The sequence below is a fragment of the Taudactylus pleione genome, unplaced genomic scaffold (assembly GCF_031769625.1).
Source record: "Taudactylus pleione unplaced genomic scaffold, aTauple2 ptg000016l, whole genome shotgun sequence".
NCBI lineage: Eukaryota > Metazoa > Chordata > Amphibia > Anura > Myobatrachidae > Taudactylus > Taudactylus pleione.
This window is the reverse complement of record NW_028284418.1, coordinates 46,985,216-47,105,961: the sequence shown is the minus strand read 5'-3', so window position 1 is coordinate 47,105,961 and position 120,746 is coordinate 46,985,216. Positions and strand designations below refer to the sequence as shown.

The 120,746-nt window shown below is 44.0% G+C and overlaps 1 protein-coding gene across 3 annotated transcripts; it reads right to left on the bottom strand.

Annotated features, from left to right (window-relative positions):
* Nucleotides 1-13,455: 13,455 nt before the first annotated feature.
* Nucleotides 13,456-99,600, bottom strand: CCAR1 (cell division cycle and apoptosis regulator 1). 3 transcript variants are annotated; one of them, XM_088476050.1, is made up of 25 exons: nt 99,440-99,600; nt 87,980-88,094; nt 84,686-84,864; nt 83,587-83,628; nt 79,307-79,372; nt 79,004-79,197; nt 78,556-78,670; nt 78,262-78,460; nt 69,335-69,467; nt 68,215-68,376; nt 65,651-65,876; nt 45,201-45,314; nt 43,992-44,158; nt 43,165-43,375; nt 42,447-42,530; nt 36,004-36,189; nt 35,717-35,908; nt 28,769-28,996; nt 28,080-28,188; nt 26,508-26,602; nt 19,863-20,009; nt 18,640-18,760; nt 18,309-18,494; nt 16,658-16,863; nt 13,456-14,271 (listed from the first exon to the last, which is right to left on the bottom strand). In XM_088476050.1, the coding sequence occupies exons 2-25, from the start codon at nt 88,053-88,055 to the stop codon at nt 14,218-14,220; spliced, it is 3,492 nt and encodes a 1,163-aa protein (XP_088332176.1). In that variant the 5' UTR covers nt 88,056-88,094; nt 99,440-99,600; the 3' UTR covers nt 13,456-14,217. The 3 variants fall into 3 exon arrangements, with proteins under 3 accessions (XP_088332176.1, XP_088332192.1, XP_088332184.1); XM_088476066.1 differs by having other exon boundaries at nt 79,307-79,339; XM_088476058.1 differs by lacking the exon at nt 99,440-99,600 and adding an exon at nt 99,137-99,421.
* Between the last annotated feature and the right edge of the window lie 21,146 nt (nt 99,601-120,746).

Genomic DNA, 120,746 nt, shown 5'->3' with positions numbered 1-120,746 from the left:
CAGCCTGCCGGGGACACACTAGACGATATCGCTCAGGGAGCATATCGTCTAGTGTGTATGCACCTTTAGACTGATTCAAGAATTACTGTAGCAGGTGAAAATACATTCAATCGGTTTCTGTATTAGGGTTACGTATAATAGGCGCATTTTAATCACTAGTGCTCTTATATGCTAGCAGGTTAAGATGAAGGGCAATATGAAATCATTATTTGCAGCATCTGGGGAGCATCCTATCTGCTGTGTGGCAGGAACAAGTGTTCTTTACTTTAACCAGTCACCATTGTAAATCCGTGGCGTACTGATGAACACTGCACTTTTTCCATCTGGAAAATTGGTAGAATTTAAGGGCGCTATGTGAAACTAGCCTAAGGGTGAGACTCCATTCACAGACTGGGTGAAGATGTATGGAATACAATGAGAAGCCATGTTTTAATGGTTACTTTTCCAAGTGCCTGAACCCTTTTATATTGGTTTAATATGCATTTTATATGCAACATTATTAACTTCTTTTCTGTTAGTGTAACTTGATGACCAGGAAGAGAATGGTCTAAAAAATGCTAAAACTAAAAAAAAAAAAATCACTTGAAATGTAATACCCTGCCATTCGGAAGATTTTACTTTTGTGTAGTGCTGCCCCTACCCCCCAAACATTTAGGGGCATATTCAATTAGCCGCGGGGTTGTCCCTGCAACTAATTGCCGTGCCGGTCTTATTCAATCGCCGGGGATTACCCGCGCACGAGTCCCCGCAGTCGGACTTTACCTCGCAGCTCCTGGAAGTGAGCGGTAAAATCCTCGTTAATACAATCAAATCGGCCTCACGCGCGGGTAAAACACATTGATACTGCGGAATCAATGTGTTTACGCGCGCGTCCTGATTTTACGGCACGGGGAATAGGCTAGTTAATTTAATAGCTTTTCCCAACGCCACAAGGATTTAGGATGGCAAATAGTCGCGCCGCCAACCCCGCGGCTAAATGAATATGCCCCTTAGAGAAAAGACCACAAGCAATTTAGGGGCCTATATGTCAAAGCTGGGAGAGAGAGAGAAAATTGTAACAAATAAATCGCCAACCAATCCGCTCCTAACTATCATTTTTAAAACACAGCCTGCAAATAGTAAATTGGAAGCTGATTGGATAGTACTTCCTCTCCCAGCTTTGATACATAGGCCCCATATATATGTTCTATGTATTAAGAAATTTCTCCTAAATAATACGATTTATATTTTTGATAAGTGTGATGTAAATCAGGACAAGGTTGTTCAGTGTCAATTACACTTTTTCGCACTGTCATACAAATGTTAATGTATATCGTCTAATATTTGTATGTCTGTGTTTTAGCTATTGACATAAACATTGTAGTAACAGTCTAGTGAAACCACACATGGGACACACAATAAAATTGATACAAGGACTCCTTGTACCATTTGTGGTGTGATTCATAGTCCTTATTCTTAAAGAATAACTGTGCTGAGAATTTTAGATGTAGATTGATAAACATAACATTACCTGCCTCCTGTGGCGTAACTAGGGTATTTGGAGCCCAGGGCAAATTTGAAAAGGGAGCCGCGCCCCCCCCCCCCCCATGTGCGCGCGCCTTCAGCGCTCGTGGCAAAAAAATGGGCGTGGTCACTTAAAAATGGGGCGTGTCAACATGACACACCCCTTTATTTTCAAACTGAACATTCCTATCCATATGCACCTTAACCCCAGTAGTACCCCCAGTATGCAGTTGTGGTCCCTCTCATGCAGGCCCATAGTAGTGCCCCTTATACAGTATCCCCAGTAGTGGCCCCTCTTATACAGCCCCCAATTAGTTCCCCTTACTCAGTACCCCCAGTAGTGGCCCCTCCAAATGCAGTGCCCCACGTAGTGTTCCCCCTTATGCAGTGCCCCCAGTAGCAGTCCCCACAATGCAGTGCGCCCAGTAGCGGTATCCCCTTATGCAGTGCCCTTTATATAGTGCCCCCAGCAGTAGTCCCCCCCCATGCAGTTTTCCCAGTAGTGGTCCCCTTATGCAGGCACCCTGTAGTGATCCCCCCTATCTAGTGCCCCCTGTAGTGGTCCCCGCAGTGCCCCTAGCAGTAAGCCCCTTATATAGTGCCCCCAGCAGTAGTGTCCCCCCCTCCCATGCAGTGCCCCCAGTAGTGGTCCACCTGCTGCAGGCTCCCAGTAGTGACCCCCCCCCCCCCAATCCAGTGGTCCCTGTAGTGGCCCTTCCTATTATTGCTCCCAGTAGTGGTCCCCCGAGTGCAGTGCCTCTAGTAATACTAGGCCCCTTTTAGAATGCCCCCAGTGGTAGTCCCCCCCCTCCCCCCCAAGTAGTAGTCCCCAGTAGAGTAGCGCCCCCCCACCCCAGTAGAGGTCCCCCCCAGTAGTAGCCAACCCCTCCCCCGTTGTGCAGATAGGTTTAAAAATAAATAAATATATATAAAAATATACTTACCTGATTCCACGCTGCTCCTGTCCGCGATGCCGCTCCCGCCCTCCAGTCCGCCCGGGCTGGCGCGCTCAGCATTATGGGACTGACGTCATGACGTCAGTCCCATTACCCACTGCAGGAGCCGGACGGAAATCCGGCTCTTGCAGTGGGTTCTGCTGCAGTCCATGAGAGTCTATCTGACTCTCATTGGCTGCTGTTTAACACACGCATCGCCGCCAGCGCTGGCGGCGATGCGTGTGTTATGCACAGCCTGAGCCCGCCTCCTGGCGCTATTGGGCAAGCGCTCAGGGGGAGGGAACGGGCTCAGGCGTGCAGCACAGGACCGACGCTGGAAGCCTAGCGCCGGTCCTGTGCAAATGTGTAGCGCTGACCGCACTCATTGCGGTCGGCGCTACACTGGCTATCTAGGGCGGGCCGGTCCAACGGCGCCCAGGGCACGAACCCCGCTCACGCTGCCCTAGTTACACCACTGCCTGCCTCGACAATGCAAAGACAGACGGGCTGCTGGCTTACCAGAACAATGTATATAACACATTGCCCCAATGTAGAGGAGTTTCCTTGGTTGAAGTAAGGAGAATCCCTGATATCACTTCTACTGGGTTATACCTCCATGACTTCCAAGGCATTATCTATATCCGTAGCATAGCTGGATTATCAATAAAGACAAGGATACTGAAACCTGTGGAACTACATATTCCAGCATTTCTTGCTACAGTTTTAGCAGGATCTAACAGCAAAACTGTAGCAGGGCATGCTGGGATATGTAGTTCCACAACAGCTGCAGTGCCACAAGTTGCCTACCCCTGCATTAAGCAACTTAATGGATAATGAGGGGACAGGATTAATCTAAGCTGTATTTATAACAAACTGAATTGGAAAGGACACAAACCAGTATGTTGACTAGAGGGTCATAATATTGCTCTGATACACAGTATTTAGGGACCATGGCCAATGTCTAACCAGAACACCATCAGAGGGACTGCCCGAACACAGGGAAGTATACGTTGTATATTATGTTCAATTTGTACAATTCCACCAAAAACAGAATTATGGGTAGTATTGGTTTCATGCAGTGGCTGTATTGATGTTATTCCTATGAGCAGACTGGTAAGAAGCAGAACTGTACAGGGAATATCATGTGAATAATGCAAATAAGAAATGTGGCACAATATAAGTGTAGTATACAGGTGTAAAAGTTACTTTTCTGCCTTCAAGGAAATCCAGATATGTCTTAGCAAAGCAGTTTTGGAGCTGGTTTGCTAAAAAAAAAAAAAAAAAAAAAACCTGATTGACCATATTGCTCAGGTTTAGATATTGGAGCATCTAATTTTCAAGGTTGTTGGTGTTAATGTGTGATTGATAACTAAAGAGAGATCCATTTTATAAATTGATTTCTGATAAGTATAGTAGAACCATCTAATGTTTTGAGAAATCCACAGAATAACTCCCCAGTTCATGTACTATGGGCCAATTGGAGAAAATCAATGTAATGTTGATACAGTTTTTGGGAGTAAAGGGAAAGACATAAACAGGCACACCAAACTGCCTCAGAACTGTGAAATCCCCAGCTAGGGGGATAAGGGCAGCGCCAATGTCCCCCATGGAGTCAGAAAACTAGTGTTATGGTAGACTTACCTAGATAACGCCTTTTCTTTGAGGTTCACAGGGATACCATGGGGATATTATGGTTGGAGAGATCCAGGCACCAAACAGTTAAAGCTTCAGCTCCCAGGATGCCTCGGATCCTCCTCCATAAATATACCCCACCCCTAGCCATAGGCCTTCAATTTAATTCATAAGCCTCAAGGCAGGAGCAGGAAAGAGTTAGAAGGAAGAGCAATCTTACACCAGAAACTCTTACATAAAATGAGGGAATCTGTGACCGAAAGAAAAAACTACCCATGCAGCCAGGTGCGTCAGGGTGGGTGCCCTGTGGACCTCTAAGAAAAGGTGCAATCTAGGCAAGTCTACCATTCTCTTCTTCAGGGTCCATAGGGATCCACAGGGATACCATGGGGATGTTCTAAAGCAGTTCCCCTAGGGTGGGGGATGCTCCTGAGCAGAAAGGAGAACTCATTGCCCAAAGGAAGCATCCTGAGAGGCAAAAGTATCAAAGGCATACAACCTAAGAAAAGACAAAAGACCACGTGGCTGCCTTGCACAAATGTTCAGCAGAAGAACCACAACTAAATGCCCAGATGGCCCTACAGACTGAGTACAATGTGCTGTCACCGTGCTTGTGACAGATAGATCAGCCTGTATGTACACCTGAGAGATAGTCATGCGTAGCCATCTCACCAGAATCTGCTTATTAGCTGGCCATCCTCGTTTGTGAAAACCATATAATACAAACAGAGCATCTGATTTTCTAACAGTTTGTTCGCTCCACATAGATACGGAGAGCATGAATTACATCCAGGGAGCCTTCACCTACAGAAAGGTCTGGAGCCTGAAAAGCTGGTATTACAATTTCTTAATTTACATGAAAATGCAACACTACCTTAGGAAGGTAACCCTCCTTTGTACGAAGAACGCTTTATCCTGGTGAAATATCAAAAATGGAGAGTGACAAGAAAGCGCTGCCAAATCAGAGACACTGCGAGCAGAAGAGATAGAGACACTTTTTCATCTTGCTGTCAACCACTTCAAATCTAGAGTCTAAAGGTTCAAATGGGGAAGCTTGTAGCCCCTTAAGAACCAAAGAAAAGTGCTACCGGTGGAACAAAGGGAGGCTGAATTCGCAGAACTCCTTGGAAAAAAAATTCTAACCTCTGGTAACGAGGCAATCTTCCTCTGGAACCAGACTGATGGTGCAGAAACCTACACTCTAAAAGTGGCCAGGCAGAGACCGCTGTCTAACCCCGCCTGAAAAAGAGCCAGTACCCTGGAAATCCTGAACACCTTAGGATCATACTTCCGATGATCCTGCCATAGAGGAAGAGGATATGGACAGATTCTGAATGTCGATGAACCAATGACGTCTGGGTCAAGCCAGAGCCACCAGTATTACTGTTCCGCCTTCCTGCTTGAATTTTCTGAGAACTCTTGGGGGCATATTCAATTCATATAGGTGCGAGGTAAAATATGCATGTAGCCGTCCTAATCGGGCTCACGCTAGATGCTATAACACACTGTTTCCGCGTTGCTCGCGGAAACAGTGTGTTCCCGCGTTGCTCACGGAAACAGTGTGTTCCCGCATGCGACATAGGAATTAACGGCGCGGGGAAAAAGCTATTTTATTGAATAGCTTAACCCCGCGCCGCGGGACTATCAAGCCCCAATTACTCGCGGGAGAGGTCCCGCGGGTAATTGGATATGCCCCTTGGAAGGAGAGAAATCGGAGGAAAGAGATACGCCAGTTTGAAGTCCCATCTTACTACCAGTGTGTCTACGAAGGCTGCTGATGGGTGTCTGGACCAGGACCTGTACCTGGGGACCTTGTGGTTGTGACATTACACCATGAGATCTATCTCTGGTAGACCCCATTTGTTTACCAGAAGCTGAAACACACTTGGAGGGAGAGACAATTCTTCTGGCGTGTATGTCCGGATGCCCATTGAGTGCTGCCAGTATGTATATTGCAGAGATGGCCGGAAGATGACGTTCTGCCCAAATCAGAACCTTTGTCACTTCTTTTATGGCTGTGTGCCTCCCTGATGATGGAGGTAGGCCACTGTAGTCGCATTGTCGGACTGAAATTGTACCGGCCTGCCCTGGAGCAGGTCCTGTGCCATGATATGTGCCTTGTACACTGCTCGTAGTTCCAGAAGGTTTATTGGCATATGACTTATCCGATTTGTCCATTTTCCCTGAATGGTGTGATGACCTGTCCCTAACCCAAAGACTGGCATCTGTTTAGAATCCAGAATGGGCGCCCTTTGTTCAAATGATCCTTTCTCAGCCACCACAGGAGAAAGTGATGAACCTCTGGAGGGAGAATGATCTCCTGAGACCTTATTAGATGATACTGTCTGTTCCACTTGGAGAGAATAAAGTTTTTCCAGAGACCTGGAATGGAACGGAGCATACCCCATGTCAAAGGTGGATACCATTGATCCCAGGACCTGCATTGCTAACAGAATGGATGCCCTTCGCTTACCGTAAAAATTGCTGGTGGGATGGTATAATAGGAACATACAGATAAGAGTCCTGAATGTCCAGGGAAAACATGTAATCCCCTGGCTCCATTACCAAAATAATTGACCAGAGAGTTTCCATCTGAAACTTGGGTACATGGATAAACTTGTTTTTAGATTTAGTATAGGGTGATAAGCTCCATTCGGTTTCTGAACCAGAAATAGATTAGAATAATAACCCCGCCGCTGTTGCGACACAGGAACCAGGATTATTACCCCCGTCTCTAGCAGAGAGTGAATGGCTTCCTGAAAGGCCAAGGCATTGACCACATCTGATAGAGGATCTGTGGAGGATTCCTCCTGAGAGTGAGGATATACCCCTGAGAGACTACTTCTCAGACCCAGGCATCTGTTGTTGTTTGATGCCAATAATCCGCAAACTGAAGAAGTCTGCCTCCCACCCTGGGATCCCCCAGGAGGCCTGCCCCATCAGGATGAAGGTTTGTAGTCTGGTTTAGAAGCTGGACGTCTTGGCGGGCCAGACCTCTTAGCTTGTCGCCTTGTTAAAACTAGACGAAGACTGTTCCCTTGCTCGTTCCTGAGGACGGAAGGACCGAAAAGAAACCTGCTTAGACTTTATAGTCACTGTAGATGGCAGACCTGCTGATTTTGAAGCCGCCAGAGTAGCTGTAATTTAATCCAACTCTGCTCCAAAAAGTACCTTTCCATAGAAAGGTAAGGCTTCTAGCGCCCTCTTTGATCCTGTATCAGCTTTCCAGGATCTTAACCAAAGAGCCCTGCGTGCCACTATTGATGCTGCTGATGCCCTAGAAGCTAAAATTCCAGCAGCCACTCCCAAATAGGAAGCCGCTTCCAGTTTGTGGGAGATATACATCCTCTGTTCTCTGGTAGCATCTGGTAGAGAATTCTTCAACAGCTTTGGCTACCCAGGCTCCAGCCATAGCTGGATGAGTAACAGCTCCAGATGATGAAAATATTGCCTTAAGATATTCTTCAATTTTTTTATCTGTGGAATCTTTCAGAGAAGAAGCTGACGGAATAGACAATGTAGCATTTCTGATTAAATGTGTTAAATGAGCATCCACAGTAGGAGGTACCTACCCCTTAGTACATACAGAAGCTGGGAAAGGGTACAATGATTTTATTATTATATTCACATATAATCATTTATTCCGGTTGCCCCACACCTCATCCATAAGCTCAGTGAGCAGGTCAGATATAGGAAACTCCGTCTTGACCACCTTCCTGTGGTGATTAAACATTGGAGCCTTCTTACTATGAGCTGGTTCATCATCCTGAATATCTAGGATTGATTTAACTGCCCTCACCAAAGGCGTTGAATGTGAAGGACCCCCTGTAGGAAGGTTTGAATAGCAGGAAGATGAGCCACCTTGCTTTGAAGACAGATAGGGTTGACATCTGCACCTTGAGGGAAGCAAGGAGAAATCCCAGATCCAAGCCTATCTGTAAGAAGGACAAAACACTGGAAAGGCAAAAGACTAGAGGATCCCAACTGCAGGCAATACACTATTCAAAATATACTCACCATACCCAATAACAGATCTTTGCCAAGGAAGGTTTCTGGGTGTAGACCATGGTCCGAATAACAATCTGAAAACCCCCTGTCCTTTAGGATTGAGGTTTCAATATCCACCCCATTAAAGCCAGATGACTGAGGTTGGAGTGAAGACATGGGCCCTAAGAGAGATCTGGCTGGAGAGGAAGGTTCCACGGGGGCATGATGGATAGTCTGGTTTTTAAACAAGGAACAGATTTGCATAAAAATTTGTCCCCCCTCTATGTAAAAGGAACTGGGACTATCACATAGGAGGCTAAGTGTCTTGATGGCAGTTTGGGGGGCGGCTGCCTTGCCGACTGGTAACGAAATGGAAAAGAACTAAACTGGAGGGCGTTCCCAAAAAGTCAAGGGATACCCTCAGTGTCACGTGTGTTTGGTTGTGGATCTGGACTAGGTGTTGTAGCTGGAATGTGGTCTGTGAGGCTTGGATGGAAACTGGGAGATCAATTATAACTCTGCTACATGCAGTCAAGAGATTAGAGACAGCTGGATAATGAAGAACTGTGTGAATAGCAATCTGGGTATACACAGATGAGACAGTTCTAGGTTTGCAGATGTTGGAGACTCAGGACCTGTGATGCATCGAATCAGATCAGGATTACGGAGCTGGTGAGTCTTCGAGATAGCATCCTCATCGATTCTGTCACTGGGATGGAACCTGCTATACAAGATCCAGCAATTGTGCCGACACTGGGATGAAACCAGCTAATACAGTAACTGGCATATGTGCAAACACTGGGATTGCGCCAGTAATACAGGATATGATGCTGCAATTTTCACTGGTATGGCACCAGCGATACAGGAGCAAGGAAGCACTAGAGATGGAAACTGCGCTGGAAATCACTATTCTGAAGGATCTGGAGAAAATACTCTAGTAGCTTGCAGCAGAATATAACAACAAAGCACTAGCAAATTTGGAGTGTCCTAGAAGCTCCCTATATACACCTAACTGGCCAAGGATTGGCCGAGAGTATCGTGATTGCAGCCTGATTTCTGGTTGGTGTTTAGCTAATCACATGATCCAGACTGTCATGACTGTGACCATCTCTGATTTTGGAGGGAAATCAAGCCTGGAGCACTCTGTGGACATGCAGAGAGAAAGGCAAGCACTAAAGGACTGGAAACAATACATCCACGTGATCTCTGCAGTTTAAGTCCAGTATGCCAGCTGGACTGCAACCTTTGCTGTAATCAAGAATCTGCAGATCTCCCAGGCAGAAAGGCTTTCAGGTGCATACTCAGTCCAGAAGAGAATCCAGTAATTAGTAACAGACACATGCTGCAGTTTGTATGCTGAACAGATCTGCAGGTTAGGTTATCCATATGCATGAGAGAACAGGTGGCAGAGGTAAGCAACAGGACAAACTAGTAGAATATGAGGCTCGGGACACTATGCCCTTTACCCAGGCGCCTGATGTAGTTTCCAGTCACGTGTTAGTAAGTGCAGGAGATGGCCTCCCACACTGGGAAGTCCCAGGTGGGGACCCGCCCAGTCAGGCCACAGGCTTATCGGCTGGTTTAGGAGTTTGGTGGTGACTTGACCAGGCTTGTCGGCCTCTGGACTTTTGGAGTTAGAGCCCTTAGCTCTGGAAGAGGGCTGGCCCCTCGCCTTTCCTTGTGAGCGAAAGGAGAATCCTTTGTAGCCGCCGATGGAAGGAAAGCAGTTTTAGATGCCGCTACTGTGGCAATAATCTTATCCAGCTCAGGACCAAAGAGAAACACACCAGAGAAAGTGAGAGCCTCCTTCGACTGGCTATCCGCTCACCAGGGGCGAAGCCATAATGCCTGCCTAGCTACCACCAAGGAAGCAGAGACCTTGAAGGAAAGGATGCCCAAATCAATAGTGGCCTTGCCCAAATAAGCACCAGTCTCTCTGATGATATCAAATATGGAGCAGAATTCGTCCTCCAGTGAATCTGCCCAGCATCCCAGGCCAAGGAGAGAGCTGGGCGTAAGGCAGTCCCGGAATTAGCAAAAATGGATTTAAAGAAAATTCTCCACTTCCTGTCCGTGGGTCCCCGAGAGAGGCCATACTGGGAATGGGTAGTGTGGTTAACTTTACTAACCGAGCAATGTGTGCATCCTGTGCTGCTCCCAAAGAAGTTAACTCTTTGGTTCCCAGGACTCCTGCAGCTCCACTATACCTAGTGTCCCTGAATCCCCTTAAATGAAAGAAAAAAAAAAACAAAATACTGCATTGAATGAAATTTTTCATTCAGACAGGTGTTGACTGTTATATAAAACAGGAGTTTGAGCATGTTGGAAATTTAGATGAGATTCGTTAAATTGTGGGACAATGCACTTTGTTAGAAATGAGCTTTGGACATGGGAAATGCTTTTGTTTGTAAAACAAAAAGTGGGGCATAGAACTAGACTGCACGAATGTGAAGAGGTAATGAGCTTTATAGCAAATAGAAACAAATACTGCTCATTGGTATGTGCATAAAATATGGACTCTCTTGTTAAATACTAAATAAGGTAAATACATAACTGCAGATAAATATACCCTAAAAAACACAAGAAAAAAATAAAAACATACTATAAAGCTATGGGTAAAATACAATGTTGCAAAGTGCATAAAAGGTAGTATACATGTTTGCTGCAGCTGCCTAATAAATGTCTAAAAGTACTAATAAAGTATCATATAGAATAGTGGAAACAACGCAGAGTTTACTTACCCGGTATATACAATGTCCAGAAATTAGGTGGACTCTGATCTTTAGGGGAATCGCCTCCAAAATGCAGAATCCTGGTCCCACAGTCTCTTAAGACTGTGAGCGCCTTTCATTCAGCACAGTCTTATCAGTACGCAGGTCACCCAGGTGCCAGTAAGGTGATGTCGCTTACTTTAATACTCCGGTGGGGAGGAGCCAGCACGCCACGTAGCTTCAATAGTCTGCTTAGTACAGTGAGCAGACTGGAAGCCCCACTCCATTGTTGGGGGGCAAGTACGGGTTAGTTAGTGGAAAACAGATTATATTGTCTATTGCTGGGTTCACACTTGGCTATAGATATTGCAAGTGTTTCAGCGGGTGTGTGAACTACGTCATTCACTGACATAACTGGTGTAGACATATCAGGTCGGCCCCGCAGCACAGCCAATGCCTTTATGTACTGGTGACCTGCTGACATCTCAACTGGTTAGGCAAATTTATAAGCCCGCCCAGTTGTGATATCAGCCTAGAAACATTAAGCAGACGATTGGTAAGCTATACGGCCTTACCAATCAGTCTCTGTGTGTAGCCAGCATAAGATATCCACAGAATAAGGAAATGGAACATTCTGAGATATTGATGATCATGTTATTTTAAGATCAATACTGTTCTCTGCTAGTATAACATCAGTGCCATATGTTGCAGGTATGTGAATGTCACTGTACAAGTAGGAATTCTTTGCATCCAGAAAAGTATTGTGTATGTTAATGTACTAATTGATGTCTGACAATGTAATGTGAAATCCATATATTGTATAAGAAATACATTACACAAGTACAGTATTTAGCTCTCCATCCCAAGTGCTGAATATACAGTATTAACTCATTTAATAACCTTCAGGATTATAGCATCCATTCCATTTAATGTAAAAGTTCAGTTGCAATTATTCAACTGTAGAAAACTAAGACAATTTTCCATCTCATAGTATATGCAAAATATATTCCCTCCATATTACCTCAAACACAATTGAGGAGGGATATAAAAAGATTAATGGCTATAATAAATGTCAGCATGATCCTATTTATTCCAACTGTCCCGATTTAGATGGGAAGTATTTCCCGTTTATTGCTGCACAGCATAGTGTGAATGGCTGCTGCACACACAGCAATGACTGGCTGTTAGGAGGAGAGGACTACTGCTTGAATGCCCCTGGGAGGAAGAATTGGACTTTGTCCATGTCAAGGTATGACCACATCCCTGTCCCGATGTATTGTTGGGAGAATATACACAGGTGGTCACAACCTGAAAATGGAATTTAGAGATGTACATTGTATAATGCTGGTTTTCTCAAACAGTTAAAACTTGATCTGCTGGCAGTAGCAACAGCACATGGTAAACACAGTTTGTCTATTGCACGCTAGACCCAAAGACTGTAGAGGCAGGTGAGCATTACTGCTGTAACATACAGTGCTATGCAGGGAATGAGGTCCATTTCAGCAACAATGGTGGAGAAACAGAGCTTAAATGCATCAAAGAAAACAAAAGCTGCTATTTACATGTGTATGTTGAGTCAAACACATCTAGATTCATCCTACCATGCATGGATATGCATCCTGTGCTATAACACAAACAAACCTTATAGGATAAGATTGAGATGTCCAATCTGGTTGGTTGGAATGAAAACCTGGTAATATATGGGAGCAAATGACAATCGACCATTTGCTCACAAACACTGGATAATAGCCAGAAATGGTTGTTCAGACAAATTGTTCAATTGGTTAAATTTGTGTGTTTTAGCCAATTTTTCTTTGTCCTTTTTTCATTGTCTAAAACCATATGATTGACTGTCAGTTGCTCCTATACATTACCAGGTTTTCATTACAACCAGCCAGATTGGATAGATATCTGACAGAAAATTATATAGGGGATGCCCATCTTAAGTAATAAAATCTCAGTAAGATTATTTAGAACCAGTCCTTGCACTCTCACTGAACCATGTAAATGGGATGGTTGTTCCCATCTTCTAAGCCTTACAAAGACATGTCATATAGCCATAATACAAATGAAAGCACACTCCCAATGAGAATGTAATCTGTAATGAGTCAGTCAGTAGGATTTAGCCGATACGGACGACTGTCACCCTCATTAGTGTGCATTTGGTTTCCTGGGGTGTGCCTGTGTCCAGGTCCGTTACCCAATATGTAAGTGTAAGATGCAACTGAATCTGCATATGGATGCAAGCAGAAATCTTCCTTTATGTGCATGCACAGTATGGAAAGTGTGTATTACACCTTTACCTCTCCTACCTGTTAGAGGACTCCAGACAAAAACAGGTGGGGAAGGAGTCCAAATAAACAACCATGCACCTTATACCAGATACTGCAGAGGAAAGAATTGGATATATCCTCATCTGTCTCCTGGGCCTACCTGCTGCACCTTATGGCCTGTGAGTTCAACAGTAAAGACTCATGGCTGAGAGATCAGATCAGCCCTGATAACTGTGGAATACATTCACCCAACAGAAAAGACCAACTATACTGGGGACAATCTCCAGTCCTAACCTGCTCACATCAGAGAGGGGAGGCCCTTCAAATTCTATGTCTGTGTGGGGAGCAGTGACACCTACAGGCAAACACCAGACAATGCACTGACAGGTAGGGCTGAAAGAGAAGATCCAAATCTGTATCATACAGAGCAAAGTCTTTGCAGTTGTTTATTACAGTGAACAATATTAAACAGAGATTGTGGGATTCCTGACAGGTCATAGTCCTATTGTAATTCCAAATAGAGCTTCAATAGTGAAGGGGAAGACGACTTAATGGAAACCAGACATGCATCAAACCACATTATCTATCTGCCATTTTATTATTTTATGCTGGCCTTTTATTTAAACAATAAATATTGAATACTTATTTTTATTTGTACACAAAAGTCTAAATGGATAAACAAGGTAACTTTCTATCATCAGTAATCTGAATGTTACATTTATATAAATTTGTGATTTGGCCACAATTGTATTGCTTGGTACATACAATCTAGGTTCTATAGGGAATATACACAGCTAACTGATAGAAATTATGCGCATTAAAAGCCAGGCTAAAAATAATGTGACATTGTTTTAATCTTAAGATTTATTTTTTTTAATATATACATAAAAAAGGAAGGGATTAACAAAAGAAAAATATATAGGAGGATGAATTTATTTCACAATCTATTATTTTTCCTTAAATTGCCATCATTTAATTTATTCAAAAATGTGTACTCTGCTTTGCTCTGTCAGTTACAGGCAGTCAAATGTGAGGGCAGTGCACTCATTCATAAAACTATATACAGCTCTTCACCATTAAATATCAATTAAAACTACATACCGCTGCTTTGTACTCCAATAACATCATGATTTGCATTACATTATTTAACATTCTTCTTCTCTTTCCAGAACAGCATCAAAAGCTGGATCCATTCTCTTTTGCCTTGTGATCCTCAGATGTTGATGGGTTCTGTTAACATATTAGAAACATTTAGCATCTGGACATCTGGCTGACATTTAACGGCACAGTACCTTTTCAGGAGTACGACGACAGTTCATATTGTTACATAAAATACACCTCTATATGGCCTTTAGTTGTTTTATACACCTTTTTAGGCGATGAAAGGGACTAAAAATGAGCTCATTAGGTCTTTGGGGAGGGGTAATCTGCAAAAATTTACATTTATTTATCAAACACACTGCAGTAAATGAAACATTACAATAATGTTTGACACAGGTACATTGCTGTTACAACTGTATCACATTTCCCGTACATTGTATGGGGAATCATAGGGCGGGATGTACTAAAGTGAAAAATGCTGTAAAACCTCCAAAAATGCAGTTTTCGGGGGTTTTACTACATTTTCTGTATGTACTAAGCACCGGAATGCATCGCGGTGGGTAACACCATCTTTAAGTGGTGATACCCAATGGAAGCCTATTGTCTTCTATTCCGGACACTCCCCGAGAGGGATCCAATGGGATCCCTCCCATCTCCCCCTGCGTCCTTCTGCGCATGTGCAGAAGCACGCCAGATGGACTTCTGGGTGTTAAACCTGGAAGTCCCTCTATCCTCGGGCATTACAAAGGACAACTCTTAACGGAAGAGCCATCCTTTGTGATTTTCATCGCATTTCTAAGTACATACTGCGGCAATCAACCACTGTATATACCGCACCACAGATGCCATGCTTAGTACATCCGGCCCATACACACAAAGCACCAGGATGAGAAACACACTGATCATAGTACAGCAGGCATTCTTTTGGGACTCATACACAGGTCTGCATGCTGTCCAGGATGGGTTTCCATTATTGTTTCTGCTTATAAAACTATTATGTGCTGCCATGCGTCATTTAGTATTCATCTAATATTTTGTAGAAGTTCCTACTAGTTATTTTCAAGTAATAGGATATTTGTACTAACGGTGTATCTTTGTTTCTCAGTCCGTTGTGGACACTGCTTTCTATACCCTAATGTAGTCAGATGCAGGAGCTTGGACACTTTAAAAGTCTAGGCTCCTCCCCCCTTTATACACCTATAAGCTGCGTACACACTGGACGATTAAAATGCTCGATATGAAAGATATCGATCATATAGTTATTGTTCATACAGTGCATTTTTTGCTCCCTTCCAACCCACCAACGACCTTCGATGCATGGGCACATATGGATGATAATGATATCATCCATCGCACGTGCATGCAGGCCAACCTGGTTGATATCGATCAGGTTACTCGCAATCGCTGATTGCGGGTCTTTGGTGGGTTGATGGTGTGCTGGATGAACGATAACGATCATCCAGCACTTGGGGAAGGTGCAGGACGATCAGTCAGCGATATCGTTATCGCCAACTGATCGTTCCGTGTGTATGCACCAATAGGCTGTGAGTATTTTCCTAACAAAGCCCCGAGGACAGAACCAGGAGTACAGTATGAGAGGAAGGAGAGAATCCTAACAAGGATAACAGCGAAACAAAGAGCGTAAAAGGAGGACATTCATGTCTCCTAACGGACTATGAGAAAAGTCACATGTGTAAAAATAAAATCTGGGACATTTTAAAGCTGTACCTATGGTAGTACAGCATCAGAAATTTGCAAGAAATAGAGTTTTAGACTATTCTGCACAAACAGCAGTAACCTGTTCGCTGGCAATGATCGATATTTCTTGGCCAAAACAGTCTGAATCTTGAGTGAAAAAACCTTTGCTCTAAGGATCATGGCTTCAACAGTCATGACGTTAAAATCAGCCGAGGTAAATTGGTGATGAGATTGGGTCTTGGTGGCAGGAGCCACACTTAGAATGTCTGTGTACAAGACCTGAGCAAGTTCAGCGCCACTACAATCACCTGGATGGACAGCTTGCTCCTCATGAAAATTGATGGTCAGAGGGCTGTGAAGCTGAATGCCTAGCTGCCCAAGCCTGTTTAACATCCAGCAGCCCTCCACATAGAGCGCAGAATGGAGGTCTGACTTCTTCCTCTCCATTAAGGGGGGGGGGGGGGAGGGAGGGGAATCAGCTTCCTGCTACTGTGTAATCTGTCAAAAGTGTGGCCTCGTGTGGAAGGTCTGGAGTGGGTATCTTTTATGTTTTGTTTTTTTCCAACATTGTCCAGAACAATAGCCCCATCCATATTCCCCCGCTACTGAAGGAGAAGAACTGCTAGCAGATATACACCTACAGGCTGCAAAGCCAAAGTAACCACAATTTAAAAAGGCAGGAAATCATTGGTTCATTCCATATTTTATAAGAAAAGTACATGCATGTCATTTAATAACAAACACAACCGTTCTTCCCTATAGCAGGATCGTAGCATGTGCAGTATATGGAAGGGGTACTTTGAAGCATTCAACTTACTCTATTTAAGACACCTTGGATACCCTCCATGGTTGAAGACAGTTCTTTGATGGTTTTAGTCAGCTGGTCCTCATACTGGCAGTTTGTGTCTTCCATGGCTTTCAAGCTCTCCCGTAGGTGGCTGAGATCACTTTTTGCTACTTTCAACTCTCCAGACACACTTTTATGAGAGTTTTCTAACTGGGAAATTGCCTTTTCGTCTTCCTCTGATGGAAATTAAATAAAACAAGAAAGACTGGGATCAAAGTGTAGGATACACAGTCTTTGCTTCACAGACTGACGTACGAGTCATCCACACAAAGTATGTCAGAAACCCATCAATCTTTTAAGTTAGTACATTCCAAAATTAGACATTGTATAAGTAGCTGTGTGACAGCCAATTCAAATGGATGCATTCCCATGGTAACCATAAAAGCCATTCACATCACTGCTTGGTATGACCGTATGGCACACACTTGTTGGATGTTCATATTCTACAGAAGCAAAAATGGAAATCTGGAGCAACCCATAGCACACAATTAGGTGTAATGGATCATAATTAATATTAGTCCTGAATCATTTTTGTCTCTCTCTACAGGAAAATTTAATTCTGTACAATCTACACTACAATTCATACTTTTCTTAAAATGAAGTTTAAAATAAAAAATCCAGAGACTGTCAGAAACAAAGCTAACATGTGGGAAAACAAACTCATGAAAGTTAAAATCAAATACACGTGTAATGCTGGATACACACTAGGTGATATGTCGTCCGATCCCGCAGATTGGAGTGACATATTGGGTACATAGTCTAGTGTGTACCCATGATAAGTGTGCTCCTGTGAGTCGTTAGCAGCATTGTCTGTCAGCCCTGCAGTCGCTAACGATGTCATGTTGCAGAATGTAGCATGAAACGTCATTTACCCCCCATCGGACCCGGCATCAGCAAGTGTGTATGCACTTGACACATGCCGGGTCCCATCGCCGGTGATGTGGTGCTGTTATACACACTGTCTAATGTGTACCCCCAGCTTTAGAGTAAACTGATTGCACACGCTGAGGCACATTTTAAATACACACCTTGCAGAAAAAACAAAACAAAAAAAAAACACACAGATTCCCATTTTGGTCAGAGCGACAAACTAGAAGGTGGGGGGACTTGTGTAACTCCATCCCCTCCTCCATTTGAACCCAACAGCACCGTAGGGTTTAGTGAGACCATCAAGACAGAGAAGATCTGTTGGTACTGCTACATAACCATTCCTCTGTCATAAATGGACTTACAGGATCTAGTGTAATCTTAGTTTAACTCTCCTGTTATTGTACAGGTGTCCTCATACACTATTGCCGCAGTTGCTCCAAACTGCCCCCGTCTCAATGCTGTAGGTTCCGTGGGACTAGGCTTGAGGCAAGCATCTTTTTCGCTCGAATGTGTGTCTTAGTCACAATTCCATGTGACAAAGACTGCACTGATTCATTTGTATACACAGATATACAAGTGTCGCTACAATGCATTGGCCGCAGCTTTTTATTTCCACACTGTTCGAAGCGTTTTTGTTGCAACGAGTTGTGACTAAACGCACATTCAAGCAAAAAAGACACTACACACACGCCTCATGACATATTGAGGCTAGGTGCATGAGAGCGTATCTGTATATAAATTCCTCATTTACCTGTTTTGGATTGAAGAGCCTGTAATCTTTGTTCTAACTCTGTCCTCGCCTTTTCACTTTTTTCTAGTTTCTGAAGAAGACTTCCAATATCCACCATTGCACCATTATACACGATAAGACCACCTTTTTCTTCCAAAGAGGACACTCCAGATCTTGTAGCTTTAGGTGGCAAAAGCAAGCAGTTTCCTGGGAAGGGAGGGATGTTTTAAAGTAGACCAAATAAAACAATACATTCTTATTAATATAAATGGTAGGTGGTTAATTTACATAGGCTGCTAAGCAAAAACAAGAAAACCGAGGGTTCCCACTACATGAATAAGATGACAGGTACCTAGAATGTCTTCATTGAAAGACTCGGACTCTTCGTGACTTCCATCGTCTGTGCAAGTGTCCGTCAATTTACGGTAAAAACAAGATTCCTTTAGCAGAACTTTAGTGAACAGTTTCTTCACCTACAACGAAAATTGTTAGCTTGATGGAATTGGCCAATTATGTAAGAACAGCAGACCCTACACTGCAGTGCTGTTGGTGCTCCTCTTGGCCAGAACTAGATATTTTAGGGATTGAGTGCTAGATTTCCTATAGTCCGTATCCTTCCACATAACATTATTTTGGAATACCAATGTGATACACCCCTGCAAACAATCTATGAGGGGGGGGGGGGGAGGGTAGGGGGGGTTGGCTGTGGATTTTGACACAATATGCCGCTGCAAAATGGTGCATCGCAAGTTTTCCCTCACACCCCATAAAGGTGTGAGGGAAAACTTGCTATGTCTGCACTAGCGCTGATGCCAGTAATGAGCACAGCCGGGCAACACATTGTGCCGAATTCAACTCCCCCCACACCAAGTGTCACTAAAAATAATGTCTAAGTACTGTTCAATGACTCAGTAGGCAGAACAATTATTGTCCCTTATTAGGAAGGAAGGAGAAGATGTCAGTAATCCACCAGTGAGTCTAATTATGCCCATTTAGGAAAAGTCAAGTTGATTCACTATTTTTGAAACTTGCTTGCGAAACCTCATGGAGTTGTCAGAAATAAATGAAAAGGTCACAATTACACTCCTCCAGCACTAAGCTAGGATCTAAGGATATATTACATATAATTTCCCCACCCTGGGCAGTATATGGTACTTGGTGCTGTGGGAACCTGGGAGTTACTACCTACCCACCACCTCCATTGGGTGTAACAATGTACATTTCCCAGATTACTGTCTAGTTGTACATTCCTGGACTACAGTGGATAAGAAATGTATTATTGAGAGCTTCAAATCAAGACATTTTATCTCTAATTGGAGGACTACTGTTGAATATCAGGGCACGGGCTAAATAAGGGTTGGAAAGTAAAAAGAAGTTGTTTAGGTTCTCTTTTCACACATTAGAGTAATCACTGCCACATCAGGGCACTCAAGACAGTTACTGAGGATTTTTAAAGGGCCAAAACTATCAAAGTACAAAGAGAGCCAGCCCGTAAAACAACATTTTACTGTGTACTCAAACAGTCCAGTAACACAAATTAAAATGACTGCAGACAAAAAAAAAAAAAGTACATACCTGAGCTCTTGAAAGATGTAGACCAAGGGTGTAAACAATTTCTTCTAAATCCTTCTCCAATAAGTAGCCACAATGGCTTTGATCAAAATATACAAATGCCATCAATAGATCCTTATTTACTGTAACCATCTGCTTCTTTTCTTTATCCTAGTAAAACAGAATAGACCGTTATTTTGAGAGCTATATAAGAAAGTGGACAAGCATAAATAAGCACATCATAGTCAAATATAGAAATTAAAAAAATATAAATCAAACAAAACCCAGAACACACAAGTATTTTCACTTACAAATTGTGAAGCACAGAACTCGGAATTATATTATTTTCTGTCCTAATAAATAGCTACTGCTTTTAGTGGCAGCTGTGGTCTAACCCCCTAGGGATCTTACAGCCAGGTATCAGTGAGCTCCAATACTTGTATATTATTGTTCTCTCATTTATTTGGTGTCGAAGTGCTGTACATAGGGGTGAAAGATATGGAGTTCAGAGAAAAAGGATTTATAAAGGTAAGACCCAAAATCCCATTGAGGGACACTGGAAACACCGGGTATGTGTGGTGCTGGAGGAGTCTGGGACACTAATATTCAAAGTTCAGCAGCACAGGCTCCTGCTCACAGATGCACCCCTTCCACTCACCCTGAAATGCCAGTTAATACTAACAATGCCCTAAGGACAGAGCGTAGGAGCAAAAGAGGCGAAGACCAAGCACACCAACAGACACACCAAAGGAATTCCTGGAACTTGGTATGTCAACAATCTAGACAACATCCCCAAGCAAAAGCCAGGAGCGAAAGGGCGGTCGTCCAGAGTGCCCCATGGAATTCAGAGGAAAGGGCTGATCAGGTAAGAACCACAAATCACATTCTCTTTCATCCATGAGGGACACTGGACACAATGACGTCCCAAAGCGGTCCACTTAAAGGAGGGAACGCTTCTGTGCGTAAGGTGTCAAATCTGTAAAACTGTAAGAAAGAGTGCACTGAAGGAGCACTTAGCAGCCCTGCAAAGTTTATCTACCGAGGCACTGCGCTGAACTGCCCATAAAGTCCCCACCGACCGAGTTGAATGGGCTGTCACCAACTGATGCAGGGAGACACGCCAAAGAGTAGACTTAACAGATGACCGCCTCAATCCACCAGGCTATTGTCTGTTTGGGAGCGCCAGAAATCCTTGGTCCGGTCAACGTAGATACGAAAATCCTGGACTACATCCAAAGAAGCAAATGATGGAGAATCCTGTGTAGTGTCCATGGGAAGATACGGAACCACAATTTCCTGGTTAATGTGGAACCAAGGGACAACCTTCTGAAGAAAACACAGCTTGGTCACCAGGACCACCCTGTCATGGAGAAAAATCAGAAAGGTGACCTGTGAGATAGGGCACTTAAGTCAAACACCTGCCTAGCTGAAGAGATGGCTAGCAGGAAAACTGTTTTCCAGGTAAGCCACCAGAGATCCACCAAGTCCAGGGATGGGGCTGAAGAGCCCGAAGGACAAGAATCAGATCCCAAGGTGCGACAGGGGGAACAAAGGAAGCTGAATGTGAAGTACCCCTGGAAAAAATTCTGTACCACAGGGATCAATTTTCCTCTGAAAATAAACAGAGGGCCGGGACTTGTACCTTAAGGGAGGACCACAGCATCAGAGAAATCCCTGGTCTTCAGGAGGGCTGTTTCAACAGCCATCCCCTCAAAGCCAGGTGGGGGAAATCCAGATGCAGAAACAGTCCTTGAGACCCTAGATCTGGCCTTAGTGGAAGACGGCGAAGAGCCACTGGCATCTGCCAGAGGTCCGCATACCACGCCCTATAGCATGGATATTGGAGCAAAGAGATACGGTAGTGAAAATCATCACGTGACAGATAATGTGTCCACCTGAAATGCCCCCAGATCTTTCATCTGAGAGGAATACCTGGGCAGCTTGTGATTAAGGCAAGAGGACATCATGTTTATCCTCGGACGGCCTCTTCGAGACACCAACTGCTGGAAGATATCCGGTCGGAGAGTCCACTCTCCCGCGTAAACATCCTTCTGAGTCGACAACTGGGAGGTGAACCATCAACGAAGCTGGGCTAAACTTTTCTTCTGCCCACAGCAGAATAATTTTTCGCATGGCTCACGGACGTTTGGTGCTGCCTTGATGGTTTATGTAGGCGAACACCGTGGCATTGTTAAACTGGAATTTGACCAGGTAACCCTGGAGCAGAGGTCAAGTCTTTAGATTGCACATAGCTTGAGAACATTGATGGACAACTGAGATTCCTGTTCCGTCCATCAACCCTGAAAGGTTTTGGTAAGAAATGCTCCCCAACGCCTCAGACTCGCATCTGTGGTAAGCATCACCCAATACTGAATCTGGAAGGGGCAAAAGAAGTCTGAAGCCACCACAGCAGTGAATGTTGTTTCCTGAGATAATAACATCTGGAAGTGTATATGAGCATGCAAACGGTCTCACTTGGAGATGAGCTCTACCTGAAAGGTCCTGAAGAGGAACTATGAAAACTCCACGTTGAAAGTGGAGACTAACTTGCCTAGAACCATCATGCACAGGTGGATAGAAACCTTGTGCAGATAGAGGAGCGACAGGACCAAAGCCTACAGGGAGACAATGTTGTAAAAAAAAAAAAAAAAAAGACATAATGGGACCGGGTGTCCAACCGGGCCCCCAAGTGAAGCATCTGTAGTGAAAACACTAAACTGGATTTTCATCAATTCAGGATCCAACTATGTGACTGAAGGACCTGCACCACCAGTTGAAGGTGTGTTAACGGAGTCACTTCACTGAGCCGCAATGAGCAGACCATCTAGGTAAGGGAGTATTCTGACTCTCTACAGCCACAGCATGTCTGCTGTCACCGTGTAGATTCTAGGGGCTGTCGACAGGCAGAAGGGCAGGGCCAAAAAATTGGTAATGATCCCACATGATGGCAAAGGACATGAAGTGCTGATAATCTTCTCATATTTGGATATGTAAGTGTGCATCACTGACATCAGGAAATCCCCCGATTCCAAAGAATGCATAAATAACCTGAGGGTTTACATCTTAATTTGGGTGGGGCGGAAGAAGCAGTCTGGTTTCTGAACGAAGAAGAGGCTGGAGTTATTACCAGTTCCTTTCTGGTGAGACAAGCAATGAGCCTGGAGGCCAGGAGGGACATGACAGAGTCTTGAAGGGCTCCGGGCTTTACTGGGTCGAGAGGGAGGCATGTTGTGAAGAACTGGATTGGAGGAAGCACCTGAAAGTCAAAAACATACCCACTAGTTACAATGCCTCACAGGAGTCTGCAGTTGTCCACATACAGATTGTTTATATGATTGCTTGGGAGCCAGCCTACGTGCTGACCAGGTTGGCCTGCCTTTGGCTTTACCTCCTTTGGACTCGGACCCATAGCTCTGAAAGTCTAGGTCTACCTTGTGGAGTGAAAGGACCGAAAAGGAAGCCACCTTGATCTTAAGCACTGACAAATGGAGGAAGGCTGACTAGGAGGCAGCCACTGTGGCAATCATTTTGTCCAGTTTGGGAACAAAAACTACCTTAAAATTAAATTGAAAGGATTCAGTGGCCTTCCTCGAAGCCCTATCATCTGCGTACCCAGATAGCTCACCGAGCTGCAATAGCAGAGGTCGAAACATATGCAGCTAGGATGCAAGAGTCAATACCGGCTTCGCTCAAGTAGCAGCAAGCCCAATGTTATCCACAACCGATAACAAATCAGAGCGGTTAACACCAGATCTAAGGCCAACCTCAAAAGGAATCTGCCCACCTCTCTAAGGCTTTAGTCACACTAAGACAAAAGCTGGACGGAGAGCCATACCCTACTGAAGAGAAAATGGGTAAAGCTTTTTCTCAAATCTGTCTGTAGCGTCCTTAAGAGAAGGCACATTAGGAAGAGGGAGAGTTGGCAATGGGAGCGTCCAAGGGGACTCCAATATGGCGCTGTCAGAAGGATGAGGTGGATAAAAAGCTAACATGTGCTTAGAAACCTTGAATCATTGTCCAGATGTCACCGGGTATCTGCAAAAAGATCCTCCAACTGCAAGTTCTAAAACCTCTCACTTTAGTAAATATCCCCCTAACACTTTCCAGCCAAGGACACTAAAAGTGGCCAGTGTAGAAAATACTAAATTAGTATATATGAAAAACCCACAAGATATATACAAGAGGTTTATAAAGGCTGAAAGCCTACATATAGTCTGATCACCAAAGAATTACACAGAAGGATTTTTTTTTTTCTTAACCAGAAAAAGTTGGCAGACTATATACACTGAATAATATATATATATATATATATATATATATATATATATATATATATATATACGATTAAAAAGACATGCGTCTGATAGTGTAGTAGTTTAAATTGTGATATATAAAAGGTGCTCAAGTCAATTGTGCGTTCCAAAAGTAAATTCTTTAACGCTTATCTGAATTCCCATTGAAGAGTTCCTCGCTGGATGAAGCAGCAACTGGAGCTCGTCAGCTGAAAAACCTTTAGAAGGGCTCACAGAGGCCCATAAGAAAAGACAGTAATATAGTGTAGTACTTCTTCCACACAAGTATTATGAAAGTGGACAATATGGCTGCGTATCAGATATTGCTGAAATTACAGCATGTAGTGATCTATTCCTGGATGTTCCTGCAGTGTCCCTCTAGTAATACATATCCATGTACATCATAGGCAGACAGCGGGCTTCAAACTAAATAGAGATGATCCCCCATCAGTATATTCAAAGCTTTTTATTGGATACAATAACAGGGTATAGGGAAACATAGAAAATAAAATAAAAATGAAAATGCTTATCTTATTAAGACTTGATGAAGATCTTGTAGGTAGCAGCAGTCCGCACAGTGGTCAGCGGGACCACTAGAATTTACTTTTGGTACGCACAATTAACTTCAGCACCTTTATATCACAATTTAAACTACTACACTAGTAGGCGCATGTCTTTTTAATCTTTATCAACAGAATCACCCTATCCGCAAGCCAAAAACGGGACTTTCTAAAAAAACTGCTGCCGCGGGCATTTTTCCGGTGACCTGCGCAGATGCTATAGACTCGATAGAGTATCAGTGCAGCGCTGCGCTCAGTGCAATGCTGGCCTGAGAGGAGGGGGCCCGTGACGGACACTGCACACGGGCCCCCTCCTCTCTAGTAACGCCCCTGCAGGGGACATTCAATAGAACATTGGGGGCTGTAGATTCCAGTATCTGCTTTAACGACTGAGAAAACTGAACCAGGTCCTGAACGGAATGAGACCCGGGAAGGCTCAATGACAAGCTGAGGTGGAGTACTGGAAGGCCCCGCTGCATTGGAATCTGAAGGAGGCGGTCTGGACAGAGTTAATTGCTCTGCCAGGTACAACATTGACTGGGACAGGGTGCTATCTGCAGAGATAGAGCTCTACCTGCCAGAGATGGGGACTGCAACAGGCGGTGGGCATGAGCGCCAGATTACCAAATAGGCAGAGTAGGAACCGGCCTATAGGTCCTGCACCTTTTAGGGGCCCCATGACAACAGATAGAAAAAAATATTGATTTGATCTTGAAAGAAAAGTAAAATCAAGCTTTCTTAAATGGTTTCCAAATGAAAGATAAAATGAATCAACTCAAAGAAGCAAAAACTTTAGATTAAAACTCTATAGAGAAAATACTGTATTAATGTAATGTACCCATTAACAACTTAAAGTACATACACATCAGATTCACATTACTGTGTGTCTCTTAACTGCTCATCTTCTGTTAGCTTGTAAAAAATTTTGGTGCAACCTACAGTGTAATGTAATGGTCATCAGTATATACAGTCAGGTGCATAAATATTGGGACATTGACAGAATTTTAATATTTTGGCCTCTATTCACCACCACAATGGCTTTGAAATGAAACAAACAAGATGTGCTTTAACTGCAGACTTTCAGATTTAATTTGAGGGTAATTACATCCAAATCAGGTGAACGGTGTAGGAATTACAACGGTTTCTATATGTGCCTCCCACTTATGAAAATTCTGTCAATGTCCCAATATTTATGCACCTGACTGTAATTTGCGAGGAAGCAGTATGATATAACGCTGGACGGAATGTCGGTGGTCAGAAGACCGGCAGCAGCATCCCATTCTTCAATATCCCAACAGGGACTGTTAAGTACCCTAACCCTGCCCCGGTGGTACCAAACCCTAACCTCCAACGCAAGTGGTGCCTAACCCTAAAATTCCCGAGTGGTGCCTAACCCCATCCCCCCCTCCCCATAGCCTAAGTCTAACCCTCTCCAGGAGGGTTAGGTTCCTAATACTAACCTCCCCCCATCCCGGGCTAACGCTAGTATACCTACTTTCAGGACCACGGCTTCGGCTTCCTGACTGGTGAGCGCTGGTAAGCTGCTATAAGGGAGGAGAAGCCTAAGCTGTCTCAAAGTTAACTTTTTAGTGCCCAGACTCCTCCAGCACCAAGCTATACCCATGAGATCTCCAGTGTCCCTCATGGTTGAAAAAGAGTAACAAATGCAGTCAGTAAGGAGTTACTGTAGAACTGACCCTACATGTACTATATCTCATGGTTCCGTGTTCCCCACTGCCATGGGAGAGGAAGATTTCACAAGATACTGGACACAAGATGAACACAGCACACAAGAACAAGACGATAACAGCAGGCACCTTATCTTTGGTTAGCCACTCCTTGCTGTACTTGGTATCTCTTTTGTCTTCACGTTTATCCTTGGTACTCAAATCATCATCATCATCTTCTCGGTCTGAAATAAACATCATTGATATGTATGAAGAGATCGTGATTGTTTGTAATATTTTGTATTAATGTTTCACAAGGGGAAGAAAGAAAACTAAGATGCAATCAGAAAAATTGCATTGAAATATAATAATCTACAACAACTGTTTTAAATGGAGTTAGGCCAAGTGTGAAAGGATTATCATGCCATAACAACAGGAATCACTGATTTACAAGAGAGCAGAGGCCTAGCTCTGGTGAAGCCATCTGAAGACATTTTAACACGGAAATCTTAAATATATTAAAAGGACAAAAAACTTATTTAAGGTGTCACCTGCACTCTAAGTGGCGATATGATATATGTTTTCCTTAAAGGGACATGATCATGAAAAAACACGTTGTGATGATTTAAGGGGATGTGGTTTATGTCTCGGCAGTAGGGATACCATCGCTTAGAATGCCGATGCCGGTATCCCGACACCAGCATCCAGACGGTAAGTATTGGGGTTAGGGGGAGGGTTAGGTATCGGCTGCGGGGAAGGAGGGTTACTTACCTGCAGGTGTGGGTATCCTAACCCTGGCGGGGTGCCGGCATCTGGATCCTGAGTGCCATAATCCCATACCCAACCAGATTAAAATTTTCAACTGTAATGTTTTGATTTATACATTTCCAATGACTTTGTCTCAACACAATTTCTGACTACACCCTGCATGTAATTTGGAGTTGTGCACCTGAGATTTGTCTGTTTCTGTGCCTACAATTAGTCTCATCAGGTAGCACCTCCCATTATATATAAGTCCTACAAGTTTGTATACTGTAGTGCAATTTTGGGTTGATTTTTGGGGAGTGGACCCCCTGGATTGCTTTGGTTGGTCTGCTCCAGGGCATTGCATCATAACACATTCTTTCTTTTCTGAACAATTTTAATACTTTGTTTGTTTCATTATATTTGTATTCTCACCTTTCTATGCAGCCATAGCTGCTCTTACTTTTTGTACTTCACTTTTCTCACTATTGCAATGCCCTGGGGGTGGCTAGGCTGTGCTGATTTAGGGGTGTCCTGCGCTCTGGATTTGAACCCTAGTATGTTAGGGACCTACCCTACAGAGGTTACCTGGATATGGTGGGTAGGCCCATAACCTTGGCCATGATTATGCTAAAAACCTTTATTGATTGCAAAATTTTATTGCATTTATATATAAACAGTAATTTGGAATTTTAGTAGAAGCAGATTTCAGAAACTGTATTTGGAGTGCACTTAAGATCAGCTCGACATCTGGTGAATGGAGATCAGGGCAATGCACAACCACCTTGACGTCTGTACCCTTTTTTCATGGTAGGGTCTACAGAGACCTTTTTTTTTTTTTAAATGATACTGCACATAAGCGCTGCTACTCCATTTTTGTACGGTTTCTCTTTAGATAAAAAAAAAGTAAAATTTGAGCATTAAAGTAGGGTGTAAGTACGATAATACAAAGGCAGTAATAGGCTTGTTCAGGCTGACCTTCATAGTCACCATCATCTTCTTCTGCTCCAATAGGTTCATAATCCTCTTGGTTATCATCATCCATTTCTTCATCATCTCGGTAATCGTCCCTTTTTTTGTCCTCCCTCTATAATAAGACCATGTAAGGATAGAGTGAGGACACAATCGGCGAGCATACAAAAATCACTCTGCCAGGGCTAAAGTTTACTCAACATGAAAAAGTACTATTCACATTTAAAAGCAGCAACCCAGAAAATGTGTGACATTTTTATGATATAGTAAAATGTATATGTACGAGACGATGTATGCCTTACTGTTATCAGAAGAACATTATAAGTCACTGACTTTTTAGATGTTGAGGCCCACTGTGATTGAAACACCCAGGCATAGTGTATTAAAGGTTATTTGTTACAATATGTAACTTCATAATTTACTTGCCATTATTAACTGTAAATATTGTATACAATGGCTACACAGGAGAAAGTCCTCCAGTCCCCAAGTAATTATTGAATCCATCAATTCTACCACTCCCAGCTTCCCTGCTAAATGCCAGTCTCTAGATTAGGATACGGGGCCAAGTTAAGTTTGCATGAATGTAACGCTGTAACCCTAGTATCCCAGAGAAGGGAATAGCTACATGTGTTATAGGTATATTCATGGCGCTCCCATTAGGTGACTTACAGTGATCCATATGGTAACATACAAACCTTTCTTTCATCTCTTTCCTCCAACCTAAGTTTGTCATCTGAGGATTTTCTTCGTTTGGGTTTTGGTTCATCGTCTTCCTCATCTTTCTTTTCTTTTTTCTCTTCCTTCTTAATCATCTTTTTCTCTTTTTTCTCATCCTTTTCAGGCAGAGCTAAGAGCTCCCTGTATATGCGAACACCAAAGTCTCTCTGCAGCATTTCATTGAACAGCTCAGCAAAAAGCGACACCTGACAAAATATACACGTGACCATCACACAGGGAAGAACAGTTAGCTAGCAACTGACAATATAGCGGATTAGAAGTCTGGGCAGGTCATGTAATCAGAATGCCATTGTACACTTTGCCCTCCGCTTTGCTGAGGTCATGCTGACAGCAGAATATCTGGTTAGGCTTTGGCGCTGCCTAGAAATTTTCTGTTGTGATCAGCTTAGGTCTTTGAAATTTTATTTTGGAAAGTAATTAAATAAGATGGATGAAGCAAATGCAGAGCCCGTAAATAGTGCAGCCTTGGGTGCAGTTAGGAATAGCCTGATTTAAGGCACATGTGTGTCAGAACTCCCAAGTGCTGGGATTGAGTAGGGTTAAGCTGGCCACACATCATATACAATGTCTGGATTTTAATGTGTGTCAAGCCAGAGTCTGGTTCAAAATTAGACACACATATGTACAGCCAATCATCAAGTGAAATGTCTGGATATTAATTTTACTGCTTTAGTGCACAAAGCCAAAGGGCTCCATTAACAGCAATGACCAGTCAATTTAATTTTTCACTAAATGTATGGCCAGGAATAATTGAAGTCTGGACATAATTAATTCATATCAATATCATGTATGCACCGGTTTCTGCCTAATTTGGCTGATGCAATAACCATATTGTCACCAGATACAGGTACTTGGGAATCACTGACTGACTTATAAAGCACCTTCAGCCTCTGCAGTGCTGTACAGAGTACAGGAAAACACAACACATTTATCTTACACACTTTCACAATATATTGTAAAGTGAAACCAGGGAAGGTTTAAGAGAGGAGATAGAATTATGTTCATTGTGCAATAAATGCAATAATATTCACCCAATTTGAGTTCAGTTGTTTGGTATGGAACCAAATGTAAAATTCTCTGTACAGAAAAATAAGTTATGGTAAAACTTACCTTTGTTAACTCTTTCTTCGAAGTCCATAGGTGACCAGAAATATAGCCCATGTGAAGCCAGGTGCGTCAGGGCGGGTGCCCTGTGGACCCTATGGACTTCGAAGAAAAAGAGCTAACAAAAGGTATGTTTTACCATAACTCTAATTTTCTTCTTCAGGGTCCATAGGGCTCCACAGTGAGACCTTGGGGATGTCCCAAAGCAGTTATTCAATGGTGGGGACGCTCCTGTGCTGATAGGAGAATCCGGGGTCCAAATGAAGCATCCCGAGAGACAAATGTATCAAAGGCATAGAACCTACGAAAGGTATGGATGGACAGAGGACCATGTGGCCGCCTTACAAAGCTGTTCAGGTGCCACAGAGAGCTTCCCACGAGGGACCCACAGAGCAAGTAGAATGAGCAGTAACAGTAGCAGGTACAGGAAGGCCTGCCTGTATGTAAGCCTGTGCGATAGTCATGCAAAGCCATCTAGCCAACGTATGTTTGTTGGCTGGCCATCCCTTCTTGTGAAACCCACAGGCAACAAATAAGGAGTCTGATTTCTGACGTAGATCCTGAGGGCATGGACCACATCCAAGGAGGCCTCACCCGATAATAGGTCTCGTGATTGAAAGGGCGGGACTACAATTTCCTCATTAATGTGGAAACAAGTAACAATTTTTGGAAGGAAACCATGGCGAGTCCGAAGCACAGCCCTGTCCTGATGCAATATCAAAAATGGGGAGCGACAGGAGAGCGCCCCTAAATTTGACATCCTTCTGGCGGGCGCCATAGCCAGTCTTCAATGTGAGCCACTTGAGTTCCACATATTCCAGGGGTTCAAACGGAGGAAACTGGATGGCACGGAGAACTACTGACAAATCCCATGGAACCACTGGAGGGACAAAGGAAGGTTGTATACCGAGGATATCCTGGAGGAAGGTGTGGACATCCGATAGTGGAGCAAGTCTACGCTGGAACCAAATGGATAGAGCAGAGACATGCACTTTCAGCGAGACAAGGCTGAGTCCAAGGTCCAATCCAGCTTGAAGGAAGGCCAGGACTCTGGAAATCCTAAACACTTGAGGGTCGTAGCTACTGATATGACACCACTGGAAATATGTATGCCACGCTCTGTGGTGGATCAGAGCAGAAGCTGGCTTATGAGCTCTGAGCATAGTCTGGACTACAGAGCTAGAGAATCCTTTGGACTTCAGAAGTGATGTCGCAAGAGACACGCTGTCAAAGACAGACGACCAAGGTCCGGGTAAAGGCAAGGACCCGGAGACAACAGGTCCGGACGTTGAGGCAGTAGAAACGGAGTGTCGATGGAGAGACTCCGAAGATCTGAGTACCAATGACGTGTGGGACAAGCTTGAGCCATGAGCAGGACAGTGCCTCCGTTGAAAAAGAAGGGAGACTGGAGGGAATAGGTACGCTAACTGGAAGGTGCACTTCACTGACAATGAGTCTACGAAGATTGCCTCGGCATTCCTTGTTCTGGACCCATACACCGGCAATTTACGATCGTGTCGGGAGGCCATGAGGTCCACCTCTGGTAGGCCCCATCTGTTCACTAGGAGTTGAAAAACCTCTAGGTCAAGAGACCATTCCCGGGAATGCACGTCGTGATGGCTGAGGAAGTCTGCTTCCCAGTTGAGAACTCCCAGAATGAACACAGCAGAGATGGCCGGGAGGTGACCCTCGGCCCATGTCAGAATGCGTGACACTTTTGTCATTGCTGCCCGATTTAGACTGCCTCCTTGATGGTTGATGTAAGCCACTGTTGTGGCATTGACTGACTGTACCTGTACAGGTTTTCACTGTACCTGTACAGGTTTTCCTAGAAGTATGTCCTGGGCCAGTATGAGGGCCCTGTAGACAGCTCGAAGTTCCAATATGTTTATTGGCAGAGTTGATTCGACTGATGTCCAACAGCCCTGGAAGGAGTGTTGACCGGTCACTGCGTCCCAGCCCCGGAGACTGGCAATCATTGTTAGGAGTATCCAGTCCGGGAAAAGGGACGACCCTTGGTTAGATGAGATGTCTGTAGCCTCCAAGATAGGGGACAGACAAACCTCTGGAGAGAGCACCATCGTCTGAGCTCTGATCCGATGGGGTAACCCGTTCCACCTGGAGAGGATTAGCCTTTGCAGAGGCCTGGATTGGAACTGAGCATACTCCACCATGTCGAAGGTGGATACCATGGATCCCAGAACCTGCACTGCTGAGTGGACTGACACTCGGCAACTGTGGAGGAATTTGCGCACTCGTAGTTGAAGTGTGGAGATCTTGTCTGATATCAGAAAGATTCTCTGGTCCTGAGAATCTAGCAGGGCTCCCAGATGAACCATTCTTTATGAAAGACTCAGGCAGGACTTTTTCCAGTTGATTAACCATCCGTGCTTTTGAAGGAAAGCGAAGGTTAGCTGCAGATGGCATTGAAGCACCTCTGGGGATCCTGCTAAGAGCAGGAGGTCGTCCAGATATGGTAGCAGTCGGACACCCTGACCATGCAGGTGGGCCGCCATGATAGCCAAAATTTTGGTAAATACCCATGGAGCTGTGGATAGTCCAAAGGGCAGAGCCTTAAATTGGAAGTGTTGCTGTAGTATAGCAAGCCGGAGCTATCACTGTTGAGAGGGCGCTATAGGTACATGTAGGTAAGCTTCGTGAATATCCAGAGATACCATAAAGTCTCCAGGCTCCATAGCTAGGATGATAGAGTATAGGGTTTCCATCCTGAACCTGGGAACCTGAGGAATCTGTTCAGGGATTTGAGGTGGAGGCTCAGCCGATTAGACCATTCGGCTTCTAACCAGAAAGAGTAGAATAATAACCTGTCCCTCGCTGAGATAGCAGGACTGGCACAGTTACCCCTGATTGCAGCAAGGAATGTATGGCTTTCTGGATTTGCAGGGCCTTGTTTTGGTCTGAAAGAGGGCCTGTGTAGAAAAATTGATGGGGTGGCCTGGACCCGTGAGAGACCACTTCTCTTACTCAAGCGTCCGTGGTGGTTTGACACCAGCACTGGGCAAACTGTAGAAGTCGGTCTCCTACTCTGGGGTCCCCCATGTGGAGGCCCGTCCCATCAGGCTGAGGACTTGTCCTCGGATTTTGAAGCAGGAGTCTGGTGGTCCAAGCCTGCTTGGTCCTGGGCTTGATGGCCCTAGTGAAAGTCGACTGCCTAGGAAAGGACTGACCTTTAGGCTTTCCTTTAGGTCGAAAGGACTTAAAAGATGTAGTCTGAGGCTTTGTAGTAGTAGTAGTAGCTGCTGAAGGCAGAAATCCAGTTTTTGATGCCGCCAATGTGGTTACAATCTTGTCAAGGTCTGGGCCAAACAAGATCTCCCCGTTGTAGGGCAAGCCCTTAGAATCCGCATCGGCATTCCATGAGCGTAGCCACAGGGTACGGCGGGCAGACACTGTGACAGAATATAGAAGTTAGGAGACTGGCATCCAATGTCGCTTCTCCAATATAGGAAACTGCTTCTCGTATGTGAGCTATGAAAGACACCTGATCCCTAGATGCGTCTGAGGGAAAAGTGTCTTCAAGTGCGTCAGCCCAACTCTCTATCGCTTTAGCCCTGGTTGGATGAGCAACTGCCCCTGAAAAAGAGTACACCGATTTAAGGCAAGTTTCTACCTTTCTAGCCGTAGGGTCTTTCAGAGAGGATACTGTAGGGATAGGAAATGTAGCACTCTTAATCGCGTAACACGGGAATTCACCGCAGGGGGAGTCTCCCATTTTGAATAATGAGCCGCAGAAAATAGATAAGAGGTGGTCAGACGTTTTTGGGGTTGAAACCTCTTACCTGGCTGCTGCCATGTGGTTCGACTAGTTGATCCAATAGAGGGAATTCTGCTGAAGCCAATTTCAGTCATTTAAACAGTGGGTGCTTTAATTTAGGGGCTGGTTCATCATCTTCTATTAGTAAGATGGATCTAACAGCTCGCACCAAAGCAGGAATATTAGGAACGGCGCCCTGAGTTGAAGGGCAACTTTAATGAGGAAAGCTGACCTCCCCATGCTGATTAACCACCGGGACGCTGGATTCCTGCTCCATATGCACCGTGGTGGTCTTGAGGATCACTGTGGACAAAGCCTGTGTTCACTCTCAGCACCTCCGGTCTGCCCCCTGAGACTGGAGGTAAGACTGCCAATGACCGGCCTCGCCTGTCTCCATGTGTCCGGGATGCAGTCTGGGTCCGTCCGCGGGGCCGGCTAGCAAGGTCCCCCAATTTTCCCTTTGATTCCCCCCTCCCCTTTTCTGTTGTGTATTTTCAGTATTATGACGGATAAGTTTAAAGACTTGAAGGTTTCTATCTTATTATATTACTTGTTGTGAATTTATGTATTGAATACGATTTTTTCCATGAGCGATATATGTTCTTGTATTGGGTTCTATATGACTATGTGGTCAAAATATTTTTGCTATAACAGCTCGAGTTGTCTTGATATGGAAAAATTTAAATAATTTATAAAAAAATATAAAGCTATTTGGGCTGCCTAAGCAGCTCAATGCAGAATGGTGGCCGGGCACCGACAAAACTAAGGTGCCTCCGGCTCAGAGGCGGGGTATAGTGGGATGGACCGATGCATCCTGGGAGCTGAAAGCTTTTACTGCGTGGTGCCCAGTCCTCAAACCCCACCTACACCCCCAAGGCCTCCCTGTGGAGCCCTATGGACCCTGAAGAAATAGACAGTAGACTCTGGCTTTTTGATAGAGTCTACTGAACATGTGCAGGTCTCTGGGAACATGGCATCTACCCTATGTTCCCAGAGACTTCTCTATTACGTATGTGCAAACCTCCGGAAAAATGTTTGCTGCGCCATTTTCCCTGGTGATTTCTGTTTGCCGAGCTGGCCTGGACTCTGGAGAGGTTAAGTATAATATAATATGGGTGCAGGATGTGCAGTGTGGGCCCATCTGGACCGAGGGGCTTGTGTGCACCACGCATCCTGCAACCATTATAGATGCACCCATGGGTGAAACCCTGTTGGAAGGAAAGCATCCTGAGACCATTCATGTGTGGGGTTGCTTCTCAGCCAAGGGAGTGGGCTCACTCACAATTTTGCCTAAGAACACAGCCATGAATAAAGAATGTTATCAAAACATCCTCAAAGAGCAACTTCTCCCAACCATCCAAGAACAGTTTGGTGACGAACAATGCCTTTTCCAGCATGATGGAACACCTTGTCATAAGGCAAAAATTATAACTAAGTGGCTCGGGGAACAAAACATCAAAATTTTGGGTCCATGGCCAGGAAACTGCCCAGACCTTAATCCCATTGAGAATGGGTGGACAAACAAAAACCTACAAATTCTGACAAACGCCAAGCATTGATTAGGCAAGAATGGGCGGCCATCAGTCAGTATGTGGCCCATAAGTTGAGTGACAGCATGCCAGGGCGAATTGCAGAGGTCTTGAAAAAGAATGGTCAACATTGCAAATATTGACTCTTAGCATAAACCTAATGTAATTGTCAATAAAAGCCTTTGACACTTATGAAATGCTTGTAATTTTACTTCAGTATACCATCGTAACATCTGACAAAAAGGTCTAAAAACACTGAAGAAGCAAACTTTGTGAAAACCAATTGCTGTGCCATTACTTACTTGTGCCATTCTCAAAACTTTTGGCCATGGCTGTACAATATAAAGAAAATGGGATAGAAATGTAAGAGAAGAAAAACAAACATTTTCCTGGTAGTGCCTCCTGTGCCATAGCTTAGTGTCCCATTTCAGCAGAGTAATCCAGCTTTTGTACAGAGCAACGACATTTTATTCTAAGTAGACACATAGCAAATGTACCTCAAATGAGTGTTCTTTATTGTCCTCTATTCGGTAATCTAACAGTACGCTCAGAGACATGATACTGCAGTCAAACTTTCCGTTTTTGGCTAACCAGTTTGGATGAACAATAATAGCTGGCTCATCGGGCAATATGTATCTTTTCTCTCTCCGTTGGCGCTCTACTTCCTCCTGCCGTTTCCTTTCCTCTTCCTATTAATGTGGAGATAGGAAATACAATTTAAGCTTATAGCACACTATGACTTTGGAATGAGAAATTACATGCATCTTTAAAATGGTATAAAAACCTCTTTATCATCCTCTGATTTCCGCTCTTCCTCCTCATCCTCCTCTTTTTCACCCTTTTCTTGCTCTTTCTGCTCCTCTTTTTGTTCTTCTATGCGGAGTTGCTTTGTTAATCGAGCAATAAGTTGAGATTTTAATCCCTTGGAGCTAAGGTTTCGACTTTCTAGCTCCTTGCGCAGATCGTTTACCTAAAGAACAGTCATTTTCATCCACTAATAAAACATGCAATAGCACTGTACCTGTGGGACGTTATGGAAAAAATTTACTGCATTCTACTAACACATTTATGAAGCAATGGTGCTTGACAGCACACTACATAAATAGAACACCGATGGATCCAAATGAAAACGTTCCTTTTTGTGCAGGTTCTACAAAGCGGGAGAGTCAATGGACCGTATTCAGAGTTCACGTAATGCAGAGGTTTTCGCAGCTTAGCTATTATCAGCCGTCTGTGCATGCGTCCGAGTTGCACTGTGCATATGTCAAGGTACATTAGGGTTCATTTTTTGTTGACAGCCAAGTAACCTACCAGTAAATTTGTGAATTGTGGGAGGAAACCGGAGCCCCCGGAGGAAACTCACGCAAACACAGGGAGAATATATAAACTCCCCACAGTTAGGGCCATGGTGGAAATCAAACACAAGACCTCAGTGTTGTGAGGTAGTAATTCTAACCATTACACCATCAGTGTACAATGCCAATGCCTAATGTAAATCAGTGTTTCTCAAACTGTCATCGGGACCCCTAACTTGGTCCTGAACACTTCATGTTTTCCAGACCACCTGTGGATCTTTAGATCATAATGAATACACTTGCTCACCAACTAGGTGGACTGGAAAACATGGGCTGTTAACTGGGACCAAATTTGAGAAACACAGTCACATGAGATTACTTGTAGCTATAGTTACATCTTCAATAGAAAAGGAGAGTTATGGTAGACTTACCTTTGTTAACTCTCTTTCTTTGAAGTCCATAGGGTCCACAGGGAGACAATGGGAGTGTATGTATTGTATAGGAGGACCAGACACCAAACAGTTAAGCTTTTGCTATCCCAGGATGCGCCGGTCCTTCCTCCTATACCCCGCCCACAGCCTGAGGCAATCAGTTTTGTCAACAAGCTCATGGCAAGAGCAGGATAGGAAAGAAGGAAGACTGGTACATGGAAGAATCAAACTGTCACACAACAGAGAAGGAAACTAGTGACCGAAAGAAGAAACCCATAGAAGCCAGGTGCGTCAGGGCGGGTGCCCTATGGACTTCGAAGAAAGAGTTAACAAAAGGTAAATCTACCATAACTCTCCTTTTCTTCTTCAGGCTCCATAGGGCTCCACAGGGAGACAATGGGTATGTCCCAAAGCAGTTGTTCAAGGGCGAAGACACTCCTGAGAGGAGAAGAGAATCAGGAATCCAAATGAAGCATCCTGAGAGGCAAATGTATCAAAGGCATAGAACCTAAGAAAGGTGTGGACAGAAGACCACGTGTTCAGCAGATGTGCCACCCACGAGGGTCCCACAGAGAGAGTAGAATGAGCAGAGACAGTAGACGTCACAGGAAGACCAGCCTGCGAGTAAGTCTTTGAGATAGTCATGCAAAGCCATCTGTCCAGTCTCTGTTTATTAGCTGGCAAGCCCTCCTTGTGAAATCCATATAGGACAAAGATGGAATCCGTTTTTCTGATGGAACTCGTATGGTTCACTTAGGTCCTCAGAGCACGGACCACATCCAACAAGGCCTCACCTGCCGAGAGGTCTGGTGATAGGAAGACTGGACCTACAATTTCCTCATTAAGGTGGAAACGAGATACCACCTTGGGAAGGAAGCCAGGGCGAGTCCTAAGAACAGCCCTGTCCTGATGAAAGATCAGAAAGGGGGAGCGACAAGAAAGTGCTTCTAAACCCAACACCCTATGGGCAGACGCAATAGCCATAAGAAAAAGTCTTTGCAGTGAACCTTTTGAAGTCTACTGATGCCAGGGGTTCAAAATGGAGGGTCCTGAAGTGCTTGGAGAACCACCGACAAATCCCACGGAGTCACTGGAGTAACAAAGGGGGGTTGAATATGGAGGACATCCTGAAGGAAGGTGTGAACATCTGGTAGTGAAACAATTCTGCGCTTGAACCAGATGGAGAAAGCAGAGACATGCACTTTCAGAGAGGCCAGGTGTAGTCACAGATCCAATCCAGCTTGAAGAAAGGCAAGGATTCTAGAAACCCTAAAAATCTGAGGGTCAAAGTTTCTGGCAGCACACCACTGGGAAGTATGTATGCCACACCTGGTGATATATCCGGGCGGAGGCCGGCTTACACGCTCTGAGCATGGTGTAGACCACAGAGCAAGAAAACCCTTTGGACCTTAGCAGGGATGTCTCAAGAGCCATGACGTCAAAGACAGACAGGCCAAATCCAGATGTAGACAGGGACCCTGAGACAACAGGTCCGGTCGTTGAGGAAGTTGGAGAGGAGCGTCTATGAAGAGACTTTGAAGATCGTAGTACCAATGGAGTCTGGGCCAAGCCAGAGCTACCAACAGGACTGTGTCCTCTTTCTTGCTTGAACTTCTTAAGGACCAGAGTAAGAAGGGAGACTGGAGGGAAGAGGTACGCCAAATGGAAGGTCCCCTTCACTGACAAGGCATCCACGAAGACTGCTTTGGGGTCCCTTGTCCTGGACCCATAACACTGGAAGCTTGTGGTTGCATTGTGAGGCCAAGAGGTCTACGTTCGGTAGACCCCATTTGTCCACCAGGAGCTGAAAGACGTCTGGGTGTAGAGACCACTCCCCGGCATGCACGTCGTGACGGCTGAGGAAATTCTCTTCCCAACTGAGAATCCCCGCTATGAACACTGCAGAGATGGCTGGGATATGGCATTTGGCCCATGTGAGAATGTCTGACACTTCTACCATTGCTGACAGACTTCGAGTGCCTCCCTGGTGATTGAGGTAGGCCACAGCCATGTCGTTGTCGGACTGTACTTGTACTGGCCTGCCCTTAAGATATTCCTGAGCCAGAGTGAGGGCTCTGTAGATGGCTTGGAGTTCTAGCATGTTGATTGGTTAGATCGCCTCGGCTGGTGTCCAGCGTCCTTGGAAGGAGTGCTGGCCGGTCACTGCGCCCCACCCATGGAGGCTTGCATCCGTGGTGAGGAGTACCGATTCCGGGATCCAAAAGGAGCAACCTTTATTTAAGTGGGACGTCTGCCTCCACCAGGAAAGGGACAGGCGAACTGCCGGAGAGAGAACCATCATCTGGGATCTGATCAGATGGGGCAGCCCATTCCACCTGGAGAGGATTAGGTGTTGTAGGGACCTGGAGTGGAACTGAGCGAACTCTGCCATGTCGAAGGTGGATACCATGGACCCCAAGGTCTGCATTGCTGAGTGAATTGACACTCGGCGACTGTGGATTAACCTGCACTCTTGTTGCTGCTGTGCGGAGATCTTGTCTGCTGCCAGGAAAATTCTCAGATTCAGAGAATCCAGAAGAGCTCCTAGATGTACCATCCTTTGTAAAGGAGTCAGGGAAGAATTTTTCCAGTTGATCAACCAGCCATGCCTCTGAAGAAAGGTAATGGTTACCTGAGGATGGCGGTGAAGGGTATCTGGAGAGCGTGCTAAGAGCAAGAGGTCGTCCAAGTAAAGGAGTAGCCTGATTCTCCGACGACACAGGTTGGCTGCCATAACTGTCATGATTTTGGTAAAGACCCGCAGAGCTGTAGAAAGCCCAAAGGGCCGTGCCTGAAATTGGTAATGTTGTTGTAGGACAGCAAACCAGAGATACCGCTGATGGGAGGGATTTATAGGTACATGTAGATAAGCGTCCTGAATGTCCGGATACCATAAAGTCCCCAGGTTCCAAAGCTAGGACAACAGAGCGGTGGGTTTCCATATGAAACCTGGGCACCCTGATAAACTTGTTCAGAGTCTTGAGGTTGAGGATAGGCCAATGATACCCATTGGGCTTCTGAACCAAGAAAAGGGTGGAATAACCACCGTTGCCACGATGTGACTGGAATCTTTACTCCTGCGTGCAGCAAGAACTGAATGGCCTTCTGGAGGAGCAGGGCTTTGCTCGGGTCTGATGGAGGGCCTGTGTAAAAGAACTGCTGAGGGGCGGGGGGGGGGGGACGTCTTAGGAATGAGTGGGCGTACCCGTAAGAGACCACTTCTTGTACCCAGGTGTCTGTGGTCTGACGCCAGAATTGGGCTAACTGAAGAAGTCCGCCTCCCACTCTTGGGTCCCCCAGAGGGGGCACGCCCCATCAGGCTGAAGGTTTGTCCTTGGATTTAGCAGCTGGATGTCTGGTGGCCCAAGCCTGCGTGGTCCTATGCTTGGAGGCCTTTGTGGAAGCCGACTGCCGAGGAATGAACTGACCTTTAGTCTTTCTCTGGAGACGAGCCTTGTTGTAGATGCTGAGGGCAGAAAAGCAGTCTTAGAAGCCGCTAAGGTAGCTACAATTTTGTCCAACTCCAGGCCAAACAGGATCTCCCCAGTGTAAGGCAGTGATTCCGAGGTCTGCTTGGAGTCTGTGTAGGCCTTTCATCAACGAAGCCAGATGATACGGCGGGCTACCACCGAAGTAGCAGATGCCTTGGAAGCCAGGACACCAGTAGCCAAAGCTACTTCTCCCAATAGGAGGCTGCATCCCTGATGTGGGAGATATAGGACAGCTGTCACTGGGAGGCATCAGAGGAAAATATGTGTCCTCTGGAGCATCTGCCCAGCTCTCAATGGCAGTATCCATTGCTGGACGAGTAATATCTGTAGGGATAAAGTAGAACTTTTAACTAGACGCGTCACATTCGAACCTACCGCTGGGTTAGCTTCCCATTTAGCGTAATCAGCTGCTGGAATAAGGTAAAAAGAAACCAGGCGTTTTGGGGGCTGAAACTTTTTACTTGGCGTATTCCATTCTTCGCTCATGAGCTCAGAAAGCTGATCAGAGTGAAGAAATTCCGGTAAAACCAGTTTGTCTCTTAAAAAGTGTCTGTTTTGTTTTAGGAGCGGGCTCAGCATCTTCTATCTGAATAATTGATTTGACAGCCCGCACAAGTGCAGGTACATTCACTTTAGACTTAGGCTCCTCCTCCCCTGAGGGGGGACTCCGTGAGAGAGAGATCAAAGTCTTCTGCCTTCCCAGATGACACCTCAGAATCTGAGAGTTGTGTAGATTGTTGTGGTAACCCCATAGGAGGAACTACTGTTGGGACTGCTAGGTGATCCGCAATTGTAGATAACACCTGTGAGAAGGAAGCCCAGGGGGGTTCCTGAGCAGGGGCTGGTTGGCCTGGTGTATTATAACAAGTTGCACATAGCCAATCCTGTATTAAATCCTCCTGGGTTAAGCCTGTTGAACAGGACCTGCAAGAGAGCAGCATAGGTGCAGTAGTCTGCTTGTTATCCTTGCCTTTGCTAGGCATAGCTGCAGGATAGTACAGCACACAATATGGTACTGAGCAGCATGTAATCACACAGTATGTGACAGCCTTCACAAATACAAGTAGATGTGAAGTACAGGGAACCCCCTATACACCAGTAGTCCAGGGTTACTGTGAAAGAAAAGGGAAAGGCATAAGCCGACAGAGTGAAAAAACACAGACAGCAGCGCTAGCATAAGTCACATACAATGCAGAAAATAAATATAACTGCAATAGGCACTAAAATAAACTACTCAGACCCCAGTGGCTGGTAGGCTATAGCACTACATAACCTGACTCCTAGGAGAGGTAAGTGAGGAGACTGGCCGCCAGATGTCTCTGAAGGGGGCGGGGGGAGGAGGAGCAGCTCAGAGGAGGCAAGACCGCAGTGGAATGGCATTCAGAGCGGGGGGGAGGGACCGCAGAAAAAGAGCAGGCATTAAACCACTGGTTCACTGGCCAGTAACGTTTGCCCTGGTGGTCTAGTGGAGTCGCGGATGGACCGGTGTCCACATCAGCACCTCCGGTTTGTCTCCAGAGCCCGAAGGTATTAATGCACTGGACGCAGATTCCCGCGAGCGGGAACCCGCCTTACCTGTCCCCCTGTGTCCCGGCTGCAGTCTGGGGTCCGCCCGAGGAGCCCGCTAGCAAGGGCCCTGGTGCCCCGCCGAAAGTACCAAGCCAGGGGCTGGAGTTGCGGCACTGCGGGGGGTGATGGAGCAGCAGCACAGACGTCCGAAGGACTGTCTAATGCTGCTTGTTCTGTCTTGAAGTTAAAAGACATAAAATAAAGCCCCACTGTTCTAATGGTGATCCAGCTTCTGCCGGACACACAGACAAACTGATTGCCTCTGACTGTGGGTGGGGTATAAGGGGGGGGCTGGACCGGAGCATCCTGGGATAGCAAAAGCTTAACCGTTTGGTGTCCTATCCACCACCTACACACCATTGTCTCCCTGTGGAGCCCCATGGACCCTGAAGAAGAAATAGAGAAAGGTCTATACCTTTCCCATAAAGAAAACATGCTTACCTTCATTATCTTTGGATCAAGCTTTGACCAGTGAGTAGGAGTACAGATTTCTTTTGCATCACCATCATCTTTGTCCTCTTCCTCCTAGTGTAAACATACAATAATGTGGTTAGTACCACACCTTTGGAGGACTAATCTCTGTCGCAGGTCCGTGCAAGTAGCAAGGTCATAATTTCTCATTGTCTTCTCGTAAAGCTTTGTTGAGGCACGTACACACATTCTAGCACTTTCACTGACCACTAAGCCAATCAAAGCCAGATCTGTGAAACAAAGGGATGATGAATAGAATAAATAATAACAGTAAGTACAGACACTGTCTGTAATTAAAGCCACCCCATATCAAATTCCAGATATTTACAATTACAGCCCAAAAATTAAATAGTTCATGATTTATTTCCAGTTTTAGGGATGAATGTGATAAATGTGAACCTTTATAAAGATGATTAGATGGTGAGTGGGGTCAGAGGCCACTAAATACAGCAAATGACCCAGCAACCTAGTCCTAACTATAGACAGAAATTAAACCAATAATAATATTTATTTATAATCATTTTAGATCCAAATCATTCTCCGTGTTATGTAATATTCACTACACTGCCGTTGACGCGAGGAGTGTTCTTTTCTGGGGGTGGGGTGTGTTTAGTGTGTGCAGTGGATTGTGCCTGTGTTCCTGTGCCTGCGAAAAGCGGAAATAGAAAAAGAGATTAGCGTTCAGTGCCTGTTCTCCATCAGCTTCCTTGCGTTCACCCTGAAGCTTGTCGGTCAGCTGCTGCTTGTATCCTCGGCACAGGTTTTCCCACTCTGAGCGGGTGGGAAGGCAATGCCAAACATCCGGGAAAAATAAAACCACTGTCTCCACATGTGCAGGAAACGAACGCCCCTTGTGGGTCTCCTCAGGGCGATGGTAGCGAATCTCTGCAAAACGGTACCTGTCGCAAGGGAAGAAGCATGTTGGAAAAACAAAATCTAGAACGCATCAAATATAAGAGCCTAGTTTTCTTGTAGCACATCATGAACAGCTAGCTCAGGGCTGTCTATAAAAAGAAAATAAAAAAACACAATTATATAAGCCATTGATTTTCTTCAGGTAAGTCGAAGCACTGTTTTGAGTATAGTGGAGAACAATTATCTGGTGTGAAAATTGAGCGTTCGGAAATTTTGCAACTAACTATGTAGACAATAACATATTCTAATGCATGGGAACTATAGACACTAATTTTAGAAGAATAATTTCATTATAGATGTCAACAAAGCTCGAAATACCATTAGAAAATATGGCCAAACAACTTGGTTTATGACAGTGTAAGATGTGATCTTCTGGACGATCTGTAGCGGAGCACGAAAAGAAAAAAGGTCTTCATAATGCACAGAAACATTTGTGGTCAATCAACAGAAACCAATTCAAATAGCCTGCTCTTTATTGGTAACAGGAAAAGCAAACATTCACATTTTAGAGTAACTAGAGCACCAGCATACGGTAGCTCTACAGAAGGAAAGCAGAGGATGAAAAAGGGAGACATGTCCCGTTTTAAGACCTTTACTTACCACTGTGTACACAAGCTCAAGTCAATGCCAGTCAGGGCCTTACAACAGCGGACAGCAGTCTTGATAAGCACAGAAGGATCTTTATCTGGGTCAGGTCCATCAAGTGAAGGAGACCAGTGTCCTCCTATAGCCATTGCCTCATCCTTACCCTTCATTCCCACTAAAAACTAAAAGCAAGACAAATGGATTTACTTTATTCTAGGAAACACGACATTTAAAATGATAAACAGAGATTACTGTAACTTTTAAGCAACATCATAAAGCAATTTCAGACATAGACGGTCTAATAATCAAAAAGAGTGAGGTGCTCAGTTACTGTCTCTTTACAGCACATATACATTACCTAAAAGGGTCTGTGAATCCATCAGACTAACAAAGCTTAAGACTTAATTTAATCTTCTAACTCATTTCAGACTATAACTAAAAGCTCAATGAAACTAATGAGAACACTCCTTCATTGGGTTTAATTATTTGTAGTGCCGTTTTTTGAATGAAGCTCCTAATAAAACTTACCAAGAGTGCAGGGAAATCGTCTGTGTGTATAAGACCTAAAGGAATGGTTTATCAGCTTACATTACACAGAAAGGTCCATAAATTCACATTTGAAGCACAGATTTGTTCTAGTTTCCATGAACAATACAGGTAATACATTTATTTTGTTTTATTTCTCATTACATTGTCAAAACCTAAATCAGAGCCACAGACCTTTTTCTGCTAGTTCAAACAAGAACAGTTGAAGGAGAAATGGTCACGGAAATCATGAAAAGATCCAGAAAAAATAGAAGGCAAAGAAAGAGCTATAAAGAAGTTATTCAAGGACCAGCACATCCCTCCCCTGCCACTCACAAGATGGCCGTCACACTGCCATTCCGCTCATGTAGTAATCGTGTATAGCATGCAGCTTGGAGACTTATGAATCTCAGCGGGGCTTCTGGTACACTGACAAAGAAAGCTGGTTGGATAAGCACACTGCTGCTCTGTCTCTGGTGGAAGGAATGTTTTTGTTTGCTATGGTCAAATGAAGGGCAACCAATTTTTTATTTGGTGCTGTATCAAAGATTTATTAAGTAAAATATGGAGAATTTGTGAATAGATCAGATTCATTAGTGAAAGATAAATCAACATCTCCCTGTACTAAGAGTGTAATTCGTGGGAACTCCTTGTGACTGTAATAGCCAGTCTGTGTCTTTGCTTTTATGAAAATGTTACCTTTATTAGTCTTGCTGGATGCTGAAACCCCTCTTTAACTTCCAGTGAGTCCTCAGCAAGGGCACACGACTTGTGGTATAAATCCTCCAAAGCGGGACTTGCTAGCAGCATGACCTAGTTTAAATAAAAAAAAAAAAAAAAAAAAATCAACATTCATAGAATAATGAACACAAAAGATCTAGGGCCTGATTCAGAGTTGGGAATAGAGTGAGATATCTCTCTCAGCTGTGAACCTGAACACCCCCTCTCACACTGTGGTGCGCCGGTCTTTATAGAGGCTATTGCCGCCGGCAGTGTAGTGTTCTTGCCCCCACACCACTTAATTTATGTACTGTGTGCTTTTCCGTTTGCAGCGGTAACTATTTCCTCCAAGGGTACCTCTGCAAAGGCTTCCGAGGAGAGGGGGATGCTACTGTGCTGAGCACTTATAGCTGCAAAGTCTGTGAGGAAAAATTTTCGTGTTCAGCTCAGGATCACACTGGCCTTTATGACAGGTGTTCTGCGTAAGCACAGGAGTCCCTCACGGAGGTGGTGCCCCCCCTTGGCCAGCCTCCCTGTTGCTTTCCATGCGGGAGTTGAGTGCTCAGCTAGCAGCTTCCCGCGCCCTCATAACCTCTTCGGCAGCTACCGGGGCACCTCAGTCGGCCTCTTCTCGGCCTGCTGTAGGGAACCAAAAGTTGACACTCTGAGCCAGTTTGGGTGCAAGGTTTGTCCCAATCGGTCCAGGGTTTGGTCGAGTTCTCCAACTGCGTACATCACATGCTGGAGCCCTCGGCTAAATGCAATACACACCTATGAGATGCTTCTTCTATGCCTCTCCACTCAGGCTATTACTCCCAGTCTGACAACTCCTCGGAGGAAGGCAAGTTGTCCCCGACATCGGATGTCAAATCCTCCACGGCTAGGATGAGCACCTAGCACAAGTTGATGTGGATGTCTTAGTAAAAGCAGTTAGGTCCGCTTTACTTATCAAGGATTCAGATGCCTCTATCTTTGGAGGCACCCCTCTTCAAACGAAGAGGGAAGAAAGATGGCAGTTTTTCCTCAATTTGCTCAGCTGGAGGATATTCTGGCAAAAGCCTGGTCGCATCAGAATGCGAAATTTGTGGTATCCAAATGGATCTCGTCCTTTCATCCTCTTCCTCCAGGGGATCGGATAAAAGTGGGAATCTCCTCCCCCTGTAGATACAATCATTGCACGGTCGGTGAAGTCAACACCATGCTTCCCATTCCCAATGTGGCCTCTCTCAAGGACTCCACGGAAAGGAAGTTAGAATATTTTCTTAAATAAGTATTGGCAATTCTTGGGCTGCCTTGTGCCCAGCGCTCACTTTGGCCTGGGTTACCAAAGCCCAGGGTCATTAGGCGGATTCCATGAAGGACAGACTCCACTTGGGAGCTAGCTGGTTGGACCTCATTTCCATAGTGGTTACTAACAGATAGGCTAGTACTTATTTGGACAAGGCCGCTAATGATTCGGGCATTCTCTCCTCCAAGGTTTTGGTTACCTCAGGGATAGCTAGGCAGGCATTATGGCTTTGCACTTGGCAAGCGGACAGAGAGTCCAAGATGAAGTCCTGAGCTGGATAAGATTATCACCACAGTAGAGGCATTTGTCTTCCCCTCGGTGGCTCCGAAGATCAAAAAGGTTTTCCTTTCGCCCTCAGGGAGAGTTCAGGGCTCTACCTCTAAAAGTAAAAAATCCATAACTTGGCAAACTTCCTAAACCAGACCAAGCTCCTAAACCAGCCAATAAACCTGCGGCATGACAGGATGGGTCCCTACTAGGGACCTCCCAGGGCGGGCGTCTCCTGCACTTTGCCAATGTATGGCTGGAAACTTCAGATGCCTGGGTAAGGGGTATTGTAATCCAAGGGTACTCCTGGAACTTTCAGGAATGCCCTCCAGTTCCATTTTTTTTCCACCGGGTTGAAAGTTAATATTGGCAAAGCAACAGTTTATCTGCATGCAAAATGCTACGATACAGTGTCAGAGTCGCTCACACTAACATAGCATTTTGCATACAGGTATAACAGAAGTCAAACATTATATAGGCATGCTGCTTATCATATTAATCAGCAGAAGCTGACTCGGCGTCTTAATCACATCACTTTTCTAATAAGACACATTCGGAGGTAAAAATATGCACAAAAAGACGCTTGGCGCTATAGAGTCACGCGGCACTCACGAGTAATATTTAACGCGACTTGTAGCGCACGGAGGACAGATGTATGTAGTCACATCTGTACATGGCCTCCTAGGATAGGCACACTTACAAGTGCCTATCTAGGAAGATCATCAGCGGTTCCTTCGTTTTGCGGAACTGAGGGACCACTTCTAATTTCGGGCCTCAGGCATTCACGAAGGTCATGTCCGTAATGGCGGCTGACCTTCGTCGCCAAGGAAGCACAATGCTGCCGTAACTGGACAACCTTCTTCTGTTATCCCAGTCCCTGGACACTCTTCAGGAGCACCTGCGTCTCACCCTGGACTTTATACAGTCTATGGCAGGCTGAGCAATGTCTCAGGAAATGGTCCATTTGGGAGCTCTCCTGAATTCTAGTGTTCAGAGAGCTTTCCTCCCCAAGGACAAGCTAGCATCCCTTCAGTCCCTTATCAAACTGTTCCTCCATCAGTGCAGAGCCTTCATACAATTTTGTATGTGAGTTCTAGGAAAGCTGGTCTCCATCTTCAACATGGTGAAATATGCACAGTTCCATTCCCACCCGATGCAACTGGAACTTCTGCAGTGGTAGAACCGCTCTCCCCTCCATCTCAAATCCCAGACGATCACTCTGTCCAGAGAGGTCTGCCACTCACTCTTGTGGTGCTCCAGTCATCTTACCTCAACAAAAGGTCAATTAAAAAGGAAACAGAAAAAGAAACTCTGTTGTGCGAGCACTCTTATGTTTGATTATTGAAAACAGGACATACAAGTAAGTCCCTAAAATTTAACTTTTATTACATCTGTCTAAAAAAGAAAAATCATTAGAATATCTGATAGATATCCAAAACATGTACATATACAATATACAAAGTACATAGGACAATATATATAATTTTAATCACAATTAAAATAGATAACACCCTGAGGCTGGCGAAGTATTCGAACGAAGTGTATAATATAATAAGAATAAATCCAGTAGTATATATATATATATATATATATATATATATATATATATATATAATCTTATAGCAGTAGTACCCGTTAATACTTAATTTCAATATGGATCGTGGGTATAAGAAAATTCTAGTAAAGTCCAGGCATAGAGTTGTCACTCCTCATTCTGCTGCTCCTTACCTATGCAATGAGCTATTTATAAGGAGTGAGAGATTACCGGAGGACAAATTGCCTGTGGAAACAACAGACTAACAGGGACGTTGCTCATATTTCGTTTCTGCTTTTGAGTGTCATACATGAAGCATCGGACACACAATGAGAGAATTACTTTAATGAGATAGCCCGCAGTTAATAGAAAATTCAGAAGAACAGATGAAGTGAATAGAATGTCACAGTAAATCACCACATGGTTGATAATTGATAAGATGATACTAATCACAACCACCTGTTTGCACAGTTGACTAATTATTCATATAATTTGGGAGGGCCTTCCTCATTTGCTGTATGTTTTGATCCACAGGTCTATTGAATGCAAATTTATCATAGATACACAGATGTGGTAAATAGTCAGTTGCCACTGTTAATTTCAAGGGCACATGCTCACATCTAGAACGTATAACATATAAGGAGAATGTCTCTTTAGGCGTCTCATATAATTGACATATAACAATCACAGGTACTGTATATAATCATTTGTCACTGTAACTTTCAAGGACAAATACTTATAACTAGAATGTAAATATATAGCATATAATGAGAGTATCTCTATAGGCGTCTACAGTTTACACTCTTCTAAAAGACAACAATTATAGTGTATATATTGAAAAACACTGTGAGTCACTTGTAGCAACAGGATACAGTCCTGATACAGATGATTAGATACAAATATCCTATCTAAACATATAATATCTTCATATGTCTGTTTATCAGCAGACACAATAATATAGAAAATAAGTATGTATACATATACTTTCCACTCTGTGTGGTCTGTATTGCTAGATGATAGTGCTCTAATATCACATGCTAAATAGGGGTATCACATATGCTACATGAGTATGAGAAACATAATAGATAGATCTGCCGCATATCATTTTCAATATATATTAAACATGTTATGAAGAGTAAGACACGGCTCATAGGGATGAAAGATGCCTATGGTAATGTCATACTCTATAGACAGGTAAACATGCCTGGGTATAACCCACTAATCCTATGTAATAACGGTGCCCTTTGCAGCGCTGGCTCATACCATCACTCCATATAGATTGGAGATGGGTGAGTGAGGCCACATAAACAAGTACAGTGCGGCACACTGATGTCTCTGGGAACAGAGAAACAAACAGTAACCACCTATAAGAGCATACGTCGCTAAGCAATACAGACTGCTATGCGCTAAGTGCGCGGGCTCCGGAGTAGTGGAGTGATAGAATAAGTAGATAAATACATCCCACTGGGTACAATACTTGCTTGGAGGGTGCTGCGTAGCTACGAGCACCCGTCTCTCCCAACGCGCGTTTCGCCGGTAGCTTGGTCACGGGGGTAACCACAGGAAGAAACTTCCTGTGTCATATAGTGCTGGGGAGAGGAACTGACCAATCATAGAGGAATAGAGTCTAGATTGACATTCCATTCAGCCAATCAGTGTGATCACACATTATTGAGGGCTGTAAAGACTGAGATCTGTTTGGAAATTAACCACACGTGTGCCTGCTGTTTGCTTATATTATCCACTTATGACATAGGGAAAATACTACAAATGATGTACCTATTTATTATTTACAGCTAGAAATAAGTTCAGAAGTACTAAAAATGTTAGAAAAAAGAAGGGAGGTTCCTATTCATAGGGGATTAAGTGTCCAATAGTAATAGAGACTGAATAAGAAGATTGCAGTGTTCTCAAAGGAAGTGTTGCTAGAAATAGGAACTGAGATATAGTCTGGTATAATTAATATAGAATGATGAGTAAATATTATATTATTAATCAGTCAAAACTGAATAGCACAAAGATTTATACAAATAAATATATAAGATGAAAAATGGACAAGATAAAGAATAATAAATAATAAAAAATAAAATAAAAAGAACATAAATATTGGAAAATAATAAAAATTATTAAAAATAAATATAAAAGAAATTATATATATATTTGAAAATAAGAATAAATATATTAGGATAAATATAAGTATAACCATAGATAAATATCAAATAAGTAAATGACTGTGATGCTTGCATGATGTGTGTAGTGATATAGTGCTGAGTGAAGTAGTGAAGGTGAAACGGGGAGGGGAAGGGAAAATAAAATTGTGTAAATCACAAAGTAAATATGATATGATAGTAATAGTAAAAGAGTGATTACTCTATTTGGAAAAAATGTAATTTTTTCACTAAAGTGATAGTCATAGCTAAAGTGAGGAAATAAGTCTGTAATGAGTGTCCCACTATGAATATCATAGTGGGTAATATGAACAAATGTAAGTGAACTACCATGCATGTGAGACTGGTGAGAACGTGAAAATAGGGGAAGGGAATAAGGTAAAAATAATATATATAAATATAATCTGAATCAAAATAGTGAGAGTTATGATGCCTGGGAGTACTCACAGGCTAAAGTGGGAGAAGTTTAAAGTGTTTGCAAGGTCTGCGCTGTTGGCCATTGCATCCTATCAAATTCTAATAATTATAAGAAGGGGGCATAACTATTGTACTCATTGAGACCTCCAGGTGTGAGGGTACCCAGTCTAAATATCCATTCGGTTTCTTTTCTCAATAAGAGCGTGTTGACATCACCTCCTCTTATGCCCATCCTCACTTTCTCCAGACAAAAAGCTCTCAGTTTCCTGGGATCACTGTTGTGTTGATGTAAAAAATGTTTGGCCACTGAGGTGATCTTCTTCATTCTATCCACATCCATCCGGGCATTACGTATGTTGCCTGCGTGTTCAAGTATGCGTGATTTAAATGCTCGTGTTGTCATCCCCACGTATCTTTGATTACATTCGCATTGCAGGCAATAGACGACAGCCGTGGTGTTGCAGTAGAAATAGTCCCGTATGTGAATGTTCTTCCCGAATTTGTCTTGAATCTGGACAATTTTAGTCATATGTGTGCAGGCTTTACAGCCTCGACAGGGAAAAGTACCTACAGCTTTTGACTTCATTCTGGGGGACTGTTCAAAGTGACTGAGTAAGGAGATCTCCCAAATTCCTGGCTCTTCTCCAACTCATTGAGACATCTTCGCCAAGATGTGACCTTAGATCTGCATCTAATAAGAGGACTGGCCAATGTTTTTGCATGATGCCTTTGAGTATCTTCCACTCTTGACAGAAGTCTCCGACAAACCTTAGTTCTTTAAGTTCAGTTCTGTGATGTTTTTTAGGTTCTGGAAAGACTAATGTATCTCTGTTAATCTGGGACACTAAATATCTGGCTTTCTTTATGGCTCGATTACTATATCCTCTAGCTTTCAATCTCAAGGAGAGAGCCTCGCATTGGGCAATGTATTCCAATTCATTTGAGCAGTTGCGTCTCAAGCGAAGGAACTCTCCTTTGGGGAGATTAGTAATGGTTGGTGGGAAATGGCAGCTCCTTTCATGCAATAGGCTATTGGTTGCGGTTGGTTTTCGAAACAGATTTGTTGTTATCTCACCAACTGTATCCTTGCCTATTTTTAAATCCAAAAATGAAATGGTTTGTTTACTGATCTCCCAGGTAAATTTCAGGTTTAAATCATTCGTGTTGAGGGTTTTCATAAATTCCAAGAATTCATGTTCCCCTCCTCCCCATATAACAAAGATGTCATCAATATATCTAAGCCATTCTATGACATTCTGGGTGTATTTGTCGTTGGTCTCAGAGAACACCACCTCCCACTCCCACCAACCTAGAAATAGATTGGCGTACGTGGGGGCACATGTGGAACCCATGGCCGTTCCCCTGATTTGTAGGTAATACTTATTCTCAAATGTAAAGTAGCTTCTATGTAGGATGAAGGATAACAGTTTGATCAGGAATTCATTAAAATCACTTTTGTTGTCCATCTCTAGAAAATACCTAACTGCATGTAGGCCATCTTGATGCCTTATGGACGTGTAGAGTGATTCCACATCTATAGAGGCAAGTAAATGGTCCTCCTCTAATTTGACATCTTGTAACTTCTGAAGGACATCTCTAGTATCTTGGAGGTAGGAGGGTAAGGCGAGTACATGATCCCTCAAATGCATGTCCACAAATTTGCTACCTTGTTCAGTCAGACTACCTATACCTGACACTATGGGTCTGCCAGGTGGTTTGTTGATGTTTTTGTGGACTTTCGGTAATGCATAAAATGTTGGTATTTTGGGAGATTTAACTTGTAAGAAATCAAAGTCATTCTTAGTAATAGTCCCCTTTTGGAAAGCTTCTTGTATCAGTCTGATAAAGAGATTGAAAATTTTCGGTCGGGTTGAGCAATAATCTTGTATAGCCGGAGGGATCATTCAACTGTTTGGAAATCTCCTCCACATACATGTCCACAGGCCATAGTACAACATTGCCTCCCTTATCAGAGGGTTTGATGATAATGTGTTTCCAATTTTGCATGGTCTTTAGTGCTAATCTTTCAGATTCCGTTAGATTATGCCTGTAAGTGTTGGAGGGTTGTTGTCTTTCTTGTAAAGCGTCAAGATCCTTGGATACTAATTCCATGAAGATCTGAATTTGTGCACACGTATTTTCGGGGGGAAAAAAGGTTGATTTACCTCTGCAGAAAGGTCTCAGCTTCCGTGTTCCTGGGGTGACCCCGGATTCCTCCGCCAGTTCTTCTAATATGGCTAGGGCTTCCAAATCCATTATGCTATTTAAGTTGGTTACACCCAAGTTTACAGGTGAAGGAGTAAGGTTACCTTCAATTTGAGGGGTAAAAAGATTTTTTGTTTCCTTGGTCTTCTGTTGATTCGTGAAAAATTTCTTCAGCAATAATTTCCTCCCGAACAAATGCAGATTCTTCTCCCATGAGAAGCGATGGAAGGTAGATAGTGGAGAAAAGGAAAGTCCTTTTTTAAGTAAGGAAATTTGTGCTGATGATAAAATTTCATCTGATAAATTAATGATCTTCAGTTCATCTTCTTGAGATGTGTCCATTACCTCCGTCTGTTGGTTCTGGACGACTGTCTGGGTGGAAGCGGGGGGTCCCATTTTTGGGCACCTCTGCCTTTTCTTCCGCCCCCTCCTCGTTGGCCTCCTATATGATACCTGCCTCTTGGATCTGTCAGATCCTCTAAAAAAGGAACCGCAGAGTTGAGTGAGTGGGATCTGGCATCCATTCTCACATCCGAGTATTCATCAGTGCCCGAGGACACCGCTTCAGAGGAAGAGTAGTTGAAACTGTCATTCCTATTATGCCTTTGTTCAGTTCTCAGATTCCATTTAAAGATTTTACCAGTCGAGAAATCTTTTTTATCTCTGAAAAACTTCTTTCGTTTTCTTTCAATGATCACCTTTTCATAGCTATCTAAATCTTTTTTATGTTGGTCAAAACATTTTTGGAAGTGCTGGTCTAGTTCCCATTTTTGGAGTTTTTTCCCATAATCCTCTATTCCTTTCTCTACTTTTTCTAATACTAAAAGGTCGTGTTTAATGAGGACTGTCATAAGATCTTGAGCACACTTAAGGAGACATGATTCCCATTCTTTTTGAAGATTGGTAGTAATGAGGTTAAAGGAGGGAAAAATCTTAGGTCTTAGACCCCGTGGTGATAACTTCTGTTTTTGATAATTTTCAAGGGTGGTGAGATCCCAATTCACCCTTAGTTGTTTATGTAATAAGAGCTTAAGCTGTGAAAAATCTTCATCCCAGTTATCGGCACTGCTGTTATCTCCAGATAATGACAAGATACTATTAAGATCATCATGAGTCCTTCTTTTGGTCATCAGTTCCTCTTTCAAATTGAAATTAGACATTCTATGTACAATGTAAGAGTTAAATGTAAATAAAAGAGTCCGTATAAGTATCAGTACTAATCCTAATAGGAAGATCAAATACCAAATGCCGTGCTGACAATATCAAGAAACCGAGTAACCTCGGTAGAGCAGTGATTTGTAACAAAGGGAAAAAGGGACGGGAGGATTTGTCGCACAGGCAAGGATGAACAATTGTTAGTATAATTAACGGTTTAACAGTACCTATATGCACAAGTGTTTGCACACACTTGTACATATAGATACTGTTAAACCGTTAATTATACTAACAATTGTTCATCCTTGCCTGTGCGACAAATCCTCCCATCCCTTTTTCCCTTTGTTACAACTCAACAAAAGGTTGCCAATTCCTGATCCAGGATAGGGTTCTTTTAACCACAGATGCCAGCCTCCATTGCTAGGGAACAGTGACACCTTTCAGAGCAAGTGGATGGTTCGGGAGATGAGCCTACCAATCAATATCCTGTAACTTCAAGCTGTCTACCGAGCACTTCTGTCAAGGCCCTTTCTTCAACACAGGGCAGTGAAGGTACAGCCAGACAACGCGACATCGGTCACCTAAATAAACCATCAAGGAGGTACCAGAAGTCGCGGAGACATGAAGGAAGTCAGTGGCATTCTCTGCTGGGTAGAGCACTCTCTTCCAGCTTTATTGGCAGTCTGCAATTCTGGCAGTCCAGATTTGGAAGGTGGACTTCATCAGCAGGCAGGGAATTCACTCAGGCGAGTGGTCTTTGCATACCGAACATCGACTTGATGGGCTCCAGGCAGAACCACAAGCTTCTTTGCTACGGCTCCCACACCAGAGACCCTGGCGTCTTTGGTAGACACACTCGCAGTGCCGTGAACCTTCCCACTTGTGTACCGCTTTCCTCCAATTGCTCTCCTCCCCCAGGTTCTTCAAAAGTTAAAGCAGGAAGGCATCTCCGCCATCCACTGCCCTGGACTGGACTGGCTACAGAGGGCCTGGTATGCAGAATTTCACAGTCTGTCCATCGCCGCCATGGTGCCTCCCTCATCGCTCAGTTCTACTCTCCCAGGGCTCGTGTCTTCTTCCAGACCTCGCTCGACTGGCTTTTACGCAGGGCTCAACAAATCCCAGGGGCCAGGTCGCCATGTCTACCAGATTTAGCTGCCTGGCTACTAGAGCGTATAGCTCCAGAGAATGTGCAAAAGTCACCCCTCGTAAAACCACATTTGGGACAGTCAGCGGTACCCTGTAAGCCCATATTAAAGAGAGCCAGTAGTGAATAATAAACCCTATGCATAACATAAAAGTGTATCTGCTGGTAACTAGTAACCCATCATCAGTAAGGGTCCCGACATCCACTTCAACTTTAGAGGAAGAAAATCCTCTGGGAGAGATCAGAAATTAAGCATGGAGTTTAGAGAGTAGATCAGACTCCTTGAACTCAAACCCCATAGGAGAGTCTAATGCAGGGTAACCAGTAAATGGAATTGGGCAGGCAAAGCACAGCAGAGTTGTGGGTATAATAAGAAAATAGTACATGGGAGATTAAACGCTACCCGGAGCTGCTCAATTTAAGGCAGGGCTCGACAAATCCCAGGGGCCAGGTCGCCATGGCTACCAGATTTTGCTGCCTGGCTACTGGATTTTGCAGTGAGGGAGGAAGCAGATCCTCATCAGCTCTGGCGGAGATTCATGCCTATAGTATTGCGGTGTTCATATCATGCACAGGAGTGCATGTGCTGAGTGTCACCTGCTGTGCCTCTGTCCGATCTGGCCTGCTGTCTGTCCCAGTCTACGCTGATCCTCCTGTACGTTCCGGCTGTCTACTGTCTCCGGCTGCATAGAGCTTTCCGGTAGTAGGGTCTATGCGTGGCCAGGGAAAGCGGAGCAGCTTCAGAGGGATAGTGGTGTGACCACGACGGGAGGGGTTCTGTTGTACTTTCTGGCACCTTTTTAATGTAAAATGTGGTCAGTTATTACTGCAGGGTGGGGCGTGGAGCAGCGGAGCTGTGCAGAGCAGTGAGGGGGCCTCAATTTTACTGTATCCATTAAACTGTGACCATTTTGTGGACTAGTATAGCATGTATAACAGTTGCATAACACACAGAGCTGTGCTCCTCACTCACTACTGTAATTTTTTGGGGGGATGCTGGTCTGGCTTCTACACTTTCATCCTGGCTACTAGATTTTAGAAATATTTGTTAAGCCCTGATTTTGCAAAAACTGTCCAGTCCTACCATAAGACATCCAATCCAAACATGAACAGAATTACGCTCGTCCAATTCGGAGAAAGCCCCATTACAGAGATCATCTCTTAGAGAATGTAAAACTGACAGACATTGAAGCCGCCAAGGAGACAATGGGGCCGATTCAGACCTGCACGCTAAGCTGTGCTCTCTCGCAGCCGTCAGGGAGCGGATATGCAAATGCCGCAATCACACAGCCAGACTAAAGGACGCCCTCTAGGTCTTAGAAAGCGACGGCAGAGTGAAAGCTTGCCGGTGTAATGACGCCCACTTTTCTTTCTTAGCACACGTCAACTCCAATAAGTGTATGATTATTCAGTAACATCAAGAGCCATCGGAGCAGCCCTTAAGGTAGACCCTACCCCACCGCAAGCACTGCTCACATTGGGGCCAATTCAGATGAAAAGCAAAACAAAACAAGGAGCAACTTTACACCTTAGAAAAACATGTTGCACTGCAAGTGGGGCAAATTTAAAATAGGCAGATAGAGATTTAGAGGTGGGAGGGGTGTGCCCAAACTCAAATTGCAATGTAAAAATGAAGCCGTCCAGTATTTATGGGCTACATGTAAAAGCAGTGCATTGCAGCATAGTTTGCCCAGGTGCAAAGTTACTGCTTTTTTCCTTCGCTCCCAATTCTGAATCATCCCTATTATCACTACATTTGTATCATCTCCCCTCCAGCATTTTCCTCTGGCCATGATAAGCTGCGGATGGGATAACACTCTCCCATCACCTCCAGGAATTTAGCTGTAGCCTCTCTCTCTTGTGTAATGGTTTCCAGTCACCTTACACCAGCTGTCAGCTGATCCAAAAAGAGCAGATACACAGTCCGCCTCCCCCCAACTCCATGTTTCTGACTTTGACAATATTACTTTTAATGCTATAACATAATAGAGTTCATTCTAGCACCCTGCGCCTCTCACAACCCTTGCAGTTCCACTTTTCTGCATGGGGTGTAACTCTCTGCTCTGGTGCTTCTAGCACACTCAGCTGATGCAACAAACTTCTGATATACAGACCAGTGTGTTAGAAGAACCAGAGCAGAGAGTGACACTCCAGGCAGGAAAGAGGAACTGCACAGAGTGAGACAGGTTCAGGGTGCTAGAATGAACACTAATATAATTGTTTTCCTCTATGCAGAAAAGGTCAAGTACAGAGGTAAAATGGCTGCTCCCACCAATATCCTGTACAAATCCTGTATTCTGCAGGAATGGATGGAGTCCACACAACTGAAAGGATTATTATGACTGGACACAGGTGCTGTAATCACCAGCACTACACTTCCAATGAGTTGAATCTACTTAGAAATCCAAGCCCATAGCAGTACAGTCCGAGGACCGACTCCCAGGATACTGAAAATGATGGGAGATCCAGGGGGAGAGCCTCGCTGTTCTGCAGAGCAGAGAGAGGTCTATTGTACAAACCCTTTCAACTCCAGAAATATACTGAGTATGCTACTTATAAAGGAATAACATGGGCTTATTATTAGTTTTTCTCACTCTGCATGGCCTCTGCATATTCTGATCTATACATACGTAATACACAAGTCATACTAATGTGATGCAGTGTTGAACACAAGTTAGTTTTTCGGACGTATCTTGCATATTTTCACACTGTGCAAATAGACTGATAAAAAATAATAATACGCCATAGTAAGGCAAAATAAAAAAAGAAATTAAAATGTAGTTTTTGGATAACAAATTCCAGACCGTGGGATGCCGACTACATCCCAAAATGAACACACATATATAGATCACACATGTCTTATATTACCAACTAAATAAAAGTACTGAAAAAAATGTATTAAATCCTATTCCACATTTCTTCTATCTACAAGACTGCAGTTGAAATATGGAAAACACTTTTGGCTAATAAATGCCTATAGGCTACAGATTGCCATCACATTAGTAATCGCTTCACTTCTTAAACATTGCAGGCACAGGCTCCTTTCAGAACCTCTATTCCTGCATGTGTGTGTTTTTAATATATAGTATTATTTCTTAATGCAGCAAACTGCGCCAATAAGAAATGATAATTATTGGGTCTTAAACCCAATATGTGATATGCCTATGAAATAGAAAATGGTGAGACTGGGACACAGTAGGTTATATTTCACACAAGTTACAATATATGCATTTTTATTATATATTGGCAATAAATCTATAGTCCACATCTGCTTTCTGTTACAGGGACAGAGAGATAGATTTTTAAAATGTTGTTATCATCAGTGCCTTACAGTGATGCATGGAGCTGAGGATACCTGTGACATTGCTTTACCTGTGTGACATTATCTACTGCATGTCCCACCCCAACATTACAGCGATGTCTTCTGTCACACCGAGTACCCCTGGGGTACAGCTGCTCTCTATCACTCAGGCTCAGTGAGAAGCCCAGCCAGGGTAACAACCACAGTCACTGGCCCCAATGTGAGGAGCCCAAAAAGAAAGAACTATTATATTATTTATATATAGTATATTGTGTTCTCAGTAATACTTACACCTGTACAAATGTGTACACATACATCTAGCCTCCTTGCATGTTCAACAGCCCTTCTAGTCGTGCAATACTGCGGCGTGACTCGGTAGCGCCAAGTGTTTTTTTCGTGCGACTTCTTCCCTTCAAATGAGTCTTATTAGCACAGTTATGGGAATAGGATGCACAAGCAGCTTCTGCTGATTAAAATGATATGCGGCATATTTATATTCTGTGTGCGGCTGCATCTGCATGCGAAACGCTACGTTACCGTGTCACAGTGGCTGACACTGTGGCGTAGCACAGTGCAGGTGCATTTCACATGCAGGTACAACTACAAATGCACACAGAATATAGGCAGGTTGGGTATGACATTTCAGCTGTTGGGATAACACTGTTCAGAATACCGACAGTGGCATCCCGACAGTCAGAATCCCGGCACCCATATGAACTAAAGGCAAGTACTTTCCCTACCCCTACCCTAAGCCCTCCCCGGTGCCTAAATCAAACCTCCCCCACTAGTGCCTAAACCTAACCTCCCCCTCCAAGCACCCTAATCCTAACCCTCCCTGTAATGCCTAACCCTAATGGCTAACGCTAACCTCCCCCTAACACCCCGATACTTACCTTCGGGATGCCGACGGTCAGGATACTGGTGCCGGGATCCCAACCTGATAGTATTTCGGCGCAGGTATTTGGACCGTCGGCATCCCGCACACTGGCATAATAGGCATATAATTTCAATCAGTAGAAGCTGCTTGTGCGGCCAATTCACATCGCTTTGCGAATAAGACGCATTTGAACATACAAAAAAAGTGGGGCAAATATATTGAATCGTTTGATTCCTCCACACAAACCAAGATCCTTAACGTATTTGAAACAACATCTTGGTACTTGTATCGGCAATTGGCATGAGGATTCTGTACATTTTTGCATGGCCTGATATGTTATTTGAATTGTTTTCCACCTATTTAGTATAGCCTTCTTGTGCTTCAGACCCAGACAACTCCTGAAAATTTGCATGTTTTTTTTTTTTCATACGCATACTCTGTGATGTTATATGCTCGCTTTTACTTTTCTATGGAAATGGCATACTGTGCAAGGCCGATCGTCATTGACACCCCACAAATTCCTACCACTGATATAGAGGATCCTGAAGTTATTGTGAGGAACAGAGAACAGAGCAGCCCAGCTGAAAAGGTCCCAAGAAAAGCAGGAGGAAATAACACAAGCAGTCCCAAACATTGATGATAATACAAAGGCATTAGTACAACGGAAAGAAGACGTAAAAGCTGAAATTAAAAAGAAAAAAGGTGAATTGAAAGAAATCCAGCTGGAAAAGAGAAAATTAAATGAGAGACTCCAGGGAAAGACACCATGTTCTAGCTTTCGAGGCTTCATAAGTAGAATCGGAACATCATTGTGCAATGTATTCCTAAGGCGCAGAGTCACGTCTGTTAGATGTGCTGCTGACTGAGCAATACATCCCTGGAGCTCCTGTTTACCAAGCTATTAAACCTGCTTATTGGGGACTCCCATACTCTCTAATCCACTCCATTTCTACTCATTTTGCCTCCTATTCACCCTGGAGTGCAATATTGTCAACATCTTGTGTGCCTCTGGCCTACCAAGTGTTGACCTGTCAGGGCCTACTCCTTACTGCAGGCTTGCCTGCAAACACCGCTCACACTGCTTCTGCCCCAGTGGTCTCAGACCCCTCTTCTATCAGTGGTCACTCCAATGGTTGGTCCCACTCCACAAGCTCCACACTCTGCCTAGACCTGAAGAACATCTGAGCTAACATTAGCGCGACAACATCGACTTCATTCAGGCTCCAGCATTGGATCCAATACATCAAGCTCCTAATGAAAGCCCTTGAAGCTCACCTGCATTGGAGGGACACTAAACTAAGGATATATTTTGTAGTATAAATTTTGTAAAAATTTAATAAATAAGCACATGGTTTCACATCTGTATACATCTGATTCACGTTTATTCCTTTATAGCAGTATTTTCAGGGTTGGCTGGTTTAAACCAAAAAAGGTTGTTTTTTTTTTTTTTTTAAAACACTTTTTTTTTAAAATTATGCAGTGACTACAGGTCACAGCACCATGACTTCTTAAAAAAAAAGTCAATTATAAGGGAATCCCCTGGTATTATTCCACATTGTTGTTGCTTGTGGTCTTCATTTGAGTGAGCTGAACAAATACAGTAAATTCACACACAACAGAGAAATAGGGAGCGATTGAGAGTGAACCAGATCAAAGAGGTACTAAATCTGTCTAGCATCAGCTAAGACTCCACAAACTCCTCCCCTAACAATCCTATAGGACAGGCAAAGACCACAATTAACATCAATATTAAAGGGTAAACAACTCCAACACATTAAAGCAGCATTACACAGAGAAACACCTCATGGTTTAATCTCCGTCAAGTTTATTTCAATTCAAAATCTTCAATCCTACTGAAATGAGTGGAAGGAAGAAAGACATGGCTCTCTAGATGAGATAAACAATTCTAATACTGTAACTTTGGATTGTTAAATCTTAGAAAGCATTAAAACATGGTTGACCAAGGTTTCTAATACATAGTAATGTTTCTTAGTATTAATATAATAAGCAAGATTTAATTTTGTTTCATTAAAACATTAATACAAAAAAACTAGTTTGTAAAGATAATTCATGCCACATGTAATCTGTTCAGTAAAGTAGGACGTGAGCTGGGACCTTTATACCAGCCAGGGCCAGGTGTAATGGTTCCCCTCGGATATACTCCATGACCAGACAAGGCTGCAGTGCATCAGGCATACTCCATTTAGAGAGTAATAGTAGGGTGAGTCAACATGCAATACACTTAGGCATCCTGTCTGGCATTTCCTTCCATTACATTAATATCTTCAATTGGGTCATGCTGCATTGCCTTCACTACCACCTCTTTCTGTCTCTATTTTTCTTTGGGGACCTTCACAAAACTGCCCCCCCCAAACATTTATTCCAACAATCTAAATCTAGCTCCTCAAACATTATCTGCAATGGATGAGGAGAATGCTTTCAGATCGTTTACCAAATAGTTGCTAGGAAAGATGCCTACTTTGCCTCTCTCTTTTTTTCAATCCCCCAAAGTTCATTACCAGGTATGGTTTCATAATGAAAAACGGCACACCGCAAAGGTTTGTAGGCCGCATCGCCCTGCATCTCATGCCACATTCCATTTCTTTTACTGTTACGTTTTGCCACAGGATGGGCTCAGGCTTTGGCAAAGCATCCATACCTACACCCCAAGGTCATAGTCTAATCATTTTAGTCCTTGTTAAATGCACTTTTTTTTCATTATTAAAGGGATTTAAAAACGATCCAAGCCCAGTTATAAATGAAGTAGCCCCTGACTAAGCCAAACAACATCCCCATTACTCATCTTCCTGTTCATCATCCGATAAGAACATTCTCTTAAACAAACTGGTTTAATGAATGGGTTATACCAGGCCACTTGCTTGTCCAAACCTCTCAGGTACATCAGGAGGGAGAGTATATACTTGTAAGATGGTCAGTATGTCTCCAGTTTATAAATCTTGATATTTAAAGCCTCAGTGAGCTTCAAACAGAAACTATGCGGGTCTATGCTGGGGTCACACGACACTAGATATTCATTACACATACATGTGCAGGTCTAAAGTACACGATCAGGAAGGAGGTACAGAAGATATGAAGTCCCATCCTTCAATCATTTTAGGGTGGTCAAGGGCTATGATCATAAATTGTGCAGCAGAAGGCATCCTGAAGAGCCAAAGACATAGCAATCAAGGGTCAGCATCACTCTGGTAATGACCTTTGCGAACGTGGAGAGACATATTTGTAAATAACAGTCTCCTTTAGTGAAATCCCAAACATGCTAATTCTTGGACACAAGGGGGAAAAAAAAAACCATAGGAGACATCATAACTATATTACAGTTCTAAACGGACACCCAAAACACATACACAAACGTATAGCTCCAGAGCATGTGCAGAAGTCACCCCTCGTAAAACTACATTTGGGACAGTCAGGGGTACCCTGTAAGCCCATATTAAAAGAGACCCAGTGGTGAATAATAAAGCCTATGCATAACATAAAAGTGTATCTGCTGGTAACTAAGGTAACACAAGGTAGCCTGTTAAAAACTAGAAATAAGCTGCGTCCACCCATCACCAGTAAGGGTCCCAACATCCACTTCAACTTTAGAGGAAGGAAATCCTCTGGGAGATATAAGAAATTAAGCATGGAGGTTAGAGAGTAGATCAGACTCCTCGAACTCAAACCCCATAGCAGAGTCTAATGCAGGGAAACCTGTAAATGGAATTGGGCATGCAAAGCACAGCAAAGTTGTGGGTATAATAAGAAAATAGTACATGGGGGAATCAAACTCTACCCGAAGCTGCTCAATTTATGGTAGGGCTCGACAAATCCCAGGGGCCAGGTCACCATGGCTACCAGATTTTGCAGTGAGGGAGGAAGCAGATCCTCATCAGCTCCAGCAGAGATTCGTGCTTACAGTATTGCGGTGTTCGCACAGGAGTGCTTGTGCTGAGTGTCGCCTGCGGTGACTGCTGTATCTCTGTCCGTCCCGGCCTGCGCTGACTCATCCTCTGCATCCCAGCCTGCACTGACTACTCCTCTCCATCCTGGCCAGCTCTGATCCCTGCTGTCTGTCCCAGTCTACGCTGACCCTCTCTGTACGTCCCAGCTGTCTACTGTCTCCTATCTCCGGCTGCATAGAGTTCTCCGGTAGTAGGGTCTATGCGTGGCCAGGGATTGCGGAACAACTTCATAGGGATAGTGGTGTGACCAACAGGGGAGGGGAGGTTTTGTTGTACTTTTTGGCATTATTATTTTATGTGAAATATGGTCCGTTATTACTGCAGGGTGGAGGGTGGAGCAGGGGAGCTGTGCAGAGCAGTGCGGGGGCCTCCATTTTACAGCATCCATTCAACTGTGACCATTTTGTTGACTAGTACAGTGTGTATAACAGTTGCATAACACACAGAGCTATGCTCCTCACTCATTCCTGTAATTTTTTTATTTTTTTTTCCGGGGAGGATAGTGGTCTGGCTCCTACACTTTCATCCTGGCCCCTAGATTTTAGAAAAATTTGTCAAGCCCTGCTTTAACAGCTATTGAAACCTCGATCATAAGGCTAAGGGTTTTTCTGATTAGTTATCTGGACCATGATCTGCGCCTGGAAACCTTCCTCAGTAAAGATCTATTATTGTGTATGGTGGACATATTTTGAGTGGTGTTCTGCCCGCGGATGGAATCCTCTTGTTTTTGCCTTTCCAAGATTTCATCTTTCTTAAAGGCACGCTTGTAGCGGTTTCTTCGCCTTCCTTCTCTGAAGGTCCCTTTGTTACCCCCGGTGACACCGTGGGACCTGATCTTAGTGGAGTACAATAATAAACCTTTGAATAGTAGGATTCCATTGATCTGTAACAGTATTCTAACTGGCTATTACTTATGCCCACAGAGTCTTGGACTTGGGTGCGTTGTCCCACTGTGTGCCTTACCTTGTCTTCCACCCTGACCGTGCTGTTCTCCGTACCCATCTGGACTATCTCCCATAAGTGGTATAACGATTTCAATCAGGAGATTGTGGTCCCTTCTACTACGGACTTGAGTCACACTCTGCTCACATTGGACGTGGTGTGGGTTCTTCACACTTATGTTGATTGGACTAAGGACATTCGGAAGTCGGACCCCCTGTTTGTCCTTTATGACTTCCACAAGCGTGAATGGCCAGCATCCAAACAGACCTTGGCCCGCTGGTTGCGCTTTACTGTTAGCCTATCTTTTGGAAAAGAAGCTGGTCTCGACCTCAGTGAGGGTTCATTCCACTAGGTCTGTGAATGCCTCTTGGGCGGTTTGCCGTGGTGCCTCTGTGGAGCAGCTCTGTAAGGCGGCCACGTGGTCCAATACTTTCATTATATTTTACACCTTTGCCTCTGCCGATGCGGCTTTTGGGAGTTGGGTCATTAGTGCAGCATAGCAGCTTTCACCCCCTTAAAAGGAACAGCTTTGGGACGTCCCACAGTTCTACATTGGATAAAGGAAACAACCCCTTTTCTTCCTGTTAACACCTCTAGATAGTACCATAGCCTGGACGGTCCTAGGTTTAACTCATTTTATCTATGTAGGAAAGGCAAGGAGTCAGACTGTAAAGGTTCAGGTCTCTGCTAATTGAGGAGGGCCGCAGCGAGGTAAACATGCTAGACGTTAATTCCCAAGTCCTCTAACAATCATTATGATGGCCAAACTATTCGGAGATTAGAACAAAACCTCAAAACAATGTTCATTGCAATAACACCAACAATAAAAAAGGGCAATAGCTGTGGTTGGTTCCATTTAATATATTCTATGAAACAACAATAGGAGAGCCTTATTAAAATAAACTTTAAATGATATTAGCAAGGATTTTAAACTTTATACAATCTAAAACTCTTAAAAAAAAAAAAAAAAAAAAAAATGTAAAAGAATATTTATATTAGGAAATTTGCAAAAGCCTTCTGTGCCATCCCAAAAAAAAAAAAAAAAAAGATTGTAGCATAAATTATCCACTATCCCCTGCCCTTTTACTTGTGTAAACTTGTTTTGGAAACTTGTAAAGTAAAAAACAAATATAAAAACACCAAAGAAGGCAAGTAACCCAACATACCTTTGCACTGTATGTGTGATCTATGTCCGGAGGATCTAAAATGGCAGTATTCTTTTCAAGTGGATCGACTTCTTTGTGCATTACATAGAAGTTACTGTAGCTACCAAGCTGAAATGGCCGTGATATAGGAAAAGCATCCACCCAGGTGAACTGAGCATCAAAGAAATCACTTGGGATGTAGAGGTTCTGATAACGTCGCCTTAGTTCCATCATGTCACATCCAGGGCTAAATTATAAATAGAAGTATAGAAATACTTAGAGAATGTATAAACATAAACGGACACACTATTTGATATGTCTATAAGAGATACCCGATTAAGCTTTAACAATAACTCACCAAGCTTTTAAATCAACTTGATTTCAAGAGCTACTCAAGAGACCTCATTAATAATTAAGAAAAAAAAATGTGGCTTCAAGTCATAGCTAACATAGAAATACAGCAGATACACAAAATGGTATATTACAGATCGGTTTTCAAAGCCACCAATTCTTGGCAGCTTTGAGATCTGGATGTAAAACCGACAGTAGTAATCCACACAAATTCAGGTTTAAGTTGCGTGTATTACTATTGCACTTTTAAGTCCAGTTCTGCTTTAAAAAATAGAATTGTAGTAATTATACCCTCAAATAAAATGAATAAATGTCTTCAGATAAATTCATAATCTGCAATGGACGTGCCTCTTACTTTGTGTGTCCCCCCAGCTTCCCTGAAAACTCCTTAATCTGTTTGATCATATTTTTTTAATAGCATTTTGTCTACAGATCTAGAAAAGCATCTCTTGATGGAAATATCTGGACAGCACTAGTTTAGAATATAAATAAGGTACTCTCCCAGGTACACGTTAATAAATTTCCCTTCATTGAAACCACCAGTGTCCATCCACTAAAATAATAGTCAAGGAAAGACTGTTAACATGCTGTATGAAAAAGTAGCATCTTATTTTCTTGCTTAATTCATTGGGATACACAGGAATTAGATATCAAGATTAGATAGATATTACAGAAGGTTGGAAACAAGGAGGGGCAATTTGGAGATAAGCCATGTTGTGCTAGAGGAATGGTAATTTTGAAATGTGTAGAGAGATTTAACGTAACAAACTAAATCACAGCTCAAACATCTAAAAGTTACCTAGTATGTCTATGCTACAGTACATGCAAAATCAGGCAGTATTTTTCCTGCTTGAAAAAAAATAAAATAAATAAAACTAGAACCCCAGGAGCAAATATGCATCCTTCAGCTAGAGGAGTTTTCTACCCGTGACAGAAAACCCTGTTGGTACTATGAAGAGGACTTAAGAGCTCAAAACAGACAACCCTATAACAGGAATCAGTATGATTTACCAAATCCCGACAGCGGTGAAGATTCCAAAGCTAGAAAGGTTAGTATAAACTAACCTATTTTTACCCCCTAACCCTAACTCTCCTTTATTTTTACCCCCTAACCCTAACCTCCCCCCCAAGTGCCTAACCCCACTCTGAGTGCCTAAACCTAACCCCATCATTCCCGCAGCCTAACCCTAAGTCTCCCGGGGGGGGGGTGCCTAACCCTAACCTTCCCCCGGGAGTGCCTAACCCTAACCCCTCCTTCCCCTAGCCTACCGCTAACCTCCTGGGGGGGTGCCTAACCCTTCACTGTGCGAATACTTTGCGATCATCGCAAGATCATAGAAGCAAATGTGCAGTGCGACCAACCCATTGGCCATTTGCAAAAACATCGGCATGTGTCCATCTCTGCACCGGGCCCTTTTCTCAGCATTTCTTCCAAAAAAAGGTGTTGCTACTTCTCCAAAATGGTTTACAACGCAGCCCGTGGGATTTCTCTAGTGGCGCATTTGGTTTCTCTTAATAACGCCACCTAAGCTGGTGAAGTGTGATGGCTGGAGGATGGCGCTATGGTTACAAGTCACTCTCGCCTTCTGATTAGCGCGCATGCGCCGTCTGTTCTAAATGATATGCATTTTTTCCCTAATCTCTCGCATGTGCATCAGGCCTGTACATTATACTGATACAATACACCGTGGTGAGTTACCGCAACACCGCCCCAGTAAGTCCCTTTAATACATAAATGTCTATTACCCAGTCTAGTTGTATTACGGTTTTATTCCCAATATTAAAACGCAACAGATTATGCTGGCGCTGTTTAAGTAGTATATGTTAATAAATACATTGCTGTGCTAAGATATCCTGCATCACCACGATAAACAACAATGCAGACTCTTCTGTAAATGCCATATTCATACATCTCCCCCAGAGCACAGGCGGGAATGAATCACAGTGCTAGCTCTAATCTATTGTTCAAAATAACAAAAGTAGGATCCTAGAAGTGCAGATGTTTAGTGCTCAGTTAGATATGGTAAGAGTTGCTGCACACCACTGGAATCTAGTGGCGATTTTCTTTAGGTTTCAAGTTCTTTTTGTAAACCGTTTTACACAAAATTCTGGTAGGAGGATAAACCAATCCTCTGTCCCTTAAAGCTGCCCTTCCCTCAGATACAGGAGTGGTGACAGGTGCATGCAATCATGGCCTGATTTCCTCTTTACACCAGTCTCACAGATGAACTTACCAATCCAAAGAGAACTTGGAAAACTGAACAGTGTAGCGGGGTACAACCCGTCTAGGTCTACGCGGTGACCTCTCTCTCTCACGCCGTGGAGATCGCTCTCTCGAGCGTTTTCTCTGAGGTGATCGTTCACGTGATCTACGCCTTTCACGTTCTCTCTCTCGGCTAGGAAAAGATTTGAAAATTACATTTCTTAATGTGAAAAGATTCACAAACTCCTCAGCTCATACAAATGCGGTTAATAGTTTATAGAAAGTTTAAACAAAACCACTTTATTTATTTTTTTAAACTATACTACAGATTGCCATGGGCACACACATAGTATGTATGTATGTGTGTGTGTGTGTGTGTGTGTGTGTCATTCGCATCATGGATTGCCAGGGGCACACACATAGTATGCACACAGTATATGTGCGCCATTCGCACCATGGATTGCTGTGGGTGATCACATAGTATATGTGTGCCATTCGCACCATGGATTGCTGTGGGTGCACACATAGTATATGTGTGCCATTCGCACCATGGATTGCTGTGGGTACTCACAAAGTATGTGTGTGCTGTTTGCACCATGGAACGTTGTGGTGCACACATAGGAGTATATTTACTAACGGTCAAGTTTGATGGATTTACTAACAAGTATTAGTACTGTATATGTGTGATTTAGCCCCAGACACGCATCAATTTTCATTGATTTTAATTTGCTCTAAATCAACCTTTATTAAATATATTCCATAGTATGTGTGCGCCATTTGCACCATGGGTTGCTATGTGTACACACAATATATATGTGCCGTTTGCACACTGCTATCAAATAATAATGAAACCATACAACACACTCATTGATTTAATACAGCCATTATAAAGAGAATAAAATCAATAGACACCCAGGATACATGTATAAAACATTGCTTTGGCAGGGTAATAAAGTAGTGAAATGACATGCCATTAAATTATATTATTAGGCACCAAGGAGATCACTGTATATGCAAGAACACTTTCAAGAGTTATAAAAAAAAAAACCTCTAGTGGTTACAGTCTTCATTACTGTATTTTTTAAAAACTATATTGGATTTTGTTTTTACAAGTCTCAGTTATACACTAAATAATAGGATTAAAAACTAACTTTCGGTCATCTTTTCTACTGGATATGGAAGAATCTCCTCTATCACTTCTAGCAGAGAATCTTGATGGTGGTTCAATCCTTCGAACAGGCTGTGGCTGAGATACAATGCGAACGGGAGTCTGTAACAAGCCAGCTAACAGAAGACAAAAAACAAACATGATAACCCATACATAAAACAGCCACTGAAATACGCCAATGGGTTTAGTTTCTATAGTAAATCATTAATATGCTACAAATTGTTGACACAAAGCAGCGTTATTATAGTCGAAGATGGAGAAAACTAAAGCTAATCCGAGACCAAGATGAACATGCAGAGGTAGAGACTTATTTGAATATCATGACCAATATGTGATACATTATTTTAGATTTTCCCGACTCGCAAGGTCAAACATGTGCATACTTGCAGGAAACGAACATCCAAACTTAAAAAAAAACATGAACAAATACACCATCAGCCAAAGTACTTTCCATGGGAAACAATACAACATGCAAACTCGCACGGGAAATCACCAAACTCGCACCAAAATAGACTTTTCACATAGACTACAGGCCCCCATACATCTGCAATTGATTGTGGCAATTCTGCAATCGATTGAAAAAGAGAGAGATTTTTATACCCAATCGATTGCAGAATTGCCGTAATCAATTGCTGATGTATGGGGGCCTTGACGAGTGTTTGCATGTGTTCACAGGTGTTTCAAGTAGCAATTAGTGGGACCACAATGATGAAGCCTATTAAAAGGGACTAAATCAACTGCATTGATTTGTGTGAAGCAAAAATAGCAGAATATACTACCAGTGCTATTCACTGCATGTGGCTGGGATTTCAGAGGCTCCATTTATTACCAGTTATTTATATAGCGCACACATATTCCACAGCGCTTTACAGAGAATATCTGGCCATTTACATCAGGTCCTGCCCCAGTGGAGTTAAAATATGTTCCCTATCACATGCACAGACAGACACACACATACACACTAGGGTTAATTTTTGTTGGGAGCAAATTAACCTACCTGTATATTTTTGGAGTTTGGGAGGATACCGGAGTACGCAGAGGAAACCTACTCAAGCACAGGGAAAATATACAAACTCCACACAGGTAGGGTCGCGGTGGGAATCGCACCTATTACTGCTGTGAGGTAGTAACGCTAACCATTACACCGTCTGTGCTGCTCTACCACCAGGCTGGGAGGACCCATGAACAAGAAACTGAGCAGGCTCATGAGGTAATGCAGATATCACAAAGGCTGTGCAGGACACATTTTTTTTTAGGAGGTGTTTTAACCTGAACGCATAGGCCAATGGCAAGGTCATACAGATGTTCCGGCTGAACCATAACAACATATTCCATCTGTATGACCAAGTCAAACTGGACCTAGACCCTGACGCAGCACGTTCTCACTCTGTCTCAGGCCTGCATAAGCTTTTGGCTGTGTTGCACTTTCAGGCTATTGGTAATGTTCAGTCTGTGACCATTACAGTTTTTGGGAGATCCCAGTCAGCATGCTCATGGTACCTAACTCTGTTAATGGAGGCATTTCAGCCACTAATGGATACCTGCATCTGCTTCCCTAACCAGGAGTCATAGTGGCATGCAGTCAGGGTAACTTTTTATAGCACTGCGGGCATACCTAATGTCCTGGGTGCTATTGACTGCACTCACAACCGCTGCCCAGATGGCATTCTTGCGGCAGGTCGATGTGCTGGCTGCCTTTTGTCCAAACAGCATGTTGTGGGATTTCAGGAATTCTTGCACAAGGGACATGTTCTCCTCCACAGATAATTTTACATTGCACCCAGTCTTGGTCTTGCCCCTCTGCCTTGGCGCCTCATCACTGCTGCCTGTACTGCTCAATAGGGCCTCTTTAACAGCAACCTCCTCCACCGCACTCTCTCCCTACCTCTCCTCTACCCTGGATATATTCCTGTACCCCTCCCTATACAACCACACAAAACAAAGAGGTCAATCCAAGTAGGTGCAAAATTGCGTGGTGCTGTTTTCTCTTCGAATTTGCAGTGAATTTATTTTGCAATCTAATTAGCAACTCGCACTTGTAGTATCTATATAGATAGTTTATGTGCATCATGTAATAGTAAGAGGAGGATAATGCAGTATAGAAGGACATGTGATCAGGAAGTGGGGAGATAGAAGGAGTTAGAGAAAGGAGAACAGCCATGAGGAGATGATGTCTTTATCTACCTGTACTAATGCAAGTATTACTTACAATAAACAAACTACATAAACAGCATACTTGAGGAGTCATTGCTATGAAGAAAGGTACATCAGGATATAACAGCACTGAACCAGTCAGAGTGAATTTGCACCTCCCTGAGGGTGAGAGAGATGAAAAGGAAAATCTTTATTTTAAATAAAATGTCAGGATATCAGGCTGAACCCCTTAAACACCCCCTAATGACTAATTAGGCAATTGAAAGTTTCCAATTAGCTTAATTAGTCCAATTGCATGTCATTTTTGGGGGGTAAAAAAAGTTTTGTTAGCTTAGGCACCCCAAATGTAATTACAATATTTTTTTTATTGAAAAATTGTAGAAAAAATAAAAAAATAAAAAAAATATTATATATATATATATATATATATAGTGCCCTTAAAGTACCCCAAAATCTCCTTTTTTCCTACTTTGTTTTTGCATTTTTCGTTTAATTTGTTTGCGATTCGGTCCTGCTTACGAAACGATCATTTTTGGGGGATCCAGGATGGTCTCCCCACTTTTTCATGCACTTCTCCCATTGCATTTGGCAGTCAATTCGCAAACCTCTGCTGTATCGCATCGCGAATAGGCATTTTTAATTGGATAGGAGGATTCTCGGGAACGCGCATTCATGCGAAGTCTGCGAGTTTCATGAAACAAACACGCTGCTCGCACCGAATTGGATTGACCCCAAAAAGACAAACAAAGACTGAACTCCTAATACCCACAAACACAAAAAACAGACAGGATAAAAGAAAAAAAAAAAAAAACAATCAAGACAGATAAATGATACAAACAGATAAATAACAGGACAATAAATAAGCACAAAACAACTTCCACACACCAAGCAGCAATCGATTGCACTAGCCAAAAACTCTCCTACACCACTAAACACAGTCCTCACTGTCGCTTGGCAAATGCCAGCCAACAAAATCCTCATAACATGACTGCTTCAACCAATCAGAACATGTTTCTAGGATGATGCATCCATTTTCGTGCGTGTTTTGCCAAAAACTCACACGACAAAACACATTTGCATTCACAATCGAAAAAACGCGATTTTGCAAAATTCGCTTCTTGGTAACTTTGCGAGTTTGGTCTGGAAAAACTTGTGCGTGTTTGTGTGAATCTCTTCGAGTTTAAGATGAGAAATTAAAAGGATAGTGAGGCGCTAGTCAATAACATTGAATTTTTACTTGTAATTGACACGATAGTATTAAATTCTAGAAACTACTAATGCATCAATAAAAACAATATCATACACTCATATATATATATATATATATATATATATATATATATATATATGTATATATATATATATACACACACACACATACATTATATATATATATATATATATATATATATATATATATATATATAATGAAATAACAAAAAAAATCTCTAATTAGCCAGCATATAATACATTTGAATAGCATAAAAAAAAATTTTTTTTTTTTTTCAATGAAAAAAATGTTTAATAAATGTATATTAAAAAATATATACGGGAAAAAAGAAATTAAAAACAAAAAAAATTATATATAAAAAATTGCAAATAAATAATCCATCTTAGTTTGGAGACTTCTTGGGATTAGATGCATATGTTATCTACCTAGTCTTCGTGCGATCTGAGGAAGCCTCCGACGGGCCAGAGAGGCGGAGAAATGCATTACACTGCCCATTTGTGGAGAGGTGGAAAGACAAACAGGTTGCTATCTGTGGAGACTTCCCTTTACCTATCCTTGGTCCCAACGAGACCTACCTACCATGGTCGGCTATTGTCAATGCCAGACTGAATGCACGAAGAATGGGTAAACAACATATGCTTCTAATCCCAAGAGGTCTCCTTATACTAACACAAGGGATCTTATCGGGGATCGAGTATTGGGATACAAATATGTTTTGCATGCATGCCGTTCACACTCTCCCTGCAAGCCATGCCTAATTAAAATCCACAGTGTCTAACATCTCCAAATTGGAATAAATTGACACATTCTTTTGCTGGAACTGACTTTTGAGTTGCCTCCAAAGCCATATATCTATTATACAGGTGCTGAATTTGTAACTTATTGCTACAAAAAGATTGGAACATTGCTATATGCATTTGCACATTTCAAAAGGTTAAAAGTTTTAAATACTCCTTTCAAACTAAGCATTTCTGGATTACTTATTTGCTATTCTTCATATATATTTTTTTGTTTTTTAATATTACTTTATTTTTTTTCCCATATATATTTTTTAATATACATTTATTAAAAAAAATTTCATAAAAAAAAAAAAAAAAATGCTATTCAAATGTATTATATGCTGGCTAATTAGAGATTTCAGGTATATTCAGTGTATGCTATTGTTTTTATTGATACATTAGTAGTTTCTATAATTTAATACTATCGTGTCCATTCCAAGTAAAAATTCAATTTTATTGACTAGCTCCTCACTATCCTTTTCTTTCTGATCTTTCTGTTTATAAGGGCTATCCAGTATTGCCCCACTGTGGTGGCTGAGCAGTCAATAAGTTAATTGATTACTACTAGATCCATTTGTTAAATAGGTTTAGCACCTGGTTGTGTGTGTCTCTTCGAGTTTAATCTAGCCCAAACAAGATTCTTAGTAAGTCATTCTCCTCACTGAAAGCAGTTTACTAGCTTTCCTAATATTATACAATGTCATCGATAACACAGGCACATGCACGCATCATGGTATACGGAAATGCTCTCTAAAAAAATAAACTAAAAATCAAAGTGCACCCAGTTTTGTGAGGCTGCAAGACAGAGGATTTGTGAATGGTGTAATGGGGAACCTTTTTTCTGCCGAGGGCCATTTTGATATATATAACATTATTTGCGGGCCTGGTGCAGACCACGCTCCCTCCGCTTGACGTCACAATGGGCCAGAGCAACAATTGGCATTGATTACAGAAATGCTCGGAGCATCCTGAGGATGCTAGGGGGAACTGTAAGGGCAGCTGTGTGACCATCTGAAGAGTGCTAAGCAGGGCGAGTTCTAGACATTGTGGAGCTCAGAGTGAAAGTTCACAGTTGCGCGCCCCCCCCCCCCCCCCCCCAAAAAAAAACCAACCAAAAAACAGCTTTTTCCTTAGATGGCGCGCTTCTGGAAAGGGGGCGTGTCCTTGCGGAATACCCCCAATTCATCACACTGTGGGGCGTGCCCAGCACTTATAAAGGTGCTGAACTTCCCACAAGCTCTCCCCTCGTGGTGAATAATTGCCATGTACAGTAATGCGCCTTACACAGTAATGCCTTTTATAACACATTATGCCATACGCAGTAATGCCCTGTATAACACATTATGCCACATTCAGTAATGGCTTTTATAAACATTATGCCACATGCAGTAATGCCCTGTACAACACATTATGCCATACGCAGTAAGAACCTGTAGAACACATTATGCCACACGCAGTAATACCCTGTATAATACATTGTGCCACACACAGTAATTCCCTTTATAATAAAGTATCCCCAATTCAAATTACGCCACACATTAGTCCCTTATTCATGTTATGACACAGTGGTACCCCTTTTACACAATGCCCAAATTAGAGACCCTTATACACAAGGCCGACAGTACTGAGTATTAGCGCCCCTAATACAATGCCCACAGTAGTAGTGCCCCTAATACAATGCCTCCAGTAGTAGTGCCCCCTTATAGTCTTGCCCTATAGCCATGCCCTCTATAGTAATCCCCCTACAGCCATGCCCCAGTAGTAATGCCCCCTATAGCCATGCCCCCAATAGTAATGCCCCCTATAGCCATGCCCCAATACTAATGCCCCCCTATAGCCATGCTCCAGTAGTAATGCCCCCTTGTAGACATGCCCCCTTGTAGACATGCCCCCTTGTAGACATGCCCCCAGTAGTAATGCCCCCAGTAGTAATGCCCCCAGTAGTAATGCCCCCAGTAGTAATGCCCCCAGTAGTAATGCCCCCAGTAGTAATGCCCCCAGTAGTAATGCCCCCTTATAGACATGACCCCAGTAGTAATGCCCCCTTATAGACATGCCCCCATGCTTCCCTTCTGAAAAATAAAAAATACAAAACACAATACTTACCTTAGGCCCCGCTCATGCGTCCGCTGCCGTCCGGTCCAACTGCGGCTCCACCGTGGATTTATGGGAGAGACGTCAAAACGCCCCTCCCATAGTGCTCTCTGCTGGAGCCGGAGCTCAGGAGCGAGCTCCGGCTCCATGGATCTATGGGAGAGACGTCATGACGTCCCTCCCATAGTGCTCTCTGCGACAGCATGAGCTCAGGAGTGAGCTTCGGCTGCCGCTGCAGGGAGGGAGCCAGGTGCCCGCTGATATTTGGCAACGCGGTGGGGACCAGCGCTGTTTTTTTTTTTTTTCCTTATGGGGATTTTTTTTTTAAAACTTCTGGGGACTCAGCGGCGCCCTCTAGGGGCCAGCGCTCCGGGCGACGGCCCTGTTAGCCCGCCCCTAGAACCGCCACTGGTCCTAAGGACGCTCCAGACGGCACTGCTGCATAGATTCTGGCTGCAGTGTGCCATTCTAGGCACCCTGCAAGCCAGATGAGGCTACCATAAAAAAGCTCAGAGGGCCGGACCAAATGATTCCGCGGACCTTATACGGCCCCCGGGCCTGAGGTTCCCCATCCCTGGTGTAATGAGTAAGAACATCCATTCAAAGTCCACTATATTACCCAATGCTTCATTTCAACTTTTCGTCCTAGAATTAGGCTTGCCATAATATCCCATTAATCTGGGACACCTGAATTACACAGATTCTGCGGCTGGCTAAGCTCAAGCCTGGACTTCACCTGGTGTATTAATCAGCCACAGAACCTGTGTAAATCATAGGGGTCCCGGATTAAGGGGATATTATGGCAAACCCACTACTCCGATTAACCGCAATTACAGCATAAAATAAGTGAGCTTGAGGTGACCAAGACAGTCTTCAATATGTATGAGTGTTTTATTACTTAGATAGGACTGTGCCTAGATGTGAACTATCCTGTATAATTGATGATGTATCCTGTATCTCAGCCAATCTACCAGGTACAGACTGAAGCCTGGTCTCCACCATCTCTGATGAAACTTTTTGTGGCCCAGATAAAACAGGGAATTCCACACGCTCCATATATTAAACCTCATTTATATAATCAATAACTCCCTCCCTTTCCAACCATATTTCTATTCACACGCCCTCCCTCTACCCTTCTCCAGTTTCCACCACCTCAACTCATATCCTCTCACTCCCACAACCATGCTTTTTCCCATGCTGCCCCACTGCTCTGGGACACACTACCTTTAGTACTACCCTATCAGATGCTTTTCCAGAGTCCACAGCTTCATAAAAGAATGTCAGCCTCTCATAACTCATTACTTTAACCATCTAAACTACTGCCGACTCTATTTTCCAAGGTCACCCTCCTGGTTACAGCCCTCCCTTTAACTGTAAGCACTCACAGGCAGGGCCTTTATTCTCCCCTCCTGTCACCAGTGCACCCTCTGCTCCCTTATCGCTCATCCCCCACCAGCGACTCAACCTGGTTGTCTGCCCACTTGTTGTGTACAGGATCACCGAATGCTGTTGTAATTCCTACTACTCTTCACCCATTGCAAATCTTCATTACATGCTTTTCTAGCCATAACGAGCAACTCTATCATCCCCCTCACTTCCCCCATACTCTCCACTCTACGTGTGGTCCTTTTTCCAAATAGTTTTCTTATGTATTGATGTACAATTATACTGTTAATTACTGCTGGGCACATTGTGGATCCATATAAATAAAAGATACAAATATATAATCTAGTCTCAAAATAATACCAGAGTTTTGTAAATCAGTACATAATAAGGCATGTGCACGCCCACCCTGGGATTTTATGTTCACAGCAAAAAAATTGGGACTTTTACACAAAAACAGACACATCCGGCATTGGCATCACAGACAGTGCAGTTATGCACTTTATGACACAAGTAATCTAGGAGTCATTTACAAACACAAATCCAAAAACATGCAGGATGCTTTCATCCATCCAGCTTATATTTCAGAACTATGCTTAATGACCAAGAAATCACAGACTTCCCCAGATGTGCTCTCTATAAAGTGAAGCTAAATGCATTAATCTAGACCACAAAAATAGGTCCGGATTTGGAGTCGCATGCAGCAGCGTTAATTGGCGGCCATTCTTTTGTGACTTTATGCAAATGCCTTTACAAAGACCTGTCCTCATATACATCCGTGTGACGGAATGTGCAAGGGCTGAGACACTACGTTTAGTGTTTGTGCACTCTGTTACACTGATTGGTGAATCCATTGATCACATCATCGAAACTTGTACCAAAGCCTTTGGCAGGTGCAGGTTATCGGTCTGACCATGTCCTCCTATGCCAGCGGATGTGTGTCAGAATGAATCAGCTTGCATTGACAATCCCGCGACACTCCCATAACGCTCACTTAACGGACCATTTTTACGTGTATTTCTAGCCATCTCCCCATTCCTATTCCAAAACATTTCTAATACAGGCTGTCTCGATCACAACAGCACCTTTGTGCGTACACTCTGTAACACATGCACAATGTGAGTCTTCAGGCATTTTCATGCATGCACTGATACAAAAAATTGCAACACCGGCATTACGCGTGGCTCAGAATGTGTCCCATAATGATAGCCAGCTTGAGTATACCTGTACAAGGCGAGTATGTGGTTTAAGCAGGAGAGTAAAACTCACCTTTTGGCTGCTGTTGCTGTAATAGAGGGGAAGGTTGTGCCTGAAGTAAAGGATTTAGTGATGCAGCTGATATTTGTGCCTGCAACAGAGTTTGTGCTTGTGGAGGGGGTTGTGTTTGAACCCCAAACGCAGCTTGTTGTGCCACGGGCGGCATTACCGCTGTAGGGGTCTTTATCAAAGGCTGTGCAGGAGCGGAGTTCTGCAGAAAAAGTATAATCTGTGTAAGCAGGAGAAATAAACTACACAATAAGGGAAGACTAGCAGAAGACAGAACAGCTGGTACAAATCAGTCACCTGGTTAGGAAGGGTCTGAATCCTCTGTGCATTCCATTTAAATGGCATATTAGGATTGTAGGTGGCTTCTACTAAAACTCGATCTCCAACCAGTGGTGACTTTCCCTTAACAGCTCTGCAGAAACAAACAAAATAACTGATATTTATAGATAAACTAAAAAATAGATAAATTAAGTATAAAGATCTAGTAACAGAACCTCAAAAGCCTAACTATTATACATTGCATTGTTCTGACCTAGGAAGTAGCAATCATGATTTGGTGTATATTCAACTTCTTAGCCCCCTGCAAAGACCTTGCAGCCACCACCCTGTATGCCAGGTAAAAATGTGCGGACATGTAACCAGTGCACTTATTTAAGATGTAAGTCATACTTCTTATATATCATAGGTAGAATCACGACACTCAACAGAGCTCTGCAGGATATTCAACACTAACTTAAATACATACGTTAGTTGGAAAAACACATCTTCATCCACAAAGCCGAATGTCTCATGGAGCTTTGTAACAACCCCAGTGAAAACACGCTGCTTCTGGGGCTGAGTTTGTTGCTGACCAGAACGGGGAGTTGGGTAAGAAACGGTTATCTGTGCTGTCTGCTGTGGAGTGGACAGGGCAAGACTTGTAGGTAAGGCAACAGCTGGCTACAAAAAAAGAATAACAGGGAAAATAATGGCACCACTCAATATCGCTACCAAAACATCCAGTGAACACAGCACAGTGCAGCTGGGAAACAGAACTCAGAGTACTCACCTGAGTTATCAATGTTTGCTGCGGCTGTTGCAACTGGAATAATAAAGAATGGTCATCAGGATAGTGCTATAAAATGAATTCAGATTGACGTCACTGTGATAGTGAAATGTTAGATGTACATACGGTACAATGGGTGTATTTTCCTCCCAAGGCGGATAGTTCTGGGGGGAAATCTGCAGCAGAATCAGTACAAAGTTCTCACATGTGCAGTTTTACTGCCTTCTACTGAATGCAAAACAGTATGGGCAGTATTCAATTGTTATAGTACGCCCGATCTCACGTCTAAAGTGACGGGAGATCGAGGGGCGCTATTCAATTGTTGCTGTTTTTCGTGCTGATCGTGCCCAAAGTGGTCGGGTTTAGCCGCGTAAAATGGCTACCCCCGAGCAAAGTGCTGGACGCGATCGCGAAAAGTGCTGTTTGGGTGCCCATACAGGTCACTTTTCGCCCATTTCAGTTTGCACCCCCCTGGGGCTGTGAGCTGAAGTGATGCGCTGGCAGCTGATCGCGTCCGACAGGAGCAACAATTGAATAGCTCCTGTTGGGCACATAAAGGGGGTGAAACAATTGAATACTGCCCTATGTGCTCTTCTAACATGCTTTAACTAAGTTTACACAACCACTATGACTTAGGTTATTTAATGGAAAACCAATATTACTGTATATGGTGTTTCAAAAAATACCCTTTTTACACAACATGTGTAGCATATAAAAAAGCCAATTTAAATACATTTTTCATACAACATAAATAACCCATGAAAAACACGTTTTTGTTGTTGCCAGCAAATAACCTATGTATGAAAATAGAATGTAACCCATACAGACCACGTCAGTACAGGTACTAGTAGTTTACAGAAAACCAGAACCAAACTATCAAATAAAGTAGCACCCCCTAAAGCGCAAACCCTAGCACTGGTGCCTGCCGAGGCCTTCAAATCTATTTCAGAAAATAAAACAACCTGAACTGTAGGAACATTTAATCGTGCTTTCCTTACAGTAGCATAAGCCCATTAATGCAAGCGACAGCCACATCATTTACATTGCATCACAAAAAGGAGATGATTTCCATATAACTAAAGTATTCATTATAAAAATGTAAATTATCCAGGGATAATTTGCAGTTGAGCATGTATTAAATTACATTGTATTCAGGGTACATGACAGGAGAAATTTTGCAACTATTCAAAGTTAAAAATCTGATACATTTTTCCAATGCTGCCCATGGCTTCAGTATGCCTATTAGAGAGGGGGGAGACTAAGGAGTGTTAGGAGAAAAAAACATCAAGTTATGAATATTGAAATGCTGGAAAGTCTACATTTTGATGAAAACCACATTAAACCTACCATTAAAATAAACGACACTTGAATCTCCCAGCGTTTAGCAATGGTGTACTACCAACTTTCCTATAGGATAAAAAGTTAAAAATGCAAAGCACAACATGCCTGCTATGCTTGCTGTGATGTCAATGGCTCACCCAGCTCCTCATTAAGCAGATACAGAGCAATTCGGTTAGCCTGGAAACCTGTTAGCCAACGAAACAAGCTCGCTCTTTGCACTGTTACAAGACAGAGCAGTATCAACCTCATAATACACATACAATATGGTGAATAGATTTACACATAAAAACAGTTATCAGGCTCTATTAATTAGTCCCCTGATACAGAGGGGTAAACACACGTCAAAAGTCACATCTCAAATAATTTAAAATATACCCTATATGTAGATCTATTGTTTAAACCAGGCACGTCAAACTTAAAATACCAACCTGGCCGAATATTCAAGGTCTACCAGAGTGTGAGCCGCAACAAAACAAAAACAAAACAAAAAAAAAGTCTTATATGCAAGTTTGAAAGGTTTATTATTAATAAAAACCAATGCAGTGCCCCCCTGTAGTAGTGCCCCTTATGCAATTCTACCCTGTATTACAGCCCCTTTTGCAATGCCCCCTGAATTTGTGCCCATTATGCAGTGCCCCAGTAATGCCCCTAGCACTGCCCCTTATGCAGAGCCCCCAGTAATGCCCCAAATGCAGAGCCCCCAGTAATGTCCCTTATGTTGTGCCCCCAGTAATGCCCCTTATGCAGAGCCCCCAGTAATGTCCCTTATATTGTGGCCCCAATAATGCACCTTCTGCAGAGCCCCCAGTAATGCCCCTTTATGCAGAGCTCCCAGTAATGCCCCTTATGTAGAGCCCCCAGTAATGCCCCTTATGCAGAGCTCCCAGTAATGCCCCTTATGCAGAGCTTCCAGTATATCCCCTTTATGCAGAGCCCCCAGTAGTAATGCCCCTTATGGAGAGCCTCCAGTAATCCCCTTATGTTGTGCCCCCAGTAATGCCCCCTCCCAGTATAGAACAGGCCCCACTCACTTGTCTGTGCAGTACTTACCTTTCTTCACAACGGCCGCTGAGCACCGCTCCAGTCCACGCCGTCCCGTGTAGACGCTGCCTGGCTCTAATTAGATCCAGAGCGGCAGACGCAGGCTCCGCTCTTCGCAGGCGACGCGGGTGACGCCATGAAGTCACCAGTGTGCTACAACACTGGCCTCTGAAGCGATCAGAGGCGTCTGATCGCTTCATAGACCACTGATGCCAGCTTGTAATAGTAAACACTGCCCAATCGGAGCTGTGCTCCGATCGTGGCAGGGGTGTGGGCCGCATATTATATATATGTGAGCTCACACTCTGGGGCCGCCTGCATGTTTGACATGCCTGGTTTTTAAGCAATTGGGCCGGATTCAATTAGACGCGAAAAGCCATAATCCGCGAAAAAGTTTCACCTTTTGCCGCTTTTCGCATGTTTGCGTTTTATCTCCAAATTCAATTCCAGGTCGTTTTCACGTACGCAGAAACTCAATGCACTGTAACAGGCGGAAAAGTATCTCCAACGAATGGCAGGCGGAAAAAAGTGCAAAATCTCTATTTTGGGGTGCAAATGTTGGGAATTTGGACACCCCTCCCCCAAAGGAGGAATCAGCCCCCCCAAAAAATTACCTGAGAACACCCCAAAAGAGATGTCATTTTTGGGTCGAAAATTAAAAAGTGGGGGGACAAAGATAAAAACTAGCGAAATAGGTTTCTTGGGGGGCTGTTTGGATGGGGCAGGTGTTTTTAGGATCGCAGGTGCTTGCAGCAGGTGGATTTTTCTAATTTTTTAAAAGTGCACTTTAGAGACACAAAAATATGCTAGCACCCATTTTCAAGTACCCCAAATGTGACTGGACTATTCACTTTCACCAAAAAATATTGTTTTCTATCAGTCTTCACCACTTTCATTAGAAAAAAAAAAAGAAAGCTTCTAGAAAGCTTTTAACACAACCTAAGGACACAGAGTACGTTTATTAGGGCTAATAGTACACATCTGTAATGATATCCAGTGTCAGTGCATCTTATTTTGGGGTACAGACTGATTCCCCATTCTATTCAGTACTTTCCATCTGTTATGCATTCGCTGATCTCCGTTTTTTGCCTGTTCTGCAATTGAATAGGGTGAAACACGGGGACACGCAAGCCGCCAATTCGCATCCCAAACAGGTGAAGGCTGTTTGCATTAGCAGTCAGTACCAGCGCTGGAAATAAGTAACTATCAGGATAAGGAAGAGAGTACATTTTAAACGTAATAGATTTATGTAAATTTATGCAAGAGTCTACTGGTTCACATTAAAAATACGGTCTGGAACACATCTATGTAAGAGGTTGGGTACGTGATGCCGGCAGTCAGAATCTTGAAAGGGTTAGGATAACGACACCAGTCAGTAAGTATCCTAACCCTTATCCTGCCCCTAAGCCTAACCCTCCCTCCGTGCTACCTAAACCTAACCCCCCCCCCTCCCCCAGCTACCCCCTGCAGCCTAAACCCAACCTCCCCTCTTAGTGCATTACCCTACTATCTACCGTCGGGATGCAGACGCAGGGATTCTGACTGGTGTCAGGATTCCAGTGTCAGTTTCTCGACAGCCGGGATTTAAACTACATCCCCTATTTAGGGGGTTAAAAACCTTTTCAGAATATAATATATATACACACACACACACACACACACATACATACATGTAATACACACACACACACACACACACACACACACACCCACCCACCCACCCCTTGAAGATCCCTGAAGAGCTGGGACAAACGAAAAGCAAAGCGCGGGACACACACACACACACACACACTATATTATATTATATATACACACACATATATATATTTTTTTTTTCACTTCACAAATTCAAGATTTCAAGGCTATGAACAAAAGGCAAAAACAAAATAATGTCCACAAACCTGTTGTTGTACACTGTAAATTTGCTGGGGCTGAGAATATTGCTGAAATAAAAACAAAATAACTTTAATTAATCACATATGTCGGAATCAGCGATAATTTTTTATCGCTGATGACGTCATTTTCGCCTATTTGAAATATCCTCGTATTCAGTTACAATGTTAAAAAATGGGGTTAATTTTCGCCTGCCTTTAGCAGGCGAAAAAAAAATAATAATTCAGAATTGTGGCATAGGGGTGCTAGGTTAAAAAAAAAAAAAAAACCTGCACCCTTGGGAATGCCTCCTTAAAACGAAATCTGCACACAAAAAAAAAAAAGTAAAAAAATAAAATTTGGGACACCTCAAAAAAATCATTTACAATTTTGGGGACAAAAAAAAAAAAAGGGAACAGTGTTCAAAAATAGCGAAATAGGTTCAGGCGTAGTATGCGGCATGTGTTTTCTAGAATAGGCTATTAGCGGCAGGTGCATTTTTGCAGAATTCTTTAAAAATTAGTTTAGGGACTTAAAAATATGATAGTACCGATTTTCATGTACCCCAAATTTGATCGAACCACTTTTAAAAACAAAAAAATAAATAAAATTCTGCAAAAATGCACCTGCCGCTGATAGCCTATTCTAGAAAACACCTGCCGCATACTTACAGAATACCCCTGAACCTATTGGGCTATTTTTAAACACTGTTCCCCAATTTTATTTTTTTTGTACCCCAAAATTTAAAAACATTTTTTGGGGTGTCCCAAGTTTTTTTCTAAACTTATTTTGACACAGTTCGTTTTTAAGGGCTATTCCCAGGGGTGCACGCTATTTTTTTTTTTTTTTTAAGCATGCACCCCTAAACCCCAATTCTGCACTTTTTTTGCGCCATGTAAAACATGGTGAAAAGTTATCCCCATTTTTTTTTAAAGACTTTTCGAACCTACGAAAAGTTTTTGAAATCGAATACGGGGATAATTGAAATTGGCGAAAATGATGACTTTTTCGCAGCCTAATTGAATATGGCCCTAAATGTGAGACCACCTGCAGTCTAGAAAGGAGTTTTACTAGCCAAGCTTACCAGTATATTGCAAGAAAAGCTTACAAAAAGAGAGTGAGATTTACCTGCTGGAGAGCGGCTGCGGCGGCAGCGGCTGCCGCCTGTTGCTGCAATGCTGCAGTCTGAGTGAGTTGGTAGCTTGCTGGAGAAGGGGAGCTTAGGCCAGCTGCTGCAAGTGCCGATTGCTGAGTATAAATCGTGGGGGAAGCCCCAAGTATGGAGGACTGCTGGACACCTAATGGTGCTAAAAACAAAACATCACAGTATATTATTCAGGGGGTGAAAAACATGAAAAATACAAATTCATGAAAGCCTGACTGAGTGACCAATGCTACCTATGCGACATTCCTAGTGCCATATAATTGTCATCAGGAAACTTTATTAGAACTACAACAAGTCAATCAAATAACCAACATAAGCAGAGATTAACCCACAGTGTTTCCTCTCTGACATTCTGAATTGAAGAGACACTAAGGGGCCAATTCAATTTTGTGTGATGTGCTCGTAATGGCAACTGATCATGACTGCAACATTGTGCATTTGATCTGGCACCCCAAGGGGTGTGCAGTAAAATAATATCTGTTGCTCTCCAGAAATTTTCTGTAAAGTGCGCAGCCAAACATGGCAAATAATTGAATATGCCCCCAAGCATCCCAAAAATAGAAGTTAAGAATTATGTACTAGCTGAAGCCTGTCTTGCTACTGATTAACCCAAGTAAACAAGAGACCTCTGCAATAGCTCACCATGCAACTGGTCACAACACATGCTCAATCAGGTTAGTAAAACCAGAGGCCCAAAAACTACTATAGGACCCCCAGATAGAGACATATGATTTGCTGGCTGAGGTGCTTTGCCATAAGCTCCTGATCTTTAGGAAGAAGGAACTCAACTCTAAAGAGTCTCCCAACCAAACACTAAGCTCCTCTCAGTACATGTTGCTTACAGAATTGGATTGTTTAGCCGCCGGTTCAAATCCCGACACTGTGAGCCTGACATATGGAAATCCCGACAGCGTGAGGTAAGTACCCTAACCCTCCCCTCCTAACCCTCCTTTAGGGGTGCCTAACCTCCCCTCCTAGTGCCCAGCCTCCCCCCCCACCGGGTGCCTAAAACCTCTCCCCCCTCCCCGAACCCTCCTGGGTTGTGCCTAGCCCTAACCTCCCCCCAGGGGTGCCTAACCGCTCCTTCCCCTAACCTAACCCTAAGTCCCCTCAGGGGTTCCCTAAACCTAACCCCCCCTCCCGCGGCTATAAGGACGGGCGCCCCATACTCACCTCGTTCTGGCCTGCATCGTCCTTAATTCCAGCATCGGGATTATGACAGGTGTCAGTACCTCGACGCCTGTCATAAATCCCTAGACGGCATTCTGCCGTTGGGATTGTGACTGGCGGCTGCATAACTGCATACCGTTGCTTACAATGTTCTCCTGGCAAACTTTTGTAGAACTTCTCTAGAGCTGCATTACTGACATCAGACTTACAATGAGTTAATCGGTCCTTGATTGACCCTAAAGGACAGATGTAGTCCCCATTAACCTCCAAACAACCTGCACTCCGCTGACAGTCAGGGTCTAAACCCCCCCCCCCCCATAATAGCCAAAACATCCCCTTGCAGGTCCCTCAGTGCGGAAATACTTGCTGCTGCCTTTTCTGAGTTAGTAAGGGAAATATGGCACCGAAGCGTCTGGTGAAACCAGCCGAGTAGGCCTGGGGGGAGGATTCACCATGCTACTGGGAATGGGCTGAGTACAGGCTGTAAAGTGCTTAAAAGCTTCTAATGTCCCCATAACCCACAGCTAAGTGAGCCCAACAGAGGGAACAGGATCAACCTGAAAGATGATGTGTACCGGATGAATAGCGTGGCTAGTTTGCAGCCCAGAATTACCACGGAGGTAAGCTGTGGCTGCCCTACCTGTCTCCAGAGCCCAGATACATGTCCTTGTGATGGTAGAGCCCCGGACACCGCTTATTCAGTGTAGCCGTGACTTACCACGGGGTCCGATCACAGAGCGGGAGGACGCTTCAGCTGCTATGTCCTGCTCTAACAAGCGCACTGAGCTCTGTAAACAGGCGCAGTGTAAAAAAAAAAGAAATAAATTAAAAACCTAAGAGCAATCTAAAACATGACTTACTCCAAGGTACTAAATAAAAACTGAGGTCTGGTGGAGGTTCACAATTATTTTAGTACTTATACTCCTGTGTCGGCCCCTATAGCCATTGCCTAGATATGCAGCGTCCGCCAGAGAGGATGATAGACAAATAGCTATTATTTTACACTTATTTACACCATCTTATCTTTAAGCTTTCTAACACAACAGTGTTTAAAAACTTTCTCAAAGACACACTCCTACTCCATCATGGTCTTTTAGATTGTAAGCTCTCACACACAAGACCAGTTAAACGGTTTTAGGGCCTGATTCAGCACGGATCACACCTGCGTAATTGCACACAATACAGCTGCGAAAATATGCTAATGTCTGCCACTGCTCAGCCAGCATAGAGGCGCCCACCGCTGCTTTATCACATCTGTAATAACTCGCAGTCCTACGTATACATCGGCCCCTCCCGCACAATTACAGCAGGTCTGACCCGTTGCAGAAATCGCAAGTCTCGTCGCACGCAGTGAGTTCTCAAGCTGCGTAAGCAAAGTCAGTGGCTAATTTATGCAACGGCGTTCAAATGGACAGGCACGTCTGCGTTTCTCCATCCACTCCCCCCCCCCCCCCCCCCAAATGCTCACAGCCTGTCACTCACTCTGCGATGAATTCCTGTCTGCGTGAATAATCGCAGTGCGGTGCATACGCAGTACGCAACAATTGGCCAATCTGTGTATGCGGCTGCAATTGCAATCCGTGTCGAATCATTCCCTTAGTCCACATTTGTATGCTGAGAAAGTCTAAATTATTAAATATCCCTTTGTGAGTGCTACATCATATTTTCTACTTTATAGGCAAATGAACACTTTTGCTGGCTTGTACTTCTATGTAGGACTAATACCTGTTCAATTTATAGTACTTGCATAGCACTGTAGGAAATGTTGGTGGCATATAAATAGGACACCATAATAATCTCCTTTAAAATTGTGTGAATATTGTTGTGAATATTGGTCATGCTTCATGAGTAAGTCAGAAAAACCCCTGGCGAGGTCACGGATTCCTTGCGAATTAATCTGCTGCAGTTTTGATTATAAATTTAGACCACAAGCCTGTACATGACTAGATTAGGCACATATCACATCTCTAATAAAAGGTCATGATTTTAAGTACTTAAGGCTCAATTAACCAGGTTTACAGACTATACAGAATAGTTACAGCACAAAACAAAATAATAAAATCCATTAAAATGGGGGAGCGGTTTACCTGGTTGAGATACAGCGGTCGCTGTAAATTGGGTGGCCCATGGCGGAGGGGTCTTCTGTCCTCCAAACTGAGCCATTGTGACAAAAAGTTATCAGACTATTCCTAAGCCTGTAACCTGCAGAAAACAAAGTGACTTATTTACAACTATATCGATGTGAGACAAAATCAGATGCAAACCTATCAAATTATTTACACTGGCAAACACCTTCTCACGGCGAGTGCACAAAATCAATACAGTATTAACAAGAGTACAGGTATACATCCAACTGACAGGATAAAAAAAAAAATATGCAAATTGAATCGGGTAAGAGTAAAGCTGGGTACACACTAGACAATATGTCGTCCGATCCCGTGGATTGGAGAGATATCGGGTACATAGTCTAGTGCAGGGGTCTTCAAACTTGGCCCTCCAGCTGCTGTGGAACTACACATCCCAGCATGCACTGCCACCTTTTTGATATAACAGCATGCTAAAACTATGTGCAGTGCATGCTGGGATGTGTAGTTCCACAGCATCTGGAGGGCCAAGTTTGAAGACCCCTGGTAGTGTGTACCCATAATATGCACACACCCACAGGTCACTAGCGAGATCCCAGGTCAGCCCTACTTCAGGACCAATGGCGGACGTCGCTAACAATGCCATGCTGCAAAATGCAGCATGGCGCGTCCCTCCCCGTCAGACACAGCATCGGCAAAGGTGTATCTGCCGGGTCCTGTCACCTGTGGCGTTCGGCTGGGTACACATCATCTGATGTGTACCCAGCTTATGCAGGATAAGCATAACAAGAGGTAGTAAAAACGAAGATTTACACCTAATCCAACAACATGCATGCATGCTAGTATTCCTGTAATGGCAACATCGCACAATGAGATCAGAGGAAGTATGTGCTACAGAGTGACGTACACATACAGTACAACAACAAGCGTATCACGGGATCATGATGTTATAAATCACATTACACACTATTCTAGCACAGATCTGAGCTATAGAACATGAAATATGTCAACTTGGTAAATATACTGACTTACTTTTACAAAGGGCTTATGTTATCTCTAGAAAGCTCATATTAGCAATACTATAAGGACAGCAATAACACTACCCTTGTAAAGAACAAGCAACTAGATTATTTTTTATCAGGATCTGAAGCAATACATTTCTCTAAATATATCAGAGGACAGTAAAAGTATATCAGCAAGATATAAAGGAATATCTGCAAAGCTACATGTTGTAAATAAGCAGTTGAACAGGAGAGTGAAATCACGACTCTCAAATTCACATGACAGTCACTGAAATACACACAGTAGCCTGGTTTACATATGGGTCAGGAAGAGCGACATTGTGGAAAGATTGATCTTCATGTCTGATACATTCTATACCTCCACTGCAGATGAGTGACTGTTAGGTTTATCTTTTTTTTTTTAATGGGGGCAGCACAGACGGTGTAATGGTTAGCATTACTGCCTCACAGCACTGAGGACATGGGTTCAATTCCCATCACGGCCCTAACTGTGTGGAGTCTTTATACTCTCCCTGTGGGTTTCCTCCGGGTACTCTGGTTTCCTCCCACACTCCAAATATATACTGGTAGGTTAATTGTCTCCCAGCAAAAATGATCCCTAGTGTGTATGTGTGCGCGCATGTGGCAGGGAATATAGATTGTAAGCTCCACTGGGGCAGGGACTGGTGTGAATGGCCAAATATTCTCTGTAAAGTGCTGCGGAATATGTGTGCGCTATATAAATAACTTATAATAAATAAAAATAAAATAAATTGTTCATACCTAGCCTGGTACAGACTGGAGAGCCAGCAGCACAGCATGGGGCCGGCTATGCAAATGGCCACAGGCTGCTTAGAAAGGCAGCACACGACCCTATCAGTTTATATGCTGTTAAACCACCCACCTACAGCACCCCTGCATAAGCTCACACTTTGGGAACCGCTGGTATAAGCAGCACGGCACATCGCAGAAGTCAGCTTGTTTTCTTCCTTTACAAATGACTTATGGTGCTCAGAGGCCACTGGAGAGCCATGAAAAATTTTCCAAGACTACAAGAGTGGTCTGCAACAGGAGGAGAGTTATGACTGACTGAGAGCTGCTTTTGGGGAGGAAGCACTGCTCCTACAAAGCCACTGGGGTCTCATCTTGTAGTCATAATCACGATTGGATAATCAGAAAGGTGGGAGGAATCCCAATTAGCTCAGGAGATCCCAGAAGAACCGACGGTGGTCCCAGCATCCCTGGTCTCTGTCATTTACCGGGGTAGAGATGTATGTGGAAACACCTACATCTCTAGTGTCCGAGGGGTCCGGGCTATACGGTTTGTTATTTGGCCAAGCTGGGACTTTACTGGAGAAGAGGACCGACCCTGGGATTTGTACTAGACAAGGGGATCAATCACAGGGGTAAGTATGTGTGAGTGCGTTTAGTATGTAATAAAATTTTACTATCTACAGTTTGAGAGTACGGTCATTATTTTACTGTTTTTTTTTGTTTTGTTTTTTTACAGTGGGGGAACAGGTGCCAGCCGCCTGCTGGCAGTTGTAGTTCCACAAAGAAAAAGGGCAGGCCTGCTGGCACCTGTAGTCCCACTGTAAAAACCAATAGTACATATTTATCACTCCCACTATTACCCCTGCACCCCTGGGCTTCAGCCTATGCCTAGGGTGCTCAGGAAAGGGGGGACCCCTTTATTAGGGGTGTTCCCACCTCCCCTGAGATCCCTAGCCTGGGCTGATTAGCTTGGGGTTTTTCCCATAAATTGGTTTCTTTAACTCTTATATCTTGAAGATATAATATAATTAGTGCTCACTCTAGGTGCAGGGTGCTGATCAGTGAGGAGGACATATTTAAATTTTAAAAGGGCAAAATTTTATATGTAATGTATCGATACAGCTGCTATAGCGATACATAAACTTCTAAAATGTTGTCCTTCAAAATGTAAATCTACACTCCTCACTGATCAGCGCAGTGCTCCTAAGTGAACACGACTAATGCACCCTTCAGTGTTGCCAAGTTAAGAATTTTTTCTGAAACTGAAGAAAATTAATTCCTGAAAAATGATTTGGGCAATATTATAAGTCACCATAGCAAATACAGACTTGTCCACATACATCTTACTTCCTTGATCGTTAAACAATCCTTCTAGTCGCGCCATGCCATGGTGCGACTTGGTAGCACCAAGCGTCTTTTCGTGCAACTTTTTACCTTCAAATGCATCTTCACAGCGATGGGAATAGGATGCACAAGCAGCTTCTGCTGATTAAGTGATATGCGGCATGCCTATATTCTGCGTATAACTGCGCATTGCTGTGCGAATAAGACGCATTTGAAGGTAAAAAGTTGCATGAAAAGATGCTTGGCGCTATCAAAGTCGTACAGCGCTCACGTGTTGTTTATCACGACTTGTAGCACACAGAGGTAAGATGCACGTGGACACATCTATATTTTTGACAGGTTTAGAATCAGGAAAATCCAGAGCTCTAGCGTTGGTAGGGCCTCGACCTTGCATGCACTGACAATCCAGTGAACTGGAAAAGTGGCAGTGTGGAAGATAGCAACACTAGCTATCATGTATCGTGTATAGTCTAGGAAATGAAAATAGATGGTTACTATGGGATGGTTGGAGAAGTTGTTCCAGCTGATCAGAGCAGTAGAAGAGCTTTTGCAATGTTGGCATCGCATCGCTCTTGAGGAATGAAATCAATTGTCCTTGATACAAGTGTACAGCTACTGTATTATGTAATAAGTACTCATAAATGGGTGCGCTATAAAAAGGTCAACATTCTGCAGGTCGACACCAGAAGGTTGACTGGTTCTGAATGTAGACAGTAAAAAAGTTTCCATGGTCATTAGATCGACCATTGTTCTGTACACATGTATTTAGGGCAATACGGTTAAATAGTCGACCGTCAAAAAAGTCGACATTTTACATGTTGATACTAAAATGCTGACTTTTTTTTTGTTATTTTAGCCTAACCATAAAAAGCATTAAAAAAAAAAAATGGGTCGACATTTTGACTGTGTCAACCATTCAACCCCTTTGACCTAAATACATGTCTACAGATTGATGGTCGACATTCTGAATGTATTGAACATCTGGTGTGGACCTTTTTATTGTCCACCAATCAAGCGGCAGCCCTCACAATTGAACAAAAAACTTCTGTGTGTCAATCTGGATCCATGTAACAGACAGCAATGTGATGCACTGTTGTTTGACCATTGTTCCAAGGAAAGAACTGAGGGGGTCATTCAGACCCGTTCGCGAGCAAAGGACGCTCGCAAACGGGTCGATGTTGCCCCACTGCGCATGCGCACGACGGAGGGAGCTCCGTCGTGTGCATGCGCGAGACCTGGACTGCGACAGCCAAGCTGTCGCTCCGGGTCTCGCACCAAAGGGGGCGTGCTGTCAATGTTGATTGACAGCATGCCCCCTTTGGTGGGCGTGCCGGGGGCGTGGCGGCCAGACGGAGGCGTTCCCATGGGAACGCCCACCGTCTGAAGACGGCCCCACTGACATCACTAGTGATGTCAGTGGGAGTGATTTTGGCTCTGATAGAGCCAAAATCACTCCAGGGCTTGCAGCAGCGAGACCCTACCGCAGGGTCTCCGTCGCAAGCCCGATGGTCGCGATGGTCTTTGACCATCGCGACCATCATCATGGACGCTCGCTATAGCTGTGGGTGGTCACCCACAGCTATACGAGCATCCAGGAGGACGCTCCATTTTCATAGAGGAGGGCCCTGATTCACAGCGAGCGCTCTGGTCAGAGCGTCCAGATCTGAATCAGGCCCTGAGCTTCATCATGAGCCACAAATAAGTGGTTATCTGGGAAATGTAAACTAATGACAGTTTTAATATTGTTTAAGACAGGTGTAGTATGCAGTTTGCTGTTGAGCTATAAAAGGAGTGTACAGTATTTACAATGATAGGAGTAATGTTGGGCACACACTGGCAGATATATTGGCTGATCAATTGATCGGCCAATATATCCTGTGGGCGTCAGCCATACACATTACTTTTGCTCGGCATACTTTATATTCCCTCAAAGATGACCCGTCATCCATTACTATCTCCTTTAATAAACTTATTATTTTAACATGGTGATGAATGGTACACACACACAGAATGTGGATCACTTCCACTTGCTAAAGCACAGCTTTTAGGACACGGTTCAGTAAATTTTGAAAACACAATTTTCTCGGTTGGGTACTTACCTTTGAACAGTTCATGCTTTTTTCAGTTTTCCCAGCATTAGTCGCTTCTGAACATATCTGACAGGTCCAGCAGCGGCACCTTACCTGTCTGGCCAGGGGGTCTGTACATCAAAGGCTGCAGCCTATGCAGCCCTCTCCTACCTCCCACCCCGGTGATTGACAGCTGATGTCACCAGGAGGTGAGGCTCAAGTCTGGTGGCCACGAGAGGCGGAGCCTAAATAAGGGAGCATGGCTTAAGTCAGGCGCTGCTAGCAAGTAGCCTGGCTTCTAGGGAATGCTCCAGGGATAGCCGTGTCCTGTGAAGCATTGGTATTTGTCAGCCCTCAGTCGCGCGCGTCCGAAAATGGGGGTGTGGCCCTCGAATGACGTTATTTGGGGGCGTGCCCGCATGGCAAGCCACCCGTGTAACGTCAGGCTGGGGGAAAGTCCAGCAATACGTCACTAGCTGGGCATCCCCCAGCACAGAGTGGATGCCACGCGCATAGCATCCATTCAACTTCTCCCGACCAGACCACCTGCGGGACACTTCGGCCCATGACTGGAACAGCGGGGCTTGCGATGTTGGTAGGTGTGCATCCTCTTTGGGGTGGCGCCCCTGTTCGACCACACTGGTCGAACATGCCTCGAACGGCCCTGCCTAGAAGCCAGATAGGGCTGCCGTAATAGCAGGGGAGTGGCATCCCATGGGAAGCACTCTCTCTACTGTTGCAGTCCAGACTGGCATTACTAGGGGGGGGAGAAACATCACTCCCCTGGGGACTGCTTGTCTGGCTGCGAGGATGACCAGCAGGGAGTGCTTCCAATGAGAAGTCACTACTACTGCGAGTGGCAGATTTACTGGGGGGCTGCAGTCCGTAAGTACAATACGCCACTGGATAGGTCTGAGATACAGCACTCCAACACTTATCAAAATTAGTGAAAAGGAAAAAAGTAGTGACGCTGCTCATAGCAATCAGTGAGAGTATTTAATTCATCTTCTAATCTAGACTATAGTAGATAAATGATAGATAGAATCTGATAGTTTACTATGGTCAACACCTCCACTTTCCAAAACACAGATTTTCAATGCATGCAAAAAAAACATTAAAAAAAAACAATTACCCAAATAATTTCAGGTTTGATTTTTTTCAGTTTCAGAGAAACAAAATTCTCAATTAACATAATGCACCTTAAATGTTGATGTTACATTAATACAGCTAATGCAGTTGTTCCCAAACGGTGCGCTGCGGCACCCTAGGGAGCCGCAGCACTGTCACCAGGGTGCCGCGGACCCGAAATAAGCTGCTACCAGTTTTTTTCTATCATCTGTATCAAGTTTGGATCCGGAGCAGAGGCGGTGGTTAGGTGCTGTCACAGGAGGAGGACGCAGCCGGGGGGGAAGCTGCTCTTATCACTATTGGAGCCGGAGGCATGACGTGCAGTGGTCAGATGTGATTGCACAGGAGCAGGCAGTGGGCTGGGCTGCCTGTTTTGACGCTGGGGCTGGAGGATCAGAGGGAATGGCTGCGGCGCTGGAGCTCTGTAGTAAAAGGTAGGAAACGTTACCTCCCGTGGAACCTATAGGGTGGGGGGACTGGGGGGGGGGGGAATAGCTACGAGTGGCACTGTCTGTATACTATCTATGGGGTGTGGGAGGGAGGGGGGGACAGCTATGAGCGGCACTGGCACTCTATACTGACTATGGGGGGGGGACCAGCTATGAGCGGCACTGGCACTGTATACTAACTATAGGGTAGGGGGTGGGAACAGCTATGAGTGGCACTGGCACTGTATACTAACTATGGGGTGGGGGGGACCAGCTATAAGCGGCACTGGCACTGTATACTAACTATAGGGTGGGGGGGTGGGAACAGCTATGAGTGGCACTGTATACTAACTATGGGATGGGGGGGACCAGCTATGAGCGGCACTGGCACTGTATACTAACTATGAGATGGGGGGGACCAGTTATGAGCGGCACTGGCACTGTACACTAACTATAGGGTGGGGGTGGGAACAGCTATGAATGGCACTGGCACTGTATACTAACTATGGGGTGGGGGGGTGAACAGCTATGAGTGGCACTGTATACTAACTATGGGATGGGGGGGACCAGCTATGAGTGGCACTGGCACTGTATACTAACTATAGGGAGGAGGGAGGGGGGACAGCTATGAGCGGCACTGGCACTGTATACTAACTATGGGATGGGGGGGGACCAGCTATGAGCGGCACTGGCACTGTATACTAACTATAGGGTGGGGGGGTGGGAACAGCTATGAGTGGCACTGGCACTGTATACTAACTATGGGGTGGGGGGGACCAGCTATGAGTGGCACTGTATACTAACTATGGGGTGGGGGGGGACCAGTTATGAGCGGCACTGGCACTGTATACTAACTATAGGGTGGGGTGTGGGAACAGCTATGAGTGGCACTGGCACTGTATACTAACTATAGGGTGGGGGTGAACAGCTATGAGTGGCACTGGCACTGTATACTAACTATGGGATGGGGGGGACCAGCTATGAGCGGCACTGGCACTGTATACTAACTATAGGGTGGGGGGTGGGAACAGCTATGAGTGGCACTGGCACTGTATACTAACTATGGGGTGGGGGGGACCAGCTATGAGTGGCACTGTATACTAACTATGGGGTGGGGTGTGGGAACAGCTATGAGTGGCACTGGCACTGTATACTAACTATAGGGTGGGGGTGAACAGCTATGAGTGGCACTGGCACTGTATACTAACTATGGGATGGGGGGGACCAGCTATGAGTGGCACTGGCACTGTATACTTACTATAGGGAGGAGGGAGGGGGGACAGCTATGAGCGGCACTGGCACTGTATACTAACTATAGGGTGGGGGGTGGGAACAGCTATGAGTGGCACTGTATACCAACTATGGGGTGGGGGGGACCAGTTATGAGTGGCACTGGCACTGTACACTAACTATAAGGTGGGGGGTGGGAACAGCTATGAGTGGCACTGGCACTGTATACTAACTATGGGATGGGGGGACCAGCTATGAGCGGCACTGGCACTGTATACTACCTATAGGGTGGGGGGTGGGAACAGCTATGAGCGGCACTGGCACTGTATACTAACTATGGGGTGGGGGGGGACCAGTTATGAGCGGCACTGGCACTGTACACTAACTATAGGGTGGGAACAGCTATGAGTGGCACTGGCACTGTATACTAACTATGGGGTGGGGGGTGAACAGCTATGAGTGGCACTGGCACTGTATACTAACTATGGGACGGGGGGGACCAGCTATGAGTGGCACTGGCACTGTATACTAACTATAGGGAGGAGGGAGGGGGGACAGCTATGAGCGGCACTGGCACTGTATATTAACTATAGGGTGGGAACAGCTATGAGTGGCACTGGCACTGTATACTAACTATGGGGTGGGGGGGACCAGCTATGAGCGGCACTGGCACTGTATACTAACTATAGGGTGGGGGGGTGGGAACAGCTATGAGCGGCACTGGCACTGTATACTAACTATGGGGTGGGGGGGACCAGTTATGAGCGGCACTGGCACTGTACACTAACTATAGGGTGGGGGGTGGGAACAGCTATGAGTGGCACTGGCACTGTATACTAACTATGGGATGGGGGGGACCAGCTATGAGCGGCACTGGCACTGTATACTAACTATAGGGAGGAGGGTGGGGGGGGAAACAGCTATGAGTGGCACTGGCACTGTATACTAACTATAGGAAGGGGGTGTGGGGAAACAGCTATGAGTGGCACTGGCACTGTATACTAACTATAGGAAGGGGGTGTGGGGAAACAGCTATGAGTGGCACTATTATTGCCAGCTATTGTTCTTGGAAAGGAAAATATTATAGGAAAAAAAAATTCAAATAATATTTTTCCTTGGATTTATGTGTAAGTTTTTTAAAAAACAAGTTAATAAGTATTTATGTCCTAACCTATATACTACTTACGTAATTCTGCCCCAACTACTTGGGTCAAAAAGTTACGCTCGGTATGTAATTTGGCTTAGGGGTGCCTTGCAAAAATGAAGGAGACCCTAAGGGTGCCTTGAACTGAAAAAGTTTGGGAACCACTGAGCTAATGGAACAAATTTAAGAAAATAAATCTAAAAACAATGCAACTTTTTTAAAGTTTGTGATAGTTGACTACAATACAGTACAAAATCAGAAATTTTCACATTAACACTAATTACTAAAATTATAAGATCCCATTTTGAAATATGGTATGGACAAAATTGATGCATAATGTAATAAACAACATTTTCGAAAATTTTAAACCATTTTAATATGTTTTTACATGTTTGAGTCTGTGACCTTGAAATGTTTACTTCCTTAAACTTAGTCATGTGGCATAAAAAATAAAGCCTGTTATTTATTTATTTTAATCTTTAGTTCAATACATATCTTAATCCTAGCTTGAAAAAAAATATTTTATTTTTTTTATGCTCAAAATTTGTCGAGTTTTGACATTTTTAAACCCTTATAACGCAAAAACTACATGAGAAAAACTTAAAATTCAAGATTTGTAGTTATCTCTAATGTCTCATTTAGTATATAAAGTGCAATTAAAATTGGGAAATCTAATAATAAAAAAAAAGTAATTAGAATTTGGATCAATTGATGTGCAATGACCCAATCTGTTTCAGGTCCAACAGCTATAGTTCAGTATGCAGATTAAATAAATAAAAGACATGCATGCAATTTTTATCTTTGGTGGATTCTTCAGTGGTACGGTTATAAACTCATCTAACCAAGGCAACTACTTTACTTTAACTAGATGACATTGTAATTGCACAGTGCAAACCTCTAACTAGAATAGAGACAAATGACTTTGAACAATGCCCTTCATGGAATCATTAGTTTAGGTGTGGACATTATGATTACTGGTATAAACCTGCTTAGTGACTTTTCTACTATGCAACTCTCCATTTTATACAGAAGAAGTTAATTACTTCATTTTTTTGTTAAGTATGAATGTGTAGTGAATATCTACAATTAAAATAAACAAAACCCAGGGGTGGTCATACCTTTGGTGTTGATTACAGTTACCATGGCACCTAATGGGGAATTCTATTTTCAAAAGCTTTGCTTGCATAGCAAATTAGCAGATGCATGTGCCTGTACATGCAATACAATTCCTCTAAAAAAGATTTAAGTAACAATGCATGCACTAATGTGTTTTGTGTGCAAGTTAATGTAGGACAAACTTTTAAGAATTGTAACACTTTGAACAACAGATTAATTTAGCTGCAATATGATGTGCTGTAAGTAACAATTCTGTAAAATGAAATTAACAATGCAGACAAAACATACATGCAGTGAAACGGGTCCTGCAAAGCAAGTGTCTAAAGGCGTTGTCACCAGAACAAAGACACACAAAACACAATAATATTCACAATAGTGGTCTACAGCAAATCATAGGTTTTACACAAACACAATTCTTACAGATGTGACCTCATACACTGTGGCTTCTGTTGTACCAAACAGCCCCTCTCAGTGCATCTGGTCCCAGGTGACTCAGCCAAGCGGAGCGTCTTTCACTCAAAATTTGCATAGATAAAACTGGAAGCAACAAAACTACTTTGCTAGATTGCACTGATCACTTTAGGTGCAACATTTGTACATCTGCGTAGGAGTCTGAGTTGTATACAAAGTGCTACAATGCAGAGATTGCGGCTTTTTCTCACGCAAAGCTCCATTGTGCTTCATCTGCGACTCGTGTTTACAACTAATTCCTGTGCGGCAAAAGTCACAGCCCAGTGTACGTAGTACGCTCTGAGCGGCGTACCGCTGCGTCTGCGAATAAGACATTAAAGAAAAAGACGGCGCGCTACACCTCTCGGAGCAGGTCAGTCAGGTGTATGAGGACACATCTATAATATGCACTTTAGCAAATCAAAGCAATATTTGGTGGTAAGCAGAGATGACAGCTGGGTAGTACACTACATTACCTGTCACAGTGCTGTATAAGGCAGAATATTATTTTATACTTATTTTCCATGTGTTATTGGAACTGCTGGGCAGACTGGCTTGTATGTTCCGTATACATGCATGCAGCGTTACCATCTATCACCGAATATGAACATATCTGTACACCATATGCAGAGAAATATATACACGGGATAATCCAGGAGCTCCTGCAATGTCACATTCATGTGTCTGCCCCCGGGGATGGAAACATCGACCTATCAGCGATCCTCCTGAATGCAGATCATGCCACCGACACCGCTCACTGCACTTAGGAGCATACTCACTCTGAGCCGCTGCTCTGTGTCACCGAATCCATATTATGCCCGGTACACCGCGGCCACAACACTGCGCATGCGCCGAGATTCCAGCGTCTCCACCACTCACAGGACGTCGCGCAGCGTTTTCCGTATACAGGAGCGCGTGTGCTGCGTGCTGTGCAGGACGTTCCTCCGTCGGCAGCACGCATGCAACGTCTCCCCCCCACTCATCTCATCAACGTGAGTCACACGATCACGTGATTCAGATTATGTGACTATCACCTGACCGCTCATTGTGCTTATGATACAAAGTTTTTTGGGTTCTGCTGCCTCCTGTGTCGGGCAGCTGCAGCGTAGGTTTTTTCAGACTGCATGACAGTTGCATCAGAATGGAATAGAGTAGGGTAAGAAGCTGATAGGCATGTCGGTAAGCAGGCTGGTGGTGGTGGGGCATGCCAGGCAGACGCTGGGGGCATTTGCTGCACACGGGGCTATGTGGGGAGCAAACCGCTGGAAGAGGCATGAAAGGGAGACTCTTGGGACACACAGGGCCATGTGGGGAAACTGGCTGTTGTACTGGGAAGTATGTCTGGTAGTCGGTTCGGGGCACATAGGGCATGGCATGGAGATGCTGGGGCATGTGGGGAAACTGGCTGTTGTAGGGGGAAGTATGTCTGGTAGACTGTGGGGGGCACATAGGGCATGTCATGGAGATGCTGTGGCATCTGGGGGCTACCGGTTGCTGAGGGGACATGACACGGAGATGCTAGATGGGCATAGAAGAGAAGGTTCTCATTTTGCCGTATGTTAGTAGTTTAGTAAGTTGATGATATGTATCATCAGATGCCATTATCCTTATTACTGGAAACTAGGTAAATGTGTCAGCCAGGCTATATGTTATCGCACCATGAAATAGTAAACTGCAATTCCTAGAATAAGTGCAGAATTTAACTTTCACCGAATTTGATTTAACAAATGTGTTTTATTTGTCTACTAAAACATTTTGGTACATTTATTTCATTACCAGTTATATAGCGCAAACATATTCTGCAGTGCTTTAAGGTGCCCACACACATACCGACTTTTCATCCAATTTGCCCGATTTCGACGAATCGTGACGACAGATCACGTAAAAAATGGCCAAATTGTGAGTTTCTACTCTTGATCACGATGCCGATGCACGATAGATCTTAAGTCTGATTGGACATTTTTTACTCCAAATCGTGACCACGACTGCCTGGGGAGAGTTCAGGGGAAATCGTGTACATCGGCTGATTGGGAGCAAGTCGGTATGTGTGTGGGCACCATTACAGAGAATATTTGGCCATTCACATCAGTAGAAAATGGGCCTCAGACTGCACACCCTTAAAAAAATTAAAAATAAAATATACATATATATATATATATATATATATATAATATTTTTTTTTTTTTTTTTTATTGATTGGAGGTGCTACCTGTGGAGACCATTGATATATACACAAAAAGAAATGTGCACGACTCCAAAGACTCCAGACTAGTATCCCTACCACATTGGTTTTGACTTTTAGAGCATGGAGTCTGGCATTGTAATATGCACACCAGTCAGAGGCACAATATAGGTAAGTCCGGCAAATATTTAGACTGTAGTGCAGCTTTGGCTCATTTTTGGGGCCTGGGTCCCCCTGGATTGCTTTGGTTGATCTGCTTCAGGGCACTGCATTATAACACATTTTTCCTTTATAACACATTTTAACGCTTCACTGTCTATTTTTGGATTGGGTATGAAATACCGCCGACCACATGGCCGGCGGTTCGATTCCCGTCAGCGGCAGCCCGAGTTCCGAGCAGCGGAAGGCCGTCAGCGCTGGAAATCCCGATCGTGGATAGGTGAGTATCTACTAACCTAACCCCCCTAAGCCTAACCCTCCTTAGGAGTGCCTAACCCTCCTTAGGAGTGCCTAACCCTAACTTCCCACCCAAGTGCCTAACCACCCCCTTTCCCGCTGCCTAAACCTAAGTCCCCCGGGGGGGTGCCTAACCCTCCCTCCCCCTAGCCTAACCCTCCCGGGGGGTGCTTAACCCTAAGCCCCCCCTGGGAACCCTAAACCTAACCCTCCCCCCCCGCGGCTGTCCGCTTGCGGCGCCCGGCATCACTACGATCAGGATGCCGGGCGCCGGTCTCCCGGCGTTGGGGAAATGCGGGCGTCTACATCTAGACGCCCGGCATTTCACCCTGGCCGGGATATGACAGTCGGGAAGCCGGCTGCCGGTATTTAGGCAGTCGGCTTCCCGATTGCTTCCCCTATTTTTTATATATGTATTTCACTTTTTTATTCTTTATGTGCAGCTGCTGCTGCTCTTAACTACTTCCTTTACACTTCACTTTTCTTATTAGAGCGGTGCCTTAGCTGGGCTAGTTTGGGGATGTCCTGCGCTCTGGATTTGAACCCTAGTATGTTATGGACCTACCCTACAGAGGTTACCCGGATGTGGTGGGTAGGCCCATAACCTTGGCCAAGATTTTGCCAAAAACCTCTATTTACTGCAAAATGTTTTTATTTATATATAATCAGTTAATTTGGAGTTGTGCACTTGTATTTCTTCTTTTTGTGTACAATCAGTCCCTGACGCAGTGGAGCTTTCAATCTATGTTCTCTACCACATGCATACACACTAGGGTTAATTTTTGCTGGGAGACAATTAATCTGCCAGTATATTTTTGGAGTGTGGGAGGAAACCAATGGAAGCACAGGGAGAATATACAAACTCAACACAGAGCCGTGGAGGGAATCAAACCGACGACCTCAGTGCTGTGAGGCAGTAATGCTAACCAGTACACCGTCTGTGCTGCTACATGTCATAAATAATGCTACAGCCTCTATTGCTGCAGTTCAATCTTTGCCACTCCCCCCCACTTCTGTCTCCCTCTGCCCCCATCACCCTGCTATTTTATCCCCACCGCTCTCTCATTCTATGTAACAGTATATATTAAGCACATTATTAGGCCAGATAACTACTCCAGTGACCAGAAGAACCTGAACTCAAAACAGTATAGTACTGACAGTTTGGACCTGGGAACCAAGCCAGGAATTGGAGTCATAGGTAACCAGAGAAGAACTAATGAAGATCTATCCCTGGTACAGCTCTGACGAAAGACCTGGACCATAATCCTGAAGGGCAACTAAGGATAGAGAGACACTTCAGGCACACACAGTACTGAACACCTTGATGTTAAAAGTCTGTGACCCGATCATGCCCTCCAGACCTGGAACTGACTATCAGCCTAAAGGGCCCTATCTACTAGACGATTGCCTACCTGTACAATATCTTTCAGCGATTCTCCCTTGAAATTGTGGTCGTTTAGCCTGTACAATTTGCAAACGATAAACGATATTGTTGAATTCAAATTCATTTCTTGAGGGGTGGATACTGGGCTGGGCTTTCATGAGGGAATAAATTGGTGGCCATTTTAATCATTGCATTTATTCTCTTTATGTCCTTATGATGGACGCTGCTGCACCCCACTGTACTCCCCTTAAGCATATCCGCTAAGCTGTCCTTATGATGGACCCCACTGTATGTCCTGTAAGAAGAATATTCGCTAAGCTGTCCTTATGATGGACACTGCTGCACCCCACTATAGTCTGTGACTGCACTGGCTTCACTGTGACTGGAGGTGGCTTCCCATTGGAAGCACCACCTGCCACTCATGCTGAAGACAGCCAGCCCCAGGGCCTTTTCGGGGCTGCAACCAATGCTTGTGTTACGCATGTACAACAACACCATGTGCTGGTCCCATTGCCTGCCACATTCAGTGATCAGGTGCCGGGACCCAGGCCAGCACCAGCCCCCCCCCCCCCCTCAAGTAAAGTGAGGGCAGGAGGTGCTGCTGACGCAAAATTAACCTCAGGTCTTATGATAGTCTACTAATTAATAACCACATTTAACATTTTTAATATATAGAAATACTAACCATCTAAACCTTGGATCATGTAAAACTGTCCCACAAGCACTTTCCCCCCTTATCTGACTTTATATTATCTTTAAATATAACACACATGTGAAGAAAGACACAAGACAAGAGTTGAAAACTTTGTAAAAAATTTTATATTCGTAAAATGTCAGAAAACTTGACAAGATACATTGATTATTACCAGACCAATGAGTGCCTCCTGAGTAGGGATTACCCAAATCCAAAGAATCAGGCACTGAAATAAATAGTAATATACAGTGGAGGGCAGAACAGTGATGTTAACATAACCAGGGTAAAGGCAAAGAAACAGTTTTGAGAAATAGTGTTCATGTTAAGAGCACAAGAAGTATGCATAATTCCAAACGTTCAGTAAACCGGTGCAAATGAAGTACAATTACCAAAGTCATGGCACTATGGGCCCGATTCAGAGCCTGATTCTTGAGATCTCTGGGCCTGATGCAGACCCGGTTGCGAGCGCGTCGCAACCGGGTCGATGGTGGCCCAGAGCGCATGCGCACAACAGAGCCGGCTCCGTCATGCGCGAGACACGGATAGCGACGTGCAATCCGTCGCTCTGGGTCTCGTACCAAAGGGGGCGTGCTGTCGATGTTGAGTGACAGCACGCCCCCTTTGGTGGGTGGGCCGGGGGGGTGGCTGCCCAGATGGAGGCGTTCCCATGAGAACGCCTACTGTCTGGGGGCGGCCCCACAGACATCACAAGTGATGTCAGTGGGAGAGCTTTCGGCTCTGTTTGCGCGAGCGCTCTGTCAGAGCGTCCGGCTCTGAATCAGGGCCTCTGAGTAATCCCTACTCGAGATCTTCCAGAGGCACTCATTGGCCTGGTACATCTCAATGAATACTGTCAAGAAAGCGCGGGACTGTGATCCAGACATGTCTGCAAGGAAAAAAAAAATCATAATTTGTAAACAAACTGTCGAAGCTGGATTAATGGCTGAGACGGAATCAGCGTAAAAATTAGCGTGTGCGACGCCATCTTGCGAATGGCAGCTAGACTCCATCTTAAAAATAAGAATCTGCAAGACGCCATTTTGCGACCAGCGCCATTTTAAGTTACAACTCACGAGCTAAGCACAGATGGCAATGTTTTTGATTAGAAGCCATGACAGGCCCATTCTGGGGACAACCTTGCATAGAGAAATACCAAAACAACTAGAAAAACAGCCTCCTGAGAAAAGTAAATCGAATAGATAATACACCAGAATACTGGTGAGTGTTTTACATGCAAATTGGAAATCCCTGTATATAGACAAGTATAGTTGTGGCAATTGTAATATAACCCAGACATTGATCTACACAATTGAATTTGTCTGAATCCTAAACAGGTTTTAGTCTCACTCCCAGACAGAATGGCCCCAGCTTCACAGCTGGGGGTCTCCACCTTGTTTGAGAAGTGAAACTCACTGCACATAACACATTTGCATTGCAGGTTGAAACTGTAGTAAGGAATGAAATATGTGTGTATATATAAATATACATATATATAATGTTAAATCCATCATAAATAGAAGCTCATGCATAAATACCGCACAGTAGCGAATGCACAATATCCTGCATGCGAACGCTGTTTATTAGCTGCATGCGTGCACATCTACCCCAAATCAGATAAACCTAACTAGCGTTTTTTCCCATATCCCTAATACTTACATAATGCACACTTTATTCAAAAGGTTCCATAGCTATAAAGTAAAAGATCCAAGTTTTATTCATTTATTACAAATGCTGTGAAATAAAGACTATTTTGGTATCTAAGGTTTAATATGTGATAAGTAAGCCATGTTTGATATTATACTGATCCGCACTTTATCCACAGCTTTCCGATATCATCGGTGTGAAGATCGGAACATGCGTTCACAACTTATGGACCGTAAAGACACAAAGAACTTTGTAAAACCAACAGTCTAGATTTGCATGAGGTGGGAAACTGAAGGCCACCAGCTGTTGGAGGCTGGACTGTGGCCATTTGAATCAACCTGTTAAATGCCCTGTAACAAATGCACCCGCACTGGGAACCAATGGGATCAGCAACAAACTCCTCTATTGTGTTGTCTATTTCTGGGGGGGTATAAATATGTGTGCTCTGACCCTGGGTTTCTAGTCTTCTTGTTGATTGACGGAGGTTTTTTGCTGATGCCGGTATCTGGTCCAGAGCGCCTGCGTATGTATGACTGTATCTTGGGTCTGTATAATTCTTTGCGCTAAATTGTGACTTGGATCACAGCGTGTAACTGACTGTACTTTACTTGAATAATACTTTGTGCTTTGGAACACATGTTCAAGGTCTAAAGTCTTTATTTTACTGTATGACTGCGTTTGCAAATAGCGTCAATTTTAGAGGTTTATAGGCAGGGTTTTGAAGGTATAGGTAGGTGCGTATAGAGGTTGAAATCCAGAATCCTTAGATGGGGGCTCATAGTGTGAGGTCACTTACCTGTTCACACGATAAAATACGGTTATCGATATCTCACCAAAGGGGGTATAGTGGGCACACACAGTTTTCCCTGCAACCACTCTATGCTGAGAGATCGCTATCCGTTATCGTGTGAGTCAAGGTACGCTGACTAGAATCCAGGGACAAGAAAGGAAAAAAGTTTGTTTTCCTTTGTTGATAGTATTTTACGCTAAAAGGGGTGTCGCAGTATTGTGCACGCGGCTAAGTCCCTTTTTTGCGCGCAATAGGGATGCATTTTTGCGTACGCAGCTAAGGGTACATCATACGGTTGTGTGGTAGTCGCATCATTATGTATGTGACTAGTCGCACAATAGCGTATACGCATTTTCCGGTTGTGCTGCCATTGCATTTACATTATTAATTGTTGCAAATATATGGTTTAACGTGTATTTTTCTGCGCAGGAAAAAGTGTGTATCAGTGAGTATTTGTTTAACACGGGACCTAAATGTTAAGGGTATCGTAGGACCCTTAAGTGCTAGGTGCAGGAGTTGGCCTAGTGACTCGGTAGCAGCTTACCGTTTACTTTACACACAGCAGGTGTATGGGTTGTTATTTTTGTTAGGGTTCGGCCCCCAGCGTGATTATAGCGTTCAGTAATCAATGTGTGTGATCTGTTAGGCTTATTTGAACACTATGGGCCAAATGTAATAGGGTGAGAGTTTAGAAAAGTGAGAGTTTCTGACACTTTTTAAACTTTACCAATGTAATAGAGTCCAAAAACAAAGTAACAGAGCGAACTTGCATGTTTTTTTAGACTTAAAAAACTCACGATTTAAAATCTCATTCAGATGTTTTCCCATTTTGAAGATAAAACTCAACCAATGTGAGAGTTTACTGCTAAACTCTCACATTTTCTAAACTCTCACCCTATTACATTTGGCCCTATAATTGAACCTCATAATTTTGGTTAAATTATGATTGTGAGCTGGTGGGAGGGTGGACGAAATCAATTGGAACACAAAGGATACTTTGCTGCCCCCTAGCAGTTGAAAGGTCGTCAAAAAGGGATTGCTCAGCGGAAGCGGCCTTTGCTTCCACTCACCTACGGAAGTGTCTAGAAGTCCTCCATAGGGTTTGCGGATACACCCTTTTTCAAAGGCGTCCGCAGGTAAGTGAAAGTATCTTAATTGTCTTTCACCAGTTTAAATTTTTATTGAAAAACGTAGGAGTTGTCCCAAGATGGGAGCCACGCAAACAGTAGAAATGTTAGACAATGATGTGCTGCTAATGGAAGCGCCGCTTGGCTCGCCCCGTCGTATTATGCATACTAAATACGGTACTTATGCAATATGGTATTGTGACGTATGGTTTAAAATAACGAAGAGTGTTAGACCGTTTCCCAGGATTGGTAGTTTTGATAAAGATGTATTGGATAATGTCAGGGATCACATCAGTCTGATGCGTTCTCGAGAGAAAAAAGTAAAATATGAATGTTTAAAATTGTGGCAGCATGAAGGGGATGCATGGCTTAAAAATGTGCAAGCAACACAAACTAGTTTTGCGAACGCATTGCTAGCAAATACACCTGCGGCGCTGGATTGCAATGCATGCGAGCCGCAAAATGGCGCGCACGTGCGGCAAGGTAGCATTGAGTAAGGTATTGCCAATAGTTCACGCGCACCACCGCCACCTTATGTGGATGGAGGTGCAGATACAGTCATGAAAAAAACTCATAAAAATGTAACAAGCAACTTGTACTCTTTCTTAAGTAACCATAAAGAAAATGTTTGATGTGGATGATGAGCCTATTGTTATGTCTGCCGTTTCCCATGCTGTGCACGTTAGATGCGACACCATGACAAGCTCAAGTGGTGCCACCATCTCCATCTGTAACAGCACGAGAAGTGTTAAACTCCTCTGCGCCCGTGGAGGAAGTAGTTAATACTATACGTTGCAGCAACAGACTAAACCCCCAGCCAGGTAATAAGGTCAAAGGTAGCACTGCGGCCGGTCTGCATCCCATTCGGACAATCACTGTTCCGAATGGGAATGCGGACGCGAACGGAGTTGTACCTACAAGGGATGTGGTAATGCATTTTCCTTGGACAAGAGCAGAGCTAAATTCCATCATAAATGATTTCCCCAATCCCAAAAAGGAATTAGCCAAATATCAAAGATTTTTGAGAAATTTGGGTAGTTCTCATGAGCCCACCAATAAAGATTGGCGGGTGGTGTTAAGGGCCTGTCTACCACGCAATATCGACGTGACAAAATTTACCACGGATTGTGTATTGGATGGTGACGTTCCCTTAATAGACCAAGTAAACCAAGGTAACATTACCCGTATTATAACTAAATTGGGTATATATTTTCCAGTAGTAGTTAACTGGGCCAAAATTTTCACCATAAAGCAAAAGGAGAGTGAATCTGCAGAAGATTATTGCGATCGGGCTCTGCAGGCTATCACCCAGTACACTGGGTTAGAGACTGTTAAAGATAGCATTCACCACAGGGGAATGATTGTCACCATACTCATGGATGGCCTTAAAGAGAACCTAAAAACCCGGGTTCAGATCTCACAGCTTGGCTGGAGGGGAGTCACAATAGATACCCTCATAGAATCCGCCATAGAACATGATAAAAACATCTCAAAGAAGAGAGACACACAGAGCGAGAAACTAATGGCTGTCAGTATTCAAGCACTGGAAGGAATGATGGTAACATCACAGCCAGCAGACACCTGCACCTGAACAGTTATATGCCCTCACTAGTCCTACACCACAGCAAACAGCCTTATCCCACTTATCCTACACAACCACAAGTCCCATACTACCCACAAGCTCCATACCTCCCACAATATCCTTTTCCTCAATATCCTTACCCATACCCACCACCTTTCTCTCCTGCCCAACCCACACAACAATCCTTCCCACGGAAGTGTTTTAATTGCAACCAGCCAGGACACATAAGTAAGAGCTGCACGGCAAAGAGGGTAGGACCCCCAAACCAGGGAGTACTTGGATATCCTCATAAGGGATATGCACAGAGACCAGCAAATGTCCAACAGGCACCAGCTCCAATTGTGGCCGTTAATGCTTTATTGGAGAGTGGGAGCCAACGCTAGGAGTCGGGTCATACTTGTGGTCTGCAGATAGACAGGTTGACGGGAAGTACTAGAGAAAAACTGGTAATGGTAATTGATGTAACTGATACCCAATCTCTGTTCTGCTTTCTTCCCTGTGCCCTGACTGTCAGTATTTTTCTTTTCCCACCTAGGGGGAGGTGTAAACTAGACAAGGACATGAGTGTCCCATGGGTTCATAGACAACCCCAGTATCTTCTCCCAAGCCTCATATGACTGTTTACAATCATTTCAACCTGCCAATGGATCTGTTCTAATGCAAAATGTGGACTATTTATTGTTGTATTTAGGTCATGTTTAAATGATATTAAACTGTTGTGCTTTATCTCTCACACACAGGACACAAGGTCGCTAAGGACAAACGGCAGCCAGGCTAAGGTCAAATACTCGGAATACTGTCCAACCCAGGGGCCCAGGCAATATTTAAAGCACTAGATATTGATAACAGAATTTAAATTGCAGGAATTTGTGTACAAATACAGTATCCCTAGAATAATTGAATATAGGAGGGATACTCATTTCACAAGTAATGTCTTTTATAACCTGTGTAAGGTGATGGGTATTAATATCAAGATCATCCCAGACCATCTGTCTACCTGTCCCCCTTTTGAGATATTGTTTAACAGGCAGCCTCATGTGAAAATATGATAATGAGGTTACTGTGCAGTGTCTCACGAAGAACAACTGATATTGAAAATGTTATTTTCCAACATATCTGATGCAAACTGTCAAGATGTCAAACCTGGGGAATTTGTTTTGATCCAAATTTTTTTTTGCTCAGGTTGTTTGATCATTGGGAAGGTCCGAATCAGGTGTTGCTGAAGGTGGCCAAGAGAGATACCTGGGTCCATGCCACTCAATGTAGAAAGGTCAACCAACCGGTGGAGATATGGGGCAGATAACGTGAACCTGTCGATTGCGAGCCTGTTCCGGGAGGGTTAAAAGGTGCGGTGAGATACCTGAGCTAAAGAAATGTGTAGATCAGTGCTTCCAGCAATGGAGTGGTCTGCTGTGGTCATCCTAGTTCTTCCAGAGTTTCTGTCGTGATTATCTGTTTGGGGATACCCAGTTTCTGTGATGGAGGACCGAAAGAGGAGATGGGAGCTGATGGCAGTGCTGATGGAGTGGAGTCAGGAGGAGGAGTGCTATGCCAAATCAGGGGAGTGTCTGCCCAATCAGTACCATAATTGTTGTTATTTGGGAAGACTACTTCCAGAAATTATGACTCTTACACATGGTGAAATGCTTGGTATTCATAAAAACACACCATCACCATATCTTCACACACAGTATGAACACAGAGACCAAAGAAATATGATACCTGGTGACGTGCATAAAGCCACTCAATTAGTGAGACAACTGGCTTTCAAGTCTTAGTCACATTGGATCCCACCAGGATCGCTCGGGGTACACTAAATTTTAGACATATCCAAGATATTGCTAAATTGATAGATAATATCACCAAGATGTATGATGACACCTTCAGGTATACAGGTAGAGAAATTGCAAGCGTATAAGAAAGAAATGGTGCAACACAGGCTAGTGTTAAATTATTTAACCGCTGTCACTGGAGGATACTGCGTAACTTTGGCCACCCAATTTGGAGTAAAGTGTTGCACCTATGTCACCAATGATACCAGCGACCCCAAGGAGGTGATAGACCGAAAGATGGATGAGATTCTGCAGCTAAAATAGGAATTTTGGAAGAACCATAATGCTTCAGCGGCTGAAGTAGAGGAGAAGGTAGAGGAATGGGTTTCATGGTTGAACCCAGTGAAGTGGTTCTCAGGTCTAGGGGAGTGGGTCCAGGAAATGATCCCAAGCATAGGTAAACTCCTGATCCTTATATTGGTTGTCATCATAGTAATTGGCATATGTGTCAAGTGTGTTCCTAATGTGTTGAAGTGTGGAAAATTTAAAAATAAGGTAAATCAGAAGAGTGAAATTATGATGGTGGTTAGTAGTACCCATATGAATACTGAGGTAAATGTAGAACTGCATTCCAACCCTCAACTAGAAATACCATCATATAATGTATTATATTTAGATGTGCATAAAAAGTATTATCAAAATGTTATTTTAAAAACACTTCAAATAATGTAAGTCCCTAATTCCCCATCAAAACTTCCTTTATAGGACTGGTGCTTCCCCACATCTTTCACATGATCTCCCAAGGTCCGCGGTATGCATATATTGGTAGTTTTATGTCCCTTCCTAGAGACACATTATTGATGGATTAAGAACCACCTTGTGCCATCCCCTAATAACATTAAGTAATATATAAATGTATGCCTAAATTAATTTTAAATCAGAGTGTGATAGCATGTTGTTCGCTATCAAAGGGTGGACTGTCGAAGCTGGATTAGTGGCTGAGGCGGAATCAGCATAAAAATTAGCGTGCGCGACGCCATCTTGCGAATGGCAGCTAGACTCCATCTTAAAAATAAGAATCTGCAAGACGCCATTTTGCGACCAGCGCCATTTTAAGTTGCAACTCACGAGCTAAGTACAGATGGCAATGTTTTTGATTAGAAGCCATGACAGGCCCATTCTGCGGACAACCTTGCATAGAGAAATACCAAAACAACTAGAAAAACAGCCTCCTGAGAAAAGTAAATAGAATAGATAATACACCAGAATACTGGTGAGTGTTTTACATACAAATTGGGACTCCCTGTATATAGACAAGTATAGTTGTGGCAATTGTAATATAACCCAGACATTGATCTACAAAATTGAATTTGTCTGAATCCTAAACAGGTTTTAGTCTCACTCCCAGACAGAATGGCCCCAGCTTCACAGCTGGGGGTCTCCACCTTGTTTGAGAAGTGAAACTCACTGCACATAACACATTTGCATTGCAGTTTGAAACTGTAGTAAGGAATGAAATGTGTGTGTGTGTGTGTGTGTATATATATATATATATATATGTGTGTGTGTGTGTGTGTGTGTGTGTGTGTTAAATCCATCATAAATAGAATCTCATTCATAAACACAGCACATTACGCACAGTAGCAAATGCACAATATCCACAAAATGCACATCTACCCCAAATCAGATAAACCTAACTAGCGTCTTTTCCCATATCCCTAATACTTACATAATGCACACTTACACAAAAGGTTCCATAGCTATAAAGTAAAAGATCCAAGTTTTATTCATTTGTTACAAATGCTGTGAAATAGACTATTTTGGTATCTAAGGTTTAATATGTGATAAGTAAGCCGTGTTTGATATTATACTGATCCGCACTTTGTCCACAGCTTTCCGGTATCATCGGTGTGAAGATCAGAACATGCGTTCGCAACTTATGGACCGTAAAGACATAAAGAACCAAAATGTACTTTGTAAAACCAACAGTCTAGATTTGCATGAGGTGGGAAAATGAAGGCCACCAGCTGTTGGAGGCTGGACTGTGGCCATTTGAATCAACCTGTTAAATGCCCTGTAGCAAATGCACCCGCACTGGGAACCAATGGGATCAGCAACAAACTCCTCTATTGTGTTGTCTATTTCTGGGGGGGTATAAATATGTGTGCTCTGACCCTGGGTTTCTAGTCTTCTTGCTGATTGACGGAGGTTTCTTGCTGAAGCCGGTCTCTGGTCCAGAGCGCATGCGTATGTATGACTGTATCTTGGGTCTGTATAATTCTTTGTGCTAAATTGTACTTGGATCACAGCGTGTAACTGACTGTACTTTACTTGAATAATACTTTGCGCTTTGGAACACATGTTCAAGGTCTAAAGTCTTTATTTTACTGTATGACTGCGTATGCAAATAGCGTCAATTTTAGAGGTTTATAGGCAGGGTTTAGAAGGTATAGGTAGGTGCGTATAGAGGTTGAAATCCAGAATCCTTAAAACCTAGCCAAAAAAACATCTGCAATGCCCCCCAGTGTCCCTTATACAGCACCCCCAGTAGTCCCCCTTATGCATGTCCCCTTATGCAGTGCCTGTGCCCCCTTATGCACCACTCCCAGTTGCCCCCTTATGCTATGCATGTCACGTTATGCATTTCCTGTGCTCCCTTATGCTATGCATGTCCCCTTATGCAGTGCCCCCTTATGCAGTGCCTGTACCCCTTATGCAGTACCCCTGGTTGTCCCCCATGCAGTGCTTGTGCCCCTTAAGCAGTACCCTCAGTTGATCCCCATGCAGTGCTTGTGCCCCCTTTTGTCCCCGTTATGCAGTGCCTGTGCCCCTTATGCATGCACCCAGTTGTCTGTGTTGACAGATTTCCACAGCGATGGTAATGCAGCGTACACACACACTACTGTATTAGCGCTTGTTATTTCTGCCTGTTAAGTTGTCCCCCTTAATGTAGTGCCTGTGCCCCCCGTTGTCCCCCAAGTCCCCAGGGAGCGCAACATTGGTGGACAGTCGTTTTGCACTGACCTGTTTTTTTTTTTTAAGTGCTACGTGTAGTCCCTCCATTGTTCTGCGTCGAGCTTCTGCAAGGAATGAACACAAAATGGAGGTTTGGGAGTGTCAGCAGTGTCAGGGCGTGGCTGATCGTTTGGTCACTGAACGATTTGCAAACGATCCAATCATGATACGACCAAATTGACCAGCATGCTAGGCCGACCATAGACACAATCAAACAGCCAGCGTGCATCGGTGGTCGTTTACGATCAAAAAGTGCATGATTGCTGAACGATTACTGAGCAATTGCACGATTACGATGTCGTAATTCTGCAATCGCTCAGTAATATCTTCTAGTGGATATGGCCCTTAAGACAAGAGCACACGGTACAGGATAACCAAAATAGTCAGCTGCAAGCCCCAGAGAGCATCCGGCTCTAATAGAGCCGGAAGCTCTCCCACTGACATCACTGGAGATGTCAATGGGGCCGCCCACAAACGGCAGGCGTTCGCTTGGGAACGCCTCAGTTTGTGAAACCTCCCCCCCGCCACGCCTACAAGACGGGCGAGCTGTCGATCAACGTTGACAGCCGCCCCTTTTGTAGTGAGCCACGGAGTGAGAGAATTTCTCTCGCTCCGGGGCTTGCGCATGCGCAGTGCGGCCGCTGCACGTGTGCAGAGCCCACCATCGACCCACAATCCAGATAATGCCCGCACAACGCAGAGTGGAATCCACGCAGGTGATAAGATGTGTGGCAACAGCAGATGGTATGCACTGCAGGTACACTGGCAGAGCGGTCTGCATGCAGCGTGAGAGCCGCATCACTGATAGATGATGCACAGCTGTAGATGGAATGCAGACGACAGAAGCCGGTCTGTGTGCAGCGTGGAAGCCGCGGTGATGGTAAACAGTCCTGGTGGTTATCTGTATGCAGCGTGGAAGCCACAGCGCTAAGAGGCATACAGCAATGGTACAAGTGGGTAATGGTTGAGTTTCAACAAGGAAAGTATCCACAGGAAAAAGCTCTGGAAACACAAGAGACACTGAGCCTGGAACGATCCTCAGGAAGATACACAGGGCCTGATTCTGCAAGGATCGTAATTGCAAAGCTGCACGCAGGCAACTTTGCATTTGCGATCCTTGCAGATATGGAAATGCAGCAGGAGGCATCACTTATCCGAGCTGCGTTGTCCAACTCTGCATCGGATAGTCTGCGTAATATTGGCCAACTGCAGTGACCCATGGGGTCCTGCAGCCGGCCACTGCAGTTTCGAGGAAGAGGCCAGGAAATCTCAGTCAGCCAACAGAGATCCTGGCTTCTTCCCTCCCCTGCAATGGCAGCGACACGCCTCCGGTTCAGGAAACTGAGGGCATCGCCGCCCCCTCCCCGTCCACAAATGGCAGCAGACTGTTAATCACTGCCAGTCTGCGAGCGTGTTAGCAGGACTCATTTTGCACATTTGGAGAACGGGAATCTGCGCATACGCAGGACCCAAACATCGGGCATCTGCATTCAGCAGTGCACTGCTGAATCAGGCACTCAGTTGTTTAGGCAATGAGTCTTTCCTAGGCCTGGCAATATATAGGGAGTGATAACGGAATCGGTATGAAATAGCTCCTGGCCGACAAAAGCAGAGTTCCTGGCAGCGGAGTCCGACAACGCTGGAAATCCAGATCGCCGCTAAGGTAAGTATAAACTAACCTAGCCCTCCTTAGGGGAGCCTACCCCTAACCTCCCCCCAAGTGCCTAACCCTAATCCCCCCTCTAAGTGCCTAAGCCTAAATCCTCTGGGGGGGTGCCTGACCATAAGTCCCCCCCGGGGGTGCCTAATCCTAACCCTCCATCCCCCTAGCCTAACCCTAAGCCTCCCAGTGGGGTGCCTAACCCTAAGTCCCCCCGGGTGCCCTAAACCTAACCCTCCCCCCCCCCCCCGCGGCTGACCGCTTGCGGCACCTGGCGTCGGGGAAATGACAGGCATCTAGATATAGACGCCGGTCATTTATCCCACGCCGGGATAAAGCAGTCGGCTTCCCGATTGTGTACCGTGGTAACAGGTAATTGGTCAGGCTGACCAGGTGAGTGAGCAGTGAATGAATGTTTAACCCTCTATGGGCGGCTAAGATCCCGATTCGAACACAGGGCCTGATTCAGAGCCGCACGCAAAAAGCGAGCGCTCGCTTTGAATCAGGGCGTGTGTTTGTTTTTTTATTGCGGCCTCTTGGCCGCTCGCATAGCTGTGGGTTACCACCCACAGCTTATGCGAGCAGTCATGATGATGGTCGCGATGGTCAAGACCATAGCGACCATCGGGCTTGCGATGAGACCCTTGCGGTAGGGTCTTGTTGCTGCAAGCCCCAGTGGACTTCCTGCTCTATTAGAGCAGGAAGTCCACCTACTGACATCACTAGTGATGTCAGTAGGGCCGCCCACAAACGGAGGCGTTCCTGCAGGAACGCCTCCGTTTGCTCAGCCACCCCCCCCCCCCGTCCCGCCTTCCAAATTGGGCAGCTGTCAATCAACATCGACAGCTGCCCCTTTTGGATGCGAGTGCCGGAGCGAGTGCTTTTTGCGCTCGCTCCGGGGCTCACGCACGTGCAAGGCGTGCGCACTGGGCCACCATCGACCCGCTTGTGAGCGCATTATATAAATACACGTATGACTTTCGGTAGATCTTCTGAGGGAATGAAGTGCTTGATTCTGGCTATGTTCCTCAGATAAAAGAATGAGGACTTGATTGTGGCTGATACTTGATGTTTAAGTGTCAAGCCACCAGGGGTGTATCTAGGGGTCGGAGCGCCCCTGGCAAAGTAATGGACTGGCACCCCCCTTCCTCCATATTTTCAGCAGCAGCCTCTCCGCTTCCATACACACCGGCCCCGCTCCCATCTCCCCAGCCAGGGGGCTGAATGGGATCTCTGTGAGCCAGCAGCCAGCCAATCAGGCTCCCTATTATTAGACATGCAGAATAAAAAAGACGGGACACCGATGAGAGAGGTGGATGATGAGTAATAGGGCATGCCATGCTAGCCTCCAGCGCTTATAATGCCACACTGGCAGGGCTGCCATCATAAATTGTGGAGCCCAGGATTGACAACATAGGCTAGGCCCCCTCCCTGGGTGAATGAATGGCATGCTTTCCAGCTTTCAGTTCCTCCTCTCCAGAAGAAACCCGGAGAGGAGATGCAGCTAACCATTTTGAGGACGGGGACAGGCTCTGTATGTCATTAGGCTGACGCTGACTACCTGCAATCAAGCAGGTAGTTAGCGCGGCATGCAGGCTGGAGCGGGCCTCCTCTTCACCCGAGGAGGGCATAGTGCAGGCGGCAGGAGCGGGCCCCCTCTTCACTCATGGAGGCAGTAGCAGCGGGCTCCCTCTTCACTAATGTTGTAGCGCAGACAGTAGGAGTGGGCTCCCACTTTACTCATGGAGGGAGTAGCACCGGCAGTAGGAGCGGGCTCCCTCTTCACTTAAGCGGGCAGTACCTGTGGTAGCATGTATACTGCAAAAAGCATGGGTGTTAGTATAGAACCTAGTGGGACACCATATGGGAGTGGCACTGGAGACAAAGGGCTTTACTAAGTGGCGGTTTCTATTCTAAATCCCGGCGGTTTGGTGACAGGTTCTATTCTGTTCTAAACCCCGGGGGTTTGGTGGGGGTTTTGCAGCGGTTTCTAAATGACAGCCCTGTTCTATTCTATTCTAAAATGTGTTTTGACTGTGGTCTGGCAGCGGTTTTGCTATCTGCAGATTTACTAAGGCCAAAACCGCTGCAAAACTGCCATCAAACCCCTGGGGTTTAGAATAGAATAGAACCCGCCGTCAAACCACCGCTTCGTAAATTTTGCCCAAAGAGTTTACTCCAGATGAAACTCTGTGACCTGCCGGTAGGAAATTATTTGAAGCAGCTAAGGACTGTGCCATCCAGTCCACAGAAATTTTTCAGGCGCTCAATTAGAATTCCGTGGCCCATGGTATCAAATGCAGCAGAGAGATCCAGAAGGATTAAGGCTGAGCAGTCACCTCTGTCTCTTGCCATTATAAGATTATTAAGCACACATACTAGTGCTGTTTCAGTGCAATGTCTTTAATCCTTACTGGCATGGATTATAAATATTATGGATTGATAGGCGAGTTTCTAGTTGAGTTGCCACCACTTTCTCAGGTTTGATACTGGTCTGTAGTTGGTCATGCAGTCGGGGTCTAAATTAGGTTTGCTTCCTTTAGTGGTTCAGGAAAAATGCCTGTCTGCAAAGAGCATTGAACTATTTTGCAAATACAGGGCCAATAATGTACATAATGTTCATACAGGAGCTTAGTTGAGGCCGGGTCCAGATCACAGGTGGTGGGTTGCAACATTCGGGTAATTTTAGCAATGTCTTTTAAATCCATTCTGTCAAAGCTTGTCTATGAAGACAGGTGGCTTACCTTGGCAGGCTTGGGAGTTTAACACTCCTTTGATGGAGATAGAGTACACATATATACCTCTCTCTGATTTCAACTCTTTTCCCTTTTTCAAACATGGACTCAATCCAGTCCACCCAAAATAAATAATGCAATTTTTCTTTATATAATGCAAACACTGGTTAGGTTGAATCCAGTTTCGTAGAATAGTCGTCTTAGCTGCATAACTAATTGCCAGAAGTAGTTTTTTTAGTTGCTCCCTGATTCGGAGGTTGGACCCCAAAAATTCCCCATTCTGGAGTGAAGGGAACATAATTGATTAATGATCTCTCAACATCTAATTTTATGCTTAACCAGAATCCTTACAGTATAAGACTTTCCCACAGAGAATTATACAGATCTGCCTTCGGGTATCCACCTGCCGATAAATATGAACGATAACGACATCGTTATCGTTGAGTCATCCATTAATTGTGCAGTGGATATGCCAGCAACGACCAGCGATACATGCTTCCACTGGTTGTTGTCGTCATCGGCTGAACATGAGCATGTTCGGGGATGAGGGAGGGTGCCTGCACTGAACATATATTGTGGGCACTGCACAGTATAATTAACGATATTGTTCAGTGCTTCATTGTCGGCAAGTGGGTACCGGCCTTTACATTTTGGACACTTGTGAGATGTGCTTGGGCCCTTCATAAAATATCTATGAGAAGCGGTATGTACGATGAAGTAATTTTATAGAAAATTTTTTATACTTGAGGGCAATAGTTTGCAAAATGTTTTAAAAATTCATAGCAGCTTTTGTGTAGTAAAGAAAGGAAAAGTGAGCCAGTGTTTCAATCCTGTTCTCACTGGTTAACAGGTGCACTAAGAAATTTCTAATGAAAGAAAAGAAATGGCTCTTTTAGTAAAAAAAAAAGGTTGGGTAAGCATGGTATCTGGGATTATCCCAGTCCTTAGAGTAAAGGGCCTATAAAACAAAAAGGCTATTGGGAAAGCTCCAATAGATCCACATTTCTCAAATTTCAGAAAAAGTAATAGGGCGTTTTGTAGATTTGGAAACCAAATGGGACAAAAACCAAACCCCACCAATTCAACCAATGGTAAAAGGATAGGTGCCATGCTGTCTTGAAATTCTATGTTATGAATAAAGGGGAAATGAAGGAACCTATGAGAATTGAGACCAGTGTGATGTCAGGGAATGTGCCATGTTCTTCTCGTCCAAAGAATAAGATTGTCTAACAAATCTTGTGAGAGCTCCTGGCCATGGTCGCACGTATTCGCTGTCATTACCAGAGACCAAGGCCATGTCAGAGTATATTCAAGAAAACCTACAAAAGGGTTTTATCCGCCTTTCTACCTCCCCAGCGGATGTGGGCTTCTTTTTTGTTTCCAAGAAGGACAGGGGTCTTCGACCCTGCATTGAGTACTGAGGTCTAAACGACATTACAGTAAAAAATCGATACCCACTACCTCTCATTACTGAACTCTTCGAGTTAAGGGGGCCACCGTGTTCACCAAATTAGATCTAAGAGGGGTGTACAATCTCATCAGAATACGTTCAGGCGATGAATGGAAGACCGCCTTCAACACTCGGGACAGACATTTCGAGTATTTGGTGATGCCCTTCGGTCTCTGTAATGCACCTGCTGTCTTTAAAAATTTTGTCAATGGAAATTTTCAGAGATCTACTTTGTGTCGATAGTTGTATACTTGGACAACATCTTGATATTTTCCTCTACACTTGTAAATAATCGGTCACACGTGAAGGAGGTCTTGGCCTGCCTGAGGAGAAACCACCTATACTGCAAGGTTGAAAAGTGTTTTTTGAGGTACCGTCCATTCCGTTTTTAGGATACATTATCTCGGGTTCTGGGGTGGAGATGGATACTAAGAAGGTACAAGTCATTCTGGACTGGTCCCATCCTAATTCTTTAAAAGCTGTGCAAAGATTTTTAGGCTACACCAATTACTATAGGAAATTCATAAAAGGCTTTTCTACTCTAGTGGCACCTATTTCGGCTTTGACCTGCAAAGTAGCTAACCCTTCTCAATGGCCTCCTGAAGCTGAGTCGGCTTTCCAAATGCTGAAACAATCCTTTATCTCTGCACCCATCCTTAGACAACCTGATGTCAATAGTCCTTTTTTCCTGGAGGTAGATGCCTTGTCCGAAGCCGTTGGGGCGGTATTATCACAGAAATTTGAACATAATAAAGTTCATCCTTGTGGGTTTTTCTCCAAAAAGTTTTTACCAGCTGAGAGAAACTACCCTATAGGGGAGCAAGAATTATTGGCGGTTAAATTGGCCTTCACAGAATGGCGTTATCCATTTGAGGGAGCTAAATATTCCATCACTGTATATACGGACCATCGGAATCTATTATTTTTAAAGAACATCCAGTGTCTCAGTTCACGTTTGACTCGATGGACTATTATATTCTCTCGTTTCAATTTTACCTTGACTTTCCGTCCAGGATCCCTAAACCAAAAGGCAGATACTCTTTCTTGTTTGTTATCTTCCGAAAATAATCTTAAAGAATCGACAGTCCTGAGTCCAAGGTTTTTGCTACACTTCCTCCTGGGAAAACGTTTGTGACACCACATTTATGTAAACAACTCCTAACTTGGGCACATATTTCTAATTTTTCTGGGCACATGGGCATCCGTAAAAACCCAAGAATTTTTACAACGATCCTACTGGTGGCCAGCCATGAAGTCTGAGGTTACAGAATGAATCTCTTCTTGCATGTTATGTGCACAACATGAAACTTCCAGACAAGCTCCTGCAGGAGACCTGATGCCTCTGCCATTCCGACTCATCCCTGGTCTCATTTGTCTATGGACTTTGTAACATTTACCCATTTCCAATGGCTATACCACCATTTGGGTAGTTATTGACCGATTCTTGAAAATGGTACATTACATTCCTCTCAAAAAATTACCATCTGCTCCTCATGTAGCCCAACTCTTCGTTCATCATATATTTAGCTTACACGGACTTCCTACTGAAATTGTTTTGGCGCAAGGAGTCCTGTTTGTGGCCAGATTCTGGAGAG

Bases quoted from the DNA above. Each gene is read 5' to 3' on its own strand.
- CCAR1 (XM_088476050.1), bottom strand. From the start codon at position 88,055: ATGGCTCAGTTTGGAGGACAGAAGACCCCTCCGCCATGGGCCACCCAA. The intron at 35,909-36,003 runs GTTTTTATACCA...CCACATTAATAG, and splicing joins AATCAGAGGATGATAAAGAG to GAAGAGGAAAGGAAACGGCA. The intron at 28,189-28,768 runs GTTTGTATGTTA...GTCTTATTATAG, and splicing joins AGGAAAGAGATGAAAGAAAG to AGGGAGGACAAAAAAAGGGA.